Source organism: Pseudophryne corroboree, chromosome 3 (genome assembly GCF_028390025.1).
Source record: "Pseudophryne corroboree isolate aPseCor3 chromosome 3, aPseCor3.hap2, whole genome shotgun sequence".
Lineage (NCBI taxonomy): Eukaryota > Metazoa > Chordata > Amphibia > Anura > Myobatrachidae > Pseudophryne > Pseudophryne corroboree.
Window position 1 is genome coordinate 118,555,715 of NC_086446.1, and position 144,179 is coordinate 118,699,893.

Sequence of the window (144,179 nt, forward strand, 5' to 3'; positions counted from 1 at the left end):
CTGGCAGATGAGGATCTGTGCAGGCTTTGATACTGTATGTAAATAGTTAAATACTGGGGTGATTTAAAAAATAAAGGATAACCAGGCCCAGGTCCTTAATCACTAAGAGCTACTTTTCCACAAGATAAAAGAAACTCCATTAAACCTCCTAATGATAATGTGTGGACCCTTATTCCAAAAGTAAAGCATTCAATACCTTTAATACCAAGAAATAATGACACGGAGACTTGAATTTGGCAGAAAATTGTTAGCTATTTATTGTACCCTAACCATTAGAAAAAACCTGTAAAGTAAAATTTAAGTTAACATGCCGATTCAGCCGGCATATGGTGGCAGAAAAAAGAACGGCTATATTCCACTGACGATAACCTCAAAAAACATTAAAACCCAAACAATCCTAATTTACCACAAACCATACATAGGTAATAGGTGCCCGACTCAGACCTCCACGCTGACTGCCCACCCTGATGGGTGATGACGCTGCCCCCTGATGGGTGATCTAGCGGCCTTAAAAGTCAATGGAGGTGAGTGCACCTAAACCACACCAATACTGTAAAAAACTGTGACTAACAAGTCAAACTATAACCTGCCGTTCTTTTCCGCCAACAGCGAAAGACTCTTCCCCAGAGTCTTCGCACCGCCACCATACCCTCAACCTAACTACTGCAACACCTGAAACAGATCCTCCAGGAAAAGCATCATTCCTTCCTTGGACAGATGCACACCATCATGCCGAAAAAGGTGACGGTCACGAAACCGAATCCTAGGGTGGCGAACCACTTTCCCTCCGTGAGCCAACACCCACTTCGCCACCGCCGCATTCACCTTTTGCCTGGCCTCATCAATCGGGCGACCGTCCGCCACTCCTCGCCAACGCAACCTTGGCACCATCATCGAGAACACCAAAACACAATTGGGCCACGCTGCGGCCACACTGGCCAGATCTTCCATCATGGCCCATCGCAGCTCCAAAGATGTCCTCTTCCCCAGATCGTTGCCACCCAAATGGACAACCAGCACCCTAGGGACTCCATGCTCGCTGACCTGACTGACCAATCTACTCTTCAGATCTTGCCACAGCATCCCCCGCCAACCAAGCCAACGAACGCCATGAGCCCAAGGAAAAAACTGCGCCCCCTCCGAGGCCAAAAACCTGGCTGCCCAGTAAACATAAGAGTGGCCAACTACCCAGATTGCCAAATCGTCTTCCACCCAACCTGAAGTGAAGGAAAGGAGTAAAAATCGGTTAATAAGTATCCTAACAGGAGCTTATTGCATACATTAACCTAAAGGATCTGCCAAAAGAAAAAAGGGGAGATTTTTCGTGTCTTGCATAAGTCACGGCCTAGCCGATCTAAACAAGCTTCCGGCAAATCAAAGCATAACATAGAAACACAACGGGAAAGATCAAAGTAAAGTAAGGAAAATAAAAAGGGGGGGGGGGGTTAAAATGGGAAAAAACATGTAAGAAACTCAGCTGGAGGTGAAAGCGTAAAAACCTGCTGAGGGACTTCGTGTTGTAACTGATCAGCCGAATTGTAAATTGAAATTCAGTCCGTCAAGTCAGGCAAAAAATCGCAAAAGAACTCCAGACCCCCGCTGCCAGCAGCGGCGAGTAGCTAATCCCTGAGTAGGATGAACAGGGGAGACAAACAGACACAAACTGCACAAGGACGTACCTAACCTTACAACATTAACTTAGTCAACAGCTAATAAAACTGAACGGTTAAACAAACTAAAAACTCATGAAACTGGGCGAATATAGCATCTGTAACTTGATGACTTCCATCGCCCCACTGCCTGAATCTCCGCAACGGAAAAACCGACGACGCAGCCGACGTCGCCTCCCCGATTCGGAAAGAATGCGTACCGAAAGCAGCGGGTGAAAGGCCCAAGCTCACCAGACAGCGACTCAGCATCCAACGAAATTGATAATTCGTCAGAGGTAAACCGTCATAATGCAGCAGCCACGACCTCTTCACACCGGGCCGAACTGCTGCATATTTCGATACCAATCTTACCGGGCAAATGCTCCCCTCCAGAGACGGTACCAAAGTGACCCATCGCCCTCTCCCTACTTGGTCCGTCTTATAGCGTCTGTAACTTGACGACTTCCATCGCCCCACTGCCTGAATCTCCGCAACGGAAAAACCCGACGACGCAGCCGACGTCGCCTCCCCGATTCGGAAAGAATGCGTACCGAAAGCAGCGGGTGAAAGGCCCAAGCTCACCAGACAGCGACTCAGCATCCAACGAAATTGATAATTCGTCAGAGGTAAACCGTCATAATGCAGCAGCCACGACCTCTTCACACCGGGCCTCGGGTGCCAACAAACGAAATCTCTCCCACTGACCGCGGGACAATGCGTCGGCAATTCCGTTCTCAATTCCTGGCACGTGCTGCGCGCAGAACCATACATTCTTATGCAAGCATGCCAGCAGCAATTGCCCAAGCACCCTCAGCACCACCAATAACTTCGCCCTCTGGTTATTGATCGCATGCACTACGCCCAGATTGTCGCATCTAAACAAAATGCTGCGATCAGCCAGACGTTCGCCCCAAACCTCTAGTGCTACCATAATGGGGAAAAGCTCGAGCAGCAACAGGTCCTTAGTGAAACCTTTGCGATGCCATTCCTCAGGCCACGAGGCCACGCACCAAGATCCCTCTAGGTAGCAACCGAACCCAGAGGAACCCGCCGCATCGGTAAACAGCTGTAACCTAGCATTGTCGATCGTTGGGGCCAACCAGATACGCACCCCATTGAAGTCCTCCAGGAACGAGGCCCAGACGGCCAAATCCCTCTTAATCTCTGAGGACAAGAGAAAGAAATGATGCAGCCTGGCACACCCCGCCGTCGCCCTCTCCAGCTTTCGGTAGAAAACCGTGCCCATCGGGATCACCCGGCAAGCAAAGTTCAAGAGGCCCAGCAAGGATTGCGCCTGCCGCAGCGTGACTTTGCGCGACATCACGAACTGCCCAATAACCTCGCGGAGCTTCGCGACCTTGGCCTGAGGAAGGCGACACGAGCCTGCCACCGTATCGATTTCAATCCCCAAGAACGACAGACAGGAAACTGGCCCCTCCGTTTTATCCTCGGCCACAGGAACGCCAAAGTGATAAAACAACGCTCGGATGCTGAACAGCAAGTCGCTGCAGCGCGGCGAATTCGCCGGTCCCGCACACAGGAAATCATCGAGGTAATGCGCAACTCCATGACCCCCTGAAGAAGACTCCACGCACCAATGCAAGAATGTGCTAAACCTTTCAAAAAACGAGCAGGAAACGGAACACCCCATCGGCAAACATTTGTCGATGAAATATTCCGCTCCGATCCGAAAACCCATAAAACGAAATGAGTCCGGATGCAACGGGAGCAACCGAAACGCGGATTCAACATCGATCTTAGCCATCAGAGCTCCCGGGCCGTAACTACGAACCATCTCCAGTGCCTCGTCAAATGACTGGTACACCACCGAACATTGTGCCGGCGGTATTGCGTCGTTGACCGACGACCCTGACGGGTAAGAAAGATGCTGAATGAGCCGAAAAGCACCCGGAGTCTTCTTGGGAACAACCCCCACTGGGGAAATGACCAGGTCATCCAATGGGGGCGAGCTAAACGGGCCCTCCATCTTACCCATTCGCACCTCCTTATCAACTTTCTCGTGCAAAACGAACGGGAAGGTTCGAGCGGATTGAAGATTCCTGAAAGCCCTGACCGATACTTCGCCCGCAACCGGCAAGCGGAAACCAAACTTAAAACCCTGAAACAAAAACTGGGCGTCCGTACTGTTCGGATACCAATCCAACCATTTGGACATGGCATCCAAATTAATTGGCGTTGGGGCCCTGTTGAGCGATCCCGCTCGCGGCGGGTTTTGCATAGCTTTGCTTTCCCCTTGCGCTTTGCCGATTGCCTTTAAAACAGTTGGAAGCCGGGTGGAAGCCGCCACATTGCAAGCATGAATGTCGAAACCGATACTGCTTGCCGAAGGAACAGGTTGCATTATTAAATGCGAAGCACTTCCCCCTCGCGGCGGCCTGTCCTCCCCCGCGGATAGCTGATCTACCTTTCCTACCCGGTCCCCCTTCCGCGCTACTCCCCTGGGCGGACGCCCCCGCGCGTTGCCCATCCGCCCCCGGGTTCCGTGGCTCCTTTGCAGGTTGAGAAGCCCGGGTGACCTGGAGCCAGACCTCCACGTCCTTGCAACCAAAGTCAATAATCTGTAAGCAGTCCTGCTTTTCTCGGAACTTCTCATCATACATCCGCCATTCTATTCCCGATGATGTGCGCTGCATATCATGTATCAAGCGCAGGTACCGAATGACGTTCATGTGTTCCTCTGGCCTATCTTCCAGATAACATGCCGCAAAGACGCAGAAACCGGCCAGCCAGTTGTCGAAAGTACGGAAAGCCTCAGCTCCGATGCCTTTCTTAGCCGTCGCTGCCTTATACTCCTTCTTCGCGTCCTTAGTCAGCACGAACATATCCACGTAATCGCCTCTGCAGATCTTCCTACGACAGTTATCCCGCAACCCTCTCAACACTGCCGTATAATCACAGTGGACTACTCCCGGCAAATTGCGGCGCTTCTTGTCCCTGTGAGCATCCTCGCTAAGCTGCTTGCATCTCTTCCTCTTCTCCTGCTGCCCTGCTGCCCTCTTAGTGTACTTCGTCGCACGCTTTTTTGCCCTAGTCGTGCTACTGACGTCGGGCGCTTGCGACGATAGGGATGAAGAAGAGGAGGAAGTGAGAGAACTGGAGCGCGCACTGGAGCCCGACGTCGACCGTTCGCCCTCACCTGACGCTGCCGACTGTTCGGACTGGGAGTCATCCGGTGTGGAAACTTCGAAATCTTCCTCATCGCTCACGTCCACCGCAACCTCACCACGATCACCTGAAAAAGATGACAAAGCACGGGACCCAGAAACCACTCCCGGGGCAAGCCTAGCACTCCGGGGCAAAGACATCCCCACCTCGCGCACGTGCTCCGCCCGTACCGGGCGGTGGCCCAACTGCGCCGCGGCCACCCCCAGGTCACGGCAAGCAAGCGCTATTCGCTGAGCCGCTGACCCCGTCTGCGTACCGGATGCCCTTGCTTCCGCGCGCTCGCCGGAATGCCTAGCTGTCTTCGGAGATGCGACTGCGTCCAATGGGCCCAATGCCGCCACCACCGTCGACAGGGCCGACGCCAAATCTCCGGAAGCCTCCTGACTTCCCCAGAAATCGCGGCCAGCACCGGCGGGAGCCCCCGCAGGTGCCGGCGCACGCCTCCTGGCCCATCGGCCGGCAGGCGCCGATAAGGGACCCATAGGCAAATGCCCAGCCTGGCCTTCTGGTAATCCGCTGGCCCCCTGACCACAATTGGCGTGGCCCCCCACCACTCATCTATTCTATCCTGCCCCTGCTGGCCCTCACTATCACTACTGTGCCTGCCACTGGCCCCCCGGCGCGTGCCCTCCCCCCGCAGGCCGGAGCTCTCTCCGTCTGCAGGGAAGGCACCTCTGCTGGGCTCCATGTTGCCGTGCCCTATCCTAGGACGCCCCCCCCCCCCCCCGCCGCTGCTCCCCGCCGGATTCCGGCTGTAAGGGAGGCAGCAGGGGAGACGTGTAACCCGGCGGCGCCGCTGGCTGAGAGCGCGGGCGTGCGCGACCCTCGTGCGCGTGGCCCGTCGCTTCCCGCCACCCTCCGTCCAGCTTCTTGGCCACCAGGGAGCACCGCCGGACAAGACCCCGCGACCTGCCGCTGCTCTCCGCCCACCCCGACCCCCTCGACCGGCATCACTCCGCGGCCGGGACAAGGGGGACTGGTGGGGAGATGGGATGGGAGCCCCTGTAGCCCGCCCGCGCGCGCCCGCGGGTGCCTGCTCCCGGCAACGGCGCCTCACACTCCAGAGGCGGAGGTGAAGTCCGATGCCCGGCCACCTCAGGTCGTCCCCCCCGGGCCCCCAGCCCCCCCCCCCCCGCCGCTCGCAGCCGGAGATTAACTCCGGCCCCGATACCTGGGGCAGGGAAGACCGGGTCCCTCCAGCCACCGCCGCGCGGGCACGCACGTCGCCGGACGAGGAACGAGCAGATGAGCCAGCAGGCACATTCGCGGGCCCAGCTCCACCGCCTTCAGAGCGGTAACGAGCTGGGGTCCCGGCAGAACGGAGGGGGCGAGAGGCGACCATTATCCCAATGGAAATGTGTGGTGAAAGGGGAGAGGAGGGTGAAGCTATAATACTTCATAGCAAACACCTGAATACTCTAACTAGCCTAGCTAACCACAAGTGAAATGCAATTTCAGAATCACTCACCAGAAGGCAAACCAGAAGTAAGAGGCCCTTAGCTAGCCTATACATCCCTATATATACTGATCCCTCCCCTCTCTACCATTGGCTGTACTTTTCATAACAATTAGGTCCACACCCCTCACAGGAGGTTTAACTCTCTCCATTCCTATGTCTGTCATTTCGCTCTCCAAAAGAGCACTAAACCACAAAAACTAGCATCTATCACAAAATAGAGCGATAAGCAAAGAAAAAAAAATATGTAGACATGAAAAAGCTGTAAAGAAAATAGAAAGTAAACAACAACAAAAAAAGCTATTGACTGAAAAGAGCAACTGTTGTCACACATAAAGAACAAGAACATGCTAACATGGATAATTGATACAATTTTCCCTTTACGTGTACTTTACATGTATACATACTGTACTATATCTTACACTTGCCCTTTGGACAGTTCACAGCACACCTTCCCTTGACTGTACAAAAATAAGACTATCAACTCTCTTGACCCCACAGTAAACAAGATCATACCAAGAAACTAAATATAAATCTTCCATCACTCAAAACCTCTACACTGTCGCATCACGGAAACCCCTACAGCATGCTAATTGCCGCTTGGATACACCTAAAAACTGGCTTAATTAAACCATCTAGATAATGTGCATGCAGTACACACAAGTTCTATATGTACACGCCCTTACCCACATTTTAACATTTCATATGACAAGGAAAAACCCATTTAGGCCTTGTAAAATTGTCACGATGGTGGTTGGCGGTGTTCCCAGTGGTGACACTGGGGTGAGTTTGGCAGTAGTACTTACACAGGAGTGCAGGGAGGAACGTAGAGTTTACTAGTTATTTCAAGTATCTTCCTGATAGCCTATGAGGAAATCCTGTAAATATACTATACAGGATTTCCTCATAGGCTATCAGGAAGATACTTGAAATAACTAGAATACACAGGTACTGGGCTGATACCAGCTAATACACAGGTACTAGGCTGAGACCAGCTAATACACAGGTACTGGGCTGAGACCAGCTAATACACAGGTACTAGGCTGAGACCAGCTAATACACAGGTACTGGGCTGAGACCAGCTAATACACAGCTACTGGGCTGATACTAGCTAATACACAGGTACTAGGCTGAGACCAGCTAATACACAGGTACTGGGCTGAGACCAGCTAATACACAGGTACTGGGCTGAGACCAGCTAATACACAGGTACTGGGCTGATACCAGCTAATACACAGGCACTGGGGTGGGACTAGCTAATGCACAGGTGCTGTGCTGAGATAAGTTAATGCACAGAAGACACACTGGAGACTGGCAGTGCTCCAGTACAGCAGGAATGATACTGGAACCACATATATAGCACTAACAACTGGCAGAGTCCTGGAATACACCAACAGCAGGTATGGCTGGAGACGAACTAGGATGTTGAAAGCTGGCTGGGACCAGTAGTTCCAAGAGTAGCACTGCTTCCAACAAGTCAGTTCATCAAATGTCATCAATTATACAAGAACTGTTTATCAGCAACTCCATGGATTGAGATTTGACGGTAACAAACAGGACTCAAGTCATCATGTGTGATGTCAGATGTTGGCTGGAGTGGTGCAAAGCACACCGGCTTTGGAGTCTGGAGTGATGAATCACACTTCACCATTTTACAGTCTGATGGATGTATCTGGGTTTGGCAGATGCCAGAAGAATGCTTTCAGTTTGAATGTCTCCTGCCATCCATACAGTTTGGTGGAGAAGGAATAATGGTCTGGAGATGTTTTCCATGGTTTGGCCTGGACGTCTTATTTCCAGTAAAAATCAATCTAAATGCTGCAGAAAACAATGACATTTTAGTGAATTGGTGGCAAAAGTTTGTAGAAAGGCCATTTCCTATTTGTTTTTTTTTTTTTTATGACTCTAAGGGGTAAATTTAATAAAGCTTCTAAAATAGAGAATTGGTGATGTTGCCCATAGCAACCAAAAAGGCAATAGAGAAATGATAGACATAATCTGATTGGTTGCTATGGGCAACATCATCAATTCTCTGTTTTAGAAGCTTTAGTAAAATTACCCCTCAGGGCAGTTGCGACCATCCTTGCATCTTTTGCAGCAATCGCATCTGAATGCTGCTACAAAGCCCTTCCCTGGTGTACATCCATGCACACGAATTGGAATGGACTGAGATGCCCACTTGCTATATGATGTATCTTTAGCTGTCGCACCATCAAAACTATGGTAGGTAAACTATGGTAGCCCTATGGTAGGTGGTTTCTCTGACTGAGTATTGCCTCCTATGTGAGTGGCTGGGGGTCTCTGTAAGCAACCTTTGGCTTCACTGGCCTTAACTGTGCCGGTCCCTGACTTCAACCACATAGATCCCTTTGGGATGAATTGGAATACCAATTGTGAGCCAGGCCATATCACACAACATTAGTGCCCATCCTTACTAATGATTTTAAGGTAAACGTATGTGAATCCTTGAAGCAATGTACCATGGGGATCATTCAGATCTGATCGCAGCTGTTCGTTTTCGCACAGCGGGCGATCAGATCCGAACTGCAAGTGCGTCACACGGCTGCAATTGGCATCGGCGCATTGAGACAGAATGGTGCGAAAAATCCATTCGCACAGGCGTTCGCAAGGAGATTGACAGGAAGAGGCCATTTGTGGGTGGAAACTGGCCGTTTACAGGGTGTGTCCGGAAAACCGCAGGCGGGCTCAGGCGTTTTCAGTTAGGGTGTCTGACGTCAGCTCCGGCCCCGATCAGCCTGTTGTGATAGCACGGGAAGAGTAAGGGCCTAATTCAGATCTGATTGCTGGGCAGCTATTTTTGCAGTCCTGCCATCAGATAGTCACCGCCTTCAGGGGGAGCGTTTTTTCTCTGTGCAAGTGTGCGATCGCATGTGTAGCAGAGCTACACAAACTGATTTTGTGCAGTCTCTGGCTCTGCGCAGCCCAGGACACAAGCTTAAGGGCCCTACACATTTAAAGATCCGTCGGCGAGCTGCCCGGCGGCGAATGCGGCCGACGGGAGACCCGGCGGCTGGGGGGAGGCAGTGACAGGGGGAATGAAGTTACTTCACTCCCCCCGTTACACGGCACCATAGAAGTGCAGGCAAATATGGACGAGATCGTCCATATTGGCCTGCATGCACAGCCGACGGGGCACCAGCGATGAACGAGCGCGGGGCCGCGCATCGTTCATCGCTGGTGACTCCACACTCAAAGATATGAAAGTTATCTTGTTCCATAATGAACGAGATCGTTCATATCTTTGAGGATTGTCGGCCAGTGTGTAGGGCCTATTAGCCGTGTTTTGCATGTTGTGACAAATTGACCAAAATAACAATGATGTAAGTGGACACATCTGTGTATCCCTGATTCAGGGACTGATTGCATGGGGGAAAAGACAATGAGGAAGCTCCAATTGGGAGCGAAACGCATCAGAGAAAGTGCCCTATTTGTGACCCAGTTGACACCATTCATTGTCCCTTAGTGGTGTGAACAATTGTGCATCGCTGCTGTTTGTGCTGACAAGCGGAAGAAGGGAGGACGCTATATGCGGCGGCTGGAAGACGGGAGCCTAATTAGCTGGCAGGCGCCTGCGGTGCGCCAAGCTCCGGGAGCCGGACATTATCCTCCAAAGCCGTAAGGTGTGTGCATCACAATTATGAGGTTATCAAGCGGGAGACGGAGGGCGCCAATTGCGGTGGCTGGAAAACGGGAGCACAATCAGTAAATAGGCGCTTGTGGTGCGCTGAGCCCCGGGTGCCTGACTTTATCCTCCGGACTTGTAAGACATCTCTCCCATTAGTGAGGACTTACTCCACTGTGAGCACACGGATAAATTACCTGCATTGGTAAAGAACTTTATTTATGCTTTATTATAAGGTATCCTATTCAAGGGACAATCTATAGCACACCGTACGGGACTGTCCTATTTAAGAATAAAATAAGGACATTAATATTTTTGCCATATTCGATTAGTCCACTGTGGTCAATCTAGAATTATAGATAGATGATCCACCTCTTATGCTTAATTATTATTATTATTATTTCTATGTTTTAGTGGGGGTTTTATATGCGCATATTAATTTTTTGATGCTAGTATTCTGTATATGATTGATTTTAAAGGTATTAAAATACTATAAAGTAATTAATGCATTGAGTAAATCCATGTCCTGTTGCCTCAATTTGATTCCATTAGCGCAAGGGGATATAGTATATTTGTTTGCAGTTTTACATCTGGTTTATATCAGGTGAAAATTTTTTATTGCCTATATCCACAAGCCAATTTACCCCCGCTGCTCTATGTGACTTTTGGGTTCTTATTAAGGTGTATAAATTAATATTTTTATTGAAGGTACTTGTATGTATGTGCGAGTTGGGTGTACGTGTGAATTTATATGTACACCTATTAGAGATGAGCGGGTTCGGTTCCTCGGAATTCGAACCCCCCCCGAACTTCAGCCTTTTTACACGGGTCCGAGGCAGACTCGGATCTTCCCGCCTTGCTCGGCTAACCCGAGCGCGCCCGAACGTCATCATCCCGCTGTCGGATTCTCACGAGGCTCGTATTCTATCGCGAGACTCGGATTCTATATAAGGAGCCGCGCGTCGCCGCCATTTTCACACGTGCATTGAGATTGATAGGGAGAGGACGTGGCTTGCGTCCTCTCCGTTAGAATAGATAGAGACACTAGAGTTGATTACTTAGTAATTTTGGGGAGCATTAGGAGTACTCAGAGTGCAGAGTTTTGCTGATAGTTATACTAGTGACCACCAGTTTTATTTATTATTTAATATAATCCGTTCTCTGCCTGAAAAAAAATGATACACAGTCACATACCATATCTGTGCTCAGCCTCAGTGTGCTGCATGATAATATCATCTATGTATATCTGACTGTGCTGAGTGCTCACTGCTCACACAGCTGAATTGTGGGGGAGACTGGGGTGCAGTTATAGCAGGAGTACAGTGCACACTTTTGCTGCCAGTGTGACTGACCAGTGACCACCAGTATATTGTCTGCCTGAAAAAGTTAAACACTCCTGTGGTGTTTTTTTATTTTTATTCTATAAACGCATTCTGCTGACAGTGTCCAGCAGGTCCGTCATTCATTATATTATATAAATATTTACCTGCAGTAGTGTTATATTTTTTTTGTTCATCTCTATCATCTTTATCATCTCTATATTAGCAGACGCAGTACGGTAGTCCACGGCTGTGGCTACCTCTGTGTCGTCAGTGCTCGTCCATAATTGTATACCTACCTGTGGTGGTTTTTTTTTTTCTATCTTCTTCATACTAGTAGTTTAGGAGTCTGCTGACAGTGTCCAGCAGGTCCGTCATTATATTATATATACCTGCAGTAGTGATATATATATATATTTTTTATATCATTATCATCTCTATACTAGCAGACGCAGTACGGTAGTCCACGGCTGTAGCTACCTCTGTGTCGTCAGTGCTCGTCCATAATTGTATACCTACCTGTGGTGGGTTTTTTTTTTCTATCTTCTTCATACTAGTAGTTTAGGAGTCTGCTGACAGTGTCCAGCAGGTCCGTCATTATATTATATATACCTGCAGTAGTGATATATATATATTTTTTATATCATTATCATCTCTATACTAGCAGACACAGTACGGTAGTCCACGGCTGTAGCTACGTCTGTGTCGTCAGTGCTCGTCCATAATTGTATACCTACCTGTGGTGGGTTTTTTTTTCTATCTTCTTCATACTAGTAGTTTAGGAGTCTGCTGACAGTGTCCAGCAGGTCTGTCATTATATTATATATACCTGCAGTAGTGATATAAATATATTTTTTATATCATTATCATCTCTATACTAGCAGACGCAGTACGGTAGTCCACGGCTGTGGCTACCTCTGTGTCGTCAGTGCTCGTCCATAAATGTATACCTACCTGTAGTGGGTTTTTTTTTTCTATCTTCTTCATACTAGTAGTTTAGGAGTCTGCTGACAGTGTCCAGCAGGTCCGTCATTATATTATATATACCTGCAGTAGTGATATATATATATATATATTTTATATCATTATCATCTCTATACTAGCAGACGCAGTACGGTAGTCCACGGCTGTGGCTACCTCTGTGTCGTCAGTGCTCGTCCATAATTGTATACCTACCTGTGGTGGGTTTTTTTTTTCTATCTTCTTCATACTAGTAGTTTAGGAGTCTGCTGACAGTGTCCAGCAGGTCCGTCATTATATTATATATACCTGCAGTAGTGATATATATATATTTTTTATATCATTATCATCTCTATACTAGCAGACGCAGTACGGTAGTCCACGGCTGTAGCTACCTCTGTGTCGTCAGTGCTCGTCCATAATTGTATACCTACCTGTGGTGGGTTTTTTTTTCTATCTTCTTCATACTAGTAGTTTAGGAGTCTGTTGACAGTGTCCAGCAGGTCCGTCATTATATTATATATACCTGCAGTAGTGATATATATATATTTTTTATATCATTATCATCTCTATACTAGCAGACGCAGTACGGTAGTCCACGGCTGTAGCTACCTCTGTGTCGTCAGTCACTCGTCATCCATAAGTATACTAGTATCCATCCATCTCCATTGTTTACCTGAGGTGCCTTTTAGTTGTGCCTATTAAAATATGGAGAACAAAAATGTTGAGGTTCCAAAAATAGGGAAAGATCAAGATCCACTTCCACCTCGTGCTGAAGCTGCTGCCACTAGTCATGGCCGAGACGATGAAATTCCATCAACGTCGTCTGCCAAGGCCGATGCCCAATGTCATAGTACAGAGCATGTAAAATCCAAAACACAAAATATCAGTAAAAAAAGGACTCAAAAATCTAAAATAAAATCGTCGGAGGAGAAGCGTAAACTTGCAAATATGCCATTTACCACACGGAGTGGCAAGGAACGGCTGAGGCCCTGGCCTATGTTCATGGCTAGTGGTTCAGCTTCACATGAGGATGGAAGCACTCAGCCTCTCGCTAGAAAAATGAAAAGACTTAAGCTGGCAAGAGCACAGCAAAGAACTGTGCGTTCTTCGAAATCACAAATCCACAAGGAGAGTCCAATTGTGTCGGTTGCGATGCCTGACCTTCACAACACTGGACGTGAAGAGCATGCGCCTTCCACCATTTGCACGCCCCCTGCAAGTGCTGGAAGGAGCACCCGCAGTCCAGTTCCTGATAGTCAGATTGAAGATGTCAGTGTTGAAGTACACCAGGATGAGGAGGATATGGGTGTTGCTGGCGCTGGGGAGGAAATTGACAAGGAGGATTCTAATGGTGAGGTGGTTTGTTTAAGTCAGGCACCCGGGGAGACACCTGTTGTCCGTGGGAGGAATATGGCCATTGACATGCCTGGTGAAAATACCAAAAAAATCAGCTCTTCGGTGTGGAAGTATTTCAACAGAAATGCGGACAACAGGTGTCAAGCCGTGTGTTGCCTTTGTCAAGCTGTAATAAGTAGGGGTAAGGACGTTAACCACCTCGGAACATCCTCCCTTATACGTCACCTGCAGCGCATTCATCATAAGTCAGTGACAAGTTCAAAAACTTTGGGCGACAGCGGAAGCAGTCCACTGACCAGTAAATCCCTTCCTCTTGTAACCAAGCTCATGCAAACCACCCCACCAACTCCCTCAGTGTCAATTTCCTCCTTCCCCAGGAATACCAATAGTCCTGCAGGCCATGTCACTGGCAATTCTGACGAGTCCTCTCCTGCCTGGGATTCCTCCGATGCATCCTTGAGTGTAACGCCTACTGCTGCTGGCGCTGCTGTTGTTGCTGCTGGGAGTCGATGGTCATCCCACAGGGGAAGTCGTAAGACCACTTTTACTACTTCCACCAAGCAATTGACTGTCCAACAGTCCTTTGCGAGGAAGATGAAATATCACAGCAGTCATCCTGCTGCAAAGCGGATAACTGAGGCCTTGGCATCCTGGGCGGTGAGAAACGTGGTTCCGGTATCCATCATTACTGCAGAGCCAACTATAGACTTGATTGAGGTACTGTGTCCCCGGTACCAAATACCATCTAGGTTCCATTTCTCTAGGCAGGCGATACCGAAAATGTACACAGACCTCAGAAAAAGACTCACCAGTGTCCTAAAAAATGCAGTTGTACCCAATGTCCACTTAACCACGGACATGTGGACAAGTGGAGCAGGGCAGACTGAGGACTATATGACTGTGACAGCCCACTGGGTAGATGTATTGACTCCCGCCGCAAGAACAGCAGCGGCGGCACCAGTAGCAGCATCTCGCAAACGCCAACTCTTTCCTAGGCAGGCTACGCTTTGTATCACCGCTTTCCAGAATACGCACACAGCTAAAAACCTCTTACGGCAACTGAGGAAGATCATCGCAGAATGGCTTACCCCAATTGGACTCTCCTGTGCATTTGTGGCATCGGACAACGCCAGCAATAATAAGAATTTACTTACCGATAATTCTATTTCTCGGAGTCCGTAGTGGATGCTGGGGTTCCTGAAAGGACCATGGGGAATAGCGGCTCCGCAGGAGACAGGGCACAAAAGTAAAGCTTTACGATCAGGTGGTGTGCACTGGCTCCTCCCCCTATGACCCTCCTCCAAGCCTCAGTTAGGTACTGTGCCCGGACGAGCGTACACAATAAGGAAGGATTTATGAATCCCGGGTAAGACTCATACCAGCCACACCAATCACACCGTACAACCTGTGATATAAACCCAGTTAACAGTATGATAACAGAAGAGCCTCTAAAAGATGGCTCCCTACAACAATAACCCGAATTAGTTAACAATAACTATGTACAATTATTGCAGATAATCCGCACTTGGGATGGGCGCCCAGCATCCACTACGGACTCCGAGAAATAGAATTATCGGTAAGTAAATTCTTATTTTCTCTATCGTCCTAGTGGATGCTGGGGTTCCTGAAAGGACCATGGGGATTATACCAAAGCTCCCAAATGGGCGGGAGAGTGCGGATGACTCTGCAGCACCGAATGAGAGAACTCCAGGTCCTCCTTAGCCAGAGTATCAAATTTGTAAAATTTTACAAACGTGTTCTCCCCTGACCACGTAGCTGCTCGGCAAAGTTGTAATGCCGAGACCCCTCGGGCAGCCGCCCAAGATGAGCCCACCTTCCTTGTGGAGTGGGCCTTTACAGATTTAGGCTGTGGCAGGCCTGCCACAGAATGTGCAAGTTGGATTGTGCTACAGATCCAACGAGCAATCGTCTGCTTAGACGCAGGAGCACCCATCTTGTTGGGTGCATACAATATAAACAACGAGTCAGATTTTCTGACTCCAGCAGTCCTTGCAATATATATTTTCAATGCTCTGACAACATCCAGTAACTTGGAGTCCTCCAAGTCACTTGTAGCCGCAGGCACTACAATAGGCTGGTTCAGATGAAATGCTGACACCACCTTAGGGAGAAAATGCGGACGAGTCCGCAGTTCTGCCCTGTCCGAATGGAAAATCAGATATGGGCTTTTGTAAGATAAAGCTGCCAGTTCTGACACTCTCCTGGCCGAAGCCAGGGCTAGTAGCATGGTCACTTTCCATGTGAGATATTTCAAATCCACATTATTTAGTGGTTCAAACCAATGAGATTTGAGAAAGTCCAAAACAACATTGAGATCCCACGGTGCCACTGGGGGCACCACAGGAGGCTGTATATGCAGCACTCCCTTAACAAAAGTCTGGACTTCAGGAACTGAAGCCAATTCTTTCTGGAAGAAAATCGACAGGGCCGAAATTTGAACCTTAATAGATCCCAATTTGAGACCCATAGACAATCCTGATTGCAGGAAATGTAGGAATCGACCCAGTTGAAATTCCTCCGTCGGAGCACTCCGATCCTCGCACCACGCAACATATTTTCGCCAAATGCGGTGATAATGTTGCGCGGTTACTTCCTTCCGTGCTTTAATCAAAGTAGGAATGACTTCTTCCGGCATGCCTTTTTCCTTTAGGATCCGGCGTTCAACCGCCATGCCGTCAAACGCAGCCGCGGTAAGTCTTGAAACAGACAGGGACCCTGCTGAAGCAAGTCCCTTCTCAGAGGTAGAGGCCACGGATCTTCCGTGATCATCTCTTGAAGTTCCGGGTACCAAGTTCTTCTTGGCCAATCCGGAACCACTAGTATCGTTCTTACGCCTCTTTGCCGTATAATTCTCAATACTTTTGGTATGAGAGGCAGAGGAGGAAACACATATACCGACTGGTACACCCAAGGCGTTACCAGCGCGTCCACAGCTATTGCCTGCGGATCTCTTGACCTGGCGCAATACCTGTCCAGTTTTTTGTTGAGGCGAGACGCCATCATGTCCACCATTGGTCTTTCCCAACGGGTTACCAGCATGTGGAAAACTTCTGGATGAAGTCCCCACTCTCCCGGGTGAAGGTCGTGTCTGCTGAGGAAGTCTGCTTCCCAGTTGTCCACTCCCGGGATGAACACTGCTGACAGTGCTATCACATGATTTTCCGCCCAGCGAAGAATCCTTGCAGCTTCTGCCATTGCACTCCTGCTTCTTGTGCCGCCCTGTCTGTTCACATGGGCGACTGCCGTGATGTTGTCCGACTGGATCAACACCGGCTTTCCCTGAAGCAGAGGTTCTGCCTGGCTTAGAGCATTGTAGATTGCTCTTAGTTCCAGAATGTTTATGTGAAGAGACGTTTCCAGGCTCGTCCACACTCCCTGGAAGTTTCTTCCTTGTGTGACGGCTCCCCAGCCTCTCAGGCTGGCGTCCGTGGTCACCAGGATCCAATCCTGTATGCCGAATCTGCGGCCCTCCAATAGATGAGCACTCTGTAACCACCACAGAAGAGATACCCTTGTCCTTGGAGACAGGGTTATCCGCTGGTGCATCTGAAGATGCGACCCTGACCATTTGTCCAACAGATCCCTCTGGAAAATTCTTGCGTGGAATCTGCCGAATGGAATTGCTTCGTAAGAAGCCACCATTTTTCCCAGGACTCTTGTGCATTGATGTACAGACACCTTTCCTGGTTTTAGGAGGTTCCTGACAAGCTCGGATAACTCCTTGGCTTTTTCCTCCGGGAGAAAAACCTTTTTCTGAACCGTGTCCAGAATCATCCCTAGGAACAACAGACGTGTTGTCGGAATTAACTGGGATTTTGGAATATTCAGAATCCACCCGTGCTGTTTTAGCACTTCTTGAGACAGTGCTAATCCCATCTCTAGCTGTTCTCTGGACCTTGCCCTTATTAGGAGATCGTCCAAGTATGGGATAATTAATACGCCTTTTCTTCGAAGAAGAATCATCATCTCGGCCATTACCTTGGTAAAGACCCGAGGTGCCGTGGACAATCCGAACGGCAGCGTCTGAAACTGATAGTGACAGTTCTGTACGACGAACCTGAGGTACCCCTGGTGTGAGGGGTAAATTGGAACGTGGAGATACGCATCCTTGATGTCCAAGGATACCATAAAGTCCCCTTCTTCCAGGTTCGCTATCACTGCTCTGAGTGACTCCATCTTGAACTTGAACTTCTTTATGTACAGGTTCAAGGACTTCAGATTTAGAATAGGTCTTACCGAGCCATCCGGCTTCGGTACCACAAATAGAGTGGAATAATACCCCTTTCCTTGTTGTAAAAGAGGTACCTTGACTATCACCTGCTGAGAGTACAGCTTGTGAATGGCTTCCAAGACCGTCACCCTGTCGGAGGGGGACATTGGTAAAGCAGACTTCAGGAAACTGGGAGGTGGATTCGTCTCTAGTTCTAACCTGTACCCCTGAGATATTATCTGCAGGATCCAGGGATCTACCTGCGAGTGAGCCCACTGCGCGCTGAAATTCTTGAGACGACCCCCCACCGCCCCCGAGTCCGCTTGAGAAGCCCCAGCGTCATGCTGAGGCTTTTGTAGAAGCGGGGGAGGGCTTCTGTTCCTGGGAAGGAGCTGCCTGTTGCTGTCTCTTCCCCCTTCCTCTGCCTCGTGGCAGATATGAATATCCCTTTGCTCTCTTGTTTTTAAAGGAACGAAAGGGCTGCGGTTGAAAAGTCGGTGTCTTTTTCTGTTGGGGAGTGACTTGAGGTAAAAAGGTGGATTTCCCGGCTGTAGCCGTGGCCACCAAATCCGATAGACCGACTCCAAATAACTCCTCCCCTTTATACGGCAAAACTTCCATATGCCGTTTTGAGTCCGCATCGCCTGACCACTGTCGCGTCCATAAACTTCTTCTGGCCGAAATGGACATAGCACTTACCCGTGATGCCAGTGTGGAGATATCCCTCTGTGCATCACGCATATAAAGAAAAGCATCCTTTATTTGCTCTAAAGACAGTAAAACATTGTCCCTATCCAGGGTATCAATATTTTCAATCAGGGACTCTGACCAAGCTACCCCAGCACTGCACATCCAGGCTGTCGCTATAGCTGGTCGTAGTATAACACCTGTATGTGTGTATATACTTTTTTGGATATTTTCCATCCTCCTATCTGCTGGATCTTTAAGTGCGGCCGTCTCAGGAGAGGGTAACGCCACTTGTTTTGATAAGCGTGTGAGCGCCTTGTCCACCCTAGGAGGTGTTTCCCAGCGCGCCCTAACCTCTGGCGGGAAAGGGTATAAAGCCAATAACTTCTTTGAAATTAGCATTTTTTTATCGGGGGCAACCCACGCTTCATCACACACCTCATTTAATTCTTCTGATTCAGGAAAAACTATAGGTAGTTTTTTCACACCCCACATAATACCCTGTTTAGTGGTACCTGTAGTATCAGCTATATGTAACGCCTCCTTCATTGCCAAAATCATATAACGTGTGGCCCTACTGGAAAATACGGTTGATTCGTCACCGTCACCACTAGAATCAGTGCCTGTGTCTGGGTCTGTGTCGACCGACTGAGGCAAAGGGCGTTTTACAGCCCCTGATGGTGTTTGAGGCGCCTGGACAGGCACTAATTGATTGTCCGGCCGTCTCATGTCGTCAAACGACTGCTTTAGCGTGTTGACACTATCCCGTAATTCCATAAATAAAGGCATCCATTCTGGTGTCGACCCCCTAGGAGGTGACATCCCCATATTTGGCAATTGCTCCGCCTCCACACCAATATCGTCCTCATACATGTCGACACACACGTACCGACACACAGCAGACACACAGGGAATGCTCTTAACGAAGACAGGACCCCACCAGCCCTTTGGGGAGACAGAGGGAGAGTTTGCCAGCACACACCAAAAGCGCTATATATGACAGGGATAGCCTTATAATAAGTGCTCCCTGTATAGCTGCTTTAATAATATATTTTTGCCACAATTTTGCCCCCCCCTCTCTTTTTTACCCTGTTTCTGTAGTGCAGTGCAAGGGAGAGCCTGGGAGCCGTCCTGACCAGCGGAGCTGTGTAAGGAAAATGGCGCTGTGTGCTGAGGAGATAGGCCCCGCCCCTTTTTCGGCGGGCTCGTCTCCCGCTCTTTAGTGGATTCTGGCAGGGGTTAAATATCTCCATATAGCCCCCGGAGGCTATATGTGAGGTATTTTTAGCCAAATTAGGTTTTCATTTGCCTCCCAGGGCGCCCCCCTCCCAGCGCCCTGCACCCTCAGTGACTGCCGTGTGAAGTGTGCTGAGAGGAAAATGGCGCACAGCTGCAGTGCTGTGCGCTACCTTTAGAAGACTGAGGAGTCTTCTGCCGCCGATTCTGGACCTCTTCTCGTTTCAGCATCTGCAAGGGGGCCGGCGGCGAGGCTCCGGTGACCATCCAGGCTGTACCTGTGATCGTCCGTCTGGAGCTAATGTCCAGTAGCCAAGAAGCCAATCCATCCTGCACGCAGGTGAGTTCACTTCTTCTCCCCTAAGTCCCTCGTTGCAGTGATCCTGTTGCCAGCAGGACTCACTGTAAAATAAAAAACCTAAGCTAAACTTTTCTAAGCAGCTCTTTAGGAGAGCCACCTAGATTGCACCCTTCTCGGCCGGGCACAAAAATCTAACTGAGACTTGGAGGAGGGTCATAGGGGGAGGAGCCAGTGCACACCACCTGATCGTAAAGCTTTACTTTTGTGCCCTGTCTCCTGCGGAGCCGCTATTCCCCATGGTCCTTTCAGGAACCCCAGCATCCACTAGGACGATAGAGAAATTGTGTGTGCATTAAATATGGGCAAATTCCAGCACGTCCCATGTTTTGCACATACCTTGAATTTGGTGGTGCAGAATTATTTAAAAAACGAGAGGGGCGTGCAAGAGATGCTGTCGGTGGCCAGAAGAATTGCGGGACACTTTCGGCGTACAGGCACCACGTACAGAAGACTGGAGCAACACCAAAAACGCCTGAACCTGCCCTGCCATCATCTGAAGCAAGAAGTGGTAACGAGGTGGAATTCAACCCTCTATATGCTTCAGAGGTTGGAGGAGCAGCAAAAGGCCATTCAAGCCTATACAACTGACCACGATATAGGAGGTGGAATGCCCCTGTCTCAAGCGCAGTGGAGAATGATTTCAACGTTGTGCAAGGTTCTGCAACCTTTTGAACTTGCCACACGTGAAGCCAGCCTGAGTCAGGTCATTCCCCTCATCAGGCTTTTGCAGAAGAAGCTGGAGACATTGAAGGAGGAGCTAACACTGAGCGATTCCGCTAGGCATGTGGGACTTGTGGATGGAGCCCTTCATTCGCTTAACAAGGATTCACGGGTGGTCAATCTGTTGAAATCAGAGCACTACATTTTGACCACCGTGCTCGATCCTAGATTTAAAACCTACGTTGTATCTCTCTTTCCGGCAGACACAAGTCTGCAGGGGTTCAAAGAACTGCTGGTGAGAAAATTGTCAAGTCAAGCGGAACGCGACCTGTCAACATCTCCTCCTTCACATTCTCCCGCAACTGGGGGTGCGAGGAAAAGGCTCAGAATTCTGAGCCCACCCGCTGGCAGTGATGCAGGGCAGTCTGGAGCGACTGCTGATGCTGACATCTGGTCCGGACTGAAGGACCTGACAACGATTACGGACATGTCGTCTACTGTCACTGCATATGATTCTCTCACCATTGAAAGAATGGTGGAGGATTATATGAGTGACCGCATCCAAGTAGGCATGTCAGACAGTCCGTACGTATACTGGCAGGAAAAAGAGGCAATTTGGAGGCCCTTGCACAAACTGGCTTTATTCTACCTAAGTTGCCCTCCCACAAGTGTGTACTCCGAAAGAGTGTTTAGTGCCGCCGCTCACCTTGTCAGCAATCGGCGTACGAGGTTACTTCCAGAAAATGTGGAGAAGATGATGTTCATTAAAATGAATTATAATCAATTCCTCCATGGAGACATTCACCAGCAGCAATTGCCTCCACAAAGTACACAGGGAGCTGTGATGGTGGATTCCAGTGGGGACGAATTGATAATCTGTGAGGAGGGGGATGTACACGGTGATGAATCGGAGGATGATGATGAGGTGGACATCTTGCCTCTGTAGAGCCAGTTTGTGCAAGGAGAGATTAATTGCTTCTTTTTTGGTGGGGGTCCAAACCAACCCGTCATTTCAGTCACAGTCGTGTGGCAGACCCTGTCACTGAAATGATGGGTTGGTTAAAGTGTGCATGTCCTGTTTATACAACATAAGGGTGGGTGGGAGGGCCCAAGGACAATTCCATCTTGCACCTCTTTTTTCTTTCATTTTTCTTTGCGTCATGTGCTGTTTGGGGAGTGTTTTTTGGAAGGGCCATCCTGCGTGACACTGCAGTGCCACTCCTAGATGGGCCAGATGTTTGTGTCGGCCACTAGGGTCACTTATCTTAGTCACACAGCTACCTCATTGCGCCTCATTTTTTTCTTCTTTGCGTCATGTGCTGTTTGGGGAGTATTTTTTGGAAGGGCCATCCGGCCTGACACTGCAGTGCCACTCCTAGATGGGCCAGGTGTTTGTGTCGGCCACTAGGGTCGCTTAACTTACTCACACAGCTACCTCATTGCGCCTCTTTTTTTCTTCTTTGCGTCATGTGCTGTTTGGGGAGTGTTTTTTGGAAGGGCCATCCTGCGTGACACTGCAGTGCCACTCCTAGATGGGCCAGGTGTTTGTGTCGGCCACTAGGGTCGCTTATCTTAGTCACACAGCTACCTCATTGCGCCTCTTTTTTTTCTTCTTTGCGTCATGTGCTGTTTGGGGAGTATTTTTTGGAAGGGCCATCCGGCCTGACACTGCAGTGCCACTCCTAGATGGGCCAGGTGTTTGTGTCGGCCACTTGGGTCGCTGAGCTTAGTCATCCAGCGACCTCTGTGCAAATTTTAGGACTAAAAATAATATTGTGAGGTGTTCAGAATAGACTGAAAATGAGTGGAAATTATGGTTATTGAGGTTAATAATACTTTGGGATCAAAATGACCCCCAAATTCTATGATTGAAGCTGTTTTTTAGGGTTTTTTGAAAAAAACACCCGAATCCAAAAGACACCCGAATCCGACAAAAAAAATTCGGTGAGGTTTTGCCAAAACGCGTTCGAACCCAAAACACGGCCACGGAACCGAACCCAAAACCAAAACACAAAACCCGAAAAATTTCCGGTGCACATCTCTAACACCTATACGTGTAGATCAGGGCTGGCCAAACCAGTCCTCGAGATCTACCAACAGTTCACATTTTCCAGACTACCTAGCTGGTGGACAGGTGTAGTCATTACTAAGTAAGATGTGCTGCATTCATTCCTAACTGACAATTCTACAGATCTCCAGGAGGCCTGGAAAACATGAACTGTTGGTAGATCTCGAGGACCGGTTTGGCCAGCCCTGGTGTAGATACATAACTATATACAGATTTTGTGATTAGCGCCAGACACAGTTAGTGGTTTTTGAAATATTAGATTAACTGTGCTGCTATTTATGTTTCTTCCATAGTCATTTTTGGAACTGACCTCAGCAATGAATGAAATCAGCACTCCCAGCTTTGAGTCCATTCAGTATGATAGCGCACCTCCATTGTATTCTACCAACACTACTGTACCACTGAGCAATGTGCCTGCTGTTTCACCCACTGATCAACCATGGGATGAGTTTCCCCCTCCTCCAGCATATGATAGCCTTCCTGATTTACCAATATGGAGCATCTCCCTGACTGTTCCAACAGCAAACACCTTGTCTAGTGTTCAGCAATGGAATGTTCATAGCACAACTTCTACTTCTGTTCTACACCAAAGCTCAACCAATGGGTTTTCTGAAGCAACGGCTACTCTCCGCAAGCGCAAATTTCAGAGATGGAAACAAGCATATGTGGCAGTTAGTATTATTATTATTATTATTATTATTATTATTATTATTATTATTTTATAACTCCAACATTGACAAATTATTTTAAATCAATTTTCAAACTGTTTAACATTGTTGTTTTTGCTTTTATTAGATAGTAATTTACTGTATACATTGCTATAATGTTAGTATAAACAGTGGGTTCAGATGTCATCACTTTTGTGTTTGTTAGGGAACCTTGGGGTTGGTTTGTCACAGATTGGAGAGAGATAAAGTACCAACCAATCAGCTCCTGTAATTTTTCAAACTCAGGGGTAAATGTATGAAGCAGTGATAAGAGTGGAGAAGTGAGCCAGTGGAGAAGTTGCCCATGGCAACCAATCAGCACTGAAGTAACATTTATAATTTGCATACTGTACATTTGTACGGAGCAGCTGATTGGTTGCCATGGACAACTTCTCCACTGGCTCACTTCTCTACTCTTATCACTGCTTCATACATTTACACCTCAGTCTGTAAAATGACAGGAGTTGAGTGGTTGGTACTTTAACTTTCTCCACTTACAGTAGTATCTTTCCATGCTTTGATAAAACTTCCCCCTTTAGTATTATATGAAACATCCACACCTACAGTAAATAGTAATGAGTACTGGATGTCAAATTGGCCTTCTGTGACCTGTATTAAAATTCACAACCTACAGTATAGGCCCATGTTTTAGAATTTAGATAATAATAATAATAATAATGCCTCATTGACTTCTAATAGCTATATAATCCATGCCATTTACAGTAGGTAGTGCATTATTTCATATACAGTATACTGTAATACGCATACATTTAGTGTTGATTTCCTGTAACTAATAATTATACAGATAGTGTGCTCTGACATCAGAATGCAGAGATTGTACACTTTACTTTCAGTAGATGTTCATACTGGTCAGGAGATGTACTAGGGCTACCATATTTACGCTAACCTCCTAGTTCCATCATAGTCTGAGAGCATGGGAGGATTGAAAGGTCGACAGAGTCAGGGTCAAAAGGTATACATGAAAAAGGTCAACACATATGATGGACACATGTTTTTTAATGTTTTTACATCCTTTGTTGCATTTATTATCCCTGTAACAAACGTGCGGGAAGCGAAGCGAGCATATACAGTACAGCTGAACTGTCAAAGTCATTTCAGTTAGCCAGGGCCAGAGGCCAGTGAGGAGCTTAAAGAAAATGGTGGAAATTTCGGAACTTGAACAGTGGTTCATTTTTGGTTATAAGGTTATTTGTTTGTTACCAGTTATTTTTATAGCGCACATATATTCCGCGGCACTTTATAGAGAATATTTAGCCATTCACATCCGTCCCTGCCCCAGTGAAGCTTACAATCTATATTCCCTACCACATGTACATACACAATTACATGCTAGGGTTCATTTTATTGGGAGCCAATTAACCTACTGTACCAGTACATTTTTAGATTGTGAGAGGAAACACACGCAAGTTCAGGGAGAATATACAGACACACAGTTAGGGCCATGGCGGGAATCAAACCCATGATCTCAGTGGTGTGAGGCAGTAATGCTAACCATTGGAGGTACCGCAAGTGGACATTCTTGAGAGATAACGGGGGTGACAAGCCAGATGCGAGCGCGTCACGGATAGTAACTGCATCTAAAGAAGCAATTGTGCCGATACTGGAGGCAATGCTCAGACGGAGAAACAGCACCTCCATTGGGCTGGTGTAATCTTCGATGTTGCAACCAATGGTGCATCTTAGTATGTGCCACCACCACCAAATAGCTCCATTGCCAGGTTTTAGTAGGATGACAATCCGTGCACTTCAGAATCCGGTCCATTGGGTATATATAAGCAAGCACCTCACAATGATACAGCTTTGTGAAATATAATTGACCGCAGTTAAATGTGAAATAAAGTTCAAAAATACAACTAATAAAGTTATAGTTGTTGAGGTCTATGACATTGAGAAGAATTTTTAAACTTGTAATTATTCATGTAATTTGTAGATAGATTAAACATGTTGTTCAGCACCTGCATTAAAAAATGCAAGACACAAATCTACACCTGCAAAATTGCAGTACAGCAATAGTTTCCAAAAGCGGTCCTCAAGGTACCTCAACAGTCCAGGTCCAGTGCTTAGTCTCAGGTGAGTTAATTAGTACAGTACCTCAGTCAGTTTGATTATAGCATCTGTGCACAACCTGAGATATCCCTAAAACCTGGACTGTTGGAGTGCCAAGAGAACTATGGTTGGGAACCACTGAAGTACAGTGTATGCTGTAAGTGCAGGCGCATCAAAAGTATGCTTAGCATGCATAGATAGTGGACATGACCATAGTAAAGTCAACTTGATGGTGATGACTGCCATATTATTTAGTGCTTAAATTAAGACATATTAATACCTCTCTTTTACACACCCACCCCCCAATCACAAGTAAGTGACCAGCCACCAGTGCTGTATCTAGGGCAGGTTACTGTTAAAGTATGGTAACAACAAACGTAGAGTCCTCTAGAGTCCTCCTACAAGAGCAGGAATCAGTCCAGAGTTCACTTGGCAGGTTGGGTCATACTACAACAGGGAGGGTTCCTCTGTCATGATGTGAACTAGTCCCAGTCACTAGGGGAATTGCGCCCACAAGAAGTCCAGCCATTATGTGGTCCCATGCAGAGTAGTACTGTGGCTCTTTCCATCATCTCTGGTGCCATGTGTACCAGTGCAATAGAGAAAAAAAAAACCATGAAATACTATTTAAGCACGTTCTGCAAGACATGGCAGCTGTTGAATGTGTGGGCATGCTGATGCTTGCTTGAACTTTTGGAATGAAAAGTACCACCATGACTCTGGTAGCCCCAGAACATGCAGTTCCAAAAAGGTGTCAAATAGGATTCCAAAAACAGAGTCACTGAATTAAAAATCTTTAAACTGCACTTTTGTCTTTCATTGTGTAACTTCATAGGGAATCTCGTTTCAAAAATAATCCAAAGGAAAATTAAATAACACCACGTTATGACTGCATCTAGCTCCTAGGCAGTAGCGGCTCTTGCCACGGGCAAGCAGGCTTTTTGCCTGGGGCGCCGCTATCCTGAGGGCACCGCAGCCGCTGCCATGGCAAGAGCTGCTACTGGTGCCGCGTGGTGCGCCTGACATCATCGCGCACCACGCGGCATTGTGGGAGCGGCCGCAGACGCTAGAGGTCATAATTGATCTCTAGTGTCTGTGCAGTGTGCGGCGCTATGGGAGAGACATCTCTCCCATAGATCCGAGGAGCGATGGCCAGAGACGGAGGACAGCAGCAGCGGTCGGGAAGCAGAAGTTTTTTTTCTAAGCATCTACTAGGGGCACATCTACTGAGGGCACAGCTACAGGGGGCACAGCTACAGGGGAAAAACTACTGGGTGCACATCTACTGAGGGCACAGATACAGGGGCAAAACTACTGTGGGCACAACTACAGAGGGCACAGCTACTGGGTGCACAGCTACAGGGGGCAAAACTACTGGGGGCACAGCTACAGGGGGCATAACTCTACTTGGGGCACAACTACAGGGGGCACAACTAGAGGGGGCATAACTGTGACCACGCCCCTTCCCTATGAAGCCACGGCCCTATTTTTTGCCGCGCACCTATGGCACGCACTAACCCTTTTCTCTGACGTCCTAGTGGATGCTGGGACTCCGTCAGGACCATGGGGAATAGCGGCTCCGCAGGAGACAGGGCACAAAATTTTAAAAGTTTGACCACTAGGTGGTGTGTACTGGCTCCTCCCCCTATGACCCTCCTCCAAGCCTCAGTTAGGTTTTTGTGCCCGTCCGAGCAGGGTGCAATCTAGGTGGCTCTCCTAAAGAGCTGCTTAGAAAAAGTTTGTTAGGTTTTTTATTTTCAGTGAGTCCTGCTGGCAACAGGCTCACTGCAACGAGGGACTTAGGGGAGAAGAAGTGAACTCACCTGCGTGCAGGATGGATTTGCTTCTTAGGCTACTGGACACTAGCTCCAGAGGGACGATCACAGGTACAGCCTGGATGGGTCACCGGAGCCGCGCCGCCGACCCCCTTGCAGATGCCGAATAGAGAAGAGGTCCAGAAACCGGCGGCAGAAGACGTCTCAGTCTTCATGAGGTAGCGCACAGCACTGCAGCTGTGCGCCATTGCTCTCCGCACACTTCACACCAGCGGTCACTGAGGGTGCAGGGCGCTGGGGGGGGCGCCCTGGGCAGCAATGTAATATACCTATTCTGGCTAAAATATATCACATATAGCCCCTGGGGCTATATGGATGTATTTAACCCCTGCCAGGTTCCAAAAAAACCGGGAGAAGAAGCCCGCCGAAAAGGGGGCGGGGCCTATTCTCCTCAGCACACAGCGCGATTTTCCTGCCCAGCTCCGCTGCGAGGAAGGCTCCCAGGACTCTCCCCTGCACTGCACTACAGAAACAGGGTAAAAACAGAGAGGGGGGGGCACTTATTGGCAATATTTATAATATTTGAGCTGCTATAAAGGGAACACACTTATTAAGGTTGTCCCTATATATATTTATAGCGCTTGGGTGTGTGCTGGCAAACTCTCCCTCTGTCTCCCCAAAGGGCTAGTGGGGTCCTGTCTTCTATCAGAGCATTCCCTGTGTGTCTGCTGTGTGTCGGTACGTGTGTGTCGACATGTATGAGGACGATGTTGGCGTGGAGGCGGAGCAATTGCCTGTAATGGTGATGTCACCCCCTAGGGAGTCGACACCAGAATGGATGGCTTTGTTTATGGAATTACGGGATAGTGTCAGCACGCTACAAAAGTCGGTTGACGACATGAGACAGCCGGCAAACCAGTTAGTACCTGTCCAGGCTTCTCAGACACCGTCAGGGGCTGTAAAACGCCCTTTACCTCAGTCGGTCGACACAGACCCAGACACTGACACTGAATCCAGTGTCGACGGTGAAGAAACAAACGTATTTTCCAGTAGGGCCACACGTTATATGATCACGGCAATGAAGGAGGCTTTGCATATCTCTGATACTGCAAGTACCACAAAAAGGGGTATTATGTGGGGTGTGAAAAAACTACCGATAGTTTTTCCTGAATCAGAGGAACTGAATGAAGTGTGTGATGATGCGTGGGTTACCCCAGATAGAAAACTGCTAATTTCAAAGAAGTTATTGGCATTATACCCTTTCCCGCCAGAGGTTAGGGCGCGCTGGGAAACACCTCCTAGGGTGGATAAGGCGCTCACACGCTTATCAAGTTAAAGGATGCATTTCTTTATATGCGAGATGCACAGAGAGATATTTGCACTCTGGCATCAAGAGTAAGTGCGATGTCCATATCTGCCAGAAGAAGTTTATGGACGCGCCAGTGGTCAGGTGATGCGGATTCCAAACGACAAGGAATTATTTGGGGTCGGTCTATCGGATCTGGTGGCCACGGCAACGGCCGGAAAATCCACCTTTTTACCCCAGGTCACCTCCCAGCAGAAAAAGCCGCAGGCTTTTCAGCCGCAGTCCTTTCGTTCCTATAAGAACAAACGAGCAAAAGGACATTCCTATTTGCCCCGAGGCAAAGGAAAGGGTAAGAGACTGCAACAAGCAGCTCCTTCCCAGGAGCAGAAGCCCTCCCCGGCTTCTACAAAGGCGTCAGCATGACGCTGGGACCTTACAAGCAGACTCAGGGGCGGTGGGGGGTCGCCTCAAACATTTCAGCGCACAGTGGGCTCACTCGCAGGTGGACCCCTGGATCCTGCAGGTAGTATCTCAGGGTTACAGGTTGGAATTCGAGAAGTCCCCTCCTCGCCGTTTCCTAAAGTCTGCTTTGCCAACGTCTCCCTCCGACAGGGCGACGGTATTGGAGGCCATTCACAAGCTGTATTCTCAGCAGGTGATAGTCAAGGTACCCCTCCTACAACAGGGACAGGGGTATTACTCCACGCTATTTGTGGTACCGAAGCCGGACGGCTCGGTAAGACCGATTCTAAATCTAAAATCTCTGAACCTGTACATACAAAAATTCAAGTTCAAGATGGAGTCACTCAGAGCAGTGATAGCGAATCTGGAAGAAGGGGATTTTATGGTGTCCTTGGACATCAAGGATGCTTACCTTCATGTTTCCAATTTGTCCTTCACACCAAGGGTACCTCAGGTTCGTGGTCCAAAACTGTCATTATCAGTTTCAGACGCTGCCGTTTGGATTGTCCACGGCACCCCGGGTCTTTACCAAGGTAATGGCCGAAATGATGATCCTTCTTCGAAGAGAAGGCGTCTTAATTATCCCTTACTTGGACGATCTCCTGATAAGGGCAAGATCCAGAGAACAGCTGGAGGTCGGAGTAGCACTAACCCAAGTAGTGCTCCAACAACACGGGTGGATTCTGAATTTTCCAAAATCCCAACTGATCCCGACGACACGTCTGTTGTTCCTAGGGATGATTCTGGACACTGTTCAGAAAAAGGTATTTCTTCCGGAGGAGAAAGCCAGGAAGTTATCCGATCTAGTCAGGAACCTCCTAAAACCAGGAAAAGTATCTGTGCATCAATGCACAAGAGTCCTGGGAAAAATGGTAGCTTCTTACGAAGCGATTCCATTCGGCAGATTCCATGCACGAACTTTTCAGTGGGATCTGCTGGACAAATGGTCCGGATCGCATCTGCAGATGCATCAGCGGATAAAATTGTCCACAAGGACAAGAGTGTCTCTGCTATGGTGGTTGCAGAGTGCTCATCTGTTAGAGGGCCGCAGATTCGGCATACAGAACTGGGTCCTAGTCACCACGGATGCCAGCCTGAGAGGCTGGGGAGCGGTCACACAGGGAAGAAACTTCCAGGGCGTGTGGTCAAGCCTGGAGACGTCTCTTCACATAAATATACTGGAGCTAAGAGCAATCTACAATGCTCTAAGCCTGGCAAAACCTCTGCTTCAGGGTCAGCCGGTGTTGATTCAGTCGGACAACATCACGGCAGTCGCCCACGTAAACAGACAGGGCGGCACAAGAAGCAGGAGGGCAATGGCAGAAGCTGCAAGGATTCTCCGCTGGGCAGAAAATCATGTGTTAGCACTGTCAGCTGTGTTCATCCCGGGAGTGGACAACTGGGAAGCAGACTTCCTCAGCAGACACGATCTGCACCCGGGAGAGTGGGGACTTCATCCAGAAGTCTTCCACATGATTGTGGTCCATTGGGAAAGACCAATGGTGGACATGATGGCGTCCCGCCTCAACAAAAAACTGGACAGGTATTGCGCCAGGTCAAGAGACCCTCAGGCAATAGCTGTAGACGCTCTGGTAACACCATGGGTGTACCAGTCAGTGTATGTGTTTCCTTCTCTGCCTCTCATACCAAAAGTACTGAGAATTATACGGCAAAGGGGAGTGAGAACGATACTCGTGGCTCCGGATTGGCCAAGAAGAACTTGGTACCCGGAACTTCAGGAGATGCTCACGGAAGATCCGTGGCCTCTACCTCTAAGACGGGACCTGCTTCAGCAGGGACCGTGTCTATTCCAAGACTTACCGCGGCTGCGTTTGACGGCATGGCGGTTGAACGCCGAATCCTAAGGGAAAAAGGCATTCCGGAAGAGGTCATCCCTACCCTGGTAAAAGCCAGGAAGGAGGTGACTGCACAACATTATCACCGCATTTGGAGAAAATATGTTGCGTGGTGTGAGGCCAGGAAGGCCCCGACGGAGGAATTTCAACTGGGTCGATTCCTACATTTCCTGCAAACAGGATTGTCTATGGGCCTCAAATTAGGGTCCATTAAGGTTCAAATTTCGGCCCTGTCGATTTTCTTCCAGAAAGAATTGGCTTCAGTTCCTGAAGTCCAGACTTTTGTAAAAGGAGTACTACATATACAGCCCCCGGTTGTGCCCCCAGTGGCACCGTGGGATCTTAATGTAGTTTTGGATTTTCTCAAATCCCATTGGTTTGAGCCACTCAAATCGGTGGATTTGAAATATCTTACATGGAAAGTAACCATGCTACTGGCCCTGGCTTCAGCCAGGAGAGTGTCAGAATTGGCGGCTTTATCGTATAAAAGCCCATATCTGATTTTCCATTCGGACAGGGCAGAACTGCGGACGCGTCCTCACTTTCTGCCTAAGGTGGTTTCAGCGTTTCACCTGAACCAGCCTATTGTGGTGCCTGCGGCTACTAGCGATTTGGAGGATTCCAAGTTGCTGGACGTTGTCAGAGCATTGAAAATATATATTTCAAGGACGGCTGGAGTCAGAAAATCTGACTCGCTGTTTATACTGTATGCACCCAACAAGCTGGGTGCTCCTGCTTCTAAGCAGACGATTGCTCGTTGGATTTGTAGCACAATTCAACTTGCACATTCTGTGGCAGGCCTGCCACAGCCTAAATCTGTCAAGGCCCATTCCACAAGGAAGGTGGGCTCATCTTGGGCGGCTGCCCGAGGGGTCTCGGCATTACAACTCTGCCGAGCAGCTACGTGGTCAGGGGAGAACACGTTTGTAAAATTCTACAAATTTGATACCCTGGCTAAGGAGGACCTGGAGTTCTCTCATTCGGTGCTGCAGAGTCATCCGCACTCTCCCGCCCGTTTGGGAGCTTTGGTATAATCCCCATGGTCCTGACGGAGTCCCAGCATCCACTAGGACGTCAGAGAAAATAAGATTTTACTTACCGATAAATCTATTTCTCGTAGTCCGTAGTGGATGCTGGGCGCCCATCCCAAGTGCGGATTGTCTGCAATACTTGTACATAGTTATTGTTACAAAAAAATCGGGTTGTTATTGTTGTGAGCCGTCTGTTCAGAGGCTCCTACGTTTGTCATACTGTTAACTGGGTTCAGATCACAAGTTGTACGGTGTGATTGGTGTGGCTGGTATGAGTCTTACCCGGGATTCAAAATCCTTCCTTATTGTGTACGCTCGTCCGGGCACAGTATCCTAACTGAGGCTTGGAGGAGGGTCATAGGGGGAGGAGCCAGTACACACCACCTAGTGGTCAAACTTTTAAAATTTTGTGCCCTGTCTCCTGCGGAGCCGCTATTCCCCATGGTCCTGACGGAGTCCCAGCATCCACTACGGACTACGAGAAATAGATTTATCGGTAAGTAAAATCTTATTTTTTTTTCCTGTTGAGGGGGCACCAAAGGAAACTTTTGCTGTGGGCGCCACAATGTCTAGAACCGGCCCTGTTCCTAGGGGTATATTTACTAAACTGTGGGTTTTTAGAAGTGGATATGTTGCCCATAGCAACTCAGATTCTACTTATTTATCTAACACTTTCTAGAAGATAATTGCTAGAATCTGATTAGTTGCTATGGGCAGCATCTCCAATTCTAAAAATCTGCTCTTTAGATAATACACCCCCTACAGTTAACTGATATCCCCTAGAGACACCCCCTAAAGTTAACTGATATCATGCTGGTCTTGCTAGATGAAATGACTTGGGGCTGTCGCTATGCACTCAGCCAGTCAGAATTAAGCTGCACTCTATTCTCACTGCTTTGCTAATAGCAAGTTGCAGCCATCTAACATGATTTTGGTCCCTAAGAAATCCTTCAGAAAATAAGAACAAAAGATTCTCTGCACTAAACTGGGGGCCAGGGCAGTATGTGTATTATTTATTATTTATTTATTAACAGTTTCTTATATAGCGCAGCAAATTCCGTTGCGCTTTACAATTGGACACAACGATACAACAAAACTGGGTAATAAACAAACAGTCAGAGGTAGGAAGGCCCTGCTCGCAAGCTTACAATCTATAGGTACCTGGCACTAAACTGGGGGTCGGGGCAGTATGTGTACCTGGCACTAAACTGGGGGTCGGGGCAGTATGTGTACCTGGCACTAAACTGGGGGTCGGGGCAGTATGTGTACCTGGCACTAAACTGGGGGTCAGGGCAGTATGTGTACCTGGCACTAAACTGGGGGCAGTATGTGTACCTGGCATTATACTGTGGGCATAATGTGTACCTGGAATTATACTGAGGGCAGTATGTGTAAGGAACACCACTGTGGGTATAATATGTAAGTCTGCTGATTGTGTGTGTGTGTGTGTGTGTGTGTGTGTGTGTGTAGAGAGGGGTGTGTGATAATATATATATTTATATTTATAGCTAGGCTACGCCCACTTTCACAGGAACATGTGAGCCTTTGCATGTGCATTAAGGGTGGGGTGTGGTGTGGGGGTATTGCTTCAAAATTTCTCACTCAGGGTGCTAATAGGCCTGGAGCCGGCCCTGGTAACACTCCCTTTCTCTGTCCTGCTGGAGTGGGGTGTGTGTAATGTGTGATTAAATAGAGAAGGGTACACCTTTTCCTTGACATCACAGTGCCCTCACCTGAATCTTGACACATAGAATATCTTCTGGGGAGTATGATCTGGATACAGGAACACCAGGAAAAGTTTCAGGAACCACATGCCCAATCATTATAAAAACCCACGCATATACAGTACACATTAATGTAAGGATAGCGTAACGGTTAAAACTACACCAGTACAGTATGTATATTTACAAGAGATTGGATTGTGGTATATTATTGGTTTCAATATGATGCATAAAGCATAATTATGTTAAATGTCACATGTCACGCAAGGATAATACAATTAAACAAGTGCAATACTTAAATAATTATAGGTATGTAACTATAGACCTTTAGAATGGTAAACCAGGTACTATTAACGATATATAAAATTATAACATTTGACTCAGGCTGCACTATTAAACCACGGTTACTGGTCAAAACTATAAATGTGAACTTTGCTTTCCCCATTATGACAGAGGTACTTCAGGAAAACTTTATGGTTCAATTTAGCTTATATTTAACACAGAGAAGGAGTATGCAATATACTGTACAACTATCAGGCATACACTATGAAGCACAATCCTTTCCAAAATATAATGTATATACTAAAACTCAGAGATCCAGACTTGATGAATAAATATAACTTCTGCTTTCACCTGCAACTTTCACACAGATTCAGTTTTTTTTTCCCCATAGCTGACAGAGGGGGATCTTTATCAAAGCTTGGAGAGAGAAATACGAGTTGATCGCTAGCTGCATTCGTTCGCTGTGCAGCGATGAGGCTAAAAAAATGGCACTTCTGCGCATGCGTATGTGGCGCAATGCGCACGTGCGACGTACTATTACAACGAACGATGTCGTTTCACACAGGGTTTAGCGAAGCTTTTCAGTCGCAGTGGTGGCCGCAGAGTGATTGACATGAAGTGGGCGTTTCTGGGTGTTAACTGACCGTTTTCAGGGATTATTCAAAAAAACGCAGGCATGCCTGGAAAAACGCAGGCGTGGCTGGGCGAACGCAGGGCATGTTTGTGACGTCAAAACAGGAACTGAACAGTCTAAAGTCATCGCAAGCGCTGAGTAGGTATTGAGCTACTCTAAAACTGCACAAAAAAAAACTGCCACCGCTCTGCGATCCTTTAGTTCGCACTTCTGCTAAGCTAAAATATACTCCCAGTGGGAGGCGGCATAGCGTTTGCACAGCTGCTAAAAACTGCTAGCGAGCGAACAACTCGGAATGACCACCATAGTCTATAACATGGCTCTTCAACCTGCAGCCCCCCGTGCTGTTATAGAACTGCCTCAGTTTTAGCATGCCTTAATAACTGTGGCAGGGCATGTTGGAATGTGTAGTTTCACACCAGCTGGAGGGCCACAGGTTGAAGACCCATTGTCTATAGAGATAAAAACTAACCAATCAGCTTTTAACTGCCGTGTCATAGGCGTTGTTTGAAAAATGACAGTTTGAAGCTGATCAGTTGGTAGTTTATCTCTCTCCACTTTATCACTCTCTCTATAGCTTTGATAAATCTCCAAAGAGTTACTGTATATACAGTCAATTTCCAATTTCTCACCCAAGTAATCTACAGCTTTTCCATTGTAATTTGACAGAAAAGCTCCATAACTTCCAACATTATAGATGTGCAGATCGGGACCCCTCCGCACAAAAAGGGGATCATGGCCTCGGCCCCATTAGGCCATGCCCCCTCATTGATGCTGTTTGCGGGGGCGTGAGCGCATGTCAAACCCCAGTTTTCCCGTCACGCTGGGGGTGAGCCCAGCACTCTGGCATCTGCTGGGCTGTCCTCACCTTCCTCTGTGCACTGAATGGACACTGTGCGCATGTGGCAACATCCGTTCACCGACACCGCTGCTCAGTCTGCATAACAGCGTAGTGTAAAGCACCCAACCTCCAACCCCACAGGTGGGACAGCGGGGCATTCCTTGCTAAAATGGGGATGGTTGGGAAGTATGAAAGTACAGTATGAGTGGTACTATTTCCCAGCATCAAAACCTCCTCACCGGCCCAACCTCTCTTTACAACCCTAATCATGGCTGTAGGGAAGGTGCTGCGGCTAGTGGGAATTCCCTAGAGACGCAAGTCTGCTGCCCTAGCCTAAAACTGTGCTGTTGGCTACACTGGATTGGGGAATCACACATCGTGATGTCACAACATCATAACGTCTTATCCTCAAGACAGAGAAGATAAGGAGCCTTGAAAGGAACTCCCGGCCAGCCGCAGAGAGTGAATTTGGCCGCCCAGCTGTGACGTCAGTTTCTGCAGTCAGAGTATGGGTGGTTGGCGGGTCGCCTGGTCACACAGCCAGATACGCCGATATAGCTGTAGATATATTGCCCATCGGCTGTGCTGCACAGCCGTCACAATATGTCTATGAATGTCTTCTAGCCTTCCTGTGTCTGGTCTTGCTTTGGCACCACCTCCTTCCTCCTCCAAGGCTCTGGTACCCATACCAATCTACCAGCAATAATCTTATTTCCAGCCATATGCAGGACATTGGGTGGGTCAGTACGGATGGTGTAATGGTTATCAGTACTGCCTCACAGCAATGAAGTCATGGGTTCAATTCCCACCATGGCTGTAACCAGTGGTGCAAGTAGAAAAAATGTCTTACGGGTACTGTGTGCGCGCGCCGAAGGCCCCCCGTGCCAGATACAGAAATGCCCCTACAGTGCCAGATATGCCCCCAGTGCCAGATATCCCCCAGTGCCAGGTATACATGCCCCCCTGTGCCAGATATCCCCCAGTGCCAGGTATACATGCCCCCCTGTGCCAGATATCCCCCAGTGCCAGGTATATATGCCCCCCAGTGCCAGATATCCCCCAGTGCCAGGTATATATGCCCCCCCAGTGCCAGATATCCCCCAGTGCCAGATAGAAATGCCACCCCTCGCACCGCGAGCTCTGATTGGCTCACGGATCGGCGCTGAATTAAACTATGACACCCGCTGGAGACTGAGGGGAAGGAGAGGCACAGGCTGCGCTCTCCTTCCCTCACATCAGCGGCGGTGCGAGGAGCGGCGGCCCGTCGGTGTGGGTACGGCGTACCCACGGCTAAATTCTTACGGGTACGCCGTACCCACCCGTACCCGCCCACTTGCACCACTGGCTGTAACTGTGTGGAGTTTGTATATTCTCACTGTACATGCGTGGGTTTTCTCTAGGTACTCTGATTTTCTCCCTCAATTCAAAAAATACTGGTAGGTTAATTGGTTCCCAAGAAAATTAACCCTAGTGTGAATGTGTGTGTGTACATGTGGTAGTGAATTTATGCCCAGATTTATCAAGCCTTTGAGAGTGATACATTTGAACGGTGATAAAGTACCAACCAATCAAACACAGCCTGTAACATGACCTGTAATTTGTATCACCATGCAATTTATCACTCTCCAAAGCTTGATAAATCTGTGCAATGGATTGTAAGCTCCAATGGGGTAGGGACTGATGTGAATGGCCAAATATTCTCTGTAAAGCGCTACGGAATATGTGTGCACTATATAAATAACTGGTAATAATAAATAATACATAATTTGGGCAGATGCCTGTAGGAGGATCAGGGCAGAGTTTAGATGGATCGAGGGTTGGGGGGGGGGGGCTTATTTTATCACAGTTTTGTGTGTCTAAATTTTGGGAGGTACAGGTATGTCTATTTGGAGGCATATTTGGAAGAAATGCTTTAATATATAAGGTGGCTATTATCCTGGGGTTAGTCAAAACTTTAGAGAATGCAGCCGTTTTATCGGGTGTAGTATGGTATGCCGGCGGTCGGGCTCCCGGCGACCAGCATACCGGCGACGGGAGCCCGACCGCCAGCATACCGACAGCGTGGCGAGCGCAAATGAGCCCCATGTGGGCTCGCTGCGCTCGCCACGCTGCGGGCACAGTGGCGCGCTACGCGTGCCACGCTATTTTATTCTCCTTCCAGGGGGGTCGTGGACCCCCACGAGGGAGAAAAAGTGTCAGTATGTCGGCTGTCGGGATTCCGGCGCCGGTATACTGTGCACCAGGATCACAACAGTCGGCATACTGAAGACCACCCGTTTTATCCAAGGAGTGTCTATTACAGAACTTCATGCAATGTAGAATGCTAATGAAATCATAGATTTCAGCTGAATTACTAACTGGTACACAACAATACAAGCATGCACTGACATTAGATACACATGCGCATAGCACTTCCTCCTCTCACCAACATGTTAGGCTGCCAGTGAAGCTGAACAACTAATCAGTGAGGAGGGTCTTTTGCCGGGGATCCCAGAGCCAGGCCCAGCTCTTACCGCTCAGCAAAGGGATGCAAAGCAGGTAGGGTCCAGGGCTAGAGAGGCGCTCTCCCTTCTGCTGCTCAGTTCCCCTGCTGATGCCGGCTGCTGCGCCTGTCACACTCTATGACAGGCAGCGGTGCTGGCATCAGGAAGCCTCCTCTAGTCTCCCCTCTCCTGTCACGGACTCACAGTGCAGAGTGCTGGGCAGATCTAAAAGGGGCGGAGCTACACAGGGCTAATGGGCGGAGCTACACGGGACCAGGCTGCAGCCTGCAACACAGGAAAACGAGTTGCCTGACTTCTTTATGTAAGTGGCTGGAAAGAGTGAGTGAAAGTGTGTGAGTGTATATGTATGCAGTGTGTGTGTGTGTGTGTGTGTGTGTGTGTACAGTATACGTATGTGTGTGTATGTATGTACTGTATGTGTGTAATGTATGTACAGTATGTGCATGTGTGTATGTATATATGTGTATGAAGTGTATGTGTGACTGTGCAGCATAATGTGTGTAAGCGTCACTGCTACAGGGGGCGTTGCGTCTTGTATAAGCGTCACAGCTACAGGGGGCGTTACGTGTGCAAGCGTCACTGATACGGGGGCGTTGCATCTTGTATAAGCATCACAGCTACAGGGGACGTTGCATGTGTAAGCGTCACTGGTACAGGGAGCGTTGCGTGTGGAAGCGTCACTGGTAAAGGGGGCATTATATGTGCAAGCCTCACTGCTACAGGGTGCGTTACATGTGTAAGCGTCACTGCTACAAGGTGCATTATGTGTGTAAGTGTCACTGCTACAGGGTGCGTTACATGTGTAAGTGTCACTGCTACAAGGTGCATTATGTATGTAAGTGTCACTGCTACAGGGTGCGTTACATGTGTAAGCGTCACTGCTACAAGGTGCATTATGTGTGTAAGTGTCACTGCTACAAGGTGCATTATGTGTGTAAGTGTCACTGCTACAAGGTGCATTATGTGTGTAAGTGTCACTGCTACAAGGTGCATTATGTGTGTAAGTGTCACTGCTACAGTGTGCGTTATGTATGTAAGCGTCACTGCTACAAGGTGCGTTATGTGTGTAAGTGTCACTGCTACAAGGTGCATTATGTGTGTAAGTGTCACTGCTACAGGGTGCGTTATGTATGTAAGCGTCACTGCTACAAGGTGCGTTATGTGTGTAAGTGTCACTGCTACAAGGTGCATTATGTGTGTAAGTGTCACTGCTACAGTGTGCGTTATGTATGTAAGCGTCACTGCTACAAGGTGCGTTATGTGTGTAAGTGTCACTGCTACAGGGTGCATTATGTGTGTAAGTGTCACTGCTACAAGGTGCATTATGTGTGTAAGTGTCACTGCTACAGGGTGCGTTATGTATGTAAGCGTCACTGCTACAAGGTGCGTTATGTGTGTAAGTGTCACTGCTACAAGGTGCATTATGTGTGTAAGTGTCACTGCTACAAGGTGCGTTATGTATGTAAGCGTCACTGCTACAGGGTGCGTTATGTATGTAAGCGTCACTGCTACAAGGTGCATTATGTGTGTAAGTGTCACTGCTACAGGGTGCATTATGTGTGTAAGTGTCACTGCTACAAGGTGCATTATGTGTGTAAGTGTCACTGCTACAGGGTGCGTTATGTATGTAAGCGTCACTGCTACAAGGTGCGTTATGTGTGTAAGTGTCACTGCTACAAGGTGCATTATGTGTGTAAGTGTCACTGCTACAAGGTGCGTTATGTATGTAAGCGTCACTGCTACAGGGTGCGTTATGTATGTAAGCGTCACTGCTACAAGGTGCATTATGTGTGTAAGCGTCACTGGTACAGGGAGCGTTGCGTGTGGAAGCGTCACTGGTAAAGGGGGCATTATATGTGCAAGCCTCACTGCTACAGGGTGCGTTACATGTGTAAGCGTCACTGCTACAAGGTGCATTATGTGTGTAAGCGTCACTGCTACAGTGTGCGTTATGTATGTAAGCGTCACTGCTACAAGGTGCATTATGTGTGTAAGTGTCACTGCTACAGGGTGCGTTATGTGTGTAAGTGTCACTGCTACAAGGTGCATTATGTGTGTAAGTGTCACTGCTACAAGGTGCGTTATGTGTGTAAGTGTCACTGCTACAGGGTGCGTTATGTGTGTAAGTGTCACTGCTACAAGGTGCATTATGTGTGTAAGTGTCACTGCTACAAGGTGCGTTATGTATGTAAGCGTCACTGCTACAAGGTGCATTATGTGTGTAAGTGTCACTGCTACAAGGTGCGTTATGTGTGTAAGCGTCACTGCTACAGGGTGCGTTATGTGTGTAAGTGTCACTGCTACAAGGTGCATTATGTGTGTAAGTGTCACTGCTACAGGGTGCGTTATGTGTGTAAGCGTCACTGCTACAAGGTGCATTATGTGTGTAAGTGTCACTGCTACAAGGTGCGTTATGTGTGTAAGTGTCACTGCTACAGGGTGCGTTATGTGTGTAAGTGTCACTGCTACAAGGTGCATTATGTGTGTAAGTGTCACTGCTACAAGGTGCGTTATGTGTGTAAGTGTCACTGCTACAAGGTGCATTATGTGTGTAAGTGTCACTGCTACAAGGTGCGTTATGTGTGTAAGTGTCACTGCTACAGGGTGCGTTATGTGTGTAAGTGTCACTGCTACAAGGTGCATTATGTGTGTAAGTGTCACTGCTACAAGGTGCGTTATGTATGTAAGCGTCACTGGTACAGGGAGCGTTGCGTGTGGAAGCGTCACTGGTAAAGGGGGCATTATATGTGCAAGCCTCACTGCTACAGGGTGCGTTACATGTGTAAGCGTCACTGCTACAAGGTGCATTATGTGTGTAAGCGTCACTGGTACAGGGAGCGTTGCGTGTGGAAGCGTCACTGGTAAAGGGGGCATTATATGTGCAAGCCTCACTGCTACAGGGTGCGTTACATGTGTAAGCGTCACTGCTACAAGGTGCATTATGTGTGTAAGCGTCACTGCTACAGTGTGCGTTATGTATGTAAGCGTCACTGCTACAAGGTGCATTATGTGTGTAAGTGTCACTGCTACAGGGTGCGTTATGTGTGTAAGTGTCACTGCTACAAGGTGCATTATGTGTGTAAGTGTCACTGCTACAAGGTGCGTTATGTGTGTAAGTGTCACTGCTACAGGGTGCGTTATGTGTGTAAGTGTCACTGCTACAAGGTGCATTATGTGTGTAAGTGTCACTGCTACAAGGTGCGTTATGTATGTAAGCGTCACTGCTACAAGGTGCATTATGTGTGTAAGTGTCACTGCTACAAGGTGCGTTATGTGTGTAAGCGTCACTGCTACAGGGTGCGTTATGTGTGTAAGTGTCACTGCTACAAGGTGCATTATGTGTGTAAGTGTCACTGCTACAGGGTGCGTTATGTGTGTAAGCGTCACTGCTACAAGGTGCATTATGTGTGTAAGTGTCACTGCTACAAGGTGCGTTATGTGTGTAAGTGTCACTGCTACAGGGTGCGTTATGTGTGTAAGTGTCACTGCTACAAGGTGCATTATGTGTGTAAGTGTCACTGCTACAAGGTGCGTTATGTGTGTAAGTGTCACTGCTACAAGGTGCATTATGTGTGTAAGTGTCACTGCTACAAGGTGCGTTATGTGTGTAAGTGTCACTGCTACAGGGTGCGTTATGTGTGTAAGTGTCACTGCTACAAGGTGCATTATGTGTGTAAGTGTCACTGCTACAAGGTGCGTTATGTATGTAAGCGTCACTGCTACAAGGTGCATTATGTGTGTAAGTGTCACTGCTACAGGGTGCGTTATGTGTGTAAGCGTCACTGCTACAAGGTGCATTATGTGTGTAAGTGTCACTGCTACAAGGTGCATTATGTGTGTAAGTGTCACTGCTACAGGGTGCGTTATGTATGTAAGCGTCACTGCTACAAGGTGCATTATGTGTGTAAGTGTCACTGCTACAGGGTGCGTTATGTGTGTAAGTGTCACTGCTACAGGGTGCGTTATGTGTGTAAGTGTCACTGCTACAGGGTGCGTTATGTGTGTAAGTGTCACTGCTACAAGGTGCATTATGTGTGTAAGTGTCACTGCTACAAGGTGCGTTATGTATGTAAGCGTCACTGCTACAAGGTGCATTATGTGTGTAAGTGTCACTGCTACAGGGTGCGTTATGTATGTAAGCGTCACTGCTACAAGGTGCATTATGTGTGTAAGTGTCACTGCTACAGGGTGCGTTATGTGTGTAAGTGTCACTGCTACAAGGTGCATTATGTGTGTAAGTGTCACTGCTACAAGGTGCGTTATGTATGTAAGCGTCACTGCTACAAGGTGCATTATGTGTGTAAGTGTCACTGCTACAAGGTGCGTTATGTGTGTAAGCGTCACTGCTACAAGGTGCATTATGTGTGTAAGTGTCACTGCTACAGGGTGCGTTACATGTGTAAGTGTCACTGCTACAGTGTGCGTTATGTATGTAAGCGTCACTGCTACAAGGTGCATTATGTGTGTAAGTGTCACTGCTACAGGGTGCGTTATGTATGTAAGTGTCACTGCTACAAGGTGCATTATGTGTGTAAGTGTCACTGCTACAGGGTGCGTTATGTGTGTAAGTGTCACTGCTACAAGGTGCATTATGTGTGTAAGTGTCACTGCTACAGGGTGCGTTATGTGTGTAAGTGTCACTGCTACAAGGTGCGTTATGTATGTAAGTGTCACTGCTACAGGGTGCGTTATGTGTGTAAGTGTCACTGCTACAAGGTGCATTATGTGTGTAAGTGTCACTGCTACAAGGTGCATTATGTGTGTAAGTGTCACTGCTACAGGGTGCGTTATGTGTGTAAGTGTCACTGCTACAAGGTGCATTATGTGTGTAAGTGTCACTGCTACAGGGTGCGTTATGTGTGTAAGCGTCACTGCTACAGTGTGCGTTATGTATGTAAGCGTCACTGCTACAAGGTGCATTATGTGTGTAAGTGTCACTGCTACAAGGTGCATTATGTGTGTAAGTGTCACTGCTACAGGGTGCGTTATGTGTGTAAGTGTCACTGCTACAAGGTGCATTATGTGTGTAAGTGTCACTGCTACAAGGTGCATTATGTGTGTAAGTGTCACTGCTACAGGGTGCGTTATGTGTGTAAGCGTCACTGCTACAGTGTGCGTTATGTATGTAAGCGTCACTGCTACAAGGTGCATTATGTGTGTAAGTGTCACTGCTACAGGGTGCGTTATGTGTGTAAGTGTCACTGCTACAGGGTGCATTATGTGTGTAAGTGTCACTGCTACAAGGTGCGTTATGTGTGTAAGTGTCACTGCTACAAGGTGCATTATGTGTGTAAGTGTCACTGCTACAAGGTGCATTATGTGTGTAAGTGTCACTGCTACAGGGTGCGTTATGTGTGTAAGTGTCACTGCTACAAGGTGCATTATGTGTGTAAGTGTCACTGCTACAAGGTGCATTATGTGTGTAAGTGTCACTGCTACAGGGTGCGTTATGTGTGTAAGTGTCACTGCTACAAGGTGCATTATGTGTGTAAGTGTCACTGCTACAGGGTGCGTTATGTGTGTAAGCGTCACTGCTACAAGGTGCATTATGTGTGTAAGTGTCACTGCTACAAGGTGCGTTATGTGTGTAAGCGTCACTGCTACAAGGTGCATTATGTGTGTAAGTGTCACTGCTACAAGGTGCGTTATGTATGTAAGTGTCACTGCTACAGGGTGCGTTATGTGTGTAAGCGTCACTGCTACAAGGTGCGTTATGTGTGTAAGCGTCACTGCTACAAGGTGCATTATGTGTGTAAGTGTCACTGCTACAAGGTGCATTATGTGTGTAAGTGTCACTGCTACAGGGTGCGTTATGTGTGTAAGTGTCACTGCTACAGGGTGCGTTATGTATGTAAGTGTCACTGCTACAGGGTGCGTTATGTGTGTAAGCGTCACTGCTACAAGGTGCGTTATGTGTGTAAGCGTCACTGCTACAAGGTGCATTATGTGTGTAAGTGTCACTGCTACAAGGTGCATTATGTGTGTAAGTGTCACTGCTACAGGGTGCGTTATGTGTGTAAGTGTCACTGCTACAGGGTGCGTTATGTGTGTAAGTGTCACTGCTACAGGGTGCGTTATGTGTGTAAGTGTCACTGCTACAGGGTGCGTTATGTGTGTAAGCGTCACTGCTACAAGGTGCGTTATGTGTGTAAGTGTCACTGCTACAAGGTGCATTATGTGTGTAAGCGTCACTGCTACAAGGTGCGTTATGTATGTAAGTGTCACTGCTACAAGGTGCGTTATGTATGTAAGCGTCACTGCTACAAGGTGCGTTATGTATGTAAGCGTCACTGCTACAAGGTGCGTTATGTATGTAAGTGTCACTGCTACAAGGTGCGTTATGTGTGTAAGCGTCACTGCTACAAGGTGCGTTATGTATGTAAGTGTCACTGCTACAAGGTGCATTATGTGTGTAAGTGTCACTGCTACAAGGTGCATTATGTGTGTAAGTGTCACTGCTACAGGGTGCGTTATGTGTGTAAGCGTCACTGCTACAAGGTGCATTATGTGTGTAAGTGTCACTGCTACAAGGTGCATTATGTGTGTAAGTGTCACTGCTACAGGGTGCGTTATGTGTGTAAGTGTCACTGCTACAGGGTGCGTTATGTGTGTAAGTGTCACTGCTACAAGGTGCGTTATGTATGTAAGTGTCACTGCTACAGGGTGCGTTATGTGTGTAAGCGTCACTGCTACAAGGTGCATTATGTGTGTAAGTGTCACTGCTACAAGGTGCATTATGTGTGTAAGTGTCACTGCTACAGGGTGCGTTATGTATGTAAGCGTCACTGCGTCTTGTATAAGCGTCACTGGTACAGGGGCGTTGCGTGTGTAAGCATCACTTTTGCAGGGGGTGTTACGTGTGTAAGTGCCACTACTACAGGGGGTGTTGTGTATAAGCATCACTACCATAGGGGGCGTTACGTGTGTAAGCAGCACTACGACAGTGAGCATTATGTGTATAAGCATTATGTGCGATGTCCCTTTGTGAAGTATGGGAGGGCGCAAATTTATAGTTTGCAGGGGGGCGCCGCACACTCTAGCACCGTCTCTGCCCAGAGTAACCCCAAAATTATAAATAGCAATGTTACTTCATTATGTATCGCTGCTGTGCACCTCCCTCTTGTCTGCAACACACTCCCTGTACCCCTATCTAGAATGGGCCACATGAGTTACCCCTGCCAAATGTACACCAATGATAAATAGTCCTCTTATTAGGGGTTCTATTTATTAAGCCTTGAACAGAGATAAAGGGGGCGGGGATAAAGTACCAACCAACCAGCTCCTAACTGTCATTTTTCAGACACAGCCTGTAACATGACAGGAGCTGATTGGCTGATACATTATCTCCATCCACTTTATCACTCTTCAAAGCTGTGTACATAGACGCCTATGGGCCTGATTCAGAGATAGTCACAAATGTCATCATAGTTGTGATTCCATCTACAGCATTTGTGCGAAACTATGCAAATGTCGCAGCCACCGGGATTTGTACTGAGACGCCAACTGCCGTCATCTCAGATCCACCGTTTGTGTCTGAAAACGCAACCATTGGACACACATTAGTCGATCCTCGACTTATGGTCATACAGCATGGACATCAGATGACACCGGAGCCATTTTAACTGTGTACAGGATCGTAAAGCCAAGCTGTGACATTCCTCCCAAAAGGACGCGACACGCCTGCAATTGGGTGGCCCTCCCTGTTACGGGTATGGGTCATTAGGACGACCACACTTAGGTCGACATTCAGTAGGTCGACCACTATTGGTCGACATGCATTACGTCGACATGGTCACCAGGTCAACATGATTTTAAAAAAAAATTTGATGTCATTTTCTTAGTAAAGTGATGGGGAACCCCAATTAGTGCACAGTGTCCCCTCGCATGGCTCGCGAAGGTTACTGTTCCCAATCGTAGTCCATGTGGATCATAAAGTATGAAAAAGTTAAAAATTTGGAAAAAATTGAAAACCGCATTTTGACCTAGTACATGTCGGCCAATAGTGGTTGACCTAATGATCGTATCCCCCTGTTACCACCCATAAACACTCCCTGACTACAGTATCAATCACTTTGCCAATAAATCCGCACTGTACCTGCCATTGTGAGACTATCGCTGCACAATGCAGAGCAACTTAGACCCATGCGTAGTGACAAACAAAAATCGTTCTACTACGTCCGACATCGAAATTGTATACTTCTTTGTTCTGAATTTGTATTACTATAGCCATATGAAGAGCAACAAGCTAAGTAATATGGTGTTTTCTGGTCTCTCTAGGTTTTGCTGTTTGTGGGTGCATTTGCACAAGTTGGAGCAGGCACTGTGTTAGCATCGAATGCGTTTAGCCAATTGTCTAATACACTATTATATGGAATTCCATTCTGGGCCCCGGTGTGTGTAAGTATGGTACTTCGGTAAACATTTCTATACTTGTCTTGTGCTATAACTAAACCTAAAATAAATCCTCTCAGTCTGTCTTCTTTTCAAAAACTGATGTGACAAAAGATATGAGATTGATATGTATTATTAAAAAATATTTTCATTTGAAACATCAACTATTGTAATTGCATAACAAGAAACGTCTTGAATTTTTTGAATTCTTTTTTACATCTAACAGTTATATTTTGATTTTATTTTCATGTTAATATATTTTCTATATATAGAAATTCACTTAAGTTATAGATGATTCTTAATTGAGATAGAACATACCTGTATTTGTTTTCCCATGGCTATATGATTGACAATCTTAAAAAAAATTTTTTTTTACATAAAGTTAATATTTTCACTTGAAGATATTTTTTTCCCCATGATACTGACGGATGAGACAAGGAGGATGAGACAACTGAGTCTAGTGCAGCAATAGATATATTATGGGGCATATATATTAACATTATTTAAAAATATATATATATATATTTTTTTTATAAAAAGGGAGTTTTCACACCCTTTTCGCATCATTTTAATATCACTGAATGTATTAAAGGGTTTTTGGAGCAGTTTTTGTGAAAAGCCGCTCCAAACCCTTTAATTTACTTTTTTTTTTTTTTTTTTTTAGTAATCAGATCACATTCCCCATAACTATAATGGGAAATGTGATCTGAGCAAGTTGAATAAAAAAAAAAAAAAAAATTGCAGTAAGCCCTGTGATAATTACGCCAGCTTCAGCTGGCGTAATCACAGGGCTCACTGCGGATTGTGTACTTCTGCACTGCTTTCTCTGCCCCTAGGCAGTGTGATCAGCTCTGTGTGTCAGATGGACACACAAGCTGATTACTGTGTAAAAAAAAAAAGTTGAAAAAAAGCCATACTCACCTTCCAGGGGTTCGGTGATCGGTGCTCTGGTGCGGGCTGCTGGTGATCGGGGCTCCCTGCTGATCCTGTGACCTCCGGTGCAGTATTGTGGTGCTGCAAAACGGTAGCTCACTTTACAGCACTGGAGGTCACAGTAGCAGGGAGCCCTGACGACCAGCAGCCGTCCAGGAGCTCCGCCCACTGATCCCCAATATCCAATATTGGAATCTATGCAGGCAGACCTATAGGACAACTGCTGGAAAATTAAAGGGATATTTTTATCCTAAGTTTACAAGTGGATCCCTTCTGTTGGACTTCACTGATACTTTGAAAAACTGAGGAAATGCCAACCCAATGAGCCAAGAAAAATGAATGAAATATATATCTACATGCTGGAGAAGAATATAATTCATTAGGTGGCCTATAATAAAGAATCCCAATAAATGCTATCATATTCTGGGAATAATTTTCTTCAAGTTTTTTCAACTTGGTAATAAATATTTTTCAGTACAACTTTGGTTCAATTAGAACTTCATACCTTTTGAATACTACAGTTATTCCAATATAAACAGAGAGCTGTTATTTAGAAAACACCCCTGAAGAAGTCGATATAGACGAAACGCGTTGGATGAAAGCGCATTATATTGTTGTTTTTTTCCCTTATACAAATAATGTTGAAATATACAATTGTATCTCCAATGTAAAAGAAAAGGAAAAGTTTTATGATAAGTTTTAAATCAAAATCTTTTAATAAAGAGATATATGTGATTCTAATATGGGTGTATAAATGTGTAAGGTCATCCTCTCTTTATATAACATCCACCAACAGTCATCTAATTATATCAGATTATAGAATAAGAGCGCTCCATAGAGATATTTCTTCTTTTATCTATTTTTGATCCTTACCGACAAAGGATTCTCTCTGTGTTGAAGCTTGCTTTCCCGTTTGGAAATATAATAGTATTTATGTTAGTAAACTCAGACACTAACTGACATAAAGTAATTAGACATTTCAGTAGTGTATAATAAGAGCGCACTAAGGGAACATACTAATTTATATATATATATATATATATATATATATATAATAATATCTAGAGAAAACAATATTAGCTTAATAACATTCTAAACAGAACACCTGCATTATTTAATGTAATAAAGCTTTTTCTTGAACATTTCTCCTAACACCAAACACAGATGGCAATAGTGAAAGGAGGATTATGGTAGGTGTGACGGGGGCGCGAAATGGTAGGCATGACGGGGCGTGATCGCTAACAAGCATAAATTGCGTTGCGATTGCAATTTCTGCTTGTTGAAGGGGAGGCGGTCAGCATGCTGGGTAGCCGCAGGCCTCCAGCATGCTAACAAAAGTATACTTCCCAACTGTCTTGATTTTCACGGGACAATCCCGTCTTTTTGGGACTGAACTGCTGTCCCATCCGCGGCCCGCAGTGTCCTGCGGGGGGCAGTTGGGAGGCTCCTGCACTCGCTGCTCTGCTTAGCAGCAGAGAATAGATGCTGTGTGCATGCGCACACCGTCTATACACTGTAGTCAGAGGGAGAGGGGGCATGCCAGTACTTCTTTTGTCTCCTGTATTTTTGGATTCAGGACTGGTCCAAGAGCCCGGTGCTGGTTGTTTAAATACGGGGAACCCCAGTCAATTTTCCCCCCGTATTTTTGCAACCAGGACTAGCTCAAAGAGCCCGAGGTTGGTTATGCTTTTGGGGGGGACCTGCAAGTCGTTTCTTTTTTAATTCTTAACACTGGCCCTCATTCCGAGTTGTTCGCTCGGTAAATTTCTTCGCATCGCATCGATTTTCCGCTTAGTGCGCATGCTCAATGTTCGCACTGCGACTGCGCCAAGTAAATTTGCTATACAGTTAGGTGTTTTACTCACGGCTTTTTCTTCGTTGAGGCGATCGGAGTGTGATTGACAGGAAGTGGGTGTTTCTGGGCGGAAACAGGCCGTTTTATGGGCGTGAGGGAAAAAACGCTACCGTTTCTGGGAAAAACGCGGGAGTGGCTGGAGAAACGGAGGAGTGTCTGAGCGAACGCTGGGTGTGTTTATGACGTCAAACCAGGAACGACAAGCACTGAACTGATCGCAGATGCCGAGTAAGGTTGAAGCTACTCAGAAACTGCTAAGAGGTGTGTAATCGCAATTTTGAGAATTCTTTCGTTCACAATTTTACTATGCTAAGATTCACTACCAGTAGGCGGCGGCTTAGCGTGTGTAAAGCTGCTAAAAACAGCTTGCGAGCGAACAACTCGGAATGACCCCCACTGTCTTTACTGTTCCATACAGAAGCATGCACGGATCTCACTGATAAGTAATAAAAACATAGCATAAAAACCGCATGTTTTTATTACAAAAAAATTAAGTTGGCAATAATCGCATGCAAAAAATTGCCAATAATCGCATGCAAATTCCGTTTTAACCTTAAAAACCTTAAACCTTAAAAATTGCACCGTTACATTTGCGATTTTTAGCTAAAAATTGCAAGTTACAAAAGTGCGATTTGATGCGAATTTTTTTTATACACCCCAAAAATCGCTCCCTATTACATCTAGCCCATGATGTTCTTATTGTAGTCCCTGCCCTTGTTGCGATCATCCCCACTTTTAATTAATTCAGCTAGTCTGGTCTATTACTCAACTCTGTAGTATTACTCAACCTAGTATTTATCTACTATATCATTCCAGTTTAAACTCTAAAGTTTAATCTGGGTAATTAGTTCTGACGGGTGTGGTGTCTGATGTAGATAGCTGTACAGGTTTACATTTTAGGAGTCTCTCAGAGGGTATCCAGTATCTAGGTCAACCACACTTAGGTCAACATGTATTAGGTTGACCACTTTTGGTCGACATGCATTAGGCCGACATGGTTACTAGGTCGGTGTGTTCTAGGTCGACATGACAAATAGTCGACATGAGTTTTTCACAATTTATTTTTTATTTTTTTTAATTACTTTTTCATACTATACGATCCACGTGGACTACAATTGGGAATGGTTACCTGTGCCGAGTGCAGCGGTAGTGGAGCGAGGCACCGTGCCTGAAGCATGGCAAGCGAAGCGAGACATGCCAGGGGACACGGTGCACTAATTGGGGATCCCGGTCACTGTACGACATGACATAAGTTGACATGAGTTTTTGCACTTTTTTTGTGTCGACCTAGTACATGACGACCTAGAGTCCCTGTCGACCTAGAAACCATGTAGACCTACTTACTGTCGGCCAATAGTGATTGACCAGGGCACTCATTGGGGTGGCAAAGTATCTAATAGTGTTATTTATTGTGGTATCACATATTTGACTTTGAAAATAGTGTAGTTCAATCGTCACTGTGCAGATTGATTTTACTCACAGTGGGTGATGTGTCTGTGTAATGTGTAATGATCCCGTGTGTAATGTGTCTTTTTCTCTGGGCAGTATTACTGAACTTTCCTCTATTGCATAATTACAAGCCCAAAGCCTGTCTATCTTGGTTCCCAATGCTCCACCATCTGTCTTTCACTGAATAAGAGGGTATGGATTGTTGGGTCGACAGTGACAAGTTCGACAAGCAGTGGGTCGACACCAAATTGTTGACATGGTCAAAAGGTGACATGCTCAAAAGCTCAACATGACAATGGCCGACACATGAAAAGGTCGACATGAGTTTTTCAAGAGAGAGAAAAATTCAGGACTTTTTCATACTTTACCATCCATGAGGACTACGACTGGGAATAGTACCCTGTGCCGAGGGCAGCTGAACGGAGTGAGGCACCTTGCCCAAAGCATGGCTAGCGAAGCGACCCATGTGAGGGGACCTGGTGCATTATTTGGGGGTCATTTTGACACAATTTTTTTTTAAAGCCATGTCGACCTTTCCATGTGTCGACCATTTCCATGTCTGCCATTTTGACCATGTCTACCTTGTGCATGTCAACAATTTGGTGTTGACCTTCTGAGTGTTGATCCATTAATCCATAAGTGGGCCTGATGATGTGATTTACAGAAGGTAGTGTCATTGTGGCCTTCCCTCTCACTTACTGATACCAACAATTTATTGGGAGGGGTTGCAAAGACATGACTCCACCTTCCACACATCTTACCTACGCCTGGCCTTCTGGTACCCCCCGAAGGCTTTAAGAAAATATTAGCAAGCATGATTTCTCTAACGTCCTAAGTGGATGCTGGGACTCCGTAAGGACCATGGGGAATAGCGGCTCCGCAGGAGACAGGGCACAAAATAAAAGCTTGAGATATCAGGTGGTGTGCACTGGCTCCTCCCCCTATGACCCTCCTCCAAGCCAGTTAGATTTTTGTGCCCGGCCGAGAAGGGTGCAAACTAGGTAGCTCTCCAGAGCTGCTTAGAATAAAAGTTTAGTTAGGTTTTTTTATTTTCAGTGAGTCCTGCTGGCAACAGGCTCACTGCATCGTGGGACTAAGGGGAGAAGAAGCGAACTCACCTGAGTGCAGAGTGGATTGGGCTTCTTAGGCTACTGGACGTTAGCTCCAGAGGGACGATCACAGGTTCAGCCTGGATGGGTCACCGGAGCCGCGCCGCCGTCCCCCTTACAGAGCCAGAAGAGACGAAGGTCCGGTGAAAGCGGCGGCAGAAGACATCCTGTCTTCAAGACTAAGGTAGCGCACAGCACCGCAGCTGTGCGCCATTGCTCTCAGCACACTTCACACCCCGGTCACTGAGGGTGCAGGGCGCTGGGGGGGAGCGCCCTGAGACGCAATATAACACACATATACCTTAGCTGGCAAAAGGAATACATCACATATAGCTCCAGGGCTATATGGATGTATTTTTTCCCCTGCCATTTTACACAAAAAAGCGGGAGTTAAGGACGTCGTGAAGGGGCGGGGCCTATCTCCTCAGCACACTGGCGCCATTATTCCCTCACAGCTCCGCTGGAAGGACGGCTCCCTGATTCTCCCCTGCAGTACTGCATCTGATTCAGGGTAAAAAAGAGAAGGGGGGGCATTTTGGCAGCAAATAACTAGATTAACAGCAGCTATAAGGGATTAACACTTATATAAGGTTATCCCTGTATATATATAGCGCTGGGTGTGTGCTGGCAGACTCTCCCTCTGTCTCTCCAAAGGGCTAAGTAGGGTCCTGTCCTCTATCAGAGCATTCCCGGTGTGTGTGCTGTGTGTCGGTACACGTGTGTCGACATGTATGAGGAGGAAAATGAGGTGGAGGCGGAGCAGTTGCCTGTGTTAGTGATGTCACCCCCTAGGGAGTCGACACCTGACTGCATGATTGTGTTTAAGCAATTAAGTGATAATGTCAGCAATTTACAAAAAACTGTTGACGACATGAGAAAGCCGGCAAATCAATTAGTGCCTGTTCAGGCGTCTCAGACACCCTTAGGGGCCCTAAAACGGCCGCTACCTCAGTGGGTCGACACGGATCCAGATACAGATACTGAATCTAGTGTCGACGGTGACGAGACAAACGTAATGTCCAGTAGGGCCACACGTTACATGATCACGGCAATGAAAGAGGCATTGAACCTTTCTGACACTACAAATACCTCAAAGGCGGGTATTATGTGGGGTGTGAAAAAACTGCCAATAGTTTTTCCTGAGTCTGAGGAAATAAATGAGGTGTGTGATAAAGCGTGGTTTTCCCCCGATAAAAAACAGCTAATTTCTAATAAGTTATTAGCACTATACCCTTTCCCGCCAGAGGTTAGGGCACGGTGGGAAACACCCCCTAGGGTAGATAAGGCGCTCACACGTTTATCTAAACAAGTAGCGTTACCGTCCCCTGATACGGCCACCCTCAAAGAACCAGCTGATAGGAGGCTGGAAAATATCCTGAAAAGTATATACACACATACTGGTGTTATACTGCGACCAGCAATCGCATCAGCCTGGATGTGCAGTGCTGGAGTCGCATGGGCGGATTCCCTGACTGAGAATATTGATACCCTGGATAGGGACAATATTCTGTTAACTATAGAACATTTAAAGGATGCATTGCTATATATGCGTGATGCGCAGAGGGATATTTGTACCCTGGCATCAAGAGTAAGCGCAATGTCCATCTCTGCCAGAAGAGCATTATGGACCAGACAGTGGTCAGGGGACGCAGATTCCAAACGGCACATGGAAGTATTGCCGTATAAGGGGGAGGAGTTATTTGGGGCTGGTCTAACAGACCTGGTGGCCACGGCAACGGCTGGAAAATCCACCTTTTTACCCCAGGTTACTTCACATCAACAGAAAAAGACACAGTCTTTTCAAACTCAGTCCTTTCGTTCCCATAAGTACAAGCGAGCAAAAGGTCACTCTTTTCTGCCCAAGGGCAGAGGAAGAGGAAAAAGGCAGCACCATGCAGCCGTTTCCCAGGAGCAGAAGCCCTCCCCTGCTTCTGCCAAGTCTTCAGCATGACGCTGGGGCTTTACAAGCAGACTCAGACACGGTGGGGGCCCGTCTCAAGAATTTCAACGCGCAGTGGGCTCACTCGCAAGTGGATCCCTGGATTCTACAGGTAGTATCACAGGGGTACAAACTGGAATTCGAGGCGTTTCCTCCTCATCGGTTCCTGAAGTCTGCTTTACCAAAGTCTCCCTCCGACAGGGAGGCAGTTCTGGAAGCCATTCACAAGCTGTACTCCCAGCAGGTGATAATCAAGGTACCCCTCTTACAACAGGGGAAGGGGTATTATTCCACACTATTTGTGGTACCGAAGCCGGACGGCTCGGTGAGACCAATATTAAATCTAAAATCTTTGAACACTTACATAAAAAGGTTCAAATTCAAGATGGAGTCACTCAGAGCGGTGATAGCGAACCTGGAAGAGGGGGACTATATGGTGTCGCTGGACATCAAGGATGCTTATCTCCACGTCCCAATATATCCTTCTCACCAAGGGTACCTCAGGTTTGTAGTACAAAACTGTCATTATCAGTTTCAGACGCTGCCGTTTGGATTGTCCACGGCGCCTCGGGTCTTTACCAAGGTAATGGCCGAAATGATGATTCTTCTACGAAGAAAAGGCATCTTAATTATCCCTTACTTGGACGATCTCCTGATAAGGGCAAGAACCAAGGAACAGTTAGAAGTCGGAGTGGCACTATCTCAGGTAGTGCTAAGTCAGCACGGATGGATTCTAAATATTCCAAAATCGCAGCTGATTCCAACGACACGTCTACTGTTCTTAGGAATGATTCTGGACACAGTCCAGAAGAAGGTGTTTCTCCCGGAGGAGAAGGCCAGGGAGTTATCCGAGCTAGTCAGGAACCTCCTAAAACCAGGACAGGTCTCAGTGCATCAGTGCACAAGGGTCCTGGGAAAAATGGTGGCTTCTTACGAAGCGATTCCATTCGGAAGATTCCATGCAAGAACTTTTCAGTGGGATCTACTGGGAAAATGGTCCGGATCGCATCTTCACATGCATCAACGGATAACCCTGTCGCCAAGGACAAGGGTGTCTCTCCTGTGGTGGCTGCAGAGTGCTCATCTACTAGAGGGCCGCAGATTTGGCATTCAGGATTGGATCCTGGTAACCACGGATGCCAGCCTGAGAGGCTGGGGAGCAGTCACACAGGGAAGGAATTTCCAGGGCTTGTGGTCAAGCATGGAAACATCTCTTCATATAAACATTCTAGAACTAAGGGCCATTTACAATGCCTTAATTCAAGCAAAACCTCTGCTTCAGGGTCAGGCGGTGTTGATCCAGTCGGACAACATCACGTCAGTCGCCCACATAAACAGACAGGGCGGCACGAGAAGCAGGAGGGCAATGGCAGAAACTGCAAGGATTCTTCGCTGGGCGGAAAATCATGTGATAGCACTGTCAGCAGTGTTCATTCCGGGAGTGGACAACTGGGAAGCAGACTTCCTCAGCAGACACGACCTTCACCCGGGAGAGTGGGGACTTCACCCAGAAGTCTTCCACCAAATTGTAAACCGTTGGGAAAGACCAAAGGTGGACATGATGGCGTCACGTCTAAACAAAAAACTGGACAGATATTGCGCCAGGTCAAGGGACCCTCAGGCAATAGCAGTGGACGCTCTGGTAACGCCGTGGGTGTACCAGTCAGTGTATGTATTCCCTCCTCTGCCCCTCATACCGAAAGTATTGAGAATCATAAGAAGGAGAGGAGTAAGAACTATACTCGTGGTTCCGGATTGGCCAAGAAGGTCTTGGTACCCGGAACTTCAAGAGATGCTCACGGACGAACCGTGGCCTCTACCTCTAAGACAGGACCTGCTACTGCAGGGGCCTTGTCTGTTCCAAGACTTACCGCGGCTGCGTTTGACGGCATGGCGGTTGAACGCCGGATCCTGAAGGACAAGGGCATTCCAGAAGAAGTCATCCCTACTCTGGTAAAAGCCAGAAAGGAAGTAACCGCAAAACATTATCACCGCATTTGGCGTAAATATGTTGCGTGGTGTGAGGCCAAGAAGGCCCCTACACAGGAATTTCAACTGGGTCGTTTCTTGCATTTCCTGCAAACAGGACTGTCTATGGGCCTAAAATTAGGGTCCATTAAGGTTCAAATTTCGGCCCTGTCGATATTCTTCCAGAAAGAACTGGCTTCAGTACCTGAAATTCAGACATTTGTGAAAGGGGTGCTGCACATACAGCCTCCTTTTGTGCCTCCAGTGGCACCTTTGGATCTCAATGTTGTGTTGAGATTTCTAAAATCACACTGGTTTGAACCATTGTCTACGGTAGATTTAAAATATCTCACGTGGAAGGTGTCGATGCTGTTGGCCTTGGCTTCAGCTAGGCGTGTGTCAGAATTGGCGGCTTTATCATGTAAAAGCCCTTACCTAAATTTTCATTCTGACAGGGCGGAATTGAGGACTCGTCCTCAATTTCTACCTAAGGTGGTTTCTGCATTTCACATGAACCAACCTATTGTGGTACCTGCGGCTACTAGGGACTTAGAGGACTCTAAGTTGCTGGACGTTGTCAGGGCCTTGAAAATATATGTTTCCAGGACGGCTGGAGTCAGGAAAACTGACTCGCTGTTTATCCTGTATGCACCCAACAAGCTGGGTGCTCCTGCTTCAAAGCAGACGATTGCTCGTTGGATTTGTAGTACAATTCAGCTTGCACATTCCGTGGCAGGATTGCCACAGCCAAAATCAGTAAAAGCCCATCCCACAAGGAAAGTGGGCTCATCTTGGGCGGCTGCCCGAGGGGTCTCGGCTTTACAACTTTGCCGAGCACCTACTTGGTCAGGGGCAAACACGTTTGCTAAATTCTACAAATTTGATACCCTGGCTGAGGAGGACCTGGAGTTCTCTCATTCGGTGCTGCAGAGTCATCCGCACTCTCCCGCCCGTTTGGGAGCTTTGGTATAATCCCCATGGTCCTTACGGAGTCCCAGCATCCACTTAGGACGTTAGAGAAAATAAGATTTTACTTACCGATAAATCTATTTCTCGTAGTCCGTAGTGGATGCTGGGCGCCCATCCCTAGTGCGGATTGTCTGCAATACTTGTATATAGTTATTGTTACAAAAAATTCGGGTTATTATTGTTGAGCCATCTTTTCAGAGGCTCCTTTAAATTTATCATACTGTTAACTGGGTTCAGATCACGAGTTGTACGGTGTGATTGGTGTGGCTGGTATGAGTCTTACCCGGGATTCAATATCCTTCCTTATTATGTACGCTCGTCCGGGCACAGTATCCTAACTGGCTTGGAGGAGGGTCATAGGGGGAGGAGCCAGTGCACACCACCTGATATCTCAAGCTTTTATTTTGTGCCCTGTCTCCTGCGGAGCCGCTATTCCCCATGGTCCTTACGGAGTCCCAGCATCCACTACGGACTACGAGAAATAGATTTATCGGTAAGTAAAATCTTATTTTATTTCATTATGCTACCAAATAAAATTTATAACTGCGTTTTAATAAATTAGGGGTCAATTTACTAAGCCTTGGATGGAGATAAAGTGGACGGAGATACAGTACCAACCAATCAGCTTCTAACTGCCATGTCACAGGTTGGTTTTGTAAAATGATAGTTAGGAGCTGATTGGCTGGTACTTTATCTCCGTCCACTTTATCTCCATCCAAGGCTTAGTAAATAGACCCCTTAATATCAAATTCACTTGGGTAAACCAAGACATAATAATTAATCTCTGTTAATGCCAATTGCCAAATTATACTTCTCCCCCTTGCTCTCTATTACACATCTTGTATGTCTTTCAGACACTTTTTATATACTCTTATCTCCTCTGGGTTTGCTCCTGTCACCTTGTGTTCTCTTTAGAGCTTTCACATCAGGTGCGGGCCACTCGTCTTTTTACATAAGCTGTACAGTCAGCTCAAGTGCTCCTCTCCGATGCTGTCTAAACTCACTTTCTCAGACCCGAAGCTGGGCAGGAGTATTTCCATTTGTCGCATACTGTAGAGCAGTGGTTCCCAGCATTCCTTGCTTCATGGCACACCTAGGTCAAAATAAATGCGTAACATTTCAGTTTATTAAGTAGGTACTGTAGGTCCAAACAACTTACTACTTAACTGCACACTAATACAAAGAATAGAAGCTGCTCATAATCAACATATTGACCTATTACAGAGTGCAGGGTAGAACTTTGCTCATAAACCTCATATAGTCTGAGGATTGTCCGTAACCTTAAACCATAACATCTTAACACTTCACTATAATAAATAAAGACACGGAGACTTGGATTTGGCAGAAAATGTTAGCTATTTATTTAAATTAACCATTAACTGATGAATAATTAAACTAAAGTATGGTGGCCAGAAAGAACGGCTAAAACAACCCTATCCCATGAACAAAAAACCTATCTTATAAAAACTGAAGTAAACCTTCCAACAAATAATAGGTATCCGCTCAACCTCCATCTTGACTACCCACCCGTGAAGGTGATGAGGCTGCCCCCGTGAAGGTGGTCCAGCAGATGTAATACCAGTCAACGAAGGTGAGCGCACCTAAAAATTAACCGCCAAACGACCTCCAAGCAACTTCTTTAATACAACAAAAGTTAACTTGCCGTTCTTTCCCGCCACAACAAAAACCGTGACAACCCAGACCACGGAAATAACCAACGCAAACAGCACAAGAAAACAAACACCACCAGCAGGGAGGGAGGGTGGGACAATTACAGCAAAAGAGGCTGACCCAGCCCCTTTACCAGGCTTAAAAACCCTTTCCACCTACCCCCAACGTTCATTGCCATAGGCTACAAGAAACTCCCATAATGCCTTACCGTCCTGCCCCCAGACTAGCTGAGGTTTAACCCACTCCTCTCCTATAATGTCAATTCGTTCTCCTAAACCTCATATAGTCTGAGGATTGTCCGTAACCTTAAACCATAACATCTTAACATTTCACTATAATAAATAAAGGCACAGAGACTTTAATTTGGCAGAAAATATTAGCTATTTATTTAAATGAACCATTAACTGATGAATAATGAAACTAAAGTATATTGGCCAGAAAGAACGGCTAAAACAACCCTATCCCATGAGCAAAAAACCTATCTTATAAAAACTGAAGTAAACCTTCCAACAAACAATAGGTATCCGCTCAACCTCCATCTTGACTACCCACCCGTGAAGGTGATGAGGCTGCCTCCGTGAAGGTGGTCCAGCAGATGTAATACCAGTCAACGAAGGTGGGCGCACCTAAAAACCAACCACCAAACGACCTCCAATCAACTTCTTTAATACAACAAAAGTTAACTTGCCGTTCTTTCCCGCCAACAGCGAAGTTCTGCTCAACAGCAACTACGCTCCGCCACCATACCCCTAACCCAAAGAACCAACCACCGAAAACAGATCCTCAAGGAAAATACATAGTCCCTGCCTAGTCAAATGAACCCCATCCGGTCTAAACAAGTAGAAGCCCCGGAACTTGATCCGCTGGTGCCACACCACAGCACCGCCAAGAGCCACCACAAACTTGGCAACCGCGGAACTGACCTTCCACCGAGAGGCATCAATCGCCCTACAATCCGCCACTCCACGCCAACACAACCGCGGCACTATACAGGACCGGATAAGTCTACAGCCCGGCCAAGCACCCGCAATCACCTGTAAGTCATGAATAATGGGCAATCTAAGATTCACTGCCTTCCTCTTACCCAGATCGTTGCCACCTAAGTGAATCACCAACAATTTGGACAGGCCAAAATGCCTAACCCGCTCCAAAAGGTTAGCTTTCAGATCTTGCCACAGCATCCCTCTGACTCCTATCCACCGCACGTTATCCGACCCAACAAAGCAAGGGGCCCCCTCCAAAGCCACCAACTCGGCTGCCCAAAAAACATAGGAGTGACCAATCACCCAAACACCAAACTCATCCTCTCGCCAACCTATAAAGGAAAAGACAAACAAACAAGTGTGAATATGCAAAGTAAAGCAAAAAACCCAGACCAGAACAGGAACCAACTACTAGAACAAGGATCTGCCAAAAAGAAAAATTGAATAGAGGACTATGAATTTCCTCTCGGACAAGCTTCAGGCCAATCGAAGCAACAGAAAGAAACGGAAGGAAAAATCAAAACAAAAAAAGGGGGATGGTTGGGTTGGGGTGGGGTGGGGGTGTTAGGGAATGGAGGGGGGGGGTTGGGGTCACACAGAATAACTCAGCTGGAGGTGAAACGTAAAAACCTGTTGAGGAACTTGTAATTAGATGTCAATTAGCCGAATTGAATGAATTATGCCAAATCAGTTCGTCAGTTCAGGCAAAAAATCGCAAAGCACTCCAGACCCCCACTGCCAGCAGTGGCGAGTAGCTAGCCATCCGAGTAGGGAGGACAGTGGAGACAAACAAGACAGAATGAACAAACTGAACTGAAACGTATAAACAGCAAACAAACAAAATGTTAGTAGAAACAACAACTCGCTTACGCAACAACGGACTGAATGTAACGCTTATAAGCCGCCGACTTCCAGCGGCCCAAAGCCTTAATTTCGTCCACGGCGCACCCTGCAGATGCTGCGGAAGTGGCGGCCCCAATTCTAAATGAATGCGAACCAAAGTCCCGATGGGAGAGGCCCAAATTGGACAGGCAGCGCCGCATCATCCAAGTAAATTGGTATTCGTCAATGGCAACCCATCATAGTGCAGAAGCCAAGTTCCCTCTAAAAAGGGCCTGACCTCCGCATACAGATTAGCCCATGCCACCGGACAACAGTCCCCATTACATGACGGTGCCAAAGTGATCCAATGACCTTTACCCATTTGATCAGTTTTGGAGTGGCGCAGCCTGCACAGCACGGACCCCACACCCACGACAACATCCGTGCGCCGCATAATGGCATCCGACTTTTTAGAAGCCGCAACCAACTCAGAGACCCTAAACACTCCATGGAAAGCCATGGAAAAAGCCAAGTGAAATAAAAGCGCTTCAAAATGGGAGTCCGCCACCGCCGCCACTGCCCCCATGAGGGAAGGAAGCAGGGACGCATCAATAGGGCGCCGACGATCAGGAGGCACTGGCGCCCAGAGCGCGCCCAACCTTTAAGCGCCTTTGTCAGCAGGAAACTCTTCGTAAAATCCGGAACACCCTTCAACACCACGGCTCTCGATCTACCCGTTACAAAGAGTTGCCAAACGAAGTCCAGAAACAACCTCTGACCATTCTTACCTCTAGGCCCTTGGTCACGGGAAAAGTCTTCCCATTCCTTCCAGGCCTGACGGTATCCTGTGAGAGTAGATGGAGCCAAAGATAGCTCGGCTAGACCTTCCAATCCGCCTTGATGACCTGCCAAACATAAGAAGGGCAGGGCAAACCCACTGAATCAGCCTCCGGGGCCAATAAACGGAACCTATCCCACTGCTCCCTGGACAATGCATCGGCGATCCCATTATCAACCCCGGGGATGTGCTGAGCCCGAAACAGAATATTACAGCGCATGCAAGTCAGCACGAGCCGCGACAATACCCGCAGGACACGCAGGGCTTTAGCCCTTTGGTTGTTAACAGCGTGCACGACCCCTAAGTTATCGCAGCGAAAAAGAATACTGCGATCGCAAAGACGCTCCCCCCAAACTTCCAAAGCCACCATGATGGGGAAGAGCTCCAGCAACAACAGGTCGCTGGTCAGCCCCTCCCGCGACCAAGCCTCGGGCCATGAAGCCGCGCACCAAGCCCCGTCCAGATAACAACCGAACCCTGACGAGCCCGCGGCGTCCGTGAACAACTGTAGGTCGAAATTGTCAACGAGCGGGGCCATCCAGATCAGCACACCATTGAAGTCCGCCAGGAAAGAAACCCACACAGAGAGGTCTCTCCTAATCTCAGCCAATAAACGGAAAAAATGGTGCGGCCTGGACACCCCAGCCGTGGACCGCTCCAACTTCCGACAAAAAACCCTGCCCATGGGAATCACCCGACAGGCAAAGTTCAACAGTCCCAGGAGGGCTTGAGCCTCCCGCAACGTCACCTTACGCCGCTCCAAGCACCACGCTATGGACTCCCGAAGCTTAGCAACCTTGTCCTGAGGCAGCCGGCAAGCCCCCGCGACAGTATCGATCTCGATACCCAAAAAGGACAAACAGGAGAGAGGCCCCTCCGTCTTGTCCTTGGCCACAGGTACGCCAAAATGCCCCAATAAGGCAAGCAGCGAAAACAACAGGAAACCACAGCGAGGAGAATGCGCGGGCCCCATACACAAAAAGTCGTCAAAGTAATGCGTGATCCCGCTACCTCCGCAAGAAAACTCCACACACCAGTGTAAAAAGGTGCTGAACTTCTCGAAAAAGGCACACGAAACGGAACACCCCATAGGCAGACACTTGTCTACAAAGTATTCCTCCCCGACGCGGAAACCCATGAATCGAAACGACTTCGGGTGCAAAGGAAGCAAGTGATAGGGCGATTCAACATCAAGCTTAGCCATGAGGGCCCCAGGGCCGCAGCCCCGTACCATGCCCAGTGCATCCTCGAAAGACTGATAAACCACCGAACAACACTCTGGTGGAATTGCATCGTTAACCGAGGACCCCGATGGATAAGACAAATGCTGAATGAGCCGGAACTTCCCCGGGGCCTTTTTGGGCACGACCCCTACCAGGGAAATGATCAAATCCTCAACAGGCGGCAGCGCAAAGGGGCCCGCCATCCTCCCCAGGTGAACCTCTTGCTCGACCTTTTCCCGAAGTACCTCGGGGAAATCCCGAGCAGACTGCTGGTACCTGGCGGCCCGAACTAAAACCTCCCCCTCCACCGGCAATCGAAAACCCGATGCAAAACCATCAAGCAAAAATTTTGCGTCGTCTCTGTTTGGATACCACCCCAACCATTTGAGCATGGCCCCCAAACGAACCGGAGTCGGCGCCCTAACTAGCGGCAACCCCCCCTGCTGTCTTGCCGGCTGCACCCCCGGCCGCCTTCGCTCCCTGTCGCCCAGCCTGAAAGCAATTAGAAGCAGGGTGGGATCCATTACATCGCAAGCAAAGGTGTCGAAAATGACAACGTTGACCAAGGGGGCACGCGGAATTGTTGAACGCAAAGCACTTCCCCTTCGCCGGCGCCTGCTGGGCAGAATGGGCCGCGCCCCAAGGGCAGTGCAGCGCAGCCTCAAACGCGGGCTGCGACTGATTCGCCACCGCGGTCTGAGCAACGGACCCCCCTTTAGCAACCAGCTTCATATCCTGCGCCCGTGTTACCTGAAGCCATACCTCCACATCCTTGCACCCGAAGTCAATGATGTGCAGGCAATCGTGCTTCTGACGGAACTGCTTATCATAATGCAGCCACGTATCGTCCTTAGACTGGCGCTGCATGTCATGCACGAAGTGAATGTACCTGATGATGTTGATGTGCTCATCAGGGCGATCCTCCAAGTAGCACGCCGTGAACACGCAGAAACCCGCCAACCAATTGTCATACGAGCGAAATGCCTCCGCCCCAATACCGCCCTTCGCAAGCGCTTCCTTACCTTCCCTCTTGGTGTCCTCCGTCAAAGTGAAAAGGTCGACGTATTCCCCCCGCCGAATCATTTTGCTGCAACTCTCTTGCAGACCCCGCAACACTGCAGTGTAATCGCAGCGAACCACACCTGGCAAATTACGCCACCTCCTGACCCTACGGGAACCACTACTACTCTTCCTATACCGCTTATCCGGTGCCGCGTCTCACGCCGCACGTACTTGCAAGCCCTCTTTTTAGCCTTCGTGGCGCTACTAGCTGCCGACTGCAGCGAAGAGGAAGAAGACCTACTGGACCTACTGCCAGAAGAGGAAGAAGAAGACCCACATGACACAGCAACCGTATCGTAACCCCACTCACCTGTAGGCCCGCTTCCCGAAGGCGAGACGTCCGCCACAACCGGCTCCTCCTCCCGATCGTCACCCGCATCAGAATCTGAAAAAGAAGGGAAAGCCGCCACGGGAGCCGAAGCCCCCCCGGCGGGGATGAAAGCAGACGCCCCTGCGGCGACAGGGCAGCGCCACCCAGCAACGCAGCGGCGGAGCCCAGACTGCGACACGCATGGAGAAACTGCGCCATGGCGGGGCCAGAAGCACCTGGGAGAACGGCCGCGTCGACCGAAACGGGAACCATGGAAACGCCACTCGGGGACAAAGCCGACAAAAACGGCGCAAACGCAGCCGTCAAGGCCGACATTGCCGCCGCAACGGCGGAGGAATCCGGAGCCGCAGCCGCAGCTCCAATGCTCCCCCCGCTCCCCGGGTCCGAAGCAGGGACGGCCCTCACAGCGCCGCCACGCCAACCCGGCCGGCCCCGACTGGGACCACCGCTAGCCACCCTCAGCACACCCGTTCTCTCCCGCGGAGAACCACTCGCCACAGCACCGCCCCGACCCCACTGGCCCCGCCCACCGGGAGAACCGGATGAACCCCACTCCCAGACCGCACCCTCCCCTCTGGACCCACACCGGAACAACTGAAGAATCCCGGGAGCCCCTCCCGCTGGAGCCGGGAGAACTCCCAGGGAGTACAAGAGCCAACCGCGCCTCAGTAGCCAGAGCAGGATTCCCGCCAGCGGGCACCCCCGCTGGCTCCCTCCGCCGACCGCCCGATCTGGTCCGCCGCCAGCCAGTACCCTGCCCCTCACCAGCCGTCGCTGCGCCGGAGGAATCCCCCGGCGCCCGCGGCACAGCCAGCAAAGGAGCGGACGCACGCGCCGCTGCGCGTGCCGGGGACGGGCACCCGCAGCAGCGCCAGGAGACGGAGCCTCGGCCGTGAGCGCAGCGTTCAGGCTCGGGGCACCGGACGGAGAGGGGGCAGCATCGGCATAACGTGCGGGGGCACCAGAGGAGCGGCGGGGACGGGGCATGGCAGGCCACACAGCGATCCCAGGTAAACGGGGAAAAGAAGGGTACACGCAGGGGGCACAGTATAAGATGCACCACAGACAGAAGTAGCACACCCGGTAATCAAAAGAAGGGGCAAGCAGCACAGCAAGGAGACAAAGGGGGGGGGAGCACTCACCCTTACAACGATTACAGCAAAAGAGGCTGACCCAGCCCCTTTACCAGGCTTAAAAACCCTTTTCACCTACCCCCAACGTTCATTCCCATAGGCTACAAGAAACTCCCATAATGCCTTACCGTCCTACGGCTGCCCCCAGACTAGCTGAGGTTTAACCCACCCCTCTCCTATTCTGTCAATTCGTTCTCCAATTGGGAACCAATGACATATAGTATAGTAACACTCACAGTATGTCTCTCTGCAGGCAGGAATGAGTACTATATTTTATGTGTGTGTGTGAGTATATATTTCTATATTAATGTTTAGATGATACCTGTGGTTACTGTTCTACTATGTTTTTACACTTTTTGGGGTTACCACATCACACTGGAGTCACTTATGAAGACAATATAATATATACACATATTAATGCAGGGTAATACATAGGAAATAGGTGGCCTCAAGTGACACATGAGCAGTGAATGACCTGCATTACTGCTAGACATGTAAATATGATAAATGGTGTATCTGAGCATGTTATATGATGTGTGTTTTCTTTTACAGTATATCATTACTGGATCTCTATTACTCTCGGCCTATGTAGATCCTACCCCCCGCAGGGTGAGTTCATGCCTGAAATTTATCAGGAAATAATAAATTATTATAATTATGCATACTTGACGACTTTATGACTGCTCCGTCTGGGAGGCAGCAGCCAGGTCAGCACAATAGGGAGGGGGGTGGTTTCGGAGTAGGGGGAGATCTAGGGGGCATGGGACATGATTGTGTCATAGTGGCCCCACCTCCAGCTATGCAATGACCACATTACCTGCATTGTAAAGTGGAGGATGGGGCTGCAATACAGTGCAAATATCAGCATTGCCCTGCACACTTTTCCTCCGTGAACGGTGGTGAGCGGTGGTGTGCAGGGGTGTGAGCAGGATGCGGGAGACTTGCCCAATTTTCCGGATGACAGGTAGTGCCATCTGATTTTGGGAGCCTCCTGGCCGTTCCAGGGGAGTAGGCAAGTATGTAATTATGTATATATGTATACTGTAGTTTGTGCTGCCTGGCTGAGTCCCTTGGATTGCAAAATGGTTTGTTCCAGATACAGTTACATACTTTTTCTGCCTTATTCCAAATCCGAATCAGGTGGGTTATTCAAGTTTGTTAGCAAACCAAAAAAGAAAGCAATTGGGCAAAACCATGTGCACTGCAGGTGGGGCAGATATAACATGTGCAGAGAGAGTTAGATTTGGGTGGGTTATATTGTTTCTGTGCAGGGTAAATACTGGCTGCTTACTGTCATTTCTACACTGCACTTTAGATTTCAGCTTGAACACACCCCGCCCAAAGCTAAATCTCTCTGCACATGTTACATCTGCCCCCACTGCAGTGCAACATGGTTTTGCCCATTAGTGTGCGTTTTTGGTTTGCTAACAAACCTGAATTAGGCCCCAGGCCCCTTGTGCAGTCAGCAGGAACACCCTGCCACTGGCCCTTGCACCATAGCCTGATTTCATTTGCCTGTAAGTATATTAAGTATAGTGACATTACAGGATTTAGGTTAAATCAGATTTGGTGAAATAATTGCTTATTATAGTGATTATGAAGACATGCAGCAAACATGGAAGAGTCATAAAACGTATATAAGGCTTATATCTAAACTCTTTTAGATATGGTTTTACTGTAGATAAAATAATTAATTTGGTCATAACGGGTTTACTGTACTTATTAAAATGTGACAGTATGTCTGATATTCTATCACCACTTATCGCACCGATAGAAAATCACCTATCAGTGCAATTTACTTAGCAATACATTAGCAATAGTCAGCCTTGGTGATAATGGCAAATGTTTGAGCCAAACTAATAATAATAATAATAATAATAATAATAAACAAAAAAATAACATTTGTTTTAAAAAAAAATATATAAAAAATATTTACCTTTCAATAATACAAATCTTACTGGCGGCATTTATCCCTTTTACATACAGGGCAAGGTTCTAGCACAGTGGAAAATACCCACAGTAGCAGCAGGAGATAGGTCTTGAGAATGCTGATTTGATTACCTTATTAAACACTCTAAGAGGTTAAGAGACACAGTACGCAATTGGCGTACGAGGTACCGTAAGGGTATGCTCTTAGCGTAGCGGACGCTAAATCGGGAGCGAGCCGCTCGAGCGACACAAACGCTCGCGAGAATACGCTGGTGGTATCGGGCACACTATAGGTGAGCGACTAACGTAATGCTACGCTCGGGACCACGAGGAGATCACGAGCGGCGCAGACGCTAACTGGATAACAATCAGTAAAACTTGTATGTAACACGCTGGAAAGATATTCTTATGCTGTATACCTTGTACTAGAACCACTGTAGTGATGCAACGCTGTTTAACCTTATAGATACTAAAGCTGTTCGAGCGATCGAGACGCTCCTATTACCCCTTGCAATATAACGAATACACACTACCGTTTTAAGGGTCCAAAACCTTTTACTAACACATATCTAAAGTTACTTCAAAAGGGGAAACAGTTAACAAGTCATACGCTACAAACTAACATATAATTCTAGCAAAGTATCTAGACAGTAACATGCACAATAGAGAACGATCGTATTACAAATACAGAGACTAAGTGTGAATGGCTAACAACATACGGGTAACAAAGTGGCAACAGAGAAACATACCATACGGGGAACACACGCAGGCGCAACCGGAATCCAGTCCTCCAATTATCAGCGATAACTGTTGAAGAGAGAGTACTGGCTGGCCTGGGGACGGTGACCCTTATATACACTGCACACAATACAGTACAATGGTCCCTATATTCTTATTGTTCATTGGACACAGGAATTCGGCTTCGCATTATAACAAAAGGTCATAGGTTGATTCATACAGGTGGGCTGTGGCTATTTCCAACTGCTCAGGTGGGTGGGATACTAGGTTTCCCGCCGCATGGCTAAGTAAGTGCAAATAATAGTAAATGGACATAAACTTCTTATGTCCATAACTATTCGCACAAGCGATTAATCCGCTCCAAACCAACACCGGAATATTGCTAATTAAATACTCTTCCGATGGATACTAAACATCACTGTATGACTCCTGTTGGACCCTTCGTACAATACAAAGAGGGATCTCTCTGTCCAGGAACATGCTACATTAACTAAACTTTCAGAATCTATCAAAGGGACCATGATCTTTAAAATACATTATATAGTGAAAATATGTAACGATTGAGTCGCACGCTACGAACACATAAACTCTACCGTAAATACGCATACCGTGCCCCTGCGGGTGCACGTAACAGCGGGTATGCGCATGCACGGGAGAGCGCACGCATGCGCAGCACGGACCCGTATGAGGTGCAAATATGGTAGTGTGCATAGAGATATTTTTCTGACTTTGACAGTCTGTTTGCACTTTAATAAATAGACCTCTAAATGTCTTCATTTTTCTAAATATGTATAGTAACCCTATAATCAGTGGCGTATCTAGAGAGGAAGGGAACCGTGTGCAGTCTCCGTGTGTGGTCCCCCTCCTGTCCCGTAGCCAGCAGCGCCGCTGTTAGCGCTCTGACCACTCAGACTCCGGCACAGTGCCAGAGTCTACAGCGCATGCACAGGTCTCCGAAAAAAATTACCATTGCACCATTTTTCGGAGGCCTGCACATGCGCTATAGACTCTGGCACTGTGCAAGAGTCTCTAGTGCTCAGAGCACTAACAGTGGCACTGCCGGCTAAGGGAAAGAAGGGGGCCCACACAGGGACAGCGATGGATGCCAGAAAGGTAAGTATAGAAGAAATGGGTGCAGTGTGGGCCCCCTCTGGACCCAGGAGCCCGTGTTCACTGCACACACTGCACCCATTATAGATACGTCACTGCCTATAATGCTCTATAGCTGCTTGTTCACTTATTATATGACTAGCAGCCACTAGCACTGTTTTTGCCTATCATAATTAATCAGTTCAAAATTCAAATAGGGTTGGCACACCAACTGCCAGTGAGTCAGTGTGAAAAGGCAGTTGGTGGCAGTTGGTGTGGCTCCCGTTGCTGAAATTTGAACTGACCTGCAGCCCCACCTCTGGAGCAGCCACTGGTAGAAAGGTTATGGGGTATATGCAATTGCGGTCGAATTCCCGAAATTGGCGAAAAACTGGACTTTTTCGACAAAAAAAAAAAATCGTCAATGCAATTCAGTACTTTCCGTCAAAAAAACGGACTTTCAAAATTCGACTTTTTGAAATTCGACTTTTGTCAAATTCGACTTTTCTGCAATGATAGAAGTGCTGCAATTCGACCAAAGTATATTCAATTGAAGTTTGGAAATTCGACAACAGTGCTTTTAGACAGTAAATTCGTCATTTTCAATCCGCCACACTTTGGTGGGTGAAACTAATAAAAAAAATTTAAAACATGTTTTTTTTGGTGTTTTTTTTATTGGTAATAGCATATCTATTTATATTAGAAGGGATTATGTGCTTGGTTTGTCTTTTTTGGAGGCACAAGTATTTTTTATATATTTTTAAAAATAATATATATATTTTTTTATTAGATGGAATGGTAAAATCCCGGTAAAAAATGGCGTGGGGTCCCCCCTCCAAAGCATAACCAGCCTCGGGCTCTTCGAGCCGGTCCTGGTTCTAAAAATCTGTGGGGAAAAATGACAGGGGATCCCCCGTATTTTTAAAACCAGCACCGGGCTCTGCGCCTGGTGCTGGTGCAAAAAATACGGGGGACAAAAAGAGTAGGGGTCCCCCGTATTTTATACACCAGCATCGGGCTCCACTAGCTGGACAGATAATGCCACAGCCGGGGGTCACTTTTATACAGCGCCCTGCGGCCGTGGCATTAAATATCCAACTAGTCATCCCTGGCCGGGGTACCCTGGGGGAGTGGGGACCCCTTCAATCAAGGGGTCCCCCCCTCCCAGCCACCCAAGGGCCAGGGGTGAAGCCCGAGGCTGTCCCCCCCATTCAAGGGCTGCGGATGGGAGGCTGATAGCCTTGAGAAATGTGAAAGAATATTGTTTTTTCCAGTAGTACTACAAGTCCCAGCAAGCCTCCCCCGCAAGCTGGTACTTGGAGAACCACAAGTACCAGCATGCGGGAGAAAAACGGGCCCGCTAGTACCTGTAGTACTACTGGAAAAAAAATACCCAAATAAAAACAGGAGACACACACCTTGAGAGTAAAACTTTATTACACACCTGCCGACACACACATACTTACCTATGTTGACACGCCGACTGCCACGTCTCCTGATCCGACGATCCGGGGTACCTGTGAATAAAATTATACTCACCTCAATCCAGTGTCCAGATATAAATCCACGTACTTGGCAAAAAAACAAACCGCATTTACCCGAACCACGCACTGAAAGGGGTCCCATGTTTTCACATCAGAAACCTTTCCCCGAATGCCGGGACACCACGTGACTGCTGTCACCGAGGTCCCTTCAGCCAATCAGCGAGCGCAACGTCCTGGCACTCTGCTGATTGGCTGGACGTCTGAGCAGTCACACAGCGCCTCGCAAAGCCTCTCCATTAAACTCAATGGTGGGAACTTTGCGTCAGCGGTGAGGTCACCCGCGGTCAGCGGTTGACCGCGGGTAACGCCACCGCTACCCGCAAAGTTTCCACCATTGAAAGTAATGGAGAGGCTTTGCGATGCGCTGTCTGACCTCAGACGCGCACAGCCAATCAGGTGAGCGCCACGGAAGTAGCGCTTCCTGATTGGCTGAAGGGACCTCAGTGACAGGAGTCACGTGGGGTCCCGGCACATTCGGGGAAAGGGGTCCCATGTGTCAACATGGGACCCCTTTCAGTCCGGCATGGTCGGGTATGCGTTTTATTTTTTTACCAAGTACGTGGATTATCTCCCGGACACTGGATGAGGTGAGTCTAATTTTTTTCACAGGTATCCCGGATCGTCGGAGACTGTGGCAGTCGGCGGGTAAACATAGGTAAGTATGTGTGTGTCGGCAGTTGTGTAATAAAGTTTTACTCTCAAGGTGTGTGTCTCCTGTTTTTATTTGGGTATTTTTTTTCCAGTAGAACTACAGGTACCAGCGGGCCCGTTTTTCTCCCGCATGCTGGTACTTGTGGTTCTCCAAGTACCAGCTTGCGGGGGAGGCTTGCTGGGACTTGTAGTACTACTGGAAAAAACAATATTCTTTCACATTTCTCAAGGCTATCAGCCTCCCATCCGCAGCCCTTGGATGGGGGGGACAGCCTCGGGCTTCACCCCTGGCCCTTGATTGAAGGGGTCCCCACTCCCCCAGGGTACCCCGGCCAGGGGTGACTAGTTGGATATTTAATGCCACGGCCGCAGGGCACTGTATAAAAGTGACCCCCGGCTGTGGCATTATCTGTCCAGCTAGTGGAGCCCGATGCTGGTGTATAAAATACGGGGGACCCCTACTCTTTTTGTCCCCCGTATTTTTTGCACCAGGCGCAGAGCCCGGTGCTGGTTTTAAAAATACGGGGGATCCCTGTCAATTTTTCCCCCGGATTTTTAGAACCAGGACCAGCTCGAAGAGCCCGAGGCTGGTTATGCTTTGGAGGGGGGACCCCACACCATTTTTTTTCAGTTTTTTTCCGTTTTTTCCCGTTTTTAAAAAACCGGATCAAAATCCGTCAAATCGTCCGTTTTTCGGCCGCGGGACTGTCGAATCTATTTTTTATTGCATATGGTCAATTTCGGCACCCACTTGCCGAAATTAGCCTGTCGAATTGTGTCGAGTTGAAAAACGGCCGATAATTTGCCGCGATTCGCCGCTAATTGCATATACCCCTATAAGAGAAGTCACTTTTCTCTGACGTCCTAGTGGATGCTGGGAACTCCGTAAGGACCATGGGGAATAGACGGGCTCCGCAGGAGACTGGGCACTCCAAAAGAAAGATTAGGTACTATCTGTTGTGCACTGGCTCCTCCCTCTATGCCCCTCCTCCAGACCTCAGTTAGAATCTATGCCCGGCCAGAGCTGGGTGCTCCTAGTGGGCTCTCCTGAGCTTGCTAGAAAAGAAAGTATTTGTTAGGATTTTTATTTTCAGTGAGATCTGCTGGCAACAGACTCACTGCTACGTGGGACTGAGGGGAAAGAAGCAAACCTACCTGCTTGCAGCTAGCTTGTGCTTCTTAGGCTACTGGACACCATTAGCTCCAGAGGGTTCGAACACAGGGCCTGACCTCGATCGTCCGTTCCCGGAGCCGCGCCGCCGTCCCCCTTGCAGAGCCTAAAGACAGAAGAGAAGCGATGAAATCGGTGGCAGAAGACTCCTGTCTTCATTAAGGTAGCGCACAGCACCGCAGCTGTGCGCCATTGCTCCCATAGCACACCACACACTCCGGTCACTGTAGGGTGCAGGGCGCTGGGGGGGGGGGGGGCGCCCTGGGCAGCAATTATAATACCTTTTGGCACTTAAAATACACATAACACAGTCTGAAAACTGTATATGTGTAAAAAAACCCGCCATTAAGTTACATAAAACGTGGGACAGAAGCCCGCCGCTGAGGGGGCGGGGCCTTCTTCCTCAGCACACAAGCGCCATTTTCCCTTCACAGCTCCGCTGGAAGCAGCTCCCCAGGCTCTCCCCTGCAGTATCCTGATACAAGAAGGGTAAAAAAGAGAGGGTGGCACATAAATGTAGGCGCAAATAAGATATTAAGCAGCTATTGGGTAAATCACTTTTTATAGTGTAAATCCCTGTGTTATATAGCGCTGTGGTGTGTGCTGGCATACTCTCTCTCTGTCTCCCCAAAGGACTTTGTGGGGTCCTGTCCTCAGTCTGAGCATTCCCTGTGTGTGTGCGGTGTGTCGGTACGGCTGTGACGACATGTTTGATGAGGAGGGTTACGTGGAGGCGGAGCAGGGGCAGATAAGTGTGGTGTCGCCCCCGACGGGGCCGACACCTGATTGGATGGATATGTGGAAGGTCTTAACCGACAGTGTCAACTCCTTACATAAAAGGCTCGATGACGCAGCAGCCTTGGGACAGCCGGGATCTTAGCCCGCGCCTGCCCAGGTGACTCAGAAGCCGTCAGGGGCTCATAAACGCCCGCTAGCTCAGATGGTAGACACAGATGTTGACACGGAGTCTGACTCCAGTGTAGATGAGGATGAGACAAATGTACAGTCTACAAAAGCCATCTAATGCATGATTACAGCAATGAAAGATGTATTGCACATTTCTGACATTAACCCGGTTACCACCAAGAGGGGTATTATGTTTGGGGAGAAAAGCAGCCAGTGACTTTTCCCCCATCTGATGAATTAAATGAATTGTGTGAAGAAGCGTGGAGTTCCCCTGATAAGAAACTAGTGATTTCTAAGAGGTTACTGATGGCGTACCCTTTCCCGCCAACGGATAGGTTACGTTGGGAAACATCCCCTAGGGTGGACAAGGCGCTAACACGCTTATCTAAAAGGGTGGCACTGCCGTCTCAGGATACGGCCGCCCTAAAGGAGCCTGCGGATAGAAAGCAGGAAGCTATCCTGAAGTCTGTGTATACACACTCTGGTACTCTACTGAGACCTGCTATTGCTTCAGCCTGGATGTGTAGTGCTGCAGCAGCATGGACTGATTCCCTGTCAGACAACATTGGTTCCCTCGACAGGGATACTGTTTTGCTAACCCTCGAACATATAAAAGACGTCGTCTTATATATGCGGGATGCCCAGAGGGACATTTGCCTGCTGGCATCTAGAATTAATGCAATGTCCATTTCTGCCAGAAGAGTATTATGGACTCGGCAGTGGACAGGTGATGCTGATTCTAAAAAACACATGGAGGTTTTGCCTTATAAGGGTGAGGAATTGTTTGAGGACGGTCTCTCGGACCTCGTATCCACAGCAACCGCTGGGAAGTCGACATTTTTACCTCAGGTTCCCTCACAGCCTAAGAAAGCAGCGTATTATCAAGTGCAGTCCTTTCGGCCTCAGAAAGGCAAGCGGGTCAGAGGAGCATCCTTTCTGGCCAGAGGCAAGGGTAGAGGAAAGAAGCTGCACCAGGCAGCCAGTTCCCAGGAACAAAAATCCTCCCCTGCTTCCACTAAGTCCACCGCATGACGTTGGGGCTCCACAGGCGGAGCCAGGTGCGGTGGGGGCGCGTCTCCGAAACTTCAGCAACCAGTGGGTTCGCTCACAGGTGGATCTCTGGGCTGTACAAATTGTATCTCAGGGATACAAACTGGAGTTCGAGGCGACTCTCCCTCGCCGTTACCTCAAATCAGCCTTGCCAGCTGCTCCCAGGGAAAGGGAGGTAGTACTGGCGGCAATTCACAAGCTGCACCTCCAGCAGGTGATAATCAAGGTCCCCCTCCTTCAACAGGGAAGGGGTTACTATTCCACAATGTTTGTGGTACGAAACCGGACGGTTCGGTGAGACCCATTCTGAATTTAAAATCCTTGAACACTTATATAAAGAAGTTCAAGTTTAAAATGGAATCGCTCAGGGCGGTTATTGCAAGCCTGGAAGAGGGGGATTTTATGGTGTCGCTGGACATCAAGGATGCTTACTTGCATGTCCCCATTTACCCACCTCACCAGGAATACCTCAGGTTTGTGGTACAGGACTGTCATTACCAATTCCAGACGTTACCGTTTGGTCTCTCCACGGCACCGAGAATATTTACCAAGGTAATGGCCGAAATGATGATACTCCTTCGAAAGAAGGGAGTTATAATTATCCCGTACTTGGACGATCTCCTCATAAAGGCGAGGTCCAGAGAGCAGTTGTTGGTCAGCGTAGCACTCTCTCAGGAAGTGTTGCAACAGCACTGCTGGATTCTGAATATCCCAAAGTCGCAGCCGATTCCTGCGACGCGTCTGCTTTTCCTGGGCATGATTCTGGACACAGAACAGAAGAAGGTGTTTCTCCCGGTGGAGAAGGCCCAGGAATTGTCATCTCTGGTCAGGGACCTCCTGAAACCAAAACAGGTGTTGGTGCATCACTGCACGCGAGTCCTGGGAAAGATGGTGGCTTCTTACGAAGCAATTCCCTTCGGCAGGTTCCATGCAAGGATCTTTCAGTGGGATCTGTTGGACAAATGGTCCGGATCGCATCTTCAGATGCATCGGTTGATCACCCTGTCCCCAAGGGCCAGGGTGTCTCTGCTGTGGTGGCTGCAGAGTGCTCATCTTCTCGAGGGACGCAGGTTCGGCATTCAGGACTGGGTCCTGGTGACCACGGATGCAAGCCTCCGAGGATGGGGGGCAGTCACTCAGGGAAGAAACTTCCAAGGACAGTGGTCAAGTCTGGAGACTTCACTACACATAAATATTCTGGAACTAAGGGCCATTTACAACGCCCTGAGTCAAGCAGAGCCCCTGCTTCAAAACCACCCAGTACTGATTCAGTCAGACAACATCACGGCGGTCGCCCATGTAAACCGCCAGGGCGGCACGAGAAGCAGGATGGCAATGGCAGAAGCCACAAGGATTCTTCGATGGGCGGAGAATCACGTGCTAGCACTGTCAGCAGTGTTCATTCCGGGAGTGGACAACTGGGAAGCAGACTTCCTCAGCAGGCACGACCTCCACCCGGGAGAGTGGGGACTTCATCAAGAAGTCTTCACACAGATTGTAAATCGCTGGGAACTGCCACGGGTGGACATGATGGCGTCCCGCCTCAACAAAAAGCTAAAAAAATATTGTGCCAGGTCAAGGGACCCTCAGGCGATAGCTGTGGACGCACTAGTGACACCGTGGGTGTACCAGTCGGTTTATGTGTTCCCTCCTCTTCCTCTCATACCCAAGGTACTGAGGATAGTAAGAAAGAGAGGAGTAAGAACTATACTCATCGTTCCGGATTGGCCAAGAAGAACTTGGTACCCAGCACTACAAGAAATGATCTCAGAGGACCCATGGCCTCTGCCTCTCAGACAGGACTTGTTACAGCAGGGGCCCTGTCTGTTCCAAGACTTACCGCGGCTGCGTTTGACGGCATGGCGATTGAACGCCGGATCCTAACGGAAAAGGGCATTCCAGATGAAGTGATTCCTACGCTGATAAAAGCTAGGAAGGATGTGACAGCAAAGCATTATCACCGCATATGGCGGAAATATGTCCCTTGGTGTGAGGCCAGGAAGGCCCCAACAGAGGAATTCCAGCTGGGTCGATTTCTGCACTTCCTACAGTCAGGGGTTACTATGGGCCTAAAATTGGGGTCCATAAAGGTCCAGATTTCGGCCCTATCTATTTTCTTTCAAAAAGAACTGGCCTCACTGCCTGAAGTTCAGACGTTTGTAAAGGGAGTGCTGCATATTCAGCCCCCTTTTGTGCCTCCAGTGGCACCTTGAGATCTTAACGTTGTGTTGGATTTCCTGAAATCACACTGGTTTGAGCCACTTAGGACCGTGGAGCTAAAGTATCTCACGTGGAAGGTGGTCATGCTGTTGGCCTTAGCTTCAGCTAGGCGTGTGTCAGAATTGGCGGCTTTGTCGTGTAAAAGCCCGTATCTGATCTTCCATATGGACAGGGCAGAATTGAGGACTCGTCCCCAATTTCTCCCAAAGGTGGTATCAGCGTTTCATTTGAACCAACCTATTGTGGTGCCTGCGGCTACTCGGGACTTGGAGGATTCCAAGTTGCTGGACGTAGTCCGGGCTTTGAAAATGTATGTTTCCAGGACAGCTGGAGTCAGGAAAACTGACTCGCTATTTATCCTGCATGCACCCAACAAGCTGGGTGCTCCTGCTTCAAAGCAAACTATCGCTCGCCGGATCTGTTGCATGATTCAGCTGGCACATTCTGCGGCTGGACTGCCGCATCCTAAATCAGTAAAAGCCCATTCCACTAGGAAGGTGGGCTCTTCTCGGGCGGCTGCCCGAGGGGTCTCGGCTTTACAGCTTTGCCGAGCTGCTACTTGGTCGGGTTCAAACACATTTACTAAATTCTACAAGTTTGATACCCTGGCTGTGGAGGACCTTGAGTTTGCTCATTCGGTGCTGCAGAGTCATCCGCACTCTCCCGCCCGTTTGGGAGCTTTGGTATAATCCCCATGGTCCTTACGGAGTTCCCAGCATCCACTAGGACGTCAGAGAAAATAAGAATTTACTCACCGATAATTCTATTTCTCGTAGTCCGTAGTGGATGCTGGGCGCCCGTCCCAAGTGCGGACTCTGCAATACATGTATATAGTTATTGCTTCACTAAAGGGTTATTGTTATGAGCCATCTGTAAAAGGAGGCTCAGTTGTTGTTCATACTGTTAACTGGGTATGGTTATCACAAGTTGTACAGTGTGATTGGTGTGGCTGGTATGAGTCTTACCCTGGATTCCAAATCCTTTCCTTGTTGTGTCAGCTCTTCCGGGCACAGTTTCCCTAACTGAGGTCTGGAGGAGGGGCATAGAGGGAGGAGCCAGTGCACACCAGAGAGTACCTAATCTTTCTTTTGGAGTGCCCAGTCTCCTGCGGAGCCCGTCTATTCCCCATGGTCCTTACGGAGTTCCCAGGATCCACTACGGACTACGAGAAATAGAATTACCGGTGAGTAAATTCTTCTTATTTTTTTTTTTTTTTGCGCATGCGTAATTGTAATAGAATGCTCAACTATGAGAACATCGGTATTGCGTGAATCCAGCCCAGTAATGGATTAGTCCAACTAAAAAGTCTAAAACATTTATTTGATAATTGTTTTTTACCCCATAGGTCAGGCTGTCACTTTTCTTTGACATAATAACAACAATTTTCAGCATTGTTGGATTGGTATTCAACGTCAAGGATCTTGAAAAACTTCAGAGCGATCCATTTGCTGACTCTCAGGTACGAATTGTCAATATTATGTTATGGATGGTTTTTCCCAGTTAGGGAGAACTGAGCCCAACAGGGAATATAGGGCCTAATAAACCAGATGGTCATACCTATCATGGGTGCTATGTGTCTGGAGGGGGGGCACACCGCACACATTGCACCCATATTTTAATACTTCCCTGCACAGTGCGAGAGGCCCCAACTATACAATCCTTCAAAAGTAGACTCAAGACTTTCCTGTTTACTCAAGCATTTCCATAGTGTCCCTTTTAGTATCTTCATGCTTCTGTATTTTATGAAAATGTACTTCATTATTTTCTGTACTATATTATGCTATGTATCTGTTAAGCGCCTTGAGTCCTATTGGAGAAAGAGCGCTATATAAATAAAATTATTATTATTATTATTATTATTATTATGGAGTCCAGCGCCTGGCGATGCAGCCGCTGCCGTCGTGGCAAAAAAAAAAAAAAAAACACTTCCAAAATGGCCTCCGCATGTGCAGTATGACTTTTGTCTTCAGAACATGGCAGGCGCCATGTTTCCGGAGACTTCAGGCGTATTGCAGGTGCCTACGCCACCATGGAGAGGAGGGGACCCACCCAGAGTTTGCACTTGGGCCCCCTCATCTCTTAAGACGCCCATGCCGATGGTTTACATATAAATCCAAAGGTAGGGGAACTGCGCATGTGCAGAACAGGTCCTGCTTGATCAATAGTTGTTCTCTCTGCAGCCGCAGCATGATTGACATGCTGCAGCGTTTGGGGTGGAGCAGGGACGGCGCCCTGGACCATTCTACAGAGCAGGGGCGTGTTGCTACTGTTTTGTAGGTGTATCTATCAAGCCCAGGATCTGCATTGTCGGATGCAGACTTCCTAGACCCAGCGGACCAGTTCCGATAGCCAGTCTGCACAAGCTTTGGCTTATGTAAACTGGCCAAGGGTTGTGACTGAAGACCATGGTGGTGATACGATGCTGCATCTACAGATGCAGCACTCGGATTGCAGATGCTGCCAGTAAGCGTCTTTTTCCTACAGGTGCTTCCCGCAGCATAAGACTATTAGTTGTACAGTATTTCACAGCTGCTTCCCTGCGGCTGTGCAATACCGTACTAATAGAAATCAGGCTCATAGATAAGCTGTAATGCTAGTTTTTTAAATTACATTTAAAGACCTTTAAACTCAATGGGGTTGATTCATATGCTAAATGTCAGTTAGTCTAAGCTGGCGACGAACGTTGGCTATGCCAGATGGATTTAGAACGGCAACAGAAATACATGCTAAGCCAGTCTGGTTTAACATTTATTTCTGTTGCAGCTTTAAATTCATCAGCCAAAATCACAGATCATTGCTGGCTTTGACAGTTTGCTGGATAGTAAAACTAGCCCTTGGTTTCAAAATGGGGTACAAACAGGGGCGTAGCGAGGGTGGAACGAGTGGAGCTTGAGCTTGAGGCCCCGCTGCGGACAGAAGGCACCAGCTCTCTGTAACAGAGCTGGGAGCCGGGATTCTGGGTAGGAGGAGATGACTGGAAGAGAGGGAAGGGGTGGCCACCACACTGCCTGCATGTTCCATGTCACTGATTGCAGTGCAGAGAGTCCAGAGCAGTGTAGTGTGGTGTGTTGTTAGGGAAGAGGGGAGGTTTGGAGGCTTGTCAGAAGTACCTTCCTGGCTGTCAGGTATCTGCATTCAGTGATATGAAACATGCAAGCAGTGTAGTGGCCACCCCTTCTCTTTCCTCAATCCTTTCCTTCTACCCACGGAGGTCACTTACATAGAAGCTCCGCTCCACCAGGCTAGAACGTGGAGCTGCTCTGCTGCTTCCCTCTTCTTGGTGAGAATTAATGTGTGTATACTGTGTGTGTACGTGTTTATATCTGTGCATACTGTGTGTTTGTGTATATGTGTGTGTGTATACGTATGTCTGTGTGTATATGTGTGTTTGGGTGTGTAAATGTGAGTGTGTGTAAATGTGTATATATGTCTGTGTGTTTATGTGTATACATGTATATGTCTGTGTATATATGTGTGTGTATATGTGTGTGTGCTTATGTATGTCTGTGTATGTGTTTATGTGTATACATGTATATGTCTGTGTGTTTATATGTGTGTATATGTGTGTGTGTGCTTATGTTTGTGTATGTGTTTATGTGTATACATGTATATATCTCTGTATATATGTGTGTGTGTGTGTGTGTGTGTGTGTGTGTGTGTGTGTGTGTGTGTGTGTGTGTATGTCTGTGTATGTGTTTATGTGTATACATGTATATGTCTGTGTATATATATGTGTGTGTGTGTGTGTGTGTATGTGTGTGTGCTTATTTATGTATGTGTTTATGTGTATACATGTATATGTCTCTGTATATATGTGTGTGCTTATGTATGTCTGTGTATGAGTGTGTGTTTATGTATGTCTGTGTGTATATGTGTATGTCTGTGTATATATATATATATATATAGATGTGTGTATATTTGTGTGTTTATGTGTGTATGTATATGTGCATATATCTGTGTATATGTGTGTGTTTATGTATGTCTGTGTATATATCTGTATATATGTGTGTGTTTATCTATGTCTGTATATATGTGTTTATCTATGTCTGTGTATGTGTATATCTGTGTGTACATTTGTGCATTTATGTGTGTATGTATGTTTATGTGCATATATCTCGTATATGTGTGTGTTTATGTATGTATGTGTGGTGGTGATGGTGGGTGGGGGCGCCTTGACGTGACCCTGCTCCGGGTGTCATGTCTCCACGCTATGCCTCTGGGCACAAATAGCTCAAATATGGGGCCACCGACTCTGGGAAGTAGAGCTCTGCCCAGAGCGTGTACCTCCACAAGCTGCAGATTGCCTGCTTAAAGAGTCCATTGGATGCTCTGGGTGGCTCTGTAATAGCACTACCGTCTGCTGGGTGCCTGCCCAGAGTATCCCTTGGGCAACTGGCTGCAGGGTGCCATTCCAGGATCCCCTGCACGCCACATGGAGGTGCTGTGGGGCAGCAATAGAGTTGCCCATAGGGCCTTGCTTCCTGTGCGACAGTACTGCTCACTCACACACCCCTAGTTATGGACCTGGGTAAGATGCATTATTACATATGAAGGGGTAAATTTACTAAGGTGGGAGTTATTTAGAACTGGTGATGTTGCCCATAACAACCAATCAGAATCTATCTATTAACTTCTAGAAGCAGCTAGATGAATGTTAAGTAGAATCTGATTGGTTGCATAGAGCAACATCACCAGTTCTAAAAAAAACTCCCACCTTAGTAAATTTCCCCATCGTATATAAACTAAAACCATCTGTGTATGCTTCTCTTACATGACTACAGATAAGCTATTATACCCAAGACATTTATACGTCTAATAGCAGTATGGCCCGGCATGATAATTAGCCACAGGGTAAACATTGCAGTTAGTTGAATAATGAAGAGAGGCTAATGCTAGTGATGTCCAGAGCACACTGACATCACTAGCATTAGCCTTGGCAGGCTTGGACTGGCCCACAGGGGTACAGGGGAAACCACCGGTAGGCCCCACTGCCTGGAGGCCCACCTCCTGCTCTAAGGATCAGGTTCTAGACTATGCACTTGAATTATACATTATACATATGTTACCTTATACTGCACTAGGGTGTATTTTCTACAGTGCATTGCTGTTATAGTGTACCAGATTAATAACAGATTAATCATACATGCAGCAGCTGAATTTACTGTATATATTTATGAAGGGGCCCAGACGTTGCACTCTCTAATGGTTAGTCAAACCAATTAGGTGACAGGCCACACCCCCTCAGCAGACTGGCCACACCTCTAAACATGGGCCTCTACCACTGCATTTCCCTGGTGGGCCCTACATGCCCCAGCCCGACACTGGCAGCAGATCCAGAGCCAGAATGTGAACAGGACAGTATGCAGTGCAGGAAGAGACACAGGAATATCATGTTTCATGAGCTACCGACTGAGCTTTCTAACCAGAGGAGAGATAGGAGGGTGGAGAGAGCTGTAAGTGACACAAGGATCCCAGCTTCTCCTCCTCCCCACCTGGGTGTCTGAGTCCTGTGTAAACTGTTATGCAACTAAATCATTTGGGTCTAGAGATAGAGACACACACAGTGGGGTATATTTACTAAGGTCCCGATTTTGACCGAGATGCCGTTTTTTCTTCAAAGTGTCATCTCGGTAATTTACTAAACTCAAATCACGGCAGTGATGAGGGCATTCGTATTTTTTGGGAAGTCCAAGAAAAAAATTACGAATGAATACACCATCGGTCAAAACGCGGCTGTTTAAGTATGAATCTCGGTCATTTACTAAGAAGTGCAAAGCAAAAAAAAATAAAACACTGCCGTGAAAAATTACAACTCCTAAAAAAGTGCTAAAAAAAAACAGACCTGCTTTTTTGATCCGTGATTGTATAGGCATGCAGGGATCCATGAGATCCGTGCATGTATATCAGTGGGAAGGGGTGGGAAAGTGGTTATTTTATAAAAAAAAATTGCGTGGGGTCCCCCCTCCTAAGCATAACCAGCCTCGGGCTCTTTGAGCCGACCCTGGTTGTCGAAATATGGGGAAAAAAATGACAAGGGTTCCCCCATATTTAAGCAACCAGCATCGGGCTCTGCGCCTGGTCCTGGTTCCAAAAATACGGGGGACAAAAAGAGTAGGGGTCCCCCGTATTTCTAAAACCAGCACCGGGCTCCACTAGCTGGACAGATAATGCCACAGCCGGGGGTCACTTTTATATAGTGCCCTGCGGCCGTGGCATCAAAAATCCAACTAGTCACCCCTGGCCGGGGTACCCTGGGGGAGTGGGGACCCCTTCAATCAAGGGGTCCCCCCCCCAGCCACCCAAGGGCCAGGGGTGAAGCCCGAGGCTGTCCCCCCCATCCAATTGGCTGCGGATGGGGGGCTGATAGCCTTTTGTGAAAATGAAAAGATATTGTTTTTAGTAGCAGTACTACAAGGCCCAGCAAGCCTCCCCCGCATGCTGGTACTTGGAGAACCACAAGTACCAGCATGCGGCGGAAAAACGGGCCCGCTGGTACCTGTAGTACTAATATAAAATATGGTATTGCCGCTTGATGACCCGGCAGCCTAGCAGCAGAGCCAGGAAGGCTTCCAGCCCTGTCTGCTGAGGAGCACCACCGGGGACGGATACAGCGGAAACAGCGCAAGCGGCCACATCATCACTCACCACAGAGTGAACAAAGAGAACTAAACATCACATTGTGAGGGTAAGTTGCACCTGGCAGGCCGGGACGCCGGCCTCCCAGAACACGACCTCCACCTACGATCAATTATTGACAAAAGAACCACCTCTGGGCACACTGTTTAGACTCACACTGAGGGGAAAGGAAATCCCTTCAGATAAAGACTGACTTATATATCTGGAACAAAGATACTCCTTTTCTCACAAGACTTTTCTTTTTTTTTTTAGGATATTCATCAAGCGGCAATACCATATTTTATTTCATCTTGTGTTTAATTTCCCGATACATCGGATGTTCACACAATATGCATGTTACTATTTGCAAATAAGGGCATTTATGTGCAATCACAATATCATCGATTATATATGAATTATTGTACCATCTGTTATACTAAGCATTGTGACTTATAAAGGTATTTACAGATCATAGAGATACATCATTTCTCACATACAAACACCAAATAGAGGGTGAGCGCAGGTATCCAAAACCTGTACGATAACACTAGCCCTAGAGTCTGGACAACTCTCCAGATACCAGCAGCCCCCTTGAACAGGATACACATACTGTGCGCTCCACACAAACCCCTTGATTCCATGATAAGAAAGGTACTTTAATACAGGTGATTACAATCATAAATTAAGAAGGAAATCCAGGTAGAGAGCATGTTTTCCCTCCTGGAATGCATCATGGTGGGTGGTATAGATTTTGTATATTAAATTTTAAACATATGGTGTTTTTTAGTTTTAACTAATAGGTGGAGAAAACAGTACACAGGCATTATTAAACTAATTGAAAGACAACTATTTTATAAACTTTTGTTGTAGTGGAACAAAGACAACTTAACCATAAAATACATATAGAAAAATAAAATAATCTATCTTGTAACATGCAAGAATAGTAGCAGCCTCTGTACTACATACACACTGGGACAGGACTCGGGAGGACTCACTGGGGTATATTTACTAACATTCGTAATTTTCGGAAAAAGGTCAAAGTTCAATCACGAATGACATCGAAAGTGTAAAACTGCAACTTTTTGAATTTATTACGACTAATTTACTAAGCTGTCGTATTCGGATTTTTCATTTGTTCCGATGTCGATGTCATTCGTGTTTTTTTTTACCTTTTTTACGGCAGTGATTAGCAAAACACTGCCGACTTTTTCAAAATGAATCTCAGCCGGATCTGTGTGATCCGTGCTGGGGTTCATTTTTTATTTTTTATTTTAAATAAACACTGTAAAACGGAGAAAAAAAATGCGTGGGGTCCCCCCTCCTAAGCATAACCAGCCTCGGGCTCTTTGTGCCGACCCTGGTTGCAGAAATATGGGGGGAAAAATGACAGGGGTTCCCCCATATTTAAGCAACCAGCATCGGGCTCTGTGCCTGGTCCTGGTTCCAAAAATACGGGGGACAAAAAGAGTAGGGGTCCCCCGTATTTCTAAAACCAGCACCAGGCTCCACTAGCTGGACAGATAATGCCACAGCCGGGGGTCACTTTTATATAGTGCCCTGCGGCCGTGGCATCAAAAATCCAACTAGTCACCCCTGGCCGGGGTACCCTGGGGGAGTGGGGACCCCTTCAATCAAGGGGTCCCCCCCCCAGCCACCCAAGGGCCAGGGGTGAAGCCTGAGGCTGTCCCCCCCATCCAATTGGCTGCGGATGGGGGGCTGATAGCCTTTTGTGAAAATGAAAAGATATTGTTTTTAGTAGCAGTACTACAAGGCCCAGCAAGCCTCCCCCGCATGCTGGTACTTGGAGAACCACAAGTACCAGCATGCGGCGGAAAAACGGGCCCGCTGGTACCTGTAGTACTACTACTAAAAAAATACCCAAAAAAAGACAAGACACACACACCTTGAAAGTAAAGATTTATTACATACATCCACACAAACATACAAACATACTTACCTATGGCCCCACGCAGGTCGGTCCTCTTCTCCAGTAGAATCCAAGGGGTACCTGTTGAATAAATTATACTCACCAGCTCCAGGGTCCCAGGCTCCTCGTAGCATCCATTTGTAATCCACGTACTTGAATAAAATAAAAAAACGGACACATTGTAACACTGCCGTGTGCCGCCTGTCAGTCAGTACAGGAGCACACAGCCGATCAGGAGGGTGCTACAACGTGGCGCTCCCTGATTGGCTGAAGAAACCCACTTAGACAGAAGTCAGAGTGGGTTTCTGGCAGTCGGGGAAAGGGGACCCATGTGCAAACATGGGTCCCCTTTCAGTGAGTGGCTCGGGTGTCCGTTTTTTTATTTTATTCAAGTACGTGGATTACAAATGGATGCTACGAGGAGCCTGGGACCCTGGAGCTGGTGAGTATAATTTATTCAACAGGTACCCCTTGGATTCTACTGGAGAAGAGGACCGACCTGCATGGGGCCATAGGTAAGTATGTTTGTATGTTTGTGTGGATGTATGTAATAAATCTTTACTTTCAAGGTGTGTGTGTCTTGTCTTTTTTTGGGTATTTTTTTAGTAGTAGTACTACAGGTACCAGCGGGCCCGTTTTTCCGCCGCATGCTGGTACTTGTGGTTCTCCAAGTACCAGCATGCGGGGGAGGCTTGCTGGGCCTTGTAGTACTGCTACTAAAAACAATATCTTTTCATTTTCACAAAAGGCTATCAGCCCCCCATCCGCAGCCAATTGGATGGGGGGGACAGCCTCGGGCTTCACCCCTGGCCCTTGGGTGGCTGGGGGGGGGGACCCCTTGATTGAAGGGGTCCCCACTCCCCCAGGGTACCCCGGCCAGGGGTGACTAGTTGGATTTTTGATGCCACGGCCGCAGGGCACTATATAAAAGTGACCCCCGGCTGTGGCATTATCTGTCCAGCTAGTGGAGCCCGGTGCTGGTTTTAGAAATACGGGGGACCCCTACTCTTTTTGTCCCCCGTATTTTTGGAACCAGGACCAGGCGCAGAGCCCGATGCTGGTTGCTTAAATATGGGGGAACCCCTGTCATTTTTCCCCCCATATTTCTGCAACCAGGGTCGGCACAAAGAGCCCGAGGCTGGTTATGCTTAGGAGGGGGGACCCCACGCATTTTTTTTCTCCGTTTTACAGTGTTTATTTAAAATAAAAAATAAAAAATGAACCCCAGCACGGATCACACAGATCCGGCTGAGATTCATTTTGAAAAAGTCGGCAGTGTTTTGCTAATCACTGCCGTAAAAAAGGTAAAAAAAAACACGAATGACATCGACATCGGAACAAATGAAAAATCCGAATACGACAGCTTAGTAAATTAGTCGTAATAAATTCAAAAAGTTGCAGTTTTACACTTTCGATGTCATTCGTGATTGAACTTTGACCTTTTTCCGAAAATTACGAATGTTAGTAAATATACCCCAGTGAGTCCTTCCGAGTCCTGTCCCAGTGTGTATGTAGTACAGAGGCTGCTACTATTCTTGCATGTTACAAGATAGATTATTTTATTTTTCTATATGTATTTTATGGTTAAGTTGTCTTTGTTCCACTACAACAAAAGTTTATAAAATAGTTGTCTTTCAATTAGTTTAATAATGCCTGTGTACTGTTTTCTCCACCTATTAGTTAAAACTAAAATACACCATATGTTTAAAATTTAATATACAAAATCTATACCACCCACCATGATGCATTCCAGGAGGGAAAACATGCTCTCTACCTGGATTTCCTTCTTAATTTATGATTGTAATCACCTGTATTAAAGTACCTTTCTTATCATGGAATCAAGGGGTTTGTGTGGAGCGCACAGTATGTGTATCCTGTTCAAGGGGGCTGCTGGTATCTGGAGAGTTGTCCAGACTCTAGGGCTAGTGTTATCGTACAGGTTTTGGATACCTGCGCTCACCCTCTATTTGGTGTTTGTATGTGAGAAATGATGTATCTCTATGATCTGTAAATACCTTTATAAGTCACAATGCTTAGTATAACAGATGGTACAATAATTCATATATAATCGATGATATTGTGATTGCACATAAATGCCCTTATTTGCAAATAGTAACATGCATATTGTGTGAACATCCGATGTATCGGGAAATTAAACACAAGATGAAATAAAATATGGTATTGCCGCTTGATGAATATCCTAAAAAAAAAAAGAAAAGTCTTGTGAGAAAAGGAGTATCTTTGTTCCAGATATATGTCAGTCTTTATCTGAAGGGATTTCCTTTCCCCTCAGTGTGAGTCTAAACAGTGTGCCCAGAGGTGGTTCTTTTGTCAATAATTGATCGTAGGTGGAGGTCGTGTTCTGGGAGGCCGGCGTCCCGGCCTGCCAGGTGCAACTTACCCTCACGATGTGATGTTTAGTTCTCTTTGTTCACTCTGTGGTGAGTGATGATGTGGCCGCTTGCGCTGTTTCCGCTGTATCCGTCCCCGGTGGTGCTCCTCAGCAGACAGGGCTGGAAGCCTTCCTGGCTCTGCTGCTAGGCTGCCGGGTCATCAAGCGGCAATACCATATTTTATTTCATCTTGTGTTTAATTTCCCGATACATCGGATGTTCACACAATATGCATGTTACTATTTGCAAATAAGGGCATTTATGTGTAATCACAATATCATCAATTATATTTGAATTATTGTACCATCTGTTATACTAAGCATTGTGACTTATAAAGGTATTTACAGATCATAGAGATACATAATTTCTCACATACAAACACCAAATAGAGGGTGAGCGCAGGTATCCAAAACCTGTACGATACCTTTCTTATCAATTAAGTAGTTCAACACAGGTGATGCCAATCAGTCTTACAAATATTACAGTGTAGGAGATCACTAACAGGTTGAACTCGATGGACAAATTGTCTTTTTTGAACCTCGGAAACGATGTATATATTGGCCCTCATTCCGAGTTGTTCGCTCGGTATTTTTCATCGCATCGCAATGAAAATCCGCTTAGTACGCATGCGCAATGTTCGCACTGCGACTGCGCAAAGTAACTTTGCTATGTAGAAAGTAATTTTACTCACGGCTTTTTCATCGCTCCGGCGAACGTAATGTGATTGACAGGAAATGGGTGTTACTGGGCGGAAACACGGCGTTTCAGGGGCGTGTGGCTGAAAACGCTACCGTTTCCGGAAAAAACGCAGGAGTGGCCGGAGAAACGGTGGGAGTGCCTGGGCGAACGCTGGGTGTGTTTGTGACGTCAACCAGGAACGACAAGCACTGAACTGATCGCACAGGCAGAGTAAGTCTGGAGCTACTCTGAAACTGCTAAGTAGTTAGTAATCGCAATATTGCGAATACATCGGTCGCAATTTTAAGAAGCTAAGATTCACTCCCAGTAGGCGGCGGCTTAGCGTGTGTAACTCTGCTAAATTCGCCTTGCGACCGATCAACTCGGAATGAGGGCCATTAAGTGGGAAGTCCGGCTAGAGAGCATTTTGTCCCTCCTGGAATGGGACATGTTGGGAGGTATGCACAATTTAATATACATCCCCCAGCTTCCATCGGGGCCCCCCTGTCTGACGTGCTCCGGGCCCCCCAAGGCTTAATCCGTCCCTGCTAACCACCGGACCCCCTGTTCACAGAGCAGACTGAAAGAGCAGCACCTCTGGAACTTCCAGAATTGCAGCTGACATAACCAATGGCCTGGCGACTCCTTGTGGCAGGGGATCATAATACAGGGAGACAATACAAGACGGAGTTCTAACTAGAGATGAGCGCCTGAAATTTTTCGGGTTTTGTGTTTTGGTTTTGGGTTCGGTTCCGCGGCCGTGTTTTGGGTTCGAACGCGTTTTGGCAAAACCTCACCGAATTATTTTTGTCGGATTCGGGTGTGTTTTGGATTCGGGTGTTTTTTTCCAAAAACACTAAAAAACAGCTTAAATCATAGAATTTGGGGGTCATTTTGATCCCAAAGTATTATTAACCTCAAAAACCATAATTTACACTCATTTTCAGTCTATTCTGAATACCTCACACCTCACAATATTATTTTTAGTCCTAAAATTTGCACCGAGGTCGCTGTGTGAGTAAGATAAGCGACCCTAGTGGCCGACACAAACACCGGGCCCATCTAGGAGTGGCACTGCAGTGTCACGCAGGATGTCCCTTCCAAAAAACCCTCCCCAAACAGCACATGACGCAAAGAAAAAAAGAGGCGCAATGAGGTAGCTGTGTGAGTAAGATTAGCGACCCTAGTGGCCGACACAAACACCGGGCCCATCTAGGAGTGGCACTGCAGTGTCACGCAGGATGGCCCTTCCAAAAAACCCTCCCCAAACAGCACATGACGCAAAGAAAAAAAGAGGCGCAATGAGGTAGCTGACTGTGTGAGTAAGATTAGCGACCCTAGTGGCCGACACAAACACCGGGCCCATCTAGGAGTGGCACTGCAGTGTCACGCAGGATGGCCCTTCCAAAAAACCCTCCCCAAACAGCACATGACGCAAAGAAAAAAAGAGGCGCAATGAGGTAGCTGACTGTGTGAGTAAGATTAGCGACCCTAGTGGCCGACACAAACACCGGGCCCATCTAGGAGTGGCACTGCAGTGTCACGCAGGATGTCCCTTCCAAAAAACCCTCCCCAAACAGCACATGACGCAAAGAAAAAAAGAGGCGCAATGAGGTAGCTGTGTGAGTAAGATTAGCGACCCTAGTGGCCGACACAAACACCGGGCCCATCTAGGAGTGGCACTGCAGTGTCACGCAGGATGTCCCTTCCAAAAAACCCTCCCCAAACAGCACATGACGCAAAGAAAAAAAGAGGCGCAATGAGGTAGCTGTGTGAGTAAGATTAGCGACCCTAGTGGCCGACACAAACACCGGGCCCATCTAGGAGTGTCACTGCAGTGTCACGCAGGATGTCCCTTCCAAAAAACCCTCCCCAAACAGCACATGACGCAAAGAAAAAAAGAGGCGCAATGAGGTAGCTGACTGTGTGAGTAAGATTAGCGACCCTAGTGGCCGACACAAACACCGGGCCCATTTAGGAGTGGCACTGCAGTGTCACGCAGGATGTCCCTTCCAAAAAACCCTCCCCAATCAGCACATGATGCAAAGAAAAAGAAAAGAAAAAAGAGGTGCAAGATGGAATTATCCTTGGGCCCTCCCACCCACCCTTATGTTGTATAAACAAAACAGGACATGCACACTTTAACCAACCCATCATTTCAGTGACAGGGTCTGCCACACGACTGTGACTGATATGACGGGTTGGTTTGGACCCCCCCCAAAAAAGAAGCAATTAATCTCTCCTTGCACAAACTGGCTCTACAGAGGCAAGATGTCCACCTCATCTTCACCCTCCGATATATCACCGTGTACATCCCCCTCCTCACAGATTATCAATTCGTCCCCACTGGAATCCACCATCTCAGCTCCCTGTGTACTTTGTGGAGGCAATTGCTGCTGGTCAATGTCTCCGCGGAGGAATTGATTATAATTCATTTTAATGAACATCATCTTCTCCACATTTTCTGGATGTAACCTCGTACGCCGATTGCTGACAAGGTGAGCGGCGGCACTAAACACTCTTTCGGAGTACACACTTGTGGGAGGGCAACTTAGGTAGAATAAAGCCAGTTTGTGCAAGGGCCTCCAAATTGCCTCTTTTTCCTGCCAGTATAAGTACGGACTGTGTGACGTGCCTACTTGGATGCGGTCACTCATATAATCCTCCACCATTCTATCAATGTTGAGAGAATCATATGCAGTGACAGTAGACGACATGTCCGTAATCGTTGTCAGGTCCTTCAGTCCGGACCAGATGTCAGCATCAGCAGTCGCTCCAGACTGCCCTGCATCACCGCCAGCGGGTGGGCTCGGAATTCTGAGCCTTTTCCTCGCACCCCCAGTTGCGGGAGAATGTGAAGGAGGAGATGTTGACAGGTCGCGTTCCGCTTGACTTGACAATTTTGTCACCAGCAGGTCTTTCAACCCCAGCAGACCTGTGTCTGCCGGAAAGAGAGATCCAAGGTAGGCTTTAAATCTAGGATCGAGCACGGTGGCCAAAATGTAGTGCTCTGATTTCAACAGATTGACCACCCGTGAATCCTTGTTAAGCGAATTAAGGGCTGCATCCACAAGTCCCACATGCCTAGCGGAATCGCTCCCTTTTAGCTCCTTCTTCAATGCCTCCAGCTTCTTCTGCAAAAGCCTGATGAGGGGAATGACCTGACTCAGGCTGGCAGTGTCTGAACTGACTTCACGTGTGGCAAGTTCAAAGGGCATCAGAACCTTGCACAACGTTGAAATCATTCTCCACTGCACTTGAGACAGGTGCATTCCATCTCCTATATCGTGCTCAATTGTATAGGCTTGAATGGCCTTTTGCTGCTCCTCCAACCTCTGAAGCATATAGAGGGTTGAATTCCACCTCGTTACCACTTCTTGCTTCAGATGATGGCAGGGCAGGTTCAGTAGTTTTTGGTGGTGCTCCAGTCTTCTGTACGTGGTGCCTGTACGCCGAAAGTGTCCCGCAATTTTTCTGGCCACCGACAGCATCTCTTGCACGCCCCTGTCGTTTTTAAAAAAATTCTGCACCACCAAATTCAAGGTATGTGCAAAACATGGGACGTGCTGGAATTTGCCCATATTTAATGCACACACAATATTGCTGGCGTTGTCCGATGCCACAAATCCACAGGAGAGTCCAATTGGGGTAAGCCATTCCGCGATGATCTTCCTCAGTTGCCGTAAGAGGTTTTCAGCTGTGTGCGTATTCTGGAAAGCGGTGATACAAAGCGTAGCCTGCCTAGGAAAGAGTTGGCGTTTGCGAGATGCTGCTACTGGTGCCGCCGCTGCTGTTCTTGCGGCGGGAGTCCATACATCTACCCAGTGGGCTGTCACAGTCATATAGTCCTGACCCTGCCCTGCTCCACTTGTCCACATGTCCGTGGTTAAGTGGACATTGGGTACAACTGCATTTTTTAGGAGACTGGTGAGTCTTTTTCTGACGTCCGTGTACATTCTCGGTATCGCCTGCCTAGAGAAGTGGAACCTAGATGGTATTTGGTAACGGGGGCACACTGCCTCAATAAATTGTCTAGTTCCCTGTGAACTAACGGCGGATACCGGACGCACGTCTAACACCAACATAGTTGTCAAGGACTCAGTTATCCGCTTTGCAGTGGGATGACTGCTGTGATATTTCATCTTCCTCGCAAAGGACTGTTGAACAGTCAATTGCTTACTGGAAGTAGTACAAGTGGGCTTACGACTTCCCCTCTGGGATGACCATCGACTCCCAGCGGCAACAACAGCAGCGCCAGCAGCAGTAGGCGTTACACGCAAGGATGCATCGGAGGAATCCCAGGCAGGAGAGGACTCGTCAGACTTGCCAGTGACATGGCCTGCAGGACTATTGGCATTCCTGGGGAAGGAGGAAATTGACACTGAGGGAGTTGGTGGGGTGGTTTGCGTGAGCTTGGTTACAAGAGGAAGGGATTTACTGGTCAGTGGACTGCTTCCGCTGTCACCCAAAGTTTTTGAACTTGTCACTGACTTATTATGAATGCGCTGCAGGTGACGTATAAGGGAGGATGTTCCGAGGTGGTTAACGTCCTTACCCCTACTTATTACAGCTTGACAAAGGGAACACACGGCTTGACACCTGTTGTCCGCATTTCTGGTGAAATACCTCCACACCGAAGAGCTGATTTTTTTGGTATTTTCACCTGGCATGTCAACGGCCATATTCCTCCCACGGACAACAGGTGTCTCCCCGGGTGCCTGACTTAAACAAACCACCTCACCATCAGAATCCTCCTGGTCAATTTCCTCCCCAGCGCCAGCAACACCCATATCCTCCTCATCCTGGTGTACTTCAACACTGACATCTTCAATCTGACTATCAGGAACTGGACTGCGGGTGCTCCTTCCAGCACTTGCAGGGGGCGTGCAAATGGTGGAAGGCGCATGCTCTTCACGTCCAGTGTTGGGAAGGTCAGGCATCGCAACCGACACAATTGGACTCTCCTTGTGGATTTGGGATTTCAAAGAACGCACAGTTCTTTGCGGTGCTTTTGCCAGCTTGAGTCTTTTCAGTTTTCTAGCGAGAGGCTGAGTGCTTCCATCCTCATGTGAAGCTGAACCACTAGCCATGAACATAGGCCAGGGCCTCAGCCGTTCCTTGCCACTCCGTGTGGTAAATGGCATATTGGCAAGTTTACGCTTCTCCTCCGACAATTTTATTTTAGGTTTTGGAGTCCTTTTTTTACTGATATTTGGTGTTTTGGTTTTGACATGCTCTGTACTATGCCATTGGGCATCGGCCTTGGCAGACGACGTTGCTGGCATTTCATCGTCTCGGCCATGACTAGTGGCAGCAGCTTCAGCACGAGGTGGAAGTGGATCTTGATCTTTCCCTAATTTTGGAACCTCAACATTTTTGTTCTCCATATTTTAATAGGCACAACTAAAAGGCACCTCAGGTAAACAATGCAGATGGATGGATTGGATACTAGTATACAATTATGGACGGGCTGCCGAGTGCCGACACAGAGGTAGCCACAGCCGTGAACTACCGCACTGTACTGTGTCTGCTGCTAATATATAGACTGGTTGATAAAGAGATAGTATACTCGTAACTAGTATGTATGTATAAAGAAAGAAAAAAAAACCACGGTTAGGTGGTATATACAATTATGGACGGGCTGCCGAGTGCCGACACAGAGGTAGCCACAGCCGTGAACTACCGCACTGTACTGTGTCTGCTGCTAATATATAGACTGGTTGATAAAGAGATAGTATACTCGTAACTAGTATGTATGTATAAAGAAAGAAAAAAAAACCACGGTTAGGTCACTGGTATATACAATTATGGACGGGCTGCCGAGTGCCGACACAGAGGTAGCCACAGCCGTGAACTACCGCACTGTACTGTGTCTGCTGCTAATATATAGACTGGTTGATAAAGAGATAGTATACTCGTAACTAGTATGTATGTATAAAGAAAGAAAAAAAAACCACGGTTAGGTCACTGGTATATACAATTATGGACGGGCTGCGGAGTGCCGACACAGAGGTAGCCACAGCCGTGAACTACCGCACTGTACTGTGTCTGCTGCTAATATATAGACTGGTTGATAAAGAGATAGTATACTCGTAACTAGTATGTATGTATAAAGAAAGAAAAAAAAACCACGGTTAGGTCACTGGTATATACAATTATGGACGGGCTGCGGAGTGCCGACACAGAGGTAGCCACAGCCGTGAACTACCGCACTGTACTGTGTCTGCTGCTAATATATAGACTGGTTGATAAAGAGATAGTATACTCGTAACTAGTATGTATGTATAAAGAAAGAAAAAAAAACCACGGTTAGGTGGTATATACAATTATGGACGGGCTGCCGAGTGCCGACACAGAGGTAGCCACAGCCGTGAACTACCGCACTGTACTGTGTCTGCTGCTAATATATAGACTGGTTGATAAAGAGATAGTATACTCGTAACTAGTATGTATGTATAAAGAAAGAAAAAAAAACCACGGTTAGGTCACTGGTATATACAATTATGGACGGGCTGCCGAGTGCCGACACAGAGGTAGCCACAGCCGTGAACTACCGCACTGTACACTGGTTGATAAAGAGATAGTAGTATACTCGTAACAACTAGTATGACGACGGTATAAAGAATGAAAAAAAAACCACGGTTAGGTGGTATATAATACAATTATGGTTGGACGGACTGCCTGCCGAGTGCCGACACAGAGGTAGCCACAGCCGTGAACTACCGCACTGTACACTGGTTGATAAAGAGATAGTAGTATACTCGTAACAACTAGTATGACGACGGTATAAAGAATGAAAAAAAAAACACGGTTAGGTGGTATATAATACAATTATGGTTGGACGGACTGCCTGCCGAGTGCCGACACAGAGGTAGCCACAGCCGTGAACTACCGCACTGTACACTGGTTGATAAAGAGATAGTAGTATACTCGTAACAACTAGTATGACGACGGTATAAAGAACGAAAAAAAAACCACGGTTAGGTGGTATATATTATAATACAATTATGGATGGACGGACTGCCTGCCGAGTTCCGACACAGAGGTAGCCACAGCCGTGAACTACCGCACTGTACACTGGTTGATAAAGAGATAGTAGTATACTCGTAACAACTAGTATGACGACGGTATAAAGAACGAAAAAAAAACCACGGTTAGGTGGTATATATTATAATACAATTATGGATGGACGGACTGCCTGCCGAGTGCCGACACAGAGGTAGCCACAGCCGTGAACTACCGCACTGTACTGTGTCTGCTGCTAATATAGACTGGTTGATAAAGAGATAGTATACAATACTACTAATATACTGGTGGTCAGGCACTGGTCACCACTAGTCACACTGGCAGTGGCACTCCTGCAGCAAAAGTGTGCACTGTTTAATTTTAATATAATATTATTTATCATGTACTCCTGGCTCCTGCTATAACAACCTGCAGTGCTCCCCAGTCTCCCCCACAATTATAAGCTTTATATACAATACATTGATGTGCAGCACACTGGGCTGAGCAGTGCACACAGACTGAGTCACTGTGTGACTGTGTATCGTTTTTTTCAGGCAGAGAACGGATATATTAAATAAAACAAACTGCACTGTCTCTGGTGGTCACTGGTCACTGTGGTCGTCAGTCACTAAACTCTGTCTGCACTCTGCACTCTCTTCTAATCTACAGTATCACAGCAATCTCTCTCTCTCTCTCTCTTCTAAATCTAATCTAAATGGAGAGGACGCCAGCCACGTCCTCTCCCTATCAATCTCAATGCACGTGTGAAAATGGCGGCGACGCGCGGCTCCTTATATAGAATCCGAGTCTCGCGATAGAATCCGAGCCTCGCGAGAATCCGACAGCGTCATGATGACGTTCGGGCGCGCTCGGGTTAACCGAGCAAGGCGGGAAGATCCGAGTCGCTCGGACCCGTGAAAAAAAAAGTGAAGTTCGTGCGGGTTCGGATTCAAAGAAACCGAACCCGCTCATCTCTAGTTCTAACACCTATCACTTTTATGTATATTTATATAACCACATAATGTCACTAGTTAGATTTTTTTTGTTGATTCCCTACATTTTAAAATAGATCATTAATTACATAATTAATCTCAGGTGAGCAGAATTCAACATTTTTGATTTTCCGTTTACAGGGAAGTGTATATAACATCCACTATGTTCTTATCTGTACCAACGTGGTGATTTTGTGTTTTGCCGTTTTCGCTACTACCTTTGGATTCTATGTTCTGTGCTGTGTCAGAAGAGAAGAACCCCAGGTAAGGGTCTTTACACAGAACACGGATGGATGAGGTCATATTATCAGTCTCTTTGCTTTAACATAACATTCTGAAAAGTAATTGAAACCTTGCCTTTGTTGTAGGTACACATGTCCATTATTTTGCTTTTTTTTTTAATTGTTTCAGTAAATATTAGAGCATATATAACTGTTGAAAATGTGTCAACATTTATATTGAAGACTATATACTACTTAGATTAGTACTTGTTTCTCTATTTGATTTTTAAAGCTATTTTTAAAGCTGCTCCATTTGATTTTTAAAGCTGGCTTGGAACTTCCTTCCTTACTTGGTTCCAAAAGCAAGGCCGAACATCATCTTCCCGCTGTCGGATTCTCGCAGGCTTTGGATTCTATATAAGTCCCCTCGCATCGGCGCCATCTTCACTCCAGCATTGGAGAGTGTACTGGATGGACATGTCCATCTCAGTACTGGGTGGCACCTTCCCCGCGCCAGACAACACAGTACTGAGACAGACACGTCCGTCCAGTACACTCTCCACAGCTGGAGTGAAGATGGCACCGATCACTGGGGAACTTTATAGAATCCAAAACCCACTAGAATACGACAGTGGGATGATGACGTTTTGCCTCGTTTAGGGAAGACCCCCAAGCCGTACTTGGATCCGTACTGGGATCATGAAGTTGGGGTGAGTTTGGTTCTCTGAGAATCAGACCCGCTTATCTCTAGTGATGCCTGATTAATTTTCCTAATTGTTCAATGTTTCTGCATATAGGGCCTAATTCAGTAAGGATTGCAAATTCTGCTAATTAGCAGAATTTGCAATCCTTTAGCTAGCATGTTGGGGGCTGCCCATGACCGCCGCCATCCCCCCCCTCTACCCCCAACAAGAAGAAGTTTGCCTTCTGCAGGAGAGCTGCCGCCATGTTTCCTTTGCAGGGCTACATGTGACATCACGCAGCTGCCTCAATCACGCCCCTGCCATGCCCCCATTCGCGCCAGCATGCCCCCCATTTACAAGCCACGCCCCCACGACGCTCTGTCTCCACCTGGGGAATGGAGCGTTGCTGCCCCCCCTGATTGACAGGCAGAGGGGATCGCATTTTCTGCACCCCCCCAGGATGGGTGCTGCGCATGAGCCCACAGGGCAAACGCAATAATTCCAACCTGAATTAGCACTATAGCCCTGAAATGCATTAACTGCAAAATAAAGCTTGACTTACACAGTACCGATATATATAAATTTGAAATAAAGAATGGGGTGATAGCCTGTTCATTGTGAATGATGTTATATATATAGATAGATAGATAGATAGATAGATAGATAGATAGATAGAAGAGATGTGCACCGGAGACTTTTCGGGTTTTGTGTTTTGGATTCGGTTTCGCGGTCGTGTTTTGGATTCGGACATGTTTTGGCAAAACCTCCCTTTCGATTTTTTGTCGGATTCGGATGCGTTTTGAATTCGGGTGATTTTTTCAAAAAACCCTCAAAAACAGCTTAAATAATAGAATTTGGGGGTAATTTTGATCGTATTGTATTATTAACCTCAATAACCATAACTTCCACTCATTTCCAGTCTATTCTGAACACCTCACACCTCACAATGGGGGTAATTCCAAGTTGATCGCAGCAGGAAATTTTGTTAGCAGTTGGGCAAAACCATGTGCACTGCAGGGGAGGCAGATTTAACATGTGCAGAGAGAGTTAGATTTGGGTGTGGTGTGTTCAATCTGCAATATAATTTGCAGTGTAAAAATAAAGCAGCCAGTATTTACCCTGCACAGAAATAAAATAACCCACCCAAATCTAACTCTCTCTGCACATGTTATATCTGCCTCCCCTGCATTGCACATGGTTTTGCCCAACTGCTGACAAAATTCCTGCTGCGATCAACTTGGAATTATCCCCAATATTATTTTTAGTTCTAAAATTTGCACCGAGGTCGCTGGATGACTAAGCTAAGCGACCCAAGTGGGCGGCACAAACACCTCCTGGCCCATCTAGGAATGGCACTGCAGTGTCAAACAGGATGGCACTTAAAAAAATAGTCCCCAAACAGCACATGATGCAAAGATAAATAAAAAAAGAGAGGTGCAAGATGGAATTGTCCTTGGGCCCTCCCACCCACCCTTATGTTGTATAAACAGGACATGCACACTTTAACAAACCAGTCATTTCAGCGACAGGGTCTGCCACACGACTGTGGCTGAAATGATTGGTTGGTTAGAGCCCCCACCAAAAAAGAAGCAGTCAATCTCTCCTTGCACAAACTGGCTCTACAGAGGCAAGATGTCCACCTCATCCTCATCCCCCGATTCCTCACCCCTTTCACTGTGTACATCCTCCTCCTCAGAGTATTAATTCGTCCCCACTGGAATCCACCATCACAGGTCCCTGTGTACTTTTTGGAGGCAATTGCTGGTAAATGTCTCCAAGAAGGAATTTATTATAATTCATTTTGATAAACATCATCATCTCCACATTTTCTGGAAGTAACCTCCTACGCCGATCGCTGACAAGGTGACCGGCTGCACTAAACACTCTTTTGGAGTACACACTGGAGGGGGGCAACTTAGGTAAAATAAAGCCAGTTTGTGCAAAGGCCTCCAGATTGCCTCTTTGTCCTGCCAGTATACGTACGGACTGTCTGATATGCCTACAGTAATGCTGCCACTCATATAATCCTCCACCGTTCTTTCAATGGTGACAGAATCATATGCAGTGACAGTAGACGACATGTCAGTAATCGTTGGCAGGTCCTTCAGTCCGGACCAGATGTCAGCACTTGCTCCTGACTGCCCTGCATCACCGCCAGCGGGTGGTTTTGGAAATTTTATCCTTTTCCTGGCAGCTCCAGTGGCGGTAGAAAATGAAGGAGGAGCTGTTGGTGGGTCACGTTCTGCTTGACTTGACAGTTGTCTCACCAGCAGGTCTTTGAACATCTGCAGACTTGTGTCTGCCGGAAAGAGAGATACAACGTAGGCTTTAAACCTAGGATCGAGCACGGTGGCCAAAATGTAGTGCTCTGATTTCAACAAATTGACTACCCGTGAATCCTGGTTAAGCGAATGAAGTGCTCCATCCACAAGTCCCACATGCCAAGCAGAATCGCTCAGTTTTAGCTCCTCCTTCAATCTCTCCAGCTGCTTCTGCAAATGCCTGATGAGGGGAATGACCTGACTTAGGCTGGCAGTGTCTGAACTGACTTCACGTGTGGCAAGTTCAAAGGGTTGGAGAACCTTGCACAACATGGAAATTATTCTCCACTGCGCTTGAGTCAGGTGCATTCTCCCTCCTTTGCCTATATCGTAGGCAGATGTATAGGCTTGAATGGCCTTTTGCTGCTCCTCCATCCTCTGAAGCATATAGAGGGTTGACTTCCACCTCGTTACCACCTCTTGCTTCAGCTGACGGCAGGGCATGTTCATGAGTGTTTGCTGGCGCTCCAGTCTTCGGCACGTGGTGGCTGAATGCCGAAAGTGGCCCGCTATTTTTCGGGCCACCGACAGCATCTCCTGCATGCCCCTGTAGTTTTTCTGAAAATTCTGCACCACCAAATTAATTGTATGTGCAAAACATGGGACGTGCTGGAATTTGCCCACATGTAATGCACGCACAATATTAGTGGCGTTGTCCGATATCACAAATCCCCAGGAGAGTCCAATTGGAGTAAGCCAATCTGCGATGATGTTCCTCAGTTTCTGTAAGAGGTTGTCAGCTGTGTGCCTCTTATGGAAAGCGGTGATACAAAGCGTAGCCTGCATTGGCGTTTGCGAGATGCTGCTACTGGTGGCACCACCACTGTTGTTGCTGCGGGAGGCAATACATCTACCCAGTGGGCTGTCACAGTCATATAGTCCTGAGTCTGCCCTGCTCCACTTGTCCACATGTCCGTGGTTAAGTGGACAGTGGGTTCAACTGCATTTTGTAGGACACTGGTGACTCTTTTTCTGACATCTTTGTACATTCTCGGTATCGCCTGCCTAGAGAAATGGAACCTAGATGGGATTTAGTACCGGGGACACACTACCTCAAGCAATTCTCTATCTCCCTGTGAACTAACGGTGGATACCGGACGCACGTCTAACACCAACATAGTTATCAAGGCCTGAGTTATCCGCGTTGCAACAGGATGACTGCTGTGATATTTCATCTTCCTCGCAAAGGACTGTTGGACAGTCAATTGCTTACTGGAAGTAGTACAAGTGGTCTTCCGACTTCCCTTCTGGGATGAAGATTGACTCCCAGCAGCAACAACAGCAGCGCCAGTAGCAACAGCAGCAGTAGGCGTTACACTCAAGGATCCATTGGAGGAATCCCAGTTAGGAGAGGACTTGTCAGACTTGCCAGTGACATGCTAAAACTTTTTTGTGCACACACAGGCGCTCGGCAGGGCCCTATAAAAATTGACACTCCTACGTGCGTCTGTGCACGAGCAATATTCCAGGTGCAACAGTTATTTCATAAATCAATTATGTATTCATCAGCAGGTATCCCAATCTTTAAATACCTGAAAGCTATACTGATCACCAGGTAATTGAAATAAGCTGCTCCCACTTGATAGCCTAAGGTTAAACTATACTCATATCGCAAATATATATTTTAAGAGAGCGCAAATTTATGTGCTCTCTTAAAATATATATTTGCCAGTGACATGGCCTGCATTACTATTGGTGTTCCTGGCTAAGGAGGAAATTGACATTGAGGGAGTTGGTGGTGTGGTTTGCAGGAGCTTGGGTACAAGAGGAAGAAGGGATTTAGTTGTCAGTGGACTGCTTCCACTGTCACCCAAAGTTTTTGAACTTGTCAATGACTTCTGATGAATGCGCTCCAGGTGACGTAAAAGGGAGGATGTTCCTAGGTGGTTAACGTCCTTACCCCTACTTATTACAACTTGACAAAGGCAACACACGGCTTGACACCAGTTGTCCGCATTTCTGTTGAAATAATTTCACACCGAAGAGGTGATTTTTTTGGTATTTTGACCAGGCATGTCAATGGCCTTAATCATCCCACGGACAACAGGTGTCTCCCTGGGTGCCTGACTTAAACAAACCACCTCACCATCAGAATGCTCCACGTCAATTTCCTCCTCAGCGCCAGCAACACCCATATCCTCACCCTGGTGTACTTCAACACTGACATCTTCAATTTGAATATCAGGAACTGGACTGTGGGTGCTCCGTCCAGCACTTGCAGGGGGCGTGCAAATGGTGGAAGGAGCCACCTCTTCCCGTCCAGTGTTGGGAAGGTCAGGCATCGCACCCGCCGACACATTTGGACTTTCCTTGGGGATTTGTGAATTAGAACGTACAATTCTTTGCTGTGCTTTTGCCAGCTTAACTCTTTTCATTTTTCTAGCGGGAGGATGAGTGCTTCCATCCTCATGTGAAGCTGACCCACTAGTCATGAGGAACATAGGAGAGGGCCTTAGCCATTCCTTGCCACTCCGTGTTGTAAATGGCATTTTGGCAAGTTTACGCTTCTCCTCAGACGATTTAAATTTAGATTTTTGGGTCATTTTACTGAACTTTTGCTTTTTGGATTTTACATGCTTTCTACTATGACATTGGGCATCGGCCTTGGCAGACGACGTTGATGGCATTTCATCGTCTCTGCCATGACTAGTGGCAGCAGCTTCAGCACTAGGTGGAAGTGGATCTTGATCTTTCCCTATTTTACCCTCCACATTTTTGTTCTCCATTTTTTAATGTGTGGAATTATATGCCAGTAATATATCTGGAATTAGACAGCGGTAATGTCTGGAATTAGATACCACTAGATAGATACCAGATATCACTGTGACTGTCATGATGATGACCTATGCACAGTGACAGGACACTACCACAGCACCCTACAGCAGCAAGATGCAGCACAAGACACTGGACTAGCATATTAGTAATGTACTGTAGTATTACTGAGTACCACAATGCAGCACAAGGCAATGAGCAGTGGTACTGAGCACCGATGATGATACTACTGAGAACTGACACTGAGCAGCAAGATGCAGCACAAGACACTGGACTAGTATATTAGTAATCTACTGTAGTATTACTGAGCACCACAATGCAGCACAAGACAATGAGCAGTGGTACTGAGCACTGATGAGGATACTACTGAGAACTGACACTGAGCAGCAATATGCAGCACAAGACACTGGACTAGTATATTAGTAATGTACTGTAGTATTACTGAGCACCACAATGCAGCACAAGACAATGAGCAGTGGTACTGAGCACTGATGATGATACTACTGAGAACTGACACTGAGCAGCAATATGCAGCACAAGACACTGGACTAGTATATTAGTAATGTACTGTAGTATTACTGAGCACCACAATGCAGCACAAGACAATGAGCAGTGATACTGAGCACTGATGAGGATACTACAAAGAACTGACACTGAGCAGCAAGATGCAGCACAAGACACTGGACTAGTCTATTAGTAATGTACTGTAGTATTACTGAACACCACAATGCAGCACAAGACAATGAGCAGTGATACTGAGCACTGATGATGATACTACTGAGAACTGACACTGAGCAGCAAGATGCAGCACAAGAGACACACTACTAGTATTACTGAGCAGCAATAAGTAAGCACTGATATTGAGATTTGCCACTGAAAGAACATAGCCACGTCCTCTCTGCTCTCTCTACAATGCACGAGTGAAAATGGCGGTGACGAGCGGCTTTTTATATGGAATCCAAATCTCGCGAGAATCCGACAGCGGGATGATGACGTTTTCCTTCGTTCGGGTTTTCAGAGTCAGGCAGGAACAACCGAGCCTGCCTCGGACCCGTGTAAACCACGTGGAGTTCGGGGGGGTTCGGTTTATCTCTAATATATATATATTAGTGATGTGCACCGGACATTTTTCGGGTTTTGTGTTTTGGTTTTGGATTCGGTTCCGCGGCCGTGTTTTGGATTCGGACGCGTTTTGGCAAAACCTCACCGAAAATTTTTTGTCGGATTCGGGTGTGTTTTGGATTCGGGTGTTTTTTACAAAAAACCCTAAAAAACAGCTTAAATCATAGAATTTGGGGGTCATTTTGATCCCATAGTATTATTAACCTCAATAACCATAATTTCCACTCATTTCCAGTCTATTCTGAACACCTCACACCTCACAATATTATTTTTAGTCCTAAAATTTGCACCGAGGTCGCTGGATGGCTAAGCTAAGCGACACAAGTGGCCGACACAAACACCTGGCCCATCTAGGAGTGGCACTGCAGTGTCAGGCAGCATGGCACTTCCAAAAAATAGTCCCCAAACAGCACATGATGCAAAGAAAAAAAGAGGTGCACCAAGGTCGCTGTGTGACTAAGCTAAGCGACACAAGTGGCCGACACAAACACCTGGCCCATCTAGGAGTGGCACTGCAGTGTCAGGCAGGATGGCACTTCAAAAAAATTGTCCCCAAACAGCACATGATGCAAAGAAAAAAAGAGGCGCACCAAGGTCGCTGTGTGACTAAGCTAAGCGACACAAGTGGCCGACACAAACACCCGGCCCATCTAGGAGTGGCACTGCAGTGTCAGGCAGGATGGCACTTCAAAAAAATTGTCCCCAAACAGCACATGATGCAAAGAAAAATTAAAGAAAAAAGAGGTGCAAGATGGAATTGTCCTTGGGCCCTCCCACCCACCCTTATGTTGTATAAACAGGACATGCACACTTTAACGAACCCATCATTTCAGCGACAGGGTCTGCCACACGACTGTGACTGAAATGACTGGTTGGTTTGGGCCCCCACCAAAAAAAGAAGCAATCAATCTCTCATTGCACAAACTGGCTCTACAGAGGCAAGATGTCCACCTCATCATCATCCTCCGATTCCTCACCCCTTTCACTGTGTACATCCCCCTCCTCACAGATTATTAATTCGTCCCCACTGAAATCCACCATCACAGGTCCCTGTGTACTTTGTGGAGGCAATTGCTGCTGGTGAATGTCTCCACGGAGGAATTGATTATAATTCATTTTGATGAACATCATCTTCTCCACATTTTCTGGAAGTAACCTCGTACGCCGATTGCTGACAAGATGAGCGGCTGCACTAAACACTCTTTCGGAGTACACACTGGAGGGAGGGCAACTTAGGTAGAATAAAGCCAGTTTGTGCAAGGGCCTCCAAATTGCCTCTTTTTCCTGCCAGTATACGTACGGACTGTCTGACGTGCCTACTTGGATGCGGGCACTCATATAATCCTCCACCATTCTTTCAATGGTGAGAGAATCATATGAAGTGACAGTATACGACATGTCAGTAATCGTTGGCAGGTCCTTCAGTCCGGACCAGATGTCAGCACTCGCTCCAGACTGCCCTGCATCACCGCCAGCGGGTGGGCTCGGAATTCTTAGCCTTTTCCTCGCACCCCCAGTTGCGGGAGAATGTGAAGGAGGAGATGTTGACGGGTCACGTTCCGCTTGACTTGACAATTTTCTCACCAGCAGGTCTTTGAACCACTGCAGACTTGTGTCTGCTGGAAAGAGAGATACAACGTAGGTTTTAAATCTAGGATCGAGCACGGTGGCCAAAATGTAGTGCTCTGATTTCAACAGATTGACCACCCGTGAATCCTGGTTAAGCGAATTAAGGGCTCCATCCACAAGTCCCACATGTCTAGCGGAATCGCTCTGTTTTAGCTCCTCCTTCAATGTCTCCAGCTTCTTCTGCAAAAGCCTGATGAGGGGAATAACCTGACTCAGGCTGGCAGTGTCTGAACTGACTTCACGTGTGGCAAGTTCAAAGGGTTGCAGAACCTTGCACAACGTTGAAATCATTCTCCACTGCGCTTGAGTCAGGTGCATTCCCCCTCCTTTGCCTATATCGTGGCCAGATGTATAGGCTTGAATGGCCTTTTGCTGCTCCTCCATCCTCTGAAGCATATAGAGGGTTGAATTCCACCTCGTTACCACCTCTTGCTTCAGATGATGGCAGGGCAGGTTCAGGAATGTTTGGTGGTGCTCCAGTCTTCTGTACGCGGTGCCTGAATGCCGAAAGTGGCCCGCAATTCTTCGGGCTACCGACAGCATCTCTTGCACGCCCCTGTCGTTTTTTAAATAATTCTGCACCACCAAATTCAATGTATGTGCAAAACATGGGACGTGCTGGAATTTGCCCAGATGTAATGCACGCACAATACTGCTGGCGTTGTCCGATGTCACAAATCCCCAGGAGAGTCCAATTGGGGTAAGCCATTCTGCGATGATCTTCCTCAGTTTCCGTAAGAGGTTGTCAGCTGTGTGCCTCTTCTGGAAGGCGGTGATACAAAGCGTAGCCTGCCTAGGAACGAGATGCTGCTACTGGTGCCGCCGCTGCTGTTCTTGCTGCGGGAGGCAATACATCTACCCAGTGGGCTGTCACAGTCATATAGTCCTGAGTCTGCCCTGCTCCACTTGTCCACATGTCCGTGGTTAAGTGGACATTGGGTACAACTGCATTTTTTAGGACACTGGTGACTCTTTTTCTGAGGTCTGTGTACATTTTCGGTATCGCCTGCCTAGAGAAATGGAACCTAGATGGTATTTGGTACCGGGGACACAGTACCTCAATCAAGTCTCTAGTTGCCTCTGAATTAATGGTGGATACCGGAACCACGTTTCTCACCGCCCAGGCTGCCAAGGCCTGAGTTATCTGCTTTGCAGCAGGATGACTGCTGTGATATTTCATCTTCCTCACAAAGGACTGTTGGACAGTCAATTGCTTACTGGAAGTAGTACAAGTGGTCTTCCGACTTCCCCTCTGGGATGACGATCGACTCCCAGCAGCTACAACAGCATTGCCAGCAGCAGTAGGCGTTACACTCAAGGATGCATCGGAGGAATCCCAGGCAGGAGAGGACTCGTCAGACTTGCCAGTGACATGGCCTGCAGGACTATTGGCTTTCCTGGGTAAGGAGGAAATTGACACTGAGGGAGTTGGTGGTGTGGTTTGCAGGAGCTTGGTTACAAGAGGAAGGGATTTAGTGGTCAGTGGACTGCTTCCGCTGTCACCCAAAGTTTTTGAACTTGTCACTGACTTATGATGAATGCGCTGCAGGTGACGTATAAGGGAGGATGTTCTGAGGTGGTTAACGTCCTTACCCCTACTTATTACAGCTTGACAAAGGCAACACACAGCTTGACACCTGTTGTCCGCATTTGTGTTGAAATAATTCCACACCGAAGAGCTGATTTTTTTTGTATTTTGACCAGGCATGTCAATGGCCATATTCGTCCCACGGACAACAGGTGTCTCCCCGGGTGCCTGACTTAAACAAACCACCTCACCATCAGAATCCTCCTTGTCAATTTCCTCCCAAGCGCCAGCAACACCCATATCCTCATCCTGGTGTACTTCAACAGTGACATCTTCAGTTTGACTATCAGGAACTGGACTGCGGGTGCTCCTTCCAGCACTTGCAGGGGGCGTGAAAATGGTGGAAGGCGCAAGCTCTTCCCGTCCAGTGTTGGGAAGGTCAGGCAGTTCTTTGCTGTGCTTTTGCCAGCTTAAGTCTTTTCGTTTTTCTAGCGACAATATGAGCGCTTCCATCCTCATGTGAATCTGAACCACTAGCCATGAACATAGGCCAGGGCCTCAGCCGTTCCTTGCCACTCCGTGTCGTAAATGGCATATTGGCAAGTTTACGCTTCTCCTCAGACGCTTTTAATTTTGATTTTTGGGTCATTTTACTGAACTTTTGTTTTTTGGATTTTACATGCTCTCTACTATGACATTGGGCATCGGCCTTGGCAGACGACGTTGATGGCATTTCATCGTCTCGGCCATGACTAGTGGCAGCAGCTTCAGCACGAGGTGGAAGTGGATCTTGATCTTTCCCTATTTTACCCTCCACATTTTTGTTCTCCATTTTTTAATGTGTGGAATTATATGCCAGTATCAATAGCAATGGCCTACTACTATATATACTGCGCACAGCTGAAATGCACCACAGGTATAGAATGTAGATGGATAGTATACTTGACGACACAGAGGTAGGTACAGCAGTGGCCTTCCATACCGTACTGCTATATATACTGGTAGTCACTGTGTCAGCAAACTGCACAACTGAAATGCACCACAGGTATAGAATCTAGATGGATAGTATACTTGACGACACAGAGGTAGGTACAGCAGTGGCTTTCCGTACCGTACTGCTATATATACTGGTGGTCACTGTGTCAGCAAACTGCAAAACTAAAATGCACCACAGGTATAGAATGTAGATGGATAGTATACTTGACGACACAGAGGTAGGTACAGCAGTGGCATTCCGTACCGTACTGCTATATATGCTGGTGGTCACTGTGTCAGCAAACTGCAAAACTTCAATGCACCACAGGTATAGAATGTAGATGGAAATGTAGATGTAAATTTTCAGGGAGGTTTTGCCAAAACGCGTCCGAATCCAAAACACGGCCGCGGAACCGAAACCAAAACACAAAACCCGAAAAATGTCCGGTGCACATCACTACTATCAAGATACTTTAGGGCTGAGTCTACACTTTATTTTGGCAATTAACTGTATATGCAAAAGCTAAATGTAGGTTGTTTAATATCTGAAAATGTAAACTAGCCTAAATGAAATGAGACCTATAGTACAGTATTGTATTTATCCTGATTACACATTTCTAGATATAAATCTATTTAGTAACACTGTTCTAAGAATCAAATCTTCACTAAACCATAACAACAAATGAGTGTTTTGCTATCAATATCTAACTTGCACTAGTCAGAGAAAGCTAATACCTGATGGATTTTATGGCTTTAATATAGATTTATTTACGTAAGGTTAGCAAGTAACCATTAGAGATATTGAGCCTATTTCAGCTTCTGTCGCTATAAGGTAAAAGTCCAATGTACTGATGTTCTGTACTTGCGCATGTGCAATATAGGTCCGGTGACGTCGCTAGTAAAGTGGCCACAGACATCAGGTGAATGACAATCTGCAGTCATTTGGGGACGGGATGGGGGAGACAGTGGTCTCCACTTCACAAAACGAGGCATGTTGTCTCCATTTTGTGGGAGTGCTGAGGCCATGGAGATTTCCTGGCCTCACTGACGCAGCTGCGGTGGCCAGTCTGTGTAACCTCGTGGCTTACTCAGCTAGATAATGGTGTTGCAGCTGACTCGATACTGCATCCACGGACACAGCACTGGATCACACATGCATGCAGGGTACGTCTACTTGTACCAGATGCCTCCTGCTCACTGGCGTATTTATAATTGGGTGCAGTGTCCACATCACACACTCTGCACCCATTTTCTTCAGTCCCACGACGGCAGCAGCAGCGCTGCAGAAATCACCAGAAAAATGGTGCGGCGGACATTTTCCTGGTGCTTCAATCGTGCATAGTGAGAAAGTCTTCGGGAACATGGCTGCCTGCACATGAACTCTAGAGTCTGGGACAGCACTAGTGTTCCCTAGTGACCCTAGTGCCCAGAATCTACAGAGGGGAGGGGGCCCAGATGGAGTCTGATTGTGATCCTGCTCCTCTCTTTATATGCCCCTGCTCCCGCTTCATTACCATATGAAAGCATACAGATGCATCCATGGTCATCTTACCCACGAACGGGTTGTACGTGTGGCCACATTGCGACCAGCCGTGCCCACGTGTGACCCACTCGCAGGAGCGTACGCTCCCATACAATCCTGTGGATCGTGGATGCATACACAGTGCACTGCCGTGGACATGCTAGTCGAGGCAAATGACCTGCGATTGCCACAGGTAGCGGCAAGGATGACCGTGGGCACATCTGTAGCTGCTGTTTCTACAGCCACATCTGAATCATGCCCATTGTTAGGCGTTAGCTTCTCTACATGCTGCAATTTGATTATTGATCTTATAACACCAATTAGATATTTTATTGTTTAAGTACACATGATAAATTATATATGAATCACACTACTGTATGGGCTTATCTATATCTTTATATTTGTTTGTATGTCACTTGTTACAATGTGTTTTTTTTTCTGCTTTTGCAGTTATCTGTCATTGAGAACACTTTTGTAACGTCAATGCTTCCTCCAGATTTCCCGGAAACGCCACCATTTCCACCACCGCCACCTTATACATCCCAAGGAGCATTTAAAGGGAGCACGACAATCTAGCCTAAGACTGTATCAACAAACATCAGTTTTCTTAATAACAATGCAGGTGGGGACAAAGCTCACCAATGGGGGCGCATAGGATCATTCATCAAGTGTATATAAAAATATATATATTTTTTTTAAACAAAATTGAATTTGCAATCATAAATTCATAAACACACAATTCTTCCATCTTCTGATGAAACTGTCAAATGATAATGACAGAGAAATATGTCTGGGAATAGTGCTAACCGACCTGTCACTATTTGGATGACTGCCTAAGCCACTTGAAGCCCTTATCCACAACCATGGGTCTGTGTACAGGAGCTGAGGCAGTATTAGGAGCACAGTGCATGCGGGTGAGTGCTGGAATATTGGGGGTGATTCCGAGCTGATCGTAGCCCTGCAAACTTTTGCAGGGCTACGATCATGACCATAGACCATAGACATGCGGGGGGACGGCCAGCACAGGGCTATCCCGCCCCGAATGTCAGTGCCGCCCCCTCTCCCCCGCAGAAGTGCAAAAGCATCGCACAGCGGCGATGCTTTTGTATTTTAGGAGTAGCTCCCAGCCAGCGCAGCTTTAGCGTGCTGGCCGGGTGCTAATCATCGCTCCCCGGCCCACAGCGGCTGCGTGTGACGTCACGCAGCCGCTGCGGCCCCCCGCACAGTCCGGCCACACCTACGTTGGCCGGACCGCGCCCACTAAACGGCGGCCAAACGCCGCCGTTACGCCCCAGCCCCACCCGGCGACCGCCTCTGTCTGCCGGCGCATGCGCAGTTCTGACCCGATTGCACCGCTGCGATGAACTGCAGCGTGCGATTGGGTCAGAATGACCCCCATTGCATTTTGGTGCCTGCTACAGCAGTGGTGTTTAGACCAGCACATGAAGGACAGTTTGTGAATCCTTTCCAGGATCTGCTGGCTCGCTTGCTAGACACTGCACCAATCTTGCATTGATGGAAGTCTGCTGATAACTCATGTAAGGTATCACCTGTTTGGATAATCAACCCCTGATTGAAAAGGGATTATAACATTGCACTAAAGACTCCAACACCAGTCACTGACAGGTGTCTACTGTACCTGCACCCAGGGCCGGTTCTACACCTTGTGTCGCCCAGTGCGAAAGTTTCCACTGGCGCCCCCCGCGGCAAAACAGGGGTGGCTTCATAGGGGAGGGTCGTGGTCACAGATATGCCCCCAGTAGCTGTGCCCCCAGATTTGCCCCAAGTAGTTGTGCCCCCCAGTAGATTTGCCCCCTGTAGCTGTGCCCCCAGTAGTTGTGCAACCCTGTAGATTTGCCCCAGCAGCTGTGCCCCCAGTTAATTTTCCCCAGTAGCTGTTCCCCTGCCGTTGTTCCCCTAGTAGTTGTGCCCCTTGTAGCAGTGCCCCTGTAGTAGTGCCCCATGTAGTAGTGCCCCCAGTAGCTGTGCCCCCAGTTTATTTGCCCCCTGTAGCTGTGCCCCCCTGTAGATTTGCCCCCAGCAGCTGTGCCCCCAGTTAACTTGCCCCCAGTAGCTGTTTCCCCTGTAGCAGTGCCTCCTGTAGTTGTTCATCTAGTAGTTGTGACCCTGTAGTAGTGCCCCCAGTAGCTGTGCCCCCAGTTGATTTGCCCCCTGTAGATTTGCCCTCAGTAGCTGTTTCCCCTGTAGCAGTGCCCCTGTAGTTGTTCCCCTAGTAGTTGTGCCCCCTGTAGCTGTGCCCCTTGTAGCAGTGCCCCTGTAGCAGTGCCCCTGTAGTAGTGCCCCCAGTAGCTGTGCCCCCAGTTGATTTGCCCCCAGTATGTGCCCCTTGTAGCAGTACCCCCAGTATGTGCCCCCAGTAGTTGTGCCCCTTGTAGATGTGCCCCCAGTATGTGCGCCCTGTAGCCGCTTTGAAACCTAAAAGAAAAAAAAACAATACTTACCAGCCTCGCTCCTGCTTCCGGACCGATGCTGCCGCTGCTTCTGCTGTCTCCGGGCGCCAGCTTCTCTCTATGGGAGAGACGTCATGACGTGTCTCCCATGGCAGCGCCGCATTGACACTAGAGGTCAATATTGACCTCTAGCCAGAGTCAGTGACGCCGGCTGCAGTGGGTGCACGCGGCGCTCGCTGGGGCCGGGAGCCAGGGAGTGGGGAGGGAGGTTAATAGTAGCGGCTCTTGCCACGGCGGCGCCCTCAGGGTAGCGGCGCCCCGGGCAAAAAGCCTGCTTGCCCGTGGCAAGAGCCGCTACTGCCTGCACATGATATATATTCCACTAGTACTGTGCGGCAAATGCAACGGCCTGTTGTAGAAACACTATGGACAGCGACTATTAAAACCTTCTATATCAGGCACTCCAATCTATAGTGCTTTCACTAGCCATATTAGTGATATTGGTTGCGATTATTCGTTGTACAAAGGTGCATTTTTTTTATTGCTTTACATGGAAGAATTGTGTGTTTATGAATTTATGATTGTATATTACTGTAGATTGATTTTTTGAATTACAGTACTTATTGGAGAGCTACATTTACATATTTTTAGATGGGATCATTTTAATAAGAGTGTACCCCGTGATTTTTCTTGTATGTTCTTATTAATAACAAGCACTTGATATTGTAACATTGTAAAGCATTTGTGTTCTACAATTGAATTGTGTGTGTAACAGGGAAAGCCTTGTCACCAGTCATTCTCATAAGTGGTGTCATACTCTTTACTACTGTGGACTGTATTGAAGTTCGGTACATAAGGGACGGGTGGCATAATATGGCAATACATGTAATAACCTATTGTTGGGCCTCCAACATGCTACTTGCACAGACTTGGCAAAACCCAATGATCTGTATGCAGCATAGTGAGGTTGATCACAAAGTTCCCCTTGCACTAATTATGTAGTTTCAGAATATGCTGATTCTGCAGAAACAATCTATGAGGGTAGTAGCCATAGACCCATAGGAAGCTATTTGTATGTATAGTCACTTTTTGCCACCAATAAACCAGCTCATCTGGTGACATGGATGGGTTCCATCTTAACCTGCCCTCACCATAATCACTGCCACTAGTGCCACAAATAGGGAACTTGGGTATCTTGCAATACCTACACTCCCCCTCCATTCCACTAGTGACTCATGACACGATTACATGATTATACCATGTTCATAGATATAGGTATGGTAACCAGCAAGTTTCAAGAGCCCTTGAAATCTTATATACAGATGGAGCCGTGCTCATCTGAGGCGGCTCCATCGCAAATGAGCATTACCGGCGTGACTAGGTGATCCGTCCGCCTATTCACGCTGGGAGTGCACAGAGACGCTCCCATTCAGAGCGTCTCTGGGAGCGCGGACAGAGATGATCTCCATTCAAGTGAATGGGGTGCGTCTCCGCCGCACGGGCCCTGGCAGACGGGGATGCTCTCGGCTCTAGGCGCACCAGGGCAGGCACACCTAGTCACAGATGAAGCTACGACTAGCATGGCTCCATCTGTACAGCATTTTCCATTATCATTGTCCATTTCAACACTGTGTTATGGTCAAATGTAAGAATGAACATGGTAATAGTAACTTACAGTAGGGCGTTACCAATAGAGCAGAATCTTAAAACTATCATAAGGATTACGGAACCAACAGAGTGAACCAAACACATTGATCACAAAATGTATTTGTAAACAATATTTGCAGTTTTTCCTTCAGGGATTAACACTAAAAAGATGCTTGGGGTTACTAAATTGTGAGCAAGCCACGTAAAGCTGTCTATGGGAGAAGCAGCTGGCTCTGAGATCTATATCTGCAGCCCTGAGCGTTTGTCTCTGTGACAGTACACCAATAAGCAATATTCCATAGTCATCCATTTTTTTATGTAAACCGCAAAATCCAATTCAAAGGGGCAATCAGTCTCACAGTCCAGACTAAGTTCACTTTAGTCAAACAAATATTATCTTGTAGATCCCAAATTTGTTGCTGCTTAACCTAAAGTAACACTGAATGTTTGGAAGTAACATGACCAGTGACTCTATGATATGTAGTATTTGTCTTGGTGCGCCATCTTCTGGACTGACATGTATACATCATCTTCATGAGTCAAGATAAGCTGCCTGATTAGTGATTAATTTAAACTCAGAATTTCCTGCGAAATAGATATTGAGATTATAATATATGATTGCTGTTCAGAGGTGCCATTGTCCATGCTGAAAAGCTCAATCTAATTGGTGTCTAAACTAGACTTCACATCAGTGTTTTTTATCATTGCTGTTTTTTATACTGATCTTGTAAATACTGAGAACATCATTGCCATACCGTTGCATACCATATAAGGTTATTCAAATTTCTTTGATGTTTAAGACCCCTGATGAAGTCCATTGGACGAAACGCGTTGGTTACTCACAGTTTTGAGATCATCAAACATCCATTGATTTGCTTTGGAGATGTCACTGGATTAAGAAATACCACATCAACCACACTACTCATGTTTAGAGTTTTATGTTTTTAATATTGATGAATTGTTCTTAAGCAAAATACACAGCAATTGTACAAACTGTGGTTCATTGTCAAACATATGAATAAATGGTCTTTTTACAAATTGTGGTCATAACTTGGCGATAGGAAACAGCCAATCAACTACATTATCAGATAGCTCCCCTGGGAATCCTTTTTGTGCATATATATAGTATATATATATATATTGGGCAAATTGTCTGGCACTCCCCCATGGGCTATCAGAGCGAAGCTCCTGCTCCGGTGCCCACCCTCCCAGACTGGGCAGTCTGGGTATGTATGATTTGCAAAAAACGAGGCGGCACTCAGGAGACTATGGTGAACAGGTGAACTCTGTCAAATGGAACTTTATCGACGTTTCACTGTGTGTCCTGAAGACGGGGGCTTGCACCCCGAAACGTCGACAAAGTTCCATTTGACAGAGTTCACCTGTTCACCATAGTCTCCTGAGTGCCGCCTCGTTTTTTACAAATCATATATATATATATATATATATATATACACAGAACTGTACACAGTACCAAGGAGTACATTTCTCAAAAAAAAATTCTGTGTACAGACACAACCATTACAGTAAAGGATTCATTGTAATATCTTGCTGTTTTTGGAATTTCAGAATAGCTGCAAACTCAAAACATATATCACAATTCTTCATTTAGGGGTCCTTTTATTATTAACCCGATCATTATAATTTCTTATTACCACTACTCAAAGCAATAAGAATTTATCTACCAGTGGCAAGTATTGAAGAACACATGCAGGAACAGGGCCTCCAGTAGGAGCCCATCCAGGTAATGAGTAACAATAAAGTGCTGACGATAACAATCACTTTTCTTTCCAAGGGCTGCAGCGCTACTGCTCATCTGTCGTTTGCAGACCGCACTTGCAGGAGCGGAAGAGTGCAGAAGATCCCTTTCCCAGTACTCTTTGCGGAATGTAGCCCAAAAAGCTACAAAGACTAATGATATCCTCAGCAAGAAAGCCTGTGAGGGCTGCTTTGCGGTTGAAAACATGGTATTACAGCAGATGTCTCTGTTATCTGAAGTGGTCTCCTACAGATGGAGCCTTGCTCAGCTATCCTTCTCTGCTGCACCTAGGCGCACCAAGGCTTATTAGCATAAGCCTTTCATCTATTGTTCTCAGCTGCAATACAATACAGAGAGAACAATACAGCAGGGGATTAAGTCTGACTGCCCTGGCTCAATTAATCCTATTAAAGGGATAGATAAGAAGGGCGCCATCTGTATGTATCCATTCACGGGGAATATAAATTTATAAATAAGCAGCTTAAAGCTGTAATAGTTCTGTGAACTATTTGATGCCCAGCAATATCAAACATATATGAAATTAAAAGCAGTACCAGGTAGAGCATCTCCCTGCCAACCAATGCAGTCACACACCCACAGTACAAGATGTGGATAATAGCCCTGTCCACTGAAAAGTAACACTACTGGCATACCTTCCGCCGTTGCTGAAATGGGAGTCGGGACTTCTGCGCGGTGAAGCTGCGACTGCATCTGAATAAGGGCGGGGCCTCAGGGAAAGGGAGCGTAGCTTTGTGGGGATGACGTGATTGCAAGACATGCCTCTCTATTTCATCACTGAGGGGGTCTCTGTGAGCTGCTGGCATGCCCCCAGTCCCTCTGACTCCTGAGAATATAAGTGACGGGGAGCCTCCCAACTGGCCCCCCACCGCGGAACACTTCAGCCCGTGGGTGGGATAGTGCCCAAAAACTGTGACTGCCCCACAAAAATTTGGACAGTTGGGAGGTATGCATGTAGAGCAGTTATGTTTTCAATTCTTGTTCTCAGCACATACAAAACCAAAATAGCTGTGATTGTACGAGCTATGAAACAGAATATAAAATATCTATTTATCACTTATTTCTAGGTATCTTTCATGATGGAGTTTTCAAATGATTGTTTCCATGTTTTGTATTTAAAGACAGGCGTTTCACAATTAAAAATTACCATACTTGTCTGTATTGGAAAAAAGTAAAACTGTTTAATTTATGTTATTTATTATTAACATGTCTAAATAAAAAAAATATATATAACATAATTTTTGCATTGAATGGAAATGTTTACAAACATAAAATTTTCGAGGCGTCAGATATGAGCGGTGTCCAGTGTACACCACAAAACATCTTCAGAGTCACTTGGTTGTCTAAAAGCCCATACACACTAGACGAGCCCCCGCTGATGCCGATACTGGCAGTGGCAGGGACCCGGCAGAGTGCCGACATCGGCAAGTACATACACACTTGCTGATGCCAGCAGGGAAAGGAGCGACGGCGGGGGGCGGCGGGGGTAACGACGCCCGTGGTACATCTGCAGCATGGCTGTCGTTAACGATGACCTCCCTCGTCTGTACATGTTCCGACGAGGGAGGGGGTCGTTAACGTTGCACGGGAGCATGCATCATTAACGACACTGAGTGTACACACTGAACGAGATTGTAAAAGATCTCGCTCAGAATGGCCCTCCTGAACGATATCTTTTATTTTCTCATCTAGTGTTTAGGACCTTGACTCTTTAGATCTGTACTGTAAACTTACTGTAAGTATCCAACCTGTCAATGAAATAAATGTTGACGTTAAACTGTTGCCTGGTGTAACCTTATTTATGGCTTAAATAAAGAGAATTAAAGATATCAGGACTGCCATGATTATACAGTATGTGTCACTTTTTTGGCGTGTTTGTGTGTGTGTGTGTGTGTGTGTGTGTGTGTGTGTGTGTGTGTGTGTGTGCGTGCAAAGGAAGGCTGATACTGTTTACAATAATATTCCCACACTGAAAAACACTTTGGGTAAATTTCCTGATGGTTTTGGTATTTTCGTTGTTTTTATGGTGATTTTTGAAAAAAAACATAAAAACAGCTAAAATCACAGAATTTGGGGGTAATTTTGATCCTACGGTAATATTAACCTCAATTAATTTCCACTCATTTCCAGTCTAGTCTGAACACCTCACAATATTGTTTTTAGGCCAAAAGGTTGCACCGAGGTCGCTGGATGACTTTGCTAAGCGATACAAGTGTGCGGCACAAACACCTGGCCCATCTAGGAGTGGCACTGCAGTGTCAGACAGGATGGCACGTTTAAAAACTAGGCCCCAAACAGCACATCATGCAAAGAAGAAAAAGAGGTGCAATGAGGTAGCTGTATGACTAAGCTAAGCGACACAAGTGTGCGGCACAAACACCTGGCCCATCTAGGAGTGACACTGCAGTGTCAGACAGGATGGCAGATTTGAAAAAATAGGCCCCAAACAGCACATGATGAAAAGTAAAAAAGAGGTGCACCGAGGTTGCTAAGCATGAGAAGCTGAGCCACCAGTCATGAACATAGGCAAAGGCCTTAGCCTTTCCTTGCCACTTTGAGTAGTGAATGGCATATTGCCAATTTTAAGTTTCTCATCAGACAATTTCTTTTTTTTCTGATTATTAATTTTTGCTTCTTGGATTTTACACGCCCTCTATGACATTGGGCATCAGCCTTAGCAGACGATGTTGATGGAATTGCATCGTCAATGTCATGACTGGTGGCAGCAGAAGCTTCAGCACTAATACTAGGAACTGGAAGTGGTTCCTGATCTTCCACTATTTTTTCCTCCAAATTGTTGTTCTACATTTCACAGGACAGCACCCCTTTATTATTACAGCACACAAAACAGTGCCCCTTTATTATCACAGCGCCCCTGTATTCTTACAGCATTTAGGACCAGTTTAAAGTTATTTTAACAGCAGTAGGACCCCTGAATATATACAACATACAGGGCCAGTGTAATGTTATTAAGGCATCAGCACCCCTATATTTCACAGCATACAGGAGCAGTGTGCTTTTAATTTTTAACTACACCCAAATTTTTATAGCAGACAGGGCCAGTGTAATGTTATTAAGACATCATCACCCCTATATTTTACAGCATACAGGAACAGTGTGCTTTTAATTTGTAAGAACTGCACACATATTTTTATAGCAGACAGGGCCAGTGTAATGTTATTAAGACATCAGCACCCCTATATTTCACAACATACAGGAACAGTGTGCTTTTAATTTGTAAGAACTGCACACATATTTTTATAGCAGACAGGGCCAGTGTAATGTTATTAAGACATCAGCAGCCGTTTATTTCACAACATACAGGAACAGTGTGCTTTTAATTTGTAAGAACTTCACACATATTTTTATAGCAGACAGGGCCAGTGTAATGTTATTAAGACATCAGCACCCCTTTATTTCACAGTGCCCCTGGCCCCTGTACAACACAGTGACAGTCAGGATAGCAACACACATGTACAGCTGCAGCACCTGGCAGTAACACCAGTGACAGCCAGGACAGCAGGTAAAGCCAGGACAACACACATAACATAGCACAGATACACCACAGTGACTGCACCAACAACCCAACAGAGCACACACTAACCCCACAGCACCACCCACAGAGAGACTGAGGTCTGTCTCCCTCACTCTCCAAGTATGGAGTGAAAATGGCGGCGACGCATGGCTGTTTATATGGGATCCAAAGCCCGCGAGAATCCGATAGCGGGATGATGACGTTTTGCCTCGTTCTGGTTTTCGAGTCTGGCAGGAAAACCTGAGCTGGGCTCGGATCCGGGCTCGGGACATGATGTTCTGTGGAGTTCGATTCTCAGGGAACCGAACCTGCTCATCCCTATATTAAACATGAGTTAAAACAAGTAATTTTCAGGATGTACTGTTATGTATTTATAAATGAAAATGTTTGTATCATAACATAACCCTGGTACTTTATGAAGTAAACTCTATCCACACATACTCTGGGATAACAGTATTAATTAGTTTAAAAAAAAAACATTGTTTTGTCTCCTTGAAGGATTGAAATATATATAAACACAGAATAATTATATGCAAGATTCCATTGCTATTTATGCGGCACCCCGAAACTGTGTGTGTGTGCCCCTTTAAGAAACCTTTGTTAGCGCTCCGCAGCAGCAGAAGTGCTGTGCCAGGAGGAGTTAACTGCAGCTCTGGGTTCGGTCACGTGGTGTCAGGAGAGAAAGCAAAGTGGCGAGAGGCTGCCAAAAGAAGCAGGGAGTGCTGGGAAGAAGAAGGTGGAGAACATGGTGTGTGCAGGCTGACCGAGGACCACGGAGCAGAGTGGGAGCTGTAAGCTAGAGAAAGCCACAGGACGCTGAGCAATGAGAGCAGCGATGTTAAGGAGAGCAGTGGAGTCTTGCCGGAGAGCGGGTTTTTTGACAACACAACTAGAGAACTGAACACTGACAGGCCTGGTGACAGGCGTGGATGCAGTGCTCCATCGTGAGGAGAGAGCAAGGAGCCATTACAGCAGGAATTGCCAATTTGGAATTCCATTCCCTGGGTCTGAGTGAGTACTTTTTGAAACTCACAACCAGCCACAGACTAGTATACTTTTCAGCCTCCACCACATGTGTTACTAAATAGCCAGTGTTTAAGAAGGGTGCAGCCAGCAGCTCCATATTGTACCAGCTAAGACCCATAGAAAGATGACTAAAACCAGGACTGGATTTATTACAAGTTCAAGAGAAATGTTTGTGCTCCAGAGCAGAGTTTAAATGCAAGGATAAGAGACACATCTGTGCTAAAGGACAGAGTTTGTGCAGCGCAGACAGATAGTTTTGCTGGAAGGACTGAGCTAATTATGCAAGTGTTGATCAAGCCCTGCAACTGAAGAGACAGAGATTGTTCCATACAAAAGCCCCTTTATTGTGACATAAGTGCCATGGCCAAGGGGCATTGCTGTTCCTTTGCTCGGTACATCTTATTTGAAATAAAGTACTGAGTTGTATTGACATTTCCAATCCCGGGATCCCCTCAATTACCATGTGCCTATTTCCCCAAATGATGCGCTATGACACAACAAACTTTAATAAGAGCTCCAAAGAACATTGGCTGTGAAGATACTGTACTTGTTACCTTGACTAGGAAAATTTAGAAAGTAAGTATTTTAGATTACTGAAATGTATTGTTATTAGTCTTCTTATGCTCACAATATAGAATGGAATGCACAGTGTTTGATTTGATTTTTGTGATTCCAATGGTTTTATGTTATTTTGTGATTCCAATTTTTCTCATCTTGATTATAATTCTCCTACTTTGTGATTCTTGTGTGCCAAAGTCTTCTTTTTGTAATTTACCACACAATTAACATTCTTTAATTAATCAATCATCCCAAATCCAGAGTTCATTGCTGATTAATAAAATACTTCCTGTTGGAATTACTGACTCACTTCTGATTCGTATCAATCTTTGCTACCTCTCTGAGCATGGTACTATGAGCCACAAAGAAAGACAAATGTGATTCCGCACTATAAGCCTAATTCAAACATGATCACTCGCTAGGTTTTTTGCACTGCTGCGAACAGATAGTCGCCGCCCATAGGGGAGTGTATTTTCGCTTTGTAAGTGTGTGATCGCATGTGTAGCAGAGCTGTACAAAAAGATCTTGTGCAGTCTCTGCACTACTCAGGACTTACTCAGCCGCTGCGATCACATCAGCTTGTCCGGGACCGGAATTGACGTCAGGAACCCTCCCTGCAAACGCTTGGACACGCCTGCATTTTTCCAACCTCTCCCTGAAAGTGGTCAGTTGCCACCCACAAACGCCTTCTTCCTGTCAATCTCCTTGTGAACAGACATGTAAATGGATCCTTCGCACAAACCCATCGCTGAGCGGCGATCCGCTTTGTACACGTGCAACGCGCCTGTGCATTGCGGTGCATATGCATGTGCAGTTCTGACCTGATTGCAGTGCTGCAAAAAACGCTAGCGAGCGATCAGGTCTGAATTACCCCCTAGGTCAGTAGATTAAAAGTAATTTAAGATAAACCAACATTGGTCTGGTAATGGGACACAAGGCCCTTTATACTGCTGGTGGTGCACCATGAAGTCAGTAATTGCTTACCATACATATGTTACAAGAATAAAAGACTTCTTTTTTTGGGGGCGCACTCTTTGAAAGATAGTAAGAAATGGATACGATGAAAAGAGTTAAAACGTAACCTTTAATATATTACATTAAAATAACATCCCCTAACACCAACAAATACATATAATACAAATATAGGCAGTGGGCAGTATGGTAATAAAGAATAAAAATGATTCACAAAGTGATACCCTAATCTTGGGCAATAAACAGCAGGAAAGTCACAGTATAGGTCCTAAATTGGACCAGGCTCAGCGTAACCTACTATTATTAGAATCCAACATATAAATAAGAGCTATTCCCAATAAACATATTTCATAAAGCAAATCACTTGGAGTTTGAGTTTGGATTAGATTGTAGCGCTTGGTGAATGATGCCAAGACTGGCTGCAACGAAAGTAAAGTAAAAGATGAACGTGTTGGCAACGTTAGACTGGAACTGCTCTTATTTATATGTAGGACTCTAATGATAGAAGGTTGCGCTGAGCCTGGCCCATTGCTTTACAGTACAGTATATACTGCTAAAAAAAACATTACTACTCTATGAAAAAAAAAAAATTCTGTCTGTAGCCTATATGAATTGCCATATCTTTAGAAGATATATGCACCAACCCTTGTGTTTTATCTTTGACCAATCCACCCGTAGTGTTTTGTTTTTAGGTTTTGAGAAAACTACCCTCAAGTGTTTGGTTCAAACTCGGATTTGGTTTTAGATTTCTTGAAAAATGATAATAACAGCTAAAATCATGTCATTTGGACCTGTTTGTTCCTACAGTATTATTAAACTCAATAACATTAATTTCCAGTATTTCCAGTCAATTTTGACCACCATACTATCACTGACCTGGTTTGGGATTGTTGTGGACTCGGGGTATCTTCCGAAGATCGGGAAGAGGAACCGCAACTGGGCCGCAACAGAGATGGCCGAATGTAGGTTTTCCTCATACAGGATTCGGACAGCAGGCAGGAGGCACGTGTTGGATATTGAAGATCTCCTGAAAAACAAGAACTTGAAAGGACTGATGAATCCTCTGCAGACAGACGATAATGAACGTGGCTGGAGAACAGGAAGATTGAGAATAGTAACCGTGGCTGGAATGCATGGTGCGGAAGCCTGTGTTTGCTGGACGCACAGTAAATTAGAGGTACAGAACGCGGAAGGCACTGACTGTGCTAGGAGATACAGAAGTGCTTGGCGGCACTGAGGTGCTGGAGGCACGGAGGTGCTTGGAGGCACGGAGGTGCTTGGAGGCACGGAGGTGCTTGAAGGCACGGAGGTGCTTGAGGCACGGAGGTGCTTGGAGGCACGGAGGTGCTTGGTGCACGGAGGTGCTTGAGGCACGGAGGTGCTGGAGGCACGGAGGTGCTGGAGGCATGGAGGTGCTTGGAGGCACGGAGGTGCTTGGAGGCACTGAGGTACTTGAGGCACAGAGCTGCTTGGAGGCACGGAGGTGCTTGAAGGCATGGAGGTGCTGGAGGCACGGAGGTGCTTGGATCACCACTCTGGGAAACTGATGATACTCAGGCACTGATGCAGGGCCTGGCGCCTGAATTTATTCTTCCCACCACCGTCTGGTTGGTGGGAAGTGCCTGATGACGTCACCCGCCCAGACGCCGGACAGAGCGCCGGGAGCCGCCAGCGAGGACGACCGCAGAGAGGACCAGCGCGCCCAGAGAGGTAAGTATGGCGGGCGGGGCGGCGGCGTGACACATACTGCTGACAATATTGTTCACCAACATTGGCCAAAGGCTGGCTAGCTAAATAAAGTGACAGAGCAGCAGCAATAGCACATGTCAGTTACTTTTCAAAAAAATATAGTACATCTACTGTATGCAAGGCCTGACTAACCAATAAGCTGATCAGGCTGCAGCCTAGAGTGCTGGGTCCTTGGAGGGCACAGCGCTGGCACATGAGATTGTGCTGGGATGGGGGCACTTCCTGGTGCCACTGGAGTTGGGGCCGAGCAAGGTTCCCCAGGAACTATGGGAGCAGCGGTGCCTGCTGGGATTGCTGGTGTTACCGAGGCAGGGACACCGGGAAGAGGAGATACTTTAAGAGCCGCAGCTGGTTCCGCTGCCTAGGCTGTGATACTGTGGGAGCAGTGGTGCTTACTGGGATTGCTGGCATCACCGAAGCAGGGACGCTGGGAAGAGGAGATCCTGTGATAGCCGCGACTGGCTACGCTGCCGAGGCTGTCAGTGAAGCTACTGCTGCCGTTGCCAGCATTGCTAGGGCAGTAAGTGGCAACATGAATGGAGCTGAGACCTAAGCCTGTTACAGATATTTCGCTGAATGTGAGCAAAAGCAATTGGTGGTGGGGAAAAGGGAAGGGGGGCAGACACTTCTGTATTAGCCTAGGGCAGCAGGAACCCTTAATCAGGCCCTGCGTCTATGAAACATGGCACAGCAGTGACAGACAGGACGATAATTTAATAAACAATATGACCTCATATAGAAAGAAGGTTTTAGTTAATCAAGAAGAGGCTCTTGGACAGTACATGGAAATGGAGGTGGAGTATATATTGGCAGGTAGGTAAAGCATTGATTGATCAATTAATTAATTGATTGATTAATTAATTAATGACTCAATCAATCAATCAATTTCAATTAATTATTTAAGTAAATAAAATTTGACTCAATTTGTTTTTCAGCAGCTTAGAAGAGAAAATGCCATAAAAGAATATAATTCTAAATAGCCAAGGATTCCTGACAAGGGTTGAAAGAGAAACCACAAAAAGGAATAGTTGCACTGCAGTGCTGCTAACTCCTAATCAGCATATCTTATACATTACTATAAATTAGGAGGCTGACCTGCTGGTCATACGGGTTTGGGATGGAATTCCATTGGCCAGGATCCCGGAGGTCGGAATACCGACACAGGGATTCTGGCTGCCAGAATGCTGGCAGCGGGGCAAGCGCTAGAAAGCCCCTTGCAGGCTTGGTGGTTTGCTGTGCTCTCAACAGGTTCTATTCCCACTCTATGGGTGTCGTGAACACCCACAAGTGGGAATAGTCCTGGCACAGCTGTTGGCATTCCCGGCGGTCGGGATCCAGCATCAGTATTCTGACCACCTAGATCCCAACCAGTGGGATATTAACTACATCCTGTCCATACTAGCCTCCTGCCCCTCCTTTCTAATTGGATAACACACCCCTGCAGTACATTTATGAGGTTCACCAGGGAGTCTGAGTATGAGGGATAATACCATGTTTTTTTCTCCTGTATCTAGTCCACAACAAATTTTCTGCTTATCCATGATCTACAAGCTTGCAAGCATTTCTGTTGTCTGTTGTGAATAATTTCTCTTGTGCATATTACTGAATAATACTAGAAATGTTCTATAACTCTGTTAAGGCTTTTTTTGTAAGGCACCATATTATTTCTGGTTAAAAATGTGTTGCAAATTAGTAATGTATTAGTGCGATAACAAATAAACATATTTGTCTATGTAAAAAAGACCATAACAATGCTACTCCAAAAACAGTATTATACTGTACAATTATTATTCTTTCTAATTTATTTATTTTATGCTGTCGGTCAAGCACACACCAGACACCATGATAAGAATAATGCATGAGATGGAAAAGGATCGACTTGTGATGGACAGTAGACCCTTACCAATGCCCCCACAAAAAAAGCACATTATGAAAATAAAAGTGGTACATGATGGAACTGTCCATGGCCCCAGTGCCGTCTTAACAGCAGTGTAGGCCCCTGGGCAAAGCAATGCACGAGGGCCTCTACCCATCCTCCAATGGTAGGGGTGAGGGGTGCTATCAGCGGCAGCTTTTATGTCCTGCAGGCTGTAGGGGGTTGAGAGAGACAGCATTATGCTAAGCACCCATTTTGTATAACTGTAGCCATATTTGAGTATTTGTAGGAAATGCTTTTGCTAAGAATTTATTAGTAATGCTGACATTCCATTTCATTTAGTTAGAGAATAGTTCCTGTGAGATGCAAGGTCAAACTAATCTCCTGAAACATGTTGTGATGTTTTGAGACAGTGGGGTATATTTACTAAGATTCATATTTTTCAGAATCATGTTCAAGTTCAATCACGACTGACATCGACAGTGTAAATCTGCAACTTTTTGAATTGATTACGACTCATTTACTAAGCAGTCGTATTCGTATTTTCCGTATCTTCCGATGTCGATGTCATTCGTGCTTTTTTGCTGCTGAATGCGGCCGCGTTTGCTATTTTGCGGCCGCGTTGTTGCGTTTTTTTTACGACTGCGTCACAAGTCTGTTACGGCAGTGATTTGGAATTTGCGGCCGCGTTTTTACTCCTAAGTTTCGTTTACGTCACGCGGCCGTGATTGGTTGTATTCGTGAAGGAGGAGTGTCTGTGCATGTTACTATAAAAACGCCCCAAACACTCCGCACCTCGTGGGTTTAGCTAGTGGAGAGGAGAGAGGAAGGTGTATTTGGAGTTGGTGAGTTTGGTGGAGTTTTTGGTGGATTTGGAGAGGAGTTTGGTGATTGTTGAGTGCTGTACTGTGTGTGTTAGTAGTCTTGTGATCTTTGTAGTATTGTTTTTTCCCAGTTTGTAAACTTTTTTGTCCTTGTTTTTTTTTTCCAGTCTTTTGTCATTGTTTGTGAGTGAGTGAGCGTGTGTGTTGGCTGTGTGGTGTGTAGTAGGAGTAGTGGAGGAGTGTGTTTTGTGTTTTCATTTTTCTGTGTTTTATGTTGTTTGTCATGTCCGACTCAGAGGTCAGTGTGGTGGCGGAGGTTAGTGAGGTGGAGGCTGGTAGTGAGGTGGAGGCTGGTAGTGAGGTGGAGGGGGGTAGTGAGAGGGAGGAGGTTAGTGAGGAGGAGGAGGAGGAGGGGGTGCCTGTTGCTGGATTTTCCAGTGATAGTGATGGTTTGTGGCACCGCAGCCACGCACCACTACCAAGACTGGCAGGAATATAAAGTTCAGCTATGCTGAAAACATGGCGTTGGTGCGTGAGCTGATGAAGCACCATCGCCAATTGTTTGGTCAGGATGCTGCCAGGGTGTCCTCCAGCAGGAAGTCTGCCCTGTGGGGGCAAGTCATACTTGCTGTGAATAGTGAGGGTGTGGTGAGGCGGACAGAGGACACGTGCCGCAAGCGTTTCTATGATATTAAGCGGCGTGTCAAGGCCAAGATGGCCAAAGAGTCCAAATCTGCACGGAGAACCGGAGGTGGGCCACCTTTACGTGTAAGCTATCGGGACTGGGAGGAGCCTGTGCGGGCATTGATTCCTGGCGAAGTGGTGTCTGCTACTCATGTCCGGGATTCGGACCGACCCACGCAGGATGGTAAGTTTGTTTTGTAATATTGTTCTTAAAATGTCTGTAAAATTTAGTTAATTTCATTTTTAAAGTTTAAAGGATGATTTTTTTCTCACAAAACAGATTGCATGCCTATGCTCCCTTAAGGTGTGTTTGTGTTTTGAATGTTTTTTTTTCTTTTTTTGTTGCAATTTTTGGCGATAATGCTTGAACATGTGTGTTTGTTTAAAATCCACAAAAGGTTTTGGTTTTTTTAAAAAACAGAAAAGCGGGGAAATTTTTAAAACATTACATTTTAAAAATATTTGCAAGTACTCAATCTCTGCAATATCTGAGACCAAAAACTTATTTTAAATAAATTTATTGTGTGCCACATCAAGTACATTTTGATATTCAACTCAAAATCATGAATGTAGAAGCTCTTAAGCTTAAAAATTTGTTTTAAACAAAACCATATAGATGCTTACAGTACATTAATGGTTTTCAGTGGGTCATTTTTCCAAAAACATGGTAATAATGTTGGGGTCACTTTTTCCACAGTCACACAGACCAGCCGCCCAGACAGGCCTCACACAAGTCAGGATGATGCCGGTATTGCAGGTAAGTCTTCACTGTAGTCACATATTCTGAAAACACATAGAAGTACAAAATATTAAGTTTAAATTTTGCACCTAGGTTCTGCTTCTGGAAGCCGACCTCCTGTAAGGCGCCCATCACAGGGCTTGGGCCACTTACCCAGGAGGCCAACTAAGACACGGCGTCTTGGCTCTGATTCCGCACCTCCATCATCCCCACCCAGGCGAAGACTTTCGGCAGTGTCACCCCAGCCACCACTGGCACTATTGTCGAGTTCGCAGAGTGATGAGGCCAGATCACCTCAGTTATCTGGTGAGTAAAAACATAAATTAAACACATAAGCAATAATATACACAGTACACTTAAGATGTTGTTAGTTGGTTTGGAGTTTACATGTTTTCCTCAACAATCAATGTGATGTAACGTCTTCAATTGCTCAAGGTGCTTTAATAAAATTAGATAAGGTCTTAGTGGATGGTCTAGACAACCTATTTGTATGAAAACAACAGATTTGAGGATACATTAAGCACACACACACGTTCACATTTTTAAAAAAATATGAATAAAATTAAATGTTGGACCGAAATAAAAAAACCATTAGAGTGTTCACACATCGCCCCTGTCCAGTATGTAGATGGCTTACTTGCTCCGCTCCTCTGGACTATACAGGTAAGTAGTCTATATCGTGGTGAGGGGAGGGAATCTAACAGTGTAATGGTGTGGAGGGAAGTTAGTTAAGTGAGGAATATGCAAATTTGGCAATGTTTGCGCCTGTGTTGGTTTTTTAAAATATAAAAATTATAAATTGTTAACGTTGAGAAAAACAAGTGCTAATAATGCAAAAATGTAGTATTAGGAATGTATTAATGTGTTGCATTAGCCAGGCCAAATTAAAAAAAAATACAACATTGCATGTTGCCTACCCCATACAGAGCACAACTTGATGTCCGCCGAGGACCAGCAGGGACCAGAACAAGAGCCATCCTTAACACTGCAACTTACAGCTGTTGATCCAAGCATGCCAATACAGTTGCAGGATATACCCCAACCATCCATCAGTCCCCAACTGGCACAAGCTCCGCCCCCAAGCCAAATTCCTGGCGATTTTTGGGCCAGTTGGACAAGCCAACAGGCCCAAAGCAATGCCACCCTGACCCAACATACACAACACCTTGCCAGTCTGCCCCATCATCTACCGCGTATTAGTCGCAACTCGGGCAGACTGATAGTACAAGTAGGGAGAATGGCTACCTCAATGGAGCAAATTAGGGCTGAAAACAGCCAAATGAATGCACATTTATCCCGCATTATAGATGAGCAACAGCGACATCAGCAGGCACTCGTTCAGATCATTCAACACAATCAAGTGGTGAATGAGGCCTTATCCAGGATTGTAGCCAGCCACACTGCTACAAACACTCAGCTGATTGCCAGTTTAAATAATTTGAGCAGCAATATTGCTATGATGGGAGCTCAGCAAGTTACCTCCAGCTCGGGGACCACGACCCCTGTTCAAACGCCAGTAACCTCCCCTGTCCGGCGTTCCTCAAGAGCACGTGCCAGTGAGCCAGCACCCAGCACACACAAGCGAAAAAAATAACACCAATCTTTTTGTGCAAATAAATACAAAAATTTGTAAAAAAAAAACATTCCTGTGTCCGTCTCCAAAATTTTTAAAGCTCGTCTGTATGTATGTAGTTATGTTTTTCAAGGGTAATGACTGTAAATGTTTTGTTAGCATCAACTAAGCACAATGGACACACCACTATAAACAACAAACAGTAAGTAACAGAACACACAATAGAAAGTAGAGCAAAGTGTTTAGTGAAGGATAATTACAGCATAATAAAACTTACCTGCAAAATATCGCAGGATCACTTCTTGACGTACCTGCCTCCCTACAATTGTACTCACACTGTCACCAGATGTATCTAACTCCTCTGCTTGCTGACTGCTTTCTCCCTCACCATGTGCCAGATGTTGACTTAAACACAGATTATGGAGAAAACAGCAGCAGAACACAATCCGAGTCACCTTTGAGGGACTATACAACAAAAGGCCACCAGATTTATCCAGACACCGAAAACGTGACTTCAGCACCCCAAAACATCTTTCTATCACATTCCGCGTAGCCTTATGTGCATGATTATAACTGTGTTCAGCAGGAGAATCAGGTTGGGACAATGGAGTAAGGAGCCAAGAGTAGCAGCCGTAACCCCCATCACCTGAAAAACATATATAGTCAACATTAGGACATATGTTAGATTATTCTATCACCTCCTCCAAAATCTAGGCTGTGGTTAAAAGACATACACACATAACATTTTCAACATACCCAACAGCCAGCCATCAGGCATTTGTCCCTCCTCAAATTTATCGAAGAGCGATGACTGACTGAGGATGAAGAAGTCATGGCAGGCACCAGGGTAACCTGCAACAACACTCATAATTTTTAAATTTGCATCACAGACCACCTGGACATTAGTTGATTGATCCATATGCCTATTAGTATATATATACTGGCGGCCCTTAGGTGATCTCAGCTGAACGTGTGTGCAATCTATGGCCCCCAGCACATTGGGCATGCCTGCAAGCTCATAGAAAGCTACCCTGACAGCACTCCACTCCGACTCCTCAGTAGGGAAGCAGATTGAGGCTTTAATGTGTGGCTCCAACACATCCAAAACCTGAGTGGACATTAAATAAGCTAAGGTGAGTGTCATGTTAGGTATTCTCTACAATACTGTGGTGTTTCAACTTACACAAGCAACACTTAGCCATAACCGCATATGTATTTTTAGACTCACCTGCATCAAAAATCTTGAAAAGGTGGGCTGTGAGATCCCAATGACGTCGCCTGCCACAGCCTGGAAGCTCCCAGTAGCCATAAAGTGTAACACAGCCAGGAGTTTGTGTAGGCCTGAGACAGAGCGAGAGCGTGCTGTCTCAGGGTCTATGCCCAGTTTGACAAGGTCATACAGGTGGAAAATGTTGTTTCTATTTAGGCGGAACATCTGTATGACCCTATCATCGGACAATGCATTTAAGTTTAAACGCCCTCTAAAAAAACGAGGCTGGCGCAGCCTCCGCGGTACCTGGACAACCTGTTGGCCATGTTCACTTACCTGGTCCTGATTCCTGGAAGCCTCATGGAGCAGTCTAACGTATCCCACAGCCAACAAAAAACCATTGCCACACACTACAGCCGCCATTTCAGAGTGAGAGTAGTTCAGAATGTGCCTGAAACACTTTTATAGGCCCAAAAAAACAGGTGTGAGTAATGGATAATTAAGTTCACATGTAAACGCGGTTTTCAAAGGCTGGCGCGTTTTTTTTTAGGAAAAAAATGCGATTCGTAATTTTTCGCGGCCGCGAAATCATTTTCGCGGCAGCAAATGCAATTACGAATGGTTAGTAAATGACCGAGATTCATATCTAAATAGGCGTAATTTGACCGATGGTGTATTCATTCGTAATTTTGAACTTGGACTAGCAAAAAAATACGAATGACCTCATCACTGCCGTGATTAGTGTTTAGTAAATGACCGAGATGACACTTTGAAGAAAAAACGCCATCTCGGTCAAAATCGGGAGCTTAGTAAATATACCCCAGTGTCTACAGACTTACTCCCAAGGTTGATTTCCAAAGGACAGCAAGGCCAGGGAGCAATTACTAGAAACATATCTATCTGCTGTCTTCGTATTACTTAGAAATGACACTTACAGTATGTGACATGTGATAAATTCCTGTATATGTCTATATAACCCCTGGACAAATAAATGAGCTTTAGTCTCTTGTTGAACATGACTCTGTCATGACTAAGGTTTTTGTGAACCCGGTGCTAGCGAAGTCTGCGCGGGCGACTGGAGGACTACACGAATACCACCACTGACCTGGTTTTGGAAGTGTTGTGGACTCGGGGTCTCTTCCGGTGACTGGGAAGAGGAACCGCGGCAGAGATGGCCGAATCCAGGTTCTCCTCATGCAGGATGAGGTCGGCAGACAGGAAGCACGTGTGGGCGCTGAAGGTCTCCTGAAAGACAGAACTGGAAAGGCGCTGATGAATCAGTGAAGAATAACAGGTACAACTGTGCTAAAGGGCACGGGGTGCTTGGGGACACTGAGGTGCTTGGAGACACTGAGGTGCTTGGAGACACTGAGGTGCTTGGAGACACTGAGGTGCTTGGAGACACTGAGGTACTTGGAGACACTGAGGTACTTGGAGACACTGAGGTACGTAGAGGCACTGAGGTGCGTAGAGGCACTGAGGTGCGTAGAGGCACTGAGGTGCGTAGAGGCACTGAGGTGCGTGAAGACACTGGGGTGCGTAGAGACACTGGAGTGCGTAGAGACACTGGGGTGCTGAGGCACGGAGGCACGGAGGTGCTGGAAGCACGGAGGTACTGAGGCACGGAGGTGCTGAGGCACGGAGGCACGGAGGTGCTGAGGCACGGAGATGCTGAGTCACGGAGATGCTGGAAGCACGGAGGCACGGAGGTGCTGGAAGCATGGAGGTACTGAGGCACGGAGGTGCTGAGGCACGGAGATGCTGAGTCACGGAGGTGCTGGAAGCACGGAGGCACGGAGTTGCTGGAAGCACGGAGGTACTGAGGCACGGAGGCACGGAGGTCCTGAGGCACGGAGGTACTGAGGTGCTGAGGCACGGAGATGCTGAGTCACGGAGGTGCTGGAAGCACGGAGGTGTTGGAAGCACGGAGGTACTGAGGCACGGAGGTGCTGAGGCACGGAGATGCTGAGTCACGGAGCTGCTGGAAGCACGGAGGCACGGAGGTGCTGGAAGCACGGAGGTACTGAGCTCTGGAGATCCCAACTACAACAGTAGTAAAACTGAAACACGACAGCTGTGGTTTTCAGTGGAGAACATGGAATTCAGTACTGTGCCTTTAAGACGAAACATTGCAGCTGTGCCTTTACATTGAGACTCAGGGAAATGGTGAAATCAAATGGCAACACACAAGTAACCATACAGGAACAAGGGAACAGAGTTTCCACAGGAACTTAGGTACAATGGTTACCTTAAGGGAGCTCAGCATAAAGACTCTCACAAGGCTGTATGTGACACGAGGAACTGGCCCAGATTCCAACTCAGCCTCCTGATTTATACTTCCTGGTCCTTGATGATTGGTGGGCAGGATTAGGTGATGTCACTGTCATGTGACTACTCTAGCCAAGGCTGTGATGTAGAATGAGGCCTAGCAGGCCAAAAGAACACTGAAGCCTGGACTTCTGCAAAACACAGGATGCTTGCTTTTAGATTACTGAATTCAGCCTCACACAGGAGATCACCACAGGTGGAGCTGATTACCTCTCAGGCAGAGAACTCAGGAAACTCAGTGCTGACAAGCTGTTTAACTCTGTGAGTGAAAAGACACAGGATCCAGGACAGAAAGCAGGGGTAAGTCACCAAATATGAGAATTACAGTCAGGATTGTGACAGTATCCCCCTCTTCGAGGGTGGACTCCGAACACCCATCTAATCTTAGGGGAACTTGAGAAATTCATACAGAAGAATTTAGGACCTTCGTTGATGCCTCTTCTTCTTATGGGAACGTTTGGTTTTGACCAAGGACCGCGGGATCTCCTGTAAAGAAAAACCTTCCTTAGAAAACATGGGGGCTCCCAAGAAAGGAGTAGCATCATGGACTGGATCAAATTCAGAGTCTGAGTCCAAGTCTAATGGAAGATATGAATCTCCCATAGATACACAGTTTGCAGATGAAAATGAGGTGCACTGGAGATTTAAATTCTCTGGGCTAGGAGAGACTCCAACATGAGCAATTTTAATGGTCGGATTCTTACTGAAGGAGATTCTTAGATTATCCCTGGGAGGACAGCACAAACTTCCTTCTGCATTCCCTTTAGAGCCTGATTTCTTTACCGAGTCAGATTCCATAGGTTTAGGACCAAATTCTTTAACCACAGCATTACTAAAATTCTGTAAGTCATGGAACACAGGATCATTACTCTCAAAAAGCATGTTGGCCCACTCCAAAGCTCTTCCTCTGAATGCCAGGAACAGATATCGAGTAACGTTGGAAGGAGTTACTGCACCTGAAGGATCAGACTCCATCCGAGACAGAAATTGTTCAACCAAAGCGGCATATTGCAGTAAATCTCCATCGAAGTAAATAGGTGGTAAACCATCAGACGAAAGCTTAGAGGCTGAAACTGGAGAAATCTTTGACGGGACGAGTAGGACTGGATTGGATCCGGGGATGCTTGAATTGGCTGGAACCAAAGGAGACTGACCAGGCTGGTCCTGGAGTAACACTGGACCGGCTGGAACCGGAACGAACTGACCAGGCGGAGCCTGGAGTATTGCTGGACCGGCTGGAACCGGAACGGACTGGCCAAGCTGGGCCTGGAGTATTGCTGGACCGGCTGGAACCGGGACGGACTGACCAGGCTGGGCCTGGAGTATTGCTGGACCGGCTGGAACCGGGACGGACTGAGTCCTTTCTTCACGGGGCTGAACCAAGGCAGGAGCCCCCACTTCACGGGGCTGGGCTGAGGCAAGAGCCCCCACTTCACGGGGCTGGGCTGAGGCAAGAGCCCCCACTTCACGGGGCTGGGCTGAGGCAAGAGCCCCCACTTCAAGGGGCTGGGCTGAGGCAAGAGCCCCCACTTCAAGGGGCTGGGCTGAGGCAAGAGCCCCCACTTCAAGGGGCTGGGCTGAGGCAAGAGCCCCCACTTCACGGGGCTGGGCTGAGGCAAGAGCCCCCACTTCAAGGGGCTGGGCTGAGGCAAGAGCCCCCACTTCACGGGGCTGGGCTGAGGCAAGAGCCCTCTCTTCACGGGGCTGGGCTGCGCTCTGAAGGCTCTCTGGCTGGGCAGCGCTCTGAAGGCTCTCTGGCTGGGCAGCGCTCTGAAGGCTCTCTGGCTGGGCAGCGCTCTGAAGGCTCTCTGGCTGGGCAGCGCTCTGAAGGCTCTCTGGCTGGGCAGCACTCTGTAGACCCTCTGGCTGGGCAGCACTCTGTAGACCCTCTGGCTGGGCAGCACTCTGTAGACCCTCTGGCTGGGCAGCACTCTGTAGACCCTCTGGCTGGGCAGCACTCTGTAGACCCTCTGGCTGGGCAGCACTCTGTAGACCCTCTGGCTCTGGACCCTCGGATCCCCTTCCTGGGGCTGTACCCTCGGAACCCCCTCCTGGGGCTGGACCCTCTGAAGAACCCCCTCCTGGGGCTGTGCCCTCTGAAGAACCCCCTCCTGGGGCTGGACGCTCTGAACCCCTCACTGGGGCTGGACGCTCTGAACCCCTCGCTGGGGCTGGACGCTCTGAACCCCTCACTGGGGCTGGACGCTCTGAAGAACCCCTTCTTGGGGCTGGACACTCTGAAGAACCCCTTCTTGGGGCTGGACACTCTGAAGACGCCCCCCCTGGGGCTGAAGACACGGACGCCCCCCCTGGGGCTGGACACTCTGAAGACGCCCCTCCTGGGGCTAGACACTTTGAAGACGCCCCTCCTGGGGCTGGACACTTTGAAGACGCCCCTCCTGGGGCTAGACACTCTGAAGACGCCCCTCCTGGGGCTAGACACTCTGAAGACGCCCCTCCTGGGGCTGGACACTTTGAAGACGCCCCTCCTGGGGCTGGACACTCTGAAGACGCCCCTCCTGGGGCTGGACACTCTGAAGACGCCCCTCCTGGGGCTGGACACTCTGAAGACGCCCCTCCTGGGGCTGGACACTCTGAAGACGCCCCTCCTGGGGCTGAAGACACGGACGCCCCCCCTGGGGCTGGACACTCTGACTCCTCTGTGACTCTAAATGGCTTGAATATTCTTCTCTGGACACCCAACTTGGGATAAGGTCTTTTAATCACCGGACCCCAGTCATAAATTTGAGTCTCTTTCCGAGTAGCCATCTTGATACCCCCGTCAGCAGTAGCAGGATCGGCTACTGTGGATGACTTGTAGACATGAGCACTGTGATACTGCGATTTGTCACCATTCCCTGGCTTGCGAAGAATGCAGTCTTTAACAAAATGACCGGAATTTCCACAGTAAAGACAGAGGTGTAGCTCCCTACGCCGCTGACGTTCAGCTTCAGAGAGCTTGGGCCGTGGATAGCTCTGATGAACAACTTTTCCTTGCACAGAGGAAGAGACTCTATTAACTGGTTGGGACAAAACAGGATCAACAACGTTGGTAGTATTCCTGAGGAGATCAGGCATTACAGAGAGAATACTAGGCAAAAGTTCTTGTAACTGTAATAACATCTGGTAGAATATCTGCAGTTGGTCAGGAGTCTTAGAGCAGAAGGTCAGAGAATCTCTGGAGAAAGAATTCCGCTGCAGACACTGTGCCAATTGATGCTGAGTCGACTCCAGACCTTCCAAGCGTCCTGCAATATTGCTTAGGAGGTCCTGCGTCAGACAAACACTTTCGGCCGGGTCCATGGGGCCAGTTCCTACTGTCATGACTAAGGTTTTTGTGAACCCGGTGCTAGCGAAGTCTGCGCGGGCGACTGGAGGACTACACGAATACCACCACTGACCTGGTTTTGGAAGTGTTGTGGACTCGGGGTCTCTTCCGGTGACTGGGAAGAGGAACCGCGGCAGAGATGGCCGAATCCAGGTTCTCCTCATGCAGGATGAGGTCGGCAGACAGGAAGCACGTGTGGGCGCTGAAGGTCTCCTGAAAGACAGAACTGGAAAGGCGCTGATGAATCAGTGAAGAATAACAGGTACAACTGTGCTAAAGGGCACGGGGTGCTTGGGGACACTGAGGTGCTTGGAGACACTGAGGTGCTTGGAGACACTGAGGTGCTTGGAGACACTGAGGTACTTGGAGACACTGAGGTACTTGGAGACACTGAGGTACTTGGAGACACTGAGGTGCGTAGAGGCACTGAGGTGCGTAGAGGCACTGAGGTGCGTAGAGACACTGAGGTGCGTGAAGACACTGGGGTGCGTAGAGACACTGGAGTGCGTAGAGACACTGGGGTGCTGAGGCACGGAGGCACGGAGGTGCTGGAAGCACGGAGGTACTGAGGCACGGAGGTGCTGAGGCACGGAGGTGCTGAGGCACGGAGATGCTGAGTCACGGAGATGCTGGAAGCACGGAGGCACGGAGGTGCTGGAAGCACGGAGGTACTGAGGCACGGAGGTGCTGAGGCACGGAGATGCTGAGTCACGGAGGTGCTGGAAGCACGGAGGCACGGAGTTGCTGGAAGCACGGAGGTACTGAGGCACGGTGGCACGGAGGTCCTGAGGCACGGAGGTACTGAGGTGCTGAGGCACGGAGATGCTGAGTCACGGAGGTGCTGGAAGCACGGAGGTGTTGGAAGCACGGAGGTACTGAGGCACGGAGGTGCTGAGGCACGGAGATGCTGAGTCACGGAGCTGCTGGAAGCACGGAGGCACGGAGGTGCTGGAAGCACGGAGGTACTGAGCTCTGGAGATCCCAACTACAACAGTAGTAAAACTGAAACACGACAGCTGTGGTTTTCAGTGGAGAACATGGAATTCAGTACTGTGCCTTTAAGACGAAACATTGCAGCTGTGCCTTTACATTGAGACTCAGGGAAATGGTGAAATCAAATGGCAACACACAAGTAACCATACAGGAACAAGGGAACAGAGTTTCCACAGGAACTTAGGTACAATGGTTACCTTAAGGGAGCTCAGCATAAAGACTCTCACAAGGCTGTATGTGACACGAGGAACTGGCCCAGATTCCAACTCAGCCTCCTGATTTATACTTCCTGGTCCTTGATGATTGGTGGGCAGGATTAGGTGATGTCACTGTCATGTGACTACTCTAGCCAAGGCTGTGATGTAGAATGAGGCCTAGCAGGCCAAAAGAACACTGAAGCCTGGACTTCTGCAAAACACAGGATGCTTGCTTTTAGATTACTGAATTCAGCCTCACACAGGAGATCACCACAGGTGGAGCTGATTACCTCTCAGGCAGAGAACTCAGGAAACTCAGTGCTGACAAGCTGTTTAACTCCGTGAGTGAAAAGACACAGGATCCAGGACAGAAAGCATGGGTAAGTCACCAAATATGAGAATTACAGTCAGGATTGTGACAGACTCTATGTTGTATTTACTTTGTGAGCTCCCAATGCATTGGTAACAGGTATTAGACAGACAACTGAAGGCTGTTGGTACAGGAGTCTTATCTCCAACAGGGTGCTCTATCTTCTGCTCAGCATGTAGTACCTGGAGCAGTAATTTCGGAAATTACTCCTTTACTGCACAGATGGTGGGAGATGGGGTGGTAGGGAGAACACTAAACTGTAGAAGGGAGCATTGGGCTGAATAAAGGGGCCCTAGTACATGATTTCCAGGGTAGTAGGGGATGTTTAATACACAGGAGAGGGGTGGAGAGTTGAGTGTGCTTAATATTCATCATTTTCTGGTGGGAGGGCAGCTTGCTTGACTGCAGATATCTCCAGTTCGTGGAAATAGATTTCTTAGATTTTAATGGAATAAAAACTAGAGAGTCCCACCTTTCAGGAGGTTTTGGGTACATTGGTATTAGAGTTCAGGAGCCAAAGCAATACACCAATGAAAATATAAAACAGCATACCTGGAATGTAGAGCAAGAGCAGGGACCAGCTGCTGGAAGGCTGATAGCTCTGGTTCTGAGCATAGTAGAGACAAGTAGTCAGTGTCCACCAAAAGGGGAGAGTCCCAGTTTTTTGTATTTACCCTCAGAAAAAACTCTAAGTCAGACAGTACCTAAGATATCTGACTGGGAAGTGCAATTAACAGGCTCTGATGGGGACTACTACTTTGAAGTCAGATATCTCCATTTCCCCAGGGATGATTTTCAAAGCTCTGGTACCTCTGGAAAAAGTGAACCCTCAGCTATCAGCCTAAGGTCCTTATACTTCTGGGGCCCTTGGACATCTGCCCATTGAGCCCATACAAAAAGATGGCCCTGCATGGCCTTCCCACCCTTACATTGGCCCTCATTCCGAGTTGATCGCTAGCTGCCGTTGTTCACAGCACAGCGATCAGGCTAAAAATCGGCACTTCTGCGCATGTGTATGGGCCGCAGTACGCACGTGCGAAGTACTTTCACACAAAACTATGCAGTTTTACACAAGGGCGAGCGATGCTTTTCTGTCGCTCTGTTGATCTGTGAGTGATTGACAGGAAGTGGGTGTTTCTGGGTGGTAACTGGCCGTTTTCCAGGAGTGTGCTAAAAAATGCAGGCATGTCAGGTTAAAACGCAGGCGTGCCTGAGGTAACGGGGGAGTGGCTGACCGAACGCATGGCGTGTTTGTGACGTCAAAGCAGGAACTAAACTGACTGAAGTGATCGCAAGGTAGGAGTAGGTTTGGAGCTGCTCAGAAACTGCATGAAAATTTTTACGAGCAGTTCTGCTAACCTTTCGTTCACACTTCTGCTAAGCTAAGATACACTCCCAGAGGGCGGCGGCCTAGCGTTTGCACTGTTGCTAAAAGCAGCTAGCCAGCAATCAACTCGGAATGAGGGCCATTGTATGTTAAAAATGCCTTTCACAGTTAAGAAACCAATCACTTCAGCCTCAGGAACTGACACTTTTGTGACTGAAGTGCTTTGTTTTTTGTGTCTCTTCAAACCAAGCTACATATGGGCTTAAGGTTGCTAACATTATTGTATTCAATATCACATTTGGAACATATCAGACTCATCCTTACCTCATCATTGTTGTTAATATCATCAGCATCATCATCATCACCACACAAAATAAGCTCATCCGCACCAGAATCTATCGTTACAGATAAAGTTTCTGTTTAATGAAATTGGAGGCACATGTTTTCCTCATAGAATTTCTCATTCATTTTAATGAACATCAGTTTTCCACAATTTTTGGAAGTACAGTAGCCTCCTGCACCGATTGCTTACAAGGTTCCAACCTGCTGGACTACTTGTTATTACTTTGCAGGATTTTTCAGAATTTGATAAATAATTGAGAAACATAGAATTTCGATGGCAGATAAGAACCACTTGGCCCTTCTAGTCTGCCTTTAACACGTGTACATGCACACACTTGAGCTAATTTTGTCAAGAGCCAATTAACCTATATACAGGGCCGGTGCAAGGATGTTCAGCGCCCCCCCCCCCCCCCACTGCAAACTATATATTTGCGCCCTCCCTCCCATACTTAATACAGGGACAGTGCACGCCGAAATCACATGCCACAAAAAACAGGTGGGACATGGCCACACAATAGTACCAATTCAAATTACTTGTGTGTGGTGAAGCTCCCTTTTTGCTGGCTGGGGGCTTGGAGCCTCTTCTCGCTCCAAGAGCTGTGCCAGCGGGCTTTCTATAATGCAAGAAAACTGTGATAGGTAACATGCTTAGGGGGATGGGGGAACAGGTGACAAGTGGCCCTACGTAGAATCTTCCCACTATAGGTGACCTGCCAGTGCTCAATGTGGCGGTATGACATACCACTGTATACCGCCCCACTTGGAGCACTGTATGTATATATATATATATATATATATATATATATATATAATTTGTAAAAATAGAGATAAGGGCGCCTTCTAGTGTCTATATAAATATATATAGTGTATACCCCATGTGAAAGGAGAAATGGACACTACTTATCTGGAACATATACTTCTCTCATATATTCGATTGATCAGAATTCAGCTATTTCCTATGTTTCTAACTTTCAAAAGGAAGGTGAAAACAGCAAGATCCTGCCAAAAATGGACCTCATGTGTCAAACACAAGCGTGAAATGCAGATACGGGTAAGCTGTCCATACAGATTCACACAGGAAAAAACTTTCCAAACAGACAGCCAGTGGTACTCCAGTGTCCTTGCAAGGACACTGGAGTACCACTGGCTGTCTGTTTGGAAGGTTTTTTCCTGTGTGAATCTATATGGACAGCTTACCCGTATCTGCATTTCACGTTTGTGTTTGACACATGAGGTCCATTTTTGGCAGGATCTTGCTGTTTTCACCTACCTTTCGAAAGTTAGAAACATAGGAAATAGCTGAATTCTGATCAATCGAATATATGAGAGAAGTATATGCTCCAGATAAGTAGTGTCCATTTTTCCTTTCACATGGGGTATACACTATATATATTTATCTAGACACTAGAAGGCGCCCTTATCTCTATTTTTACAAATTTCACTATATGTGTGTTTTCCAAGCACATGTTCTTCTGCTTAAGGTTGCTGCCACTCATTTTTAAGAGGAGTGTCAATTTATTTATTTAATTAATTTTAAATTAATTTTTTATTGTTAAATAATTCTCTACCACGTGCTTTGGTAGTGCAATTCCTAGTGTCACCTGGGCGCCTCTGCATCTATTTTTGTTTTATATACATATATATATATATATATATATATATATAAAGATAGATAATCGACAGACACAAAGATAGATAAGTGGATGGATAGATAGATAGATAGATAGATAGATAGATAGATAATAGAACAATATTTGAAGCGCCTATGTTGATGGTTAAGACTAGTGATATAAATGCAAAAACAGATAATAAACTATATATCTGATGACGAGGTTCGCCTTCTATAAAGGGGTTGTGTTAATCCCCTATTATTATTAGAGCTAAAGAAATGGAAATTTATAGTGGCGCTCATAGGATCAGACACACAGTTTATAAAGCACGTCCTTGGAGCGAAACGATATTAAAAAGTGTACATTTATTTTACAAATACATTAAACACATTTATAGCTCGTTGCTCGAGACTGAACAATCGGTGAAACCGCGTGGCAGTATTGCTGTATAGTGGACACCTGAAGCGGATTAAATGGGACTTGAAGCAGGGTCCCGTAGATAAATTCGGCAGTGCCTGTTATTATAGCAGAGTGCGACATGGCAGACACCGGGAACAGGTTGGATGGGACTTAGAGCAGGGTCCCATTAATGGATTGGCTGTGATATCTTCGCAATCTCGGCTATAAGGAAACGGGACATCACCTTATTACAGCTGCAGGCACCATTATCCTCGTGAGCAATCTAACCCGAAGACGCTCGTGCTCCGGGGCTAATTAACCCTGCTCAGAGCCGGCCCTAACCAATATGATGCCCTAGGCAAGATTTTGGCTGGTGACCCTAGCACCGCCGCTAGTTCCACCTCTGACCTTGCACCCCTTTCCCAGCATCACCACCTCTCACCCATAGCAGTCCTCCCTAATTCACATTACATCACACAGTGATACCACTTTACCTTATAAACGTTATTCCTCACAATAGTGCCCCTTATTCACATTACATCACACTGAATTGCTCCTTATTCACATTACAACACCCCATATTGCTTTTCATTCACATTAGACCACACAGTAGTGCCCTTTCTATTTGTTACGCCACACAGTATAGCACCTTATACACATAATGCCACATATTAGTAATGCATTTATACACATAATACCACACAGTAATGCCCCTTACATATGACACATGTTATTTATGTCCTTATAAACATAATGCGCCTTACACATTATGTGTATAAGGGCATTAATAAAGGTTTGCATAATGTCCCTTACGCATATGCCATACATTATTAATGCCCTTATACACATAATGACACACACAGTGCCCCTTACACATATGCCGCACATTATTAATTCATTTATACACATGACACACATAATACCCCTTACACATATGCCGAACACTACTGCACAACCAACCCACCGGCACACAGTACTCACATGGCCGCTAACACTGTGCCCTCTGCCTCTGCTTGGATACAGATGTGTCCTCATACATCTTGCCTCAATACGCCATGCAGCAGGAGATGCCTGGCGTGAGTCAGCTGGCATCTCTGCTAATGTTGGATGCCTTTTTTTGATGAAAATGCGTCGTATTTGCATTAATATGTAACAAGAGGCACAACCAGCTGCTGCTGATTAAAATGATATGCAGCATGCCTATATTCTGTGTGCGACCTTGGCTGTATCTGTATTGAAATGCTACGTTACAGTTATTTCCAGGAATACACTGTAACGTAGCATTTCGTATGCCGATACAGCCGCAGTCACACACAGAATATAGGCATGCTGCACAGTTTGCCTTTGCCTAGAACCGGCTCTGACCCTGCTCATACAGCGCTTGGTACATAGGGGGTCATTCCGAGTTGTTCGCTCGCTAGCAGTTTTTACCAGTCGTGCAAACGCTAAGCTGCCTCCCTCTGGGAGTGTATCTTAGCTTAGCAGAAGTGCGAACGAAAGGATCGCAGAGCGGCTACAAAAAAAATGGTGCCGTTTCTGAGTAGCTCCAGACCTACTCCTATCTTGCGATCACTTCAGACTGTTTAGTTCCGGATTTGGCGTCACAAACACGCCCTGCGTTCAGCCAGCCACGCCTGCGTTCTCCCAGGCATGCCTGCATTTTTTCCTGGCACGCCTGCGTTTTTTCGAACACTCCCTGAAAACGGTCAGTTGACACCCAGAAATGCCCCTTTCCTGTCAATCACTCTGCGGCTGCCATTGCGACTGAAAAGCTTAGCTGAACCTTGTGTAAAAATACTTTGTCCGTTGTGAAAGTACGTCACGCGTGCGCACTGCGCCGCATATGCATGCGCAGAAGTGCCGCTTTTTCATTTAATTGCTGCGCAGCTAACATTTTTATCTAGCGATCAACTCGGAATGACCCCCATAGTACAATTTGACTTATTGCACACTAAGCTATCTGTTACATTGTATTGAGTATGGAATCTCTGGCGGTGCTTGTTACATAAATTGTATCAATTTCTGACTGTACATATACTGCACCAGTATTATTGGATTTCATTTACTCAGACTTTTTATCATTGGCCTTCAAATACGTCTTACTCAGGGATTTTATCAACCTGTCGGCTTGATACAAACTTGTTTTTATTTTATTTTTGTGTTATTGAATTGAGTTTTTATTTATAAAATCCCTATGATTAGGTGCCCCAAATGTGTTTAATGTATTTGTAAAATAAATGTACAATTTTTATATCCTTTGGCTCCAAGGACGTGCTTTATAAACTGTGTGTCTGATCCTATGAGCGCCACTATAAATTTCCATTTGTTTAGATAGATAGATAGATAGATAGATAGATAGATAGATAGATAGATAGATAGATAGATAGATAGATAGATAGATAGATAGATAGATAGAATGGAAATCTACCCCCACATGTATATAGATTGATATAGACGGACAAACAGATACAGATAGATAGATAGATAGATAGATAGATAGATAGATAGATAGATAGATAGATAGATAGATAGATGACAGATAGATAGATAGATAGATAGATAGTTAGATAGATAGATAGATAGATAATAGACAGACACATAGATAGATGATAGCTAGACAGACACATACAGTAGATAGATAGATAGATAGATAGATAGATAGATAGATAGGTGAGATATACTGTATATCAGGGCCGGCTCCAGGCCTACTAGCACCCTGAGTGAGAAAATTTAAGAGCACCCCCCCAACCCCTATGCGCGTGCCCCCCCCAACCCCTATGCGTGCGCCCCTGGAAAAGTGGGGGTGGCCTCCTTGAAAAGTGGGCGTGGCCTCATAACTTCATATAATCAAACTATAAATAAATATATTTCCACACCCCCTCTATGCACACAATTAGCAGCCTTACACATAACAGCCACAGTACTATTCCTTACACACAATGTCTCCAGTATAGTGTCAGATACACATAATGGGGATCATTCCGAGTTGATCGCTAGCTGCCGTTGTTCACAGCACAGCGATCAGGCTAAAAATCAGCACTTCTGCGTATGGTACGCAATGCGCACGTGCGGCGTACTTTCACAACAAACGATGCAGTTTCACACAAGGTCTAGCAATGCTTTTCAGTCGCACTGCTGGCCGCAGAGTGATTGACTGGAATTGGGTGTTTCTGGTTGGTAACTGACCGTTTTCCGGGAGTGTGCAAAAAAACGCAGGCGTATCAGGTGAAAACGCAGGCCTGCCTGGGAAAAGGCGGGCGTGGCTGGCCGAACGCAGGGCGTGTTTGTGACGTCAAAACAGGAACTAAATAATCTGAAGTGATCGCAAGCTAGGAGTAGGTCTGGAGCTACTCAGAAACTACTCAAAAACTTTTGCAGCAGAGCTGCGATCCTTTCGTTCGCACTTCTGCTATGCTAAGATACACTCCCAGAGGGCAGCGGCTTAGCGTTTGCATGGCTGCTAAAAGCAGCTAGCGAGCGATCAACGCGGAATGAGGGCCAATGTCTCCAGTATAGTGCCAGATACACATAATGTGCAGTGCCAGCTACACACGACATGCCCCACAGTAGTGCCAGCTACACAAGACATGCCCCGCAGCAGTGCCAGCTACACATGACATGCCCCGCAGCAGTGCCAGCTACACATGACATGCCCCGCAGCAGTGCCAGCTACACATGACATGCCCCGCAGCAGTACCAGCTACACATGACATGCCCCGCAGCAGTGCCAGCTACACATGACATGCCCCGCAGCAGTGCCAGCTACACATGACATGCCCCCCAGCAGTGCCAGCTACACATGACATGCCCCGCAGCAGTGCCAGCTACACATGACATGCCCCGCAGCAGTGCCAGCTACACATGACATGCCCCGCAGCAGTACCAGCTACACATGACATGCTCCCCAGCAGTGCCAGCTACACATGACATGCCCCGCAGCAGTGCCAGCTACACATGACATGCCCCCCAGCAGTGCCAGCTACACATGACATGCCCCGCAGCAGTACCAGCTACACATGATAGTGTTCACTTTTTAGGGCAGGGTGCTGATCACAGGGAGGGCACATTTTTAAGTTAGGAGGGCAAAATGATGTACATACTGTCATGTCTGGTGCTCCCCTACCTACATGCCAAATAATGGACAGTGCACGCCGAAGGCGCACATCAAAAATGTTGTGGCGTTGCTTCGTGTGGAAAGTGCGTGGCCACATAATAGTGGCAATTCGCATTACACCACACAGTAGTGCAGCTAATACACATTGCACCAGGTAGAACCACCTATACACACTGGGACAGGCAGGGCACGTTAGACACTTTGCGCCAGGCAGAGCACGTTAGACACTTTT

The 144,179-nt window shown here is 47.1% G+C and overlaps 1 protein-coding gene across 1 annotated transcript; it reads left to right on the plus strand.

Annotated features, from left to right (window-relative positions):
- Positions 1–7,038: 7,038 nt before the first annotated feature.
- LOC135057214 (membrane-spanning 4-domains subfamily A member 8-like) lies at positions 7,039–113,411 on the plus strand. The gene is made up of 8 exons (XM_063963107.1): positions 7,039–7,074; positions 7,977–8,132; positions 46,279–46,398; positions 65,230–65,286; positions 77,321–77,434; positions 95,727–95,849; positions 108,809–108,980; positions 113,217–113,411. Exons 1-7 carry the CDS (start codon positions 7,039–7,041, stop codon positions 108,932–108,934), a joined length of 732 nt encoding a protein of 243 aa, XP_063819177.1. The 3' UTR covers positions 108,935–108,980; positions 113,217–113,411.
- Positions 113,412–144,179: the final 30,768 nt, after the last annotated feature.

Coding starts and splice junctions, on each gene's coding strand:
- LOC135057214 (XM_063963107.1), top strand. CDS start 7,039: ATGGTGGTTGGCGGTGTTCCCAGTGGTGACACTGGG. Junction 46,399..65,229: donor CATTCTGGGCCCCGGTGTGT/GTAAGTATGGTA, acceptor TTTCTTTTACAG/TATATCATTACTGGATCTCT. Junction 65,287..77,320: donor TAGATCCTACCCCCCGCAGG/GTGAGTTCATGC, acceptor TTTACCCCATAG/GTCAGGCTGTCACTTTTCTT.